Here is a 144179-nt window from a genome sequence, read left to right as displayed (position 1 = left end):
CTGAAGGAGATCAACCCTGGGATTTCTTTGGAAGGAATGATGCTAAAGCTGAAACTCCAGTACTTTGGCCATCTCATGTGAAGAGTTGACTCATTGGAAATGACTCTGATGCTGGGAGGGATTGGGGGCAGGAGGAGAAGGGGCCGACAGAGGATGAGATGGCTGGATGGCATCACTGACTCGATGGACATGAGTCTGAGTGAACTCCGGGAGTTGGTGACGGACAGGGAGGCCAGGTGTGCTGTGATTCATGGGGTCTCAAAGAGTCGGACACGACTGAGCAACTGAACACAACTGATACATAAAGTAAACATTTTGATAGTGACCTACTATATAGAACAGGGAACTCAACTCAATATTTTGTAAAAGACTACATGGGAAAAGAATCTAAAAAAAAGAGAGAGAATATATGTGTGTGTGTGTGTGTGTGTGTGTGTGTGTGTGTGTGTGTATTTGGGGGCTTCCCAGGTGGTGCTAGTGATAAAGAAACTGCCTGCCAATGCAGCAGAGTTAAGAGACATGAGTTCGATCCTTGGGTCAGGAAGATCCCCTGGAGAAGGGCATAGCAACCCCCTCCAGTACTCTCGCCTGGGAAATCCCATGCACAAGAGGAGTCTGGGGGCTACAGTACATAGGGTCACAAACAGTTAGACATCACTGAAGCAACTTACCGTGCGTATGTATGTGTATAACTGATTCACCTTTCAGAAACTAACACACCATTGTAAATCAACTACACTCCATTTTTAAAAAAGAAAAAAGAAATTGGAATCAATGTAAATTCCCTTCAATATATTAGTGGTGAATCAATTTTTGGTACAGAGCTTATATGGAATAATATCCAGTCATTTAAAAGACTGTGATACTACAATAAGCCATTGAGGCGGAACATAGATAAGAAGTAAAGTATTTAGACTGTGATTCCTCAGTCTCCCCCCCAAAACATTTAAAATCCTAACCCATTTTCAAATTACTCTTGGATAGATAAAGGTAACTTCTTTTCCCACCTTAAGTAGCCTTGTGCATCCGTGCTAAGTCACTTTAGTTATGTCCGACTCTTTGCGACCCCATAGACTGTAGCCCACCAGTCTCCTCCGTCCATGGGATTCTCCAGACAAGAATACTGGAGTGGGTTGCCATGCCCTCCTCCAGGGGATCTTCCCAACCCAGGGATCGAACCCATCTCTCTCATATCTCCTACATTGGCAAGCACGTTCTTTACCACTAGCGCCACCTTACTGGTACTCAAACTCAGGAATTCCCAGGGTGGAATCTGAAGCCTGCAGGCCCCGTCCCAGAAGGGCACGGAGAGATTTAAGGAAGAGGCCACTCTAGGTGAGTAGCTGGTGTTTTTAACAAGCAGAGGCACTTACTTAGGAGGTTGGGCTTGGGTGACAGCCAGAGGAGAATGGGGTTCAGTCACTATTCAGTCCAGAGGATCTCCACAGCAAGTGACTCTCAAGGCTCATCCTGGATAACCTGCGAGAACTGGGGTGGGCAGAACGCGCATTCCAAGGATGGAGGGCGGGGTGAGGATCCTCTGATGACACAAGTCCCCCCTCGGTTCAACCACTGGTCCTGTCCCACCCATGACCTCCTCCAGCAACATCTTCAGAAGTGATGGAGCTATGTGAGTCGGCTCAGAAATACTTATTTTTCCTTGTTTTCAGTAAAGTGCCTATATGAGACTAACTAATGAACTTTTTAGCCAGGAAAGGTCTCCTTTCCTTATTTCACCTGGGAAAATGTCTGTTGCAGGATAACTTTAATATTTTGCAACATGCTTATGATTTAAGATACTTTAAAACCTTCTTTATTTATCTGATTTGATAACCTCAGACAAAAGACAGACCTAACAAAGGGAATGATCTATCTTTACTCTGATGCTTGACTCTTGTAATATTATAGAAATAAACCTTTGCTTACAGACTGATTATCAGTACTGACTGCTCGGCCCATTTTTAATTTTAGTGGAGATCATGGAGATTTGGCTTATATACTATTAAGAGGAGAAAGCGAGTTGAAGAAAAAAATAATGATCGTGAAAGAAAGTGAAAGTGAAGTCACTCAGTCGTGTCTGACTCTGTGACCCCATAGACTGTAACCTACCAAGCTCTTCCATCCATGGGATTTTCCAGGCAAGAATACTGGAGTGAGCTGCCATTTCCTTCCCCAGGGGATCTTCCCAACCAGGGATTGAACCTGGGTCTCCCACATTGCAGACAGGCACTTTACTATCTGAGCCCCCAGGGAAGCCTAATAATAATCCTGTACACATAAACTAAAATTATTTAGATTTACACATACACTTTCATGTGTGTGAGTACAAATATGCAGTGCAATCCCTGCAGGTCCTGGTTTAGGCCAGTGGGCAGTAGGCTTTAGAAGGAGGATGAAGAAGCGATGAAGTAATATTTATTCCCATGGATCCCTTCCTGCTGCTCTGTGAATTGATATTAGCAGGATTCCTCCCATCAAATGCTATAGACACAGCTCCCTTTTTCTTTCAGTAACACCTCCCCTTCAAGCCTACCCAATGACAGAGAACCTGTTAGAAAGAAAAGCTGATCTTGAGCCCCACAGGAATTTAGAAAGATGTTACATTCTTGGAGCAACAGACAGAAACTTCCCACATCAGTTCCCCATTGTTGTGTGTTCACAGATATGATGATGGTGTTGAAGGAGAAAAACAAGTGGGCCACTGAGTGTTTTCTATAGAATGTACAATATAAAGAAACGAGAGTGTAAATAGAGGCTGAAGGTGATTTCTGTGTTGACCTAACTGAGAATCATCCAATGCAGATGAATAAAGGTTTAGAAAGTCTGTGAGGTCATTTTTGGGAGATGGTGGAAGACAGAGAGGAAAGGAGGAGATTAGAATGTGCATATTTCTGGTAGCAATTGACCAGTGGTTCCCAAGAGACAGGGTCAGGACTAGAGTCTTTCCAAAGAGCAGCGAGGCAGAGAACATGGATCATTAAGGGAAGCCTTGCTCCATTGAGCTCCGATGTTTGCCTTTCTCAGAGCCATAGAATCAGAACTAATGGACCAGCAAAGGAAGTGATGAAAAGAAAAACACAAGGATTGGCGGAACATGGGAGCAAAATCTGCATTTGCTTTCCTTTTCCCATGAAAGCTCTGTCTCATACAAAGAATGGACCTTAAAGTCAGACCTCTTTTACATCTTAGAAAGAAGCCATGGTACATGTCTTGCTTCTTGTTTAAATTTTCTGCTTATTACTGGCTTCCATGACTGTTGCCCTGGGCCGTTTTTTGCTGGATCCTCAGAGACCTGGGCGGGGTGAAGCAGGCCCGTAGCTCCCAAGGGAATTTGCCAGGGCATCTCGGATCCCCAGCAGCTGTAGGTGGGGTGAGCAGTAGCTGAGGCTGTTATGAATCACTAACTATTTTTCTTCGTACTTCGAATTGGTTTCAATGTTAAGTTTTTCTGAATATCGCCTCCTTGCCCCAGGCTGCTCAATGAGAATGGATCAAATTGCCTGTGAGGCTGCAACACTCAGGGGGCGGCTGGCTGCCAGTCAGTGAGCACTGAGAGATCTGGATGTTTCTTTGTGGGACTGCCAAGATCTGTCTTGGGATGCAGAGAGAAGAGAACCGGGAAGCCAAACTCTAATCCTTTCTCTGGAGAATCCTATCATGCTTTTCCTCTTTCATTATTCAGACAGAAACAGATTTTCAAAAAGCAATTAAATAATTTTCCTTCATGACTTTAAAGTATAACATGTTGATTGTAGAAAATTGAGAAAATCAAGGTTTACATAAGAAAATAAGTATAGCCCATAAACCTAACTCATGGATTCACTGTTTATGTATTATTAACCTATTTCTTTTCAGCCTTTATCTCTTTATATGTGTGTGTGTGTGTGTGTGTGTGTGTAGATATATATATATATATATATTTACATTTTAAACTGCTACTATTTCTCTGAGATATAACTTAAGACTATTTAAAGAACCGTCTTTTTTTTGTCTCCATTTCTGTCTTACATGTACATGTGTGTGCTCCTGACTTATTCATGACTTTGCTATTTTATCCTTATGAATTTTCAGCTGCTGCTGATACAGTTGCCTCTCTATCACCCTTTCATAGCTGCACCAGACCTTGCTATTATTTATTTACTTAAGTTCAAAAATCTTTCTAAAACTCCTTAAGAAGACTACACACTCTGAAAATAAAATCAATCCCACTTTGAGAACATGCCACCCTGACCTTCCTATTTGGTCTCAGTTCTGGCAGAAATCATTCTCCATTGAGCCCACATGAATCTTGCGGGTATTAGTCCTCTCAGCTCTGGTGGATCTCTGGTCTGTGTGCAGGAACTTGGGGCTGACGATGACCCCTTTGCAGCACTCATACACATCCTGACCAACCTTCTTATCATTCTCCTACCCTGTTTCATGATACAAATGATACTATCATTCACCTTATTACCAAACTACAAATTCTAAGACATCTAAGACTCCTCTCTTACCTTTATTCCCAACATGCAGTCCCAAATTACCAAATTCTAGCTCCTGAATCACTCTGAATTAATCCCTTCATCCCTTCCTCCTTTGACACCACTCTGGTTTAGACTTTGCACATCTCTCCTAAATTACAACAAAACCCTCCTCCTTGGATGGCTTCCGTCTCTCCCAGCCCTCCTCTCATGTAGCCTCCATATGGCTTCCTTCAAAACACAGCTTGGCTTCAAGCTCATTGTCTCTGAAGCCTTTAACTCCATCACTTTGTCTTTCTTTCAACTTCCACCCCTGAGGTGCCTGAGAAGCAGACTAGAGTCCTTACAATGTGGTTTTGAGACAAGGAGTATAGCCATCAACCTAGGAACTGGTAAGAGATGAAAACTGCTAGGTCCTAACCAAGACCTCTGCAGTGGGACCTAGAAATTTATGTTTTAACATACATCACTTATTAGTTTTTTACTCAAAACCTCCAGAGGCTAATTTATTAATATTGTTCATAGAACAGATCATAATTGCTGTATTTTTTTTTTTTTTTTTTACTCATAGCCTCCTGGAAACTAACTCCAAACTTTTTTTTCTTTTAAAATGCTTTTTTGTCAATTTCTGTCTTAGTTAAATGAGCCAATCTCTGCTCTCTGGAGTATCCTCACTCTCATCTTTTTTTTTTTCCTCTATTGTGTTTGATTTATTAAGGTTTAATTTATGTACAGTAAAATATACCATCTGAGATGTGAAACTCAAAGACATTTTATACGTGCATACACCTATGTAGCTCTCACCCAGTTCCAGATGTAGAGCATTTCCATTATCCCAATATGTTCTCTAATTCCCATTTCCAATTAATCCCCTCCACGACCCAAGAGTGAATCACTTTGCTAACTTTTGTCTCCATAGATTAGTTTGCCTCATTCTGAATTTCATGCAGATGGAATCATTCAGTTCATACCCTTTGTGGATAGCTTCTTTTACTCATCAAAATGCATTCAAGATTCATCAGTGTTGTTGCTTGTGTCAGTAGCTTATATATATATATTTTTAAATCACTGAATAATATCCCATTGGGCAAACATACTAACATTTGTTTAGCCATTGTCCTGCTGATGGACACTTGGCAGGTTTGTTGTTTTTTGTTTTTGTTTTTTCCTTTTAAAGCTTCATTAATTTTTGCAAACAAGCCATCACATTGGTTTTATTCTTTCCTTTCCTCCAGCCCCTTGCATATTTATCATTCTCAAGACCTCACTCGCACCCGGACATCTTTCCGGACCAAAAGAAACCCCACAGCTACCTTCCTCCTTTCATCCTTGCTGTCAATAATGATGGTGACTTCTGCTCTCGAGAACCGTTATCTACTGGAGTCATGTTCTGTGTTCAGTTATTGTTTCCTGAGGCAGAACTCCCCAAACTAGACAGACAGCTCAAGCAAGGCAAAGGCCGTGTCCTGTTTCCTCACAAGCATCATAGCCTCTAGCTTTACACAACAGGCAACAGGTGTTAAACACATAACATTTTAATTTCACGTAACCTTCATAATAGCTCAACAGCATATTAATAAAATGAATTTCATCAATAACAATATTAATTAGGGACCTCCTGTAAGCCCAATGTTCATACCTGAATTCCACTGCCAGCATCACCTCCAAATAGCTAGCTTTACCTGGCATGTTATTCAAGTTACACAGTTCCTTGAAGTCTCAGCCATTGTGCCTATGAAATGAGACTATTAGCCCTTATTGATAGGTAGTTTATTTAAGGCATAGTGCTTTGCATAGTGCCAGGAACTCAGAAAACACTTAAAAATAGCAGTCCTCTATACTGTCTTCAGTTCAGTTCATTTGCTCAATCATGTCTGACTCTCTGTGATCCCATGAATCGCAGCACGCCAGGCCTCCCTGTCCATCACCATCTCCCAGAGTTCACTCAGACTCATGTCCATCGAGTCGGTGATGCCATCCAGCCATCTCATCCTCTGTCGTCCCCTTTTCCTCCTGCCCCCAATCCCTCCCACCATTAGAGTCTTTTCCAATGAGTTAATGCTTCGCATGAGGTGGCCAAAGTACTGGAGTTTCAGCTTTAGCATCATTCCTTCCGAAGAACTCCCAGGGCTGATCTCCTTCAGAATGGACTGGTTGGATCTCCTTGCACTCCAAGGGACTCTCAAGAGTCTTCTCCAGCACCACAGTTCAAAAGCATCAATTCTTCGGCGCTCAGTTTTCTTCACAGTCCAAATCTCACATCCATACATGACTACTGGAAAAACCATAGCCTTGACTAGATGGACCTTTGTTGGCAAAGTAATATCTCTGCTTTTGAATATGCTGTCTAGGTTGGTCATAACTTTTCTTCCAAGGAGTAAGCATCTTTTAATTTCATGGCTGCAATCACCATCTGTAGTGATTTTGGAGCCCCCAAAAATAAAGTCTGACACTGTTTCCACTGTTTCCCCATCTATTTCCCATGAAGTGATGGGACCAGATGCCATGATCTTCGTTTTCTGAATGTTGAGCTTTAAGCCAACTTTTTCACTCTCCTCTTTTACTTTCATCAAGAGGCTCTTTAGTTCCTCTTCACTTTCTGCCATAAGGATGGTGTCATCTGCATGTCTGAGGTTATTGAGATTTCTCCTGGCAATCTTGATTGCAGCTTGTGCTTCTTCCAGCCCAGCGTTTCTCATGATGTACTCTGCATAGAAGTTAAACAAGCAGGGTGACGATATACAGCCTTGATGTACTCCTTTTCCTAATTGTTGTTCCATGTCCAGTTCTAACTGTTGCTTCCTGACCTGCATATAGGTTTCTCAAGAGGCAGGTCAGGTGGTCTGGTATTCCCATCTCTTTCAGAATTTTCCACAGTTTACTGTGATCCACACAGTCAAAGGCTTTGGCATAGTCAATAAAGCAGAAATAGATGTTTTTCTGGAACTCTCTTGCTTTTTTGATGATACAGCAGATGTTGTCAATTTGATCTCTTGTTCCTCTGCCTTTTCTAAAACCAGCTTGAACATCAGGAAGTTCACGGTTCACATATTGCTGAAGCATGGCTTGGAGAATTTTGAGCATTACTTTACTAGCATGTGAGATGAGTGCAGTTGTGCAGTAGTTTGAGCATTCTTTGGCATTGCCTTTCTTTGGGATTGGGATGAAAACTGACCTTTTCTAGTCCTGTGACCACTGCTGAGTTTTCCAAATTTGCTGGCATATTGAGTACAGCACTTTCACAGCATCATCTTTCAGGATTTGAAATAGCTCAACTGGAATTCCATCACCTCCACTAGCTTTGTTCGTAGTGATGCTTTCTAAGGCCCATTTGACTTCACATTCCAGGATGTCTGGCTCTAGATGAGTGATCACAGCATCGTGATTATCCGGGTCATCAAGATCTTTTTTGTACAGTTCTTCTGTGTATTCTTGCTACCTCTTCTTAATATCTTCTGCTTCTGTTAGGTCCAGACCATTTCTGTCCTTTATCGAGCCCATCTTGGCATGAAATGTTCCCTTGGTATCTCTGAATTTCTTGAAGAGATCTCTAGTCTTTCCCATTCTGTTCTTCTCCTCTATTTCTTTGCATTGATCGCTGAAGAAGGCTTTCTTATCTCTTCTTCTATTCTTTGGAACTCTGCAATCAGATGCTTATACCTTTCCTTTTCTACTTTGCTTTTTGCTTCTCTTCTTTTCACAGCTATTTGTAAGGGCTCCCCAGACAGCCATTTTGCTTTTTTGCATTTTTTTTCCATGGAGATGGTGTTGATCCCTGTCTCCTGTACAATGTCATGAACCTCATTCCATAGCTCATCAGGCACTCTATCTATCAGATCTAGGCCCTTAAATCTATTTCTCACTTCCACTGTATAATCATAAGGGATTTGATTTAGGTCATACCTGAATGGTCTAGTGGTGTTCCCTACTTTCTTCAATATAAGTCTGAATTTGGCATAAGGAGCTCATGATCTGAGCCACAGTCAGCTCCCGGTCTTGTTTTTGCTGATTGTACAGAGCTTCTCCATCTTTGGCTGGAAAGAATATAATCAATCTGATTCTGGTGTTGACCATCTGGTGATGTCCATGTGTAGAGTCTTCTCTTGTGTTGTTGGAAGAGGGTGTTTGCTATGACCACTGCGTTCTCTTGGCAAAATTCTATTACCCTTTGTCCTGCTTCATTCCGCATTCCAAGGCCAAATTTTCCTGTTACTCCAGGTGTTTCTTTTTCACTAATATTATTCAATTTTTAATCAATAAGGACCTACTGTATAGCATAGAGAATGATGCTCAATATTCTATAATAACCTAAATGGTGAAGAAGAAGTGGTGTATAAATGCAATGGAACAGTACTCAGCCATTAAGAAGAATGAAATAATGCCATTTTCAAAAACATGGATGGACCCACAGATTGTCATACTGAGTAAAGTAAGTCAGGGAAAAAGAAATATCATATGATATCACTTATATAAGAATCTAGAACGAAATGATAAAAATGAACTTATTTATAAGATAGAAATACACTTACAGACTTAGAGAATGAGCTTATGTAATAACCTAAATGGGAAAAGAATTTCAACAAGAATAGAGACATGTATATGTATAACTGAATCACTTCACTATACACCTGAAACTAACACATTGTAAATCAACTATGGCTCAATTAAAGATAAAATTTGTTTAATCATTCAATTTTATTTGATTCCATAGGTTTGACAACATTTCCAGCAGCATTCTCCATCCGTTTATAACTGTAGTGTCACATGATAGCCAGTCCTTAATTGGCTTGTTTTCTTTCTTTTCTCATTAAAATAGATGCTCCATAAGAACAAAGACTTCACCTCTTTCATTAATCATTGTATCTCCATCCCTAGAAGATTGCCTGGCACACAGTGGATTCCCAATAAAGTAACAATGAATGAATATGTAAATGAATCAATATCATATCCACCATTTTATGGGTGTGAGACTGAGGCTGAAAGCTTTAACTTAGTAAGTCCTGTGGCTGTGAGGTGGACCCTCCATTCGTCTGATCAGCAAGTCATATCTCTGCTGAATTTGGCCAGTAGTGGAACCGAACAGTCTGTCTAGTGACCTGTAGTTCTGAGTTTTAGAAAGTTCTCCCTTATCCTGTGCTGACAGCTCTCTCCCTCTGCAAAATCACAGTGTCTCCAAGTTGAAAGGGACTTCAGGTAAAGATCCCAGTGCCTGAGGACCCAGCAGTTCCTGTTTGCCTGAAATGTCATGCTGGAGGCAGCATTTAATTCAGATGAGAAGTGACACCCACATCCTGATGCCTCAGCTGCCAGCAAAGGGCCAGTGACAACTTCCATTACACAGAAGGGTGAGCCAGGTGTCCTAGAAAAACTCCAGCTCTTCAAATCCTATCTCCCTAATTAGATTCTCTCTGCAGAGTTAGCCAGATCCCTTCCTCTGTGTCAGGTCCTAAATTCTACTTTAAAATTGTGCTGCTTCAGCGCTGCAGTGTTGGAAAGAAAGAGCTTGCAGTGGGGGACTGGAGGAATAGCAGTGACAAGAAGCACCAAGGGAAAGAACTTGGGAGAGGGAGAAAGGAATATTGAAATGCACCCACTTCCGTATTTAGCAGAAGATGTTTTGTTTTAAGACACTAATTTGTGGGAAGTATTCAACCTTAACAAGTTCATAATTTTGAGATTTGGGAGAAAATTCTGTCACGTCTTTTTTTTTTTTTTTTTTTGCCTCATGGCATAATGTGTTGGTATTTTTTTAATTTATTAGAGTAGAGTTGCTTTACAATGTTGTGTTAGTTCTGCCATACAGCAAAGTAAATCAGTTATACATACACATATATTCCCTCTTTTTCAGATTTCCCTACCATTTAGGTCACCACAGAGCATTCAGCAGAGTTCCCTATGCTATAAAGTAGGTTCTCACTGGTTATCTATTCTATTCTTTTTTTTTTTTTTAGTTACCTACTTTATATAGTATCAATAGTGTATATATGTCAATCCCAATCTTCCAATTCATCTGCCCTGCCCCTATCACCCTGGTAACCATAAGTTTGTTCTCTACATCTGTGTCTCTGTTTCTGCTTTGAAAAAGTTCATCTGTACCATTATTCTGGATTCCACAAAGAAGCAATATTCTATGATATTTGTGTTTCTCTTTCTGACTTACTTCACTCTGTATGACAATCTCTAGGTCCATCCATGTCTCTGAAAATGGGACTATTTTGATCCTTTCTGTGGCTGAGTCATGTTCCATTGTATATATGTAACACATCTTCTTTATCCATTCTTCTGCTGATGGACATTTAGGTTACTTCCATCCTTGGCTCTTGCAGTACATAGTGCTGCAATGACTTCAGACTATACTGCAAAGCTACAATAAGCAAAACAGTATGATACTAGCCCCCAAAACAGAAATATAGATCAACAGAGTAGGGTAGAAAAGAGAGATAAAACCAAGTACTTATGGTCACCTAATCTATGACAAAGAAGTCAGGAATATACAATGAAAAAAAGACAGTCTCTTCCACAACCGCTTCTGGGAAAACTGGATAGTTACAGCTAAAAGAATGAAACTGGAACACTCCTGACACCATACACAAAAATAAACTCAAAATGAATTAAAGACAGGAGGCAGGTTCAGGATGGGGAACAGTGTACGCCCATGGTGAATTCATGTTGATGTGTGGCAGACCCAATACAATATTGTAAAGTAATTAGCCTCCAATTAAAATAATAAATTTAAATCAAAAAAAGAAAGAAAAAAAAGAAATAAAAGCTGTTCTCCCAATCATTAAAATAATAATAATAATAAGACCTACATGTAAGGCCAGATACTATAAATCTTTTAAAGAAAAATAGGCAGAACACTTTTTGACATAAATTGTAGCAAGATTCCAGAAAAATAAATTACCCAATCAAAAAATGGGCCAAAGAACTAAATAGACATTTCTCCAAAGAAGACATACAGATGGCTAACAAACACATGAAAAGATGTTCAACATCACTCATTATCAGAGAAATGCAAATCTAAACCACAATGAGGTACCATTTCACACCAGTCAGAATGGCTGTGATCCAAAAGTATACAAGCAATAAATGCTGGAGAGGGTGGAGAAAAGGGAACTCTCTTACACTGTTGGTGGGAATGCAAACTAGTACAGCCACTATGGAGAACAGTGTGGAGATTCCTTCAAAAACTGGAAATAGAACTGCATTATGACCCAGCAATCCCACTGCTGGGCATACACACCGAGGAAACCAGAATTGAAAGAGACACGTGTACCCCAATGTTCATCGCAGCACTGTTTATAATAGCCAGGACATGGAAGCAACCTAGATGTCCATCAGCAGATGAATGGATAAGAAAGCTGTGGTACATATACACAATGGAGTATTACTCAGCCATTAATAAGAATACATTTGAATCAGTTCTAATGAGGTGGATGAAACTGGAGCCTATTATACAGAGTGAAGTAAGCCAGAAAGAAAAACACCAATACAGTATACTAACGCGTATATATGGAATTTAGAAAGATGGTAACGATAACCCTGTATGCGAGACAGCAAAAGAGACACAGATGTATAGAACAGTCTTTTGGACTCTGTGGGAGAGGGCAAGGGTGGGATGATTTGGGAGAATGGCATTGAAACATGTATAATATCATATATGAAATGAATCGCCAGTCCAGGTTTGATGCAGGATACAGGATGTTTGGGGCTGGTGCACTGAGACAACCCAGAGGGATGGTATGGGGAGGGAGGAGGGTGGGGGGTTCAGGATGGGGAACACATGTATAACTGTGGGGGATATATGTTGATGTATGGCAAAACCAATACAATATTGTAAAGTTTAAAAAAAAATTGCAGCAAGACCTTTTTTGACCCACTTCCTAGAGTAGTGAAAATAAAAACAAAAGTAAATGGGACCTAATTTAACTTAAAAGCTTTTACACAGCAAAAGAAAGCAAAACAAAATGAAAAGACAACCCACAGAATGGGACAAAAGATTGATCTCCATCACTTCTTGGGTTCTGGAGGATGCTTAGATGTTTGACTTTAGAAAAGCTTTAAATGAAGCTGTTATTTTAATTCTAGTCATCTAGGCCTTTTTTCTCTTCCTGGTTCTCAGAACTGTGTGCCAGCAGTTGGAAAGATGTGTTCCCAGGTACATGAGGCATGCATCACAGAAAGAGCTACATATCTGCAGATAAGAAGGGATGGCAGCAAAGACCTTTGAGATAGTCACAAAGATAAGTTGGACTTCTTTTGGCCTTTTCCACAGATGTTACAACACTGACATCCAAATTGTATATTTGTGTGTTTACCTGCATGTGGGTTGGAGCAACTACAAATCACAAAATATTTAGGAAAAAAATAAATCAACAGTTGTTATGAGTTCAGAGTAGAAATAATACTTCCATGCTGAACAGTATGTTTTATATGAAGACAAATGTAATACACTTATGTCACACTCTAATTTGCATCTAGAAGTCAAGACATATGATGTGGCAATGAGACATAATTTCTGAAATTGAGAAAGAAATCTCAGAAAACCTGGGCCATATATGAATGCCTTCTGTATGCAGAAATCCTCAGCAAACACAAAGAGCTCCTATATTTCCTATCAGTCACTTCCAATGAATGAATTTTTTTTTTTTTTTTAGCCATGTGTAAGTTCTCAGAGGGGGAGATTCAGACATAAAAGGAGTGTGTAGTAAATTTCAGAAGTGATACTGATGCAGGTAACCATAGGACATGGTCTAGTGATGAATGTGTTGTGAACCGCCACAGGGAAATTGGACTAGAACTTCCCAAGGGGAGAGATTATATGTTACTGTTAAGTGGTGACTGATGACTCATAATATAAACCTATAAAAATCATTTTACTGTAATTAATTAAAGGAATGAAAAAGGAAGGTGCCCTGAGGGATATGCGAGTTACACGAGTGAAGGAGGCTTTTCCATGCACTTAGGTGTGAGGGGATCTAGCGAGGTGTTTGAAGGCCAAGGAAGGGAATGGGTATCAGAAACAGGGCATATAAAGAACAAGGCAGGCTTCCATGGAGTGAGTTTGACTTGCCAGGCTAAGGACTCAGCCCAGATGTAGGAGGTGCTGCAGGAGGGACCAGGGGCTTCTGATCAACAGAGCACAGGAAAAGCCTGTGTTGGGAAGGTCCCTGAGTTGCATTTATACAGACCAGTTTCTGATTCCTCTGCCTGTTTCTGCCAAGTGAGGAAAAGACCTCTATTTTGGAAGAGGTGACATTTGATCTGATACTGTGGTGAGCACAGAAGATAAACCTGAGATCAAGGAGAACAGAGACAAGTAAGGCAAGAAATACCTAGTCTGCATTCTCTTCAGTAAACTTTCAGTCAAGCCCGGGTTAATCCTCCAACATCAGCGTTGTGGCTATAAACACACTAAAATGGAAATAACTGCTTATGAGACAAAAGCAGCCTCTGGGGCTCCAGCCCTCAGCCCACTCTAATGCCTTGGATCCAAGCAAGAATCTGTCACCCTTTCTCCAAAGTTCTTTGGTGGGAGATAAAAGAATGTTTTAAAATACCAATGACTTCTATGACAAAATTCAGATATAGGTTCAAATTAAAGCATCACTTTAATTCCACACACAGGAGGTGTGAATCACTAGGGCCCTGTGTTGCTCCTTTTTGACAAGGACCAATTCTATCTTCCATTTTAGGAAAATAAAGCTCTTCAAACTTTAAGAAAGGTACAAAAGTTTTCCTTAAGAACAATCCAGGGTCTTCCCTTTGCGGCTGTATCAGTATCAAATGTCAAGTTCATCTCCTGGTGCTTATGCATAGCAAGTCATTAGCGAGAAGATATCACACCTACTCACACCGTAATAATAGATTATTGTTTTTTTACTGACGCATATCACCTCAGCAGATTAGCTTCCATTTTTATTCAAGGGCAAAAGTTAAGCACGCATTCATACTTGAAATTAAAATACTTTTTAATGTAAGAAATGTATTGTGTGAAGGAAATGTATCCTTGTCATGATCAACAGGAAGCGAAATCTGTGTGGAAGGCACACAACATGAGGAGAGAACGTATGTGTTGAAATCCTTTCTCCATCTCCTACCTTGCGGGTGGTGTTAGCCAAGTCCTGGTGACGCTTCTGAGTCTCTGAAGCCTCACATAAGGAGAGGCAGGGTCAGTCTCCTGTGATTCACATCACTGAGGAGCGGATTAAGGATACAATTCATGAAAAGCTCTTTCATAGTTACCTAGTAGATTTTCAAGAAAGGTGGGCTACATCTGATCCATTATACCCACTAACTAGACTCTTTAAACGATGCATAAAACAGAAAAGGTAAAAATGCCTGTGATCACACAGTTCATGTCATCCTTGTGGATACATTTTCTAATTAAAACATGTCATGGTCAAGTTTGGAAAATTCAAATAATGTAGAAAAATACAAGTAGCGAAACAATGTGTCCTTCTCCACCTTCCACATCCCAGTGTTTAAAGTCACCATGACAACAGGCTCATGTGGTTCTTCCAGGACAATTTTTTGTGCATGCATCGATGTACAGTTACTTATGAATATACAGATAATTGTTCATATTATGCAACTGATAATAGTGTACATCTTTGTTTATTGTACTCAACAATACATTTTAAAGATTTTTTTCCATAAAGCATATGTACATATATACTTTCTGGGTGGCGCTAGCAGTAAAGAACCTGCCTGCCAATACAGGAGAAATAAGAGGCATGGGTTCGATCTCTGGGTCGGGAAGGTACTCTGAAGGAGGGCATAGCAACCCACTCCAGTATTTTCGCCTAGAAAATCCCATGGACAGAGGAGCCTGGTAGGATACAGTTCATGCTGCTGCTACTGCTAAGTCGCTTCAGTTGTGTCCGACTCTGTCCAACCCCATAGACAGCAGCCCACCAGGCTCCCCCATCCCTGGGATTCTTCAGGCAATAACGCTGGAGTGGGTTGCCATTTCCTTCTCCAATGCATGAAAGTGAAAAGTGAAAGTGAAGTTGCTCAGTGTTGTCCGACTTAGCAACCCCATGAACTACAGCCTATCAGGCTCCTCCGTCCATGGGATTTCCCAGGCAAGAGTTACACAGTTGGACACAACTGAAGCAACTTAGCTTACATATATATATATATATATAAAATATATATATATATTATATATATATATATATATATATACTCTTGCTATATTTTCAGGGCTATAAAATAGTTTATTGTAATATTTATTTAGATTTTAAAATACATTTATTTTATTTTATACATTTATTTTATTTATTTCTTCTGTTCTGTTATTTGTGATATCATAAACAAAGCTATGGTGAACATTCTAGTTCCAGTAACATGGCCAACTCTTCCAGGAACAAATAAAGAAACTTGAATTGCTGAATCTAAGCACTAAGCTTTTTAAGTGCTTCTGAAGAGAAATAATTCCTCATCTTTTCAGTAACAATATTATAAAATTCAGAGTTTTTCCAGTTGAATAAATGAAAAAGTTTATCTCATTTACTTTTGTATCAATGTCTTTAATTAGGAGTATTTTTAGCATATTTTAATTTTTTAAAATTTAGTTGAATAAATAAACTAAATTTCCCATTTATTAATTGTACTAGTTTGTATAGTACTTTTACAGAGTCTTAGTAAAATACATGCTGCAAAATTTATTCTCTAGTTTCTCATTTATATTTTGATTTTGTGATGCTTTTAACATGCAGAGTTCAAAGATTTTTTTGTGGTTACTTTTGTTATTATTTGAATTTAAACCTATGAATTCTGGGTCTTACATAGAATACTTTGTCTACTTCAAGGCAATATATCAGTTCAGTCATCCTTAATTTTAACATTTTTGTGGTCTATTTTTCAGGTTAAAATGTGTCAAACTGAAAATAATTTTGGTAGAAAGTTAGAAATTCAACTTTAAAATATACTACCACAAACAATTAGAAAATCCAGGAGCACTTAAAAGTTATAAAATTTATAAATGACAAGCCTTCAGCAAGTACAATGGTTTTCTATTAATTATTAAGCGTGTGTTTAGCAGAATTACAATTTTTTCTTCTTTTAAATTATTTTTGTTAAATATATAAAAAAGCATTGTTTATATGTGTGCATGAGTGCTCAGTAGCTCATCATGTCTGACTCTCTGCAACCCCATGGACTGCAGCCTGACAGGCACTGCTGTCTATGGAATTTTCCAGGCAAGACTACTAGAGTGGGTTGTCATTTCTCCCTCCAGGGGATCTTTCTGGACCAGGGATCGAACCTGCATCTCCTGCATTGGCTGTGAGCTTCTTTATCACTGTGCCATCTGGGAAGTCCCATTGTTTAAATAAGTGACTGCTAAGTGCATAATTTGTATTTATTTTATCTTTGCTACTTGATTATTGCTCACACAGACACTGTCTGAAAAAAATGCTTTTTAGCATTTATAGACAATACTATGTTCTTTTCTTTCAAGACACATTCATATGGTGAATTATATTTATTACTGTCTTCACCAACCAGAGTACAGTTGCAGATAATGGAAACCAATGTCATGATTTTAAGCAAAAATATTCGAAACCAGGAGACCAGGTCTGAGTTGGTCTACCTGAACCTCTCAGAGTAATTATGCAGAACTGACCCTCAAAAGCAGCTGCTGCCTTAGCCATTCCAGGAAGCAAGAGAAACTGAAAACCTCTGAGCCTGCAGCTGGCTTCAGAATCACATCCGCTTAGCAGTGACCCTGTAACCAGAATGCTGCCTCCATTCCTGGTGACTTGAGAGAATCACCATTCAAGCCGAGATATAGATCAAAGGTGTCTCTAGCGTTAAAGAATCTGCCAGAGATGCAGGAGATGTGGGCTTGATCCCTAGGTCAGGAAGACGCCCTAGAGGTGGAACTGGCAACCCACTCACAGGAAATATCTCGTATGCAAACAGACAAGGGAAGCGCAGGAAAGGCAGAGTCTCTTTCCTTCTCAATAATAAAGATCATGTCTCATCATTTTCATTTCCCAGGCTTTTAGAATTGCCACGGTGGGCACTCACTCACACTTGCTGTATGTGTGATGTAGTATTACTCATATCCTTAGAATGATCTTCGACCACTTTGGCATCTTTTATCTCCAAACCGCCATTCACAGCTCATACTACTCCACATCCTACAATCCTTCTACAACGCCATCGTATCTAAACATTTGATTTACCAGCCATGCCGTGAATGGGGTAGGGTTAGTTTTGTCTTAATTTGTGAGCTTTTTTTCCAAGAAGTTCAACTTTAAAAGGTCAGAGTGATTCCCTGCAAGCAGTCAAGATGGGCAGAGTCATGAAATCTGAAGATGCCTGAGATGATTCCAAAGTGCTGGTTTTGTCCACGCTCTTCCCTTCTTCTCAAGTATCCTGAATCCTGGTCCCTGCCTTTCCGGTCTCAGCTCAGCACCCCTGCCTGTGCACAATCTCTTGTGATCTCTGACACCCAAGGAATAGAATCTATAGCTTCTGAAGCTCCGCAATGTCACCTGCGTGCCTCTTGTGTCCTGTTGTTGACTCTACCATGGTTATTATTTATAAGTTTGCATATCTCTCTGATAGTTAATGGTGTTAGTGGTCAAAAAATAGCTTAGGTGGCACTAGTGGTAAAGCACCCACCTGACAATGCAGGAGATGTTAAGAGACTTGGGTTTGGTCCCTGGGTCCAGAAGATCCCCTGGAGGAGGGCATGGCAAGCCTCTCCAGTGCTCTTGCCTGGAGAATCCCAGGGACAGAGGAGCCTGGCAGGCTCCATGGGGTTGCAAAGTGTCGGAAATGACTGAAGCAACTTAGCACACAAGCATTGATAGTTAATAGATTCCTCATAGGCAATATGTATCCCTCCACAAAAATTCTGACTTTATATCTTGCATACAAAAGACAATAAATGATGAAATTCAGATAATAAGTGCTGAAATTAATGGAATGGAACTTTTCCACAACAGACTCTTACAGGTATGGCACAGGTATCTATCCACCAACTTTATTTCACTAAAATTTGATAGTAAATATAAAAGCATCTTCCCAAGAGCTATAATTTTCAGTTAAAGAAGACTGTACTACACGAATTTTAATCATTAGTAACTTTTCTAGTTTGCAATGTTAACTTGATTATTGATGGTAACTGTAACTGAAACGACATCAAATTCTGTACATTTAGTTATATCATACTTGCTATTTCCAGGGTGAATGCAAAAGTAAGCATTAGAAACACATTTTTGAGAGAGTTCAGTGATTTCTCTGCCCAGTAACACATCACAGGTTTGGAAATTTGGATGGTATTATGTTCCTCTTTCCCAGAAGTATGTTTTGAACTTGTTTCACAGAATCTGATAGAATGTCAAAATGGTCAAGGGATTAACACATGTTTAGCAGTTGTGACCCAATCTGTTTCACTGTTTCACTCTTACTGTTTTGTTTTCTTTTTTTTTTTAGTGGACCAAAAAATTTTTTTGAGATGATGAGAAAAATATTGCTCTGTTCAGAGCTTCTTCCTGACCTATACTGCAGCATCATGTCTGAGCCATCTGAGGATGATTTTTGTAAGCCAGTCACCTAACAGAAAATACCCGCTGTTTGACTTTCATAGCATAGTACAAAACACTTTCCTTCTTTTTAATTTTCAGTCAGTGTAAATCACTGCAAATAATTTACAATAAGAAAGATTAATGTACTTATATTTAAAAGTTTGTTGGTCAAGAAAGCCTGACCCAGACCATGTAGCAGACACAGTGGTCATCACCAATGCCTTCCTGCAGCCAAATCTTTGCATCATCTGGTGGGATTATTACAAACCCCACCTGCCACGACAGGATCGTCAGAGTCAAAGAACAAACACACTTGGGACACACAATACAGGTATTTTTTTTTTCTTATTTTCCCTTATCTTTTTAATTTCCTTTCTTAAGTCCTCTTTTTCTTTTCCACTTTTCAATTCTCAACCTAATTTTTCTATTTTCTATTTCCTTCCCACCTAATACTCCAAGTCTGTTCCCAAGTATAAATTTCATCATTAATCTTTTCATTCATCTAACTTTTTATCAAGCCTTTCTTTTGTTATGGAACTGAACTTGGGTCTTCTTTCCCAAGCAAAGCCAAGCTACTGACACCAGATTATTGTGAAGGAAAATACAGTTTTTTGCAAGGCACAAGGCAAGGAGAATGCAGCTCAGAAGACTCATCTCCCAGATGGCTTTCAGGGAAGAGTTTTAAAGACAGTGAAAAGGAGAGGATCACAGGGTGTCTGACCAGCTTGTGCACAGTTCTCTGATTGGTGGTGAAGTAACAGGGTGATATTTCTGGAATCTTGCAATCATCAACCTTCTGGTTCTAACCGATTTGGGTTCTATGTGCTGGTGGTCACCTTGTCGTTAACTTCTTCCATCTGGTTAGGGGTTTAGTATCTGCAAAACAACTCAACATATGGCTCAGAGTATCATCTAGAGCCCTTGAGGAGGAACTAAAGGTTTCTGACTTTGTCTTATGGCTAAACTATAACTTTGTCTTGCTTGACTGTTTTCCTTTGTTTCTGCATTTCCCTCCCTCATTTCTCTGATTTAATTTGGTCTTTGGAACTTGGCAAAGGTCTAGGAGACTAAAACTCTTTTACAAACAAGGTTGGGATACTGGAATGTTTGTCCCTGAGAAGACCCTGCAAGGTCCTGCTCAATTTCATTTTCAGCCAGTGGGATGTTACTGATCTAATGAATATGATTCAAATAAGCTCACACCAGGGGAGGGATCCATCTCTGTGTCCTGCAAACTGGTAGCTACCTAAGGGCATGGGTTGGGCAGCCTTGTCTGATTGTTTCTATATTTCCAAGGCAGATTGGCAAGGATTGTATCAGGAAGATCTCGTAAGCCAACCCAAGAAGGGTTGGCTTTCTGGAGTGCTAGAGTGAATATGTGAGTGCTAAGTCATTCAGCTGTGACTGACTCTTTGTGAGCCCATGGACTGTAGCCTGCCAGGCTCCTCTGTCCATAGAATTTTCCAGGCAAGAACACTGAAGTGGGTTGTCATTTCCTCCTCTAGGATATTTTCCTGACCCATGAATCCTACATAAATCTCTTCTGTTTCCTGCTTCAGTAGGCCTAGTAAACCACTGTGTCATAATCAGGTTTATATTTAGAAGTCTTTATGTTTTGAGGGCTTCCCTGGTGGCTCAAATGGTAAAGAAAACGCCTGCAATATGGGAGACCTGGGTTCGATCCCTGAGGTGGGAAGATCCCCGGGAGGAGGGCAAGGCAACCCAATCCAGTATTCTTGCCTGGAAAATCCCCATGGACAGAGGAGCCTGGTGGGCTACAGTCCATGGGCTCACAAACAGTCAGACATGACCAAGTGACTAAGCACAGCACATTATGTTACTAACGTTCAGGTAAATGAAGGGTGTTGTAGTGCAAAGGTAGATATGAAAACAGTGTTTAAAATATATTTTCATTAAAGAAAAAAAGAATTGTCAAATTTCTAAACTGGGACAATAGTGGTCTGAATGAGGAGGTCGGGAGACATGACTTGCTACTGGTTGGTTTGGGTGGATGGGAATGAGAGTACCAGAGGCTCCTTGAGGTGCCCATATAAATAAATTGCTGGACAAGTAGAGAGAAGGGACTTCTGGTTTCCTGTGGAATTAACAGTTCAGAAGAACCTGGGACAGACCCTAATTCCCCAACCAGGCACACACGATGGTCATGCCATATGAACAATAATAAGACACAGTCATGGTGGGACCATCTCTAAAACAGAGTGGAGATGAGGTTACTCTCCAACCACAAAGATAGCTAAACACCTCCCTGTTCCATCTAAACTGAAACACAGAGCGGTAAAGCAACTTGTCCAAGATGGCACAGCTAATAAGGGGTAGTGCCAACATCCACGCACGGGCAATTTGACTCCAGAGGCTTTCCTGCCTAGCCACCGCTCCGAGGTACCTGTCACATCAGTGAGAGCCATGATACAGAGCTCATGGACAGGTTTTCAGAACGCATGGGAGGGACACCTAAGCCAGCCTGTCAGTGGTGCATGTGAAAGGCAGATAGTCAAGAAAGCAGTGAGGTGCCTCCCCTATTATTCCTCTACAAATTAGAGAGGCCATGATGTCTTATAACACTAAAAAATCTTCCCTGTAATGAAGAACTTCCCTTGCTTGACTCTTCTTGTTTAAATGACAGGTCAAAACCTTTCCATTCTTGCTAATGGTTGCAGATTCAATCGGCCCAAGGACTTCTGGATAATGATGAGATGCCAGACTCAGTCTGCCCGAGGCACTGCCTGGAGGTTTTAGCTACCAGGCCATTCTTTAATAACTGGGACAGCAGGGGCATTTTGGTTATTTTTAACCTGCCATCTTGACTCATTTTAAACCTTTTTAATCAGGAGAAGTTTCCCTAAGTGTTACAGTGTTCTAAAAATGCAAGCAGAAAGGCAGGAGTGGGGGTGTGCTGGGGCATGGGTGGACAGGCTTGTTTCCAGCAGAGAAGGGAACTCTGACCAACGTGAGGGCAAGAAATAATGAGAACTTGCAGATTTCAAAGAGGAAAAAGTTAAGTGCCAGCCAAGAGCTGTTTAACTTTCCCATGATTTGTACAGGTTTAATGAAAGGCCAAAAAGAGAAAGACATTGCAAATGTCTGCAAGTGGATGTCAAGAGCGAGGGTGGGCTTGTATCTCTGAGTCATTCCACATTGATTCTCTTACATCCACCACTTCCCTTCGATGGGACGACGTGAGATAGGTACTCCTCGCTTTGAGAGTTTTGCCTCCACTCAGTCTGAATGACCTAGAGGGATATATCTGGAAACGGGAACACAAAACCATAACAGGCATTCATTTGCTCACTCACTAATTCATTCAAATATATACTGAATGTCTGCATTGTGCAGTTCATTGGAACACAGATCAATAAATCACCAACCCTGTCTTCAGGAAGCTCCCAACCAGATGGGGAAGAACAATGTGTAAACAGATAATCACAAGACATGGTGGGAAATTGAAAACTCAAGGGTTAGGACAGGACAGAGAAGGGGTGATGAAACCAGCCTCGGCAAGGTAGGGTTCCTTCCCATAGGGAGGGAGCCTTAATTCATTGTTCAAACTGGAGACAGTTGGCTAAGAAAGACAGAAACTATTCCAGAAAGAGAAAGCAGTTTGCAGAAAGGCACTTTCAGGGAACTTTCAGGAACTTAATAAAAATGCAGGGCTGGATTTTGTTTCCTACCAAGATTCATACCAGTGAGAAGGTAATCTAAATGAATTGCCTCCATATCATTCACTGCACCTTTCAGGAATTTCTTATACCTGATAAGCCACTGCTTCCTATGGAAACTGCTATTTATTTGGTTTCCCTAAAGCAAGAATTTCTCAGGGATGTCTTTTAGGGTTTTCTACAAAATCATGTGTGTATGTGTGTGTAAGTAAAATACCAACATGAAGAAAGATGAAAAGAGAAAAAGAGATGCAGAGAGGCTAACATTTATTGGGTATCTAACATGAACTGCATGCAGAAATCTATATGCAGGTCAAGAAGCAACAGTTAGAACTGGACATGAAACAACAGACTGGTTCCAAATCAGGAAAGGAGTATATCAAGGCTGTATATTGTCACCCTCCTTATTTGACTTATATGCAGAGTACATCATGAGAAGTGCTGGACTGGATTAAGCACAAGCTGGAAGCAAGATTGCCAGGAGAAATATCAAGAACCTCAGATATGCAGACACCACCACCCTTATGGCAGAAAGCAAAGAGGAACTAAAGAGCCTCTTGATGAAAGTGAAAGAGGAGAGTGAAACAGCTGGCTTAAAACTCAACATTCAGGAAACTAAGATCATGGCATCTGGTCCCATCACTTCACGGCAAATAGATGGGGAAACAATGGAAACAGTGGCAGACTTTATCTTTTGGGGCTCCAAAATCACTGCAGATGGTGATTGCAGCCATGAAATTAAAAGATGCTTGCTCCTTGGAAGAAAAGCTATGATCAATCTAGACAGCATATTAAAAAGCAGAGACATTACTTTACCAACAAAGGTCAGTCTAATCAAAGCTATGGTTTTTCCAGTAGTCATGTATGGATGTCAGAGTTGGACTATAAAGAAAGCTGAGCGCTGGAGAATTGATGCTTAACTGTGGTGTTGGAGAAGACTCTTGAGAGTCCCTTGGACTGCAAGAAGATCCGACCAGTCTATCCTAAAGGAAATTGGTCCCAAATATTCATTGGAAAGACTGATGCTGAGGCTGAATCTCCACTACTTTGGCCACCTGACGCAAAGAACTGACTCATTGGAAAAGGCTCTGATGCTGGAAAAGACTGAAGATGGGAGGAGAAGGGGATGACAGAGGATGAGATGGTTGGATGGCATCACTGATGGTGATGGACATAAGTTTGAGTAGGCTCTGAGAATTGGTGATGGACAGGGAAGCCTAGCATGCTGCAGTCTATGGGGTCACAAAGAGTCGGATATGACTGAGCGACTGAACTGAACTGGACTGAATGTGAACTGTGATCCTGAAAGTTTAAAAAATTATAAATACTTGTAACTTTATTAACACATTAGTGTCCCACAAAGTTAGCTCATATAAAACCAATTTGACTTAGTATAACAGACATAACAATAGAAACATGTTTAAAGTATAAAGATTATTCACAGGAATGACAGAGAGTAAGAAGGGAAGGTATTTAGGTTGAATTTTACCAGGAGGAATACAGAAATGAAATGTGGAGAGATATGGGGACACGCATGGACAAAGAAATTAGCCCAATGAGGTTCATTAAATGTAGAGTAAGACAGGGAAAATTAGAGTTGGAGGCAAGAGTCAGATTGTAAAAATGTTTACATATTGTGAAAAGCCATGTAGACTTTACTATAACTTTGATAGCTATATTGATGGGCTAGGAATTGAATCACATATGCAACTGGGAAGAATCCAGTCTTGAACAGGTGGAAAATAAGTGGGAAAAGGGTGTGCGATGCGAGGAGAGGACACCAACTCAAAGGCCATGTCAACAGTTCAGGTAAGATTTGGTGAAGGTCTGGTGTAAAGTAATGGCAGGGAAAGATGAGCAGATCATAGATTTAGAAGATATTTGAGTGGATAGAATTGAAAAAGTCTTACTGACCAGTTGGGTGTGAGAGACAGAAAACAGAGAACGGGATGTCCCTGGTGGTCCAGAGGCTTAAACTCAAGCTCCCAATTCAGGGGGCCTTGTTTGATCCTTGGTCAGGGAACTAGATCCCACATGGCCCAACTAAGACCTGGCACAGCCAAATAAATTTTAAAACAAATACTAAAAAAAAGAAAATAGAGACAAAGTGAAACTATTTTATAATCACCTCTCTCTCTCTCCATCCCCCCTTCTTTTTTTTCTTTTAACAAGAACAGTTAGATGGAGAGAATTTAATTGTTTTGCTTGATGTCACATAATTATTAATACTAAGTGGACAACTTGGGATTCAAACTAGGTCTCACTGACCAGAATCATGCTCTCTCCCAGGTGTTTGGTGAGATTGCTGCTCTAGAGTTAGTGAGCAGGAACAGAGTGAAGGAAAAAACCATAAACATCCAAGCTCATCAGACCATTTGAAGAATATAGGGCAGATACAAATCACAAAAAGTCAAACGGGAAGGGAAGAGGTGCCCAGAGCTGGCCCATTAGTTTTATTATTCATGTTTACAGTTTGGGTTTCTTGGAATTACCCACCAGTGGCTTCACAAATCTTTTCTAGTTTGATCCTCTTCATCCTTTGATGCTCATCACAGTGACACGGAAAATGAAATATAATTAGAAGTAACTCACACTAATTATAACTGCTTTGGCTATACTGAATAATGAGAGTGGCATCATCTTTTTCCTGCCATGAGAACCATCTGTCCTGTCCTGTCCCTCCTCCCCTTTCCATGTCCAGGAATGTTTAACCCATCAAAGAAGCGTTCCTGCTCAGCAAAATGTCGTTTGAGAATTCTTTCGATCAAAATAAGAAAATGAAATAAGAGGTGAGTGTAAGTTATAAATGAAGACCCTTTAAAGCTCACACATATTTCTAGGCAACAAAATGAAGTCATTAATCCATGAGGACTTCATCCATTTATCTCTCTGCTCTATTCTCATTTCATAAACACAAATTTTCTGTTACATTCCCAATACATTTGTTGGAAGAGGGGGGTGAGAGATGAATTAAATGAACACCCACTCGATAATTCCTGACCTTTCCTTTAGCATGACAGTTTTATCAGTCAAGCAGAGAGATAATATGATGAGGATAAAAAGCTAATATTCTCTCCTGGTGAAAAAGAATCAATGACACTTTCACCCACAGCTTTATTGAAAAATGGATGATAATGGCTCAAGCACACCTACCAGAGTGAGCTGCTTGAAGCTACATTTAGCAAACTTCTTAGAAGATAAAATATAACTGAAATTGTAGGGAGGCCCTCAAAAGAGGTGCAGGGATATTTCTCAAAATCAATGCAATAAACCCATTTCCCCCAAGCCTATGGAGGAGCAATGAAGTGCCGTTTACGGAAAGGAAGAATGAAAGTTGCAAATCGTTTGAGCTCACTGCATTTCACAGTGAACATTCTTGTTTGGTAATCCTAACAGTTTTAGCCCTTGGGGAAACTTCATTCAACTTCTGGACTATGGCTATTAGACTGGGGAGAAGAGAGAAGTGCAGTCACCCATAGACTCTTTGGGGCTTCCCTCATACCTCAGCTGGTAAAGAATCTGCCTGCACTGCAGGAGACCCAGGTTTGATTCCTGGGTTGGGAAGATCCCCTGGAGAAGGAAATGGCAATCCACTCTAGTGTTCTTGCCTGAAAATCCCATGGACAGAGGAGCCTGGAGGGCTATAGTCCCTGGGCCCACAAGAGTCAGACACAACTTAGCAACTAAACCACCACCACCACCATAGGACTCATTGGAAAAGACCCTGATGCTGGGAAAGATAGAAGGCAGGAGGAGAAGGGGACGACAGAGAATGAAATGGTTGGATGGCATCACCAACTTGATGGACATGAGTTGGTGATGGACAAGGAAGCCTGGTGTGTTGTGGTCCATGGGGTTTCAGAGAGTCAGACACGACTGAGTGACTGAACTGAACTGATCACCATTGTTGAAAATGAAATTTTAAAGATATATGTGTATTACAAGAGGATATTTCTGCCTCCAGGGAAAAGAGTCAAGAGCATACTTTCTTTCTTCCTTCAAGATGCCTAATTAATTCATCTCCAGGAGTATTCATCTCATTAGTCAGAACGCAAAACACTGGTTGGGCTACATTCTTGTGTAATAAATAAAACTATTTTGTAACTTTTCTCTTGCTGATAAAAACATGTAGGATCTGCAAAGTGTCTTAATTTAGGGAGGGGAGTGGTTAAACGAGCTTCCCAGGTGGTGCTAGTGACAGAGAATCCACCTGCCAATGCAGGAGACACAGGAGACGTGGGTTCGATCCCTGTGTCAGGACGATCCCCTGGAGGAGAGAATGGCAACCCACTCCAGTATTCTTTCCTGGAGAATCCCATGGACAGAGGAGCCTGGCACGCTACAGCCCATAGGGCTTCAAAGAGATGACATGACTGAAGCAACTTGTTTAAATAGCACACATGGTTAAATAGAGCTTCCACTTGGATTCTTCCAGATTGCTGGAGATCTGTATTTGAGTTTGAGTCTAAAGACTTAGTAACATTAAACATTTAGACTAATTGCCTTATTTTCTTATGAGTGTTCAGAAACTATATTGGCCGGGCCATAGGGTCTCACCTTCATTATTTCCAATAGGTCTCATTTGTTGATAAACTGTAAACCTAGGCAGTCCTATCTCTCTTCCCAAGTTTCTCTCCCCTTCTTATTAGATTTGTGTATCTTAAGGGGGGTCTCTGCCCACCCCAACTTCATGAGATTGGGAAGAGCCCCAAAGTCTGATCTTCAATGAAACGTATGTGAAAAAGAAGGATCAAAGCAATCCTCAGAGTTTCTAACACCTCTAGACACAAGGGATGTGCACCTGCCATGTTCTGCTCAGGACCAGCTTCATAATTTTCAGGGCCCAGTGCAGAGTGAAAACACAAAGCCCTTTAGTTCAAAAATGATTCAGAATCTCTAGATGGTGACGGTAGAGCCTTAAACCCAGCACTCATGGGCCACACGCCCACAAAGCATGGATCAGCTTCACCTGCAGCCTTGACCTTCACCTACAAGTCTCCTCTGCTGTGTGCAGGCTAAAGGGATGGGAGGATTTTGGACTCATCATGGAATTTGAAGACAGTCCCTAACACTCCACTGTTCTGTGTTCTTGTTGCCATGATCAGCCAGAATTGAGGCTGTTTGGAGGAGGGGAAGATATTAGTAGGTTATCATAAAAAGTAAGTATATTTTGTTAAATTGTTCTTACATTCTCCCCCTGCTCCTGTGCATCTATCTGGGACCAATGACACACACAGCTCATGTCTTCATAAGTTCATGAATATAACTCTGATGTTGACTCCAAAACTTGCAGAATCAATAGGCTCATGTCTCACTTAATTTGGTGCGTGGTCATACTCCATACTAGGTTAAAAAAAAAAAATCACCTCTTATTCCATTTTCTGTTGCAAATTTGGTTTATCTCATTAAGTCATGTTCTGTATATTATTAATTGCTAAATATTGGGTTAGCCAGAAAGTTCATTTGGGAGTTTTCCATGCCATTTTACAAAAAGTGAACATTTGGCTGATCCAATATAATATCCTTAGAATATGATGGATTTTCCATCACCTCACAACGTATAACACAGTAAGGGCCATCTGTTATCAATTCAATCCATTGTCCTGATAGAGAAAATAATATACTCTATGCACAGACTACATAACTCATCCAAGCCAGTCCTGAATCCTCCTGTGCTGTGACCTGGATCACAGGCCTCATCTTCACTAGAGCCTCCTTTGTCTGAATCTGATGCCGCTCCTTTAATTTTACCCCAAAATGGGCTGCCCTATCTCTGTCTTTTCCACCTTCTACATGCTCCCAATGACCCGGTGAGTTTTCATAACACCAATTCTTTGTTCACCCCTCCATATCCTAAATTGAGACCCAGAACAAATAGATAACTACAGGACCTAACAATCTAAATACATATAAACCACCAGAGGGCAAGTAATACACATGAACATCTTTAAAAACCTCACCCTACATCAAGCTAAAGACCAGTAGAGAGATTTTTGGATACATTCTCATTTAAGATAACAAAACAAGAGCAACCTTTCATACTGCTGTTGCTTAACATAATATATCTCATATTTTGATATCTCATATAGTCAATATTGACTATAACATTTGTAGTTAATGCTATATATCTGAAAACACGGCAGAAATGTCAAATTTGGAAAGTAAGGGGTAAAATTCTCATTATTACATGATGATATGATCTCCTACATTAAAAAAAACTGAATAGAATAAACAGTATCAAAACTAATAGAAGAATTCATTACTATTGCCAGATATAATCAACATAGAATAAACAATTCTCTATTCCAACAAAACTCACCCAGAAAACAAGATGGAGAATATGATATTATTTAACAAAAAAACTGTAACCATCAAGAAGTATTATAATAACATGAGAAAAGATACAGAATCTCATTAAAAACCATGAAAATTCACATAAAAGCACAAAGAGAGAGAATCAAGAAAAATTCTGCAAAGAAAGCAAAGCTAGATGTCTTGACTGGGTTGGTGGTTACACAGATTTATTCATTTTTCAAACTTTTTGAATGCACATTTAAAATCTGTCCTTTATATTGTTAGTGGATTCATGTCAATGTATGGCAAAACCAATACAATATTGTAAAGTAATTAGCCTCAAATTAAAATAAATAAATTTATATTTAAAAAATGAGAAAAAAGATACAATATTAAACCTTTGAGTTTATGAAAGATGACAAAGGTAGATAATATTCAGACCTGGCAAAGACGTGAACAAGAACTCCTATGTACTACCAGCAGTAATGTGAACTAACATAGCTATTCTGAAAACAACTCTGGGAAAATCAAATGGCTTTACTTGTGCATATGTACTAATCCAGATATCTCTCATCTGGATATATGTTAAATAAATACTCTCAGAGATGTATAAGAATGCTTTTAGATGGATGTTTAATATAATAGTGTTTATTTTTCATAGCAGAACACTGGAAGCCCCCAAGTTTAAATCAGTTAAGGAACGAAAAAATAAAATGTCGTGAATTTATGTCACAGAAAACCAGTAGTTAGAAATATGACTCAGAAAACAGTAAGATGAATAGATGTTAAATATAGTTGAAGTTTTTATAAATAAGCAGAGGTGATTTATAGCAATACCAAAACAAACTTTTGAAACAAACTAATATTCTTCTTACTCAAGACATGAATGCATATTTACAAACACATGTCAGACACATCAGAGTTGATGCTTGAAGTTAGACTGGGGATCAGGAATAAAGGCAGGGGGAAAGTAAATAAAAGCAGAGAGGAAACTTGACGAGGCAAATAATAACAACGGAACTAAGGAGAATGAGAAACACCCTTTTGTACCTGAGTTCCCCAAAAAGAGAAATATAATGTGAAGGAATAGGGCCAATGCAAAACGTGGGCCCAATTTGTCCTAGACCTCAAGTCCATGATCCATTTTAACAGGCCAGTTTGCTGAAGTATTTTACAATGTGCCATGGTTCCTAAAACTGTCACCTGTTTGGCTTAGGGAATTAGTATCCTATTTATCTACAATGTCTCTGTGTGGCTATATTTTATATGACAGAACAACAGAGCCAGGATGCTATAATAGAAAAAAAAAATCACTGAGCTAGGAGTAAGAAACCCTCTCTATAACCAACTTCCTTTTGAACAAGTTTTTTGCCATCTGGAAAGATGTTGTCTTTAAAGAGATGCTGTTCCAGACTTTCTCTTCTAAAATATCTTTATATCCAGAAATAAAAACCTGGGAAAATCCAGCAAAACTATTCTTAATGTTCACACACATATACTAGCATATGAACCCTCAGTTTTACCAAATTGTACACCCGTGATGGATTCATGTCAATGTATGTTGAAAAAAAATAAAAAATAAAAGTCACCATGGCAGCACACACACACACACACACACACACACACACACTATATATATATATATATATATATATATATATGAAAGAAAAAAGTGAAAGTGAAGTCACTCAGTCTTGTCTGACTGTTTGTAACCCCAGGGACTGTACCTGCCAGGCTCCTACATCCAAGGGATTTTCCAGGCAAGACTACTGGAGTGGGTTGCCATTTCCTTCTCCAGGGGATTTTCCCAATCCAGGGCTCAAACCTGGGTCTCCTGCATTGCAGGCAGACTCTACCATCTAAGCCACAAAGGAAGCTATTTAGGATATGAAAATATACAAAATTTCATCCTAAGAAGTTAAGAAATCCAGCATAAGATAATGAAAGGAATTTTTAAAACCTAAATCAGATTAATCTTGAATCCTTGTCAAAGTGACTCTTATCAAATAAAGTAATTTCAAGATCACAAAAAGATTTGTTGCTATTAATTTCTCTAGCCAAACATTCATTGATTTATTCTTTTAAGAACAAAAATCTATTAAGGGCGAGACATAGTTGAGAATTCAACATTGCAGAGACTCTGCTCTTGTGGATTTTACAGTCTAATGGGAGAGAATAACTAATCCAATTATTACACAAGTAACAAACATAGTTAATTCACTGTGATGCATGCTATGGATAAGGTTTTATAAGAGTACAAATGATCAGGTTCTTACCTATTTGGAGTGACAGCAGAGAAAACTTCCCTTATGAGAGAGACATTTAAGTTGAGGCCAACAGGGGGGAGTATAAGTTGACTGACTGAAAGGATTGCATAGTAAAGGCAGAAATGTTCCAGAGAGAAATAGCAGACAGAAAGGAAAAGGTCATGCAGTTAAGAGTATTAGAAAACACTATAAAGAAAATGGGAAACAATTACAGGACTGTTAAGAAGGGAGTTGACATGATTAGGTTTGCATAGTTCAAACATTTCTCTGGCTGTTTTGTGGAGAGTAAATGCTATCTACAGAGTGTTTTGTAGAAGAAAAGAATGAATGTGAAGAGATAGTTACCATTTAGATACAATAGGGTATATTAGAGATCATGGCAGTAGCAATGGAGAAGATAAGAAGTTTATGGATTTAAAATATCTCTAGGAAATGGGATTTATCTGACCTAGGTATTGCCTTGCTATAAAAGAGAACAGAAGAGAGAAATTAAGAATCATTTCCAGGTTTCTTGGAATTGGGTAGATTCATTCAGTGAGATTAGATAAGACTGGAAGGAGACAAATTTAATGTCGATAGTAATGTGGCTCTTAGGAGCAGAAACATATCAAATGTAGCTAAAGTGCAAATTATAGAAACAAAGGATTCATAAGGATGCTATCCACCAACCAACGAACAATAAAGCCTGATGGAAGCAGTGACAGATTTTCTCTTTCAGAGTTCTAAAATCACTGTGAATGGTGACTGGAGTCATGAATTTAAAAGACGCTTGCTTCTTGGAAGAAATGCTATGACAAACCTAGACAGTGTATTAAAAAGCAACGACATCACTTTGCGCTCAAAGGTCCACATAGTCAAATCTTTGGTCTTTCCAGTAATCATTTAGGGATGTGAGAGTAGGACCATAAGGAAGGCAGAGCACCAAAGAATTGATGTTTTCGAACTACGGTGCTGGAGAAGACTCTTGAGAGTTCCTTTGACAGCAAGGAGATCAAACCAATCAATCTTAAAAGAAATCAGTCCTGAATATTCATTGGAAGGACTGATGCTGAAGCTGAAGCTCCAATACTTTTGCAACCTGATAAAAGAGCCAACACATTGGAAAAGATCCTGATGCTGGGAAAGATTGAGGGCAAAAGGAAAAAGTGGCGACAGAAGATGGCATCACCAACTCAATCAAGATGAATTTGGGCAAACTCTAGGAGATAGTGAGGGACATGGAGGCCTGACGTGCTGCAGTTCATGGGATTGCAGAGTCGGACATGACTTAGTGACTGAACAACAACAACCAACACAGTAATCCATTCCCCTCTCCTTCAGTATGGTGTTCCACACCCACATCCCAGGGACTGTCTGTAACGCCTCCTGTGTAGGTGAGCCTGCATGCTTCATGTCTTCTTTCTGTAGATTTCCCTCATCTTAGCCAACCTGACCTGCCTCTTGAGAAACCTATATGCAGATCAGCAAGCAACAGTTAGAACTGGACATGGAACAGACTGGTTCCAAATAGGAAAAGGAGTATGTCAAGGCTGTATATTGTCACCCTGCTTATTTAACTTCTATGCAGCATATATCATGAGAAACGCTGGACTGGAAGAAACACAAGCTGGAATCAAGACTGCGGGAGAAATATCAATAACCTCAGATATGCAGATGACACCACCCTTATGGCAGAAAGTGAAGAGGAACTAAAAAAGCTCTTGATGAAAGTGAAAGAGGAGAGTGAAAAAGTTGGCTTAAAGCTCAACATTCAGAAAACAAAGATCATGGCATCTGGTCCCATCATTTCATGGGAAATTGATGGGGAAACAGTGGAAACAGTGACAGACTTTATCTTTTGAGGCTCCAAAGTCACTGCAGATGATGACTGCAGCCATGAAATTGAAAGACGCTTACTCCTTGGAAGAAAAGTTATGACCAACCTAGATAGCATATTGGAGAGCAGAGACATTACTTTGCCAACAAAGGTCCATCTAGTCAAGGCTATGGTTTTTCCAGTAGTCATGTATGGATGTGAGAGTTGGACTGTGAAGAAGGCTGAGCACCAAAGAATTGATGCTTTGAACTGTGGTGTTGGAGAAGACTCTTGAGAGTCCCTTGGACTGCAAGGAGATCCAACCAGTCCATTCTAAAGGAGATCAGCCCTGGGATTTCTTTGGAGGGAATGATGCTGAAGCTGAAACTCCAGTACTTTGGCCACCTCATGCGAAGAGTTGACTCACTGGAAAAGACTCTGATGCTGGGAGAGATTGGGGGCAGGAGGAGAAGGGGCTGACAGAAGATGTGATGGCTGGATGGCATCACGGACTCAATGGACGTGAGTCTGAGTGAACTCCGGGAGTTGGTGATGGACAGGGAGGCCTGGAGTGCTGCGATTCATGGGGTCGCAAAGAGTTGGACAAGACTGAGCGACTGAACTGAACTGAACTGAACTAGCACAACCAACACTGTCTGCCACCTATGTGTTAATCTGCATATTTCTGTCCACATAAGCCCGTCTTTTCCTCCCCCTCCAATACTCTTATGCAATAGAATTCATGCTTTATGGCAAGACAGGAAAAATCTAAACATAAAGCTTCTCTGCCCTTTGGCCTCCTGTCTCCCCTCTACTCTGCATTGTGTGTCTGCATCTCACACGTGGATCAGTTCTCCCCCACTGGCAGGAATACCTGCTCAACCACAAAGAACAACGTTCTCCCAGCATCGACAAGACAACTCCTTAAAAGATAACATTCCTTGTAGATCTTGTACGGGGCCAGAGGACCCACTAGGGTGATGCTTACATCTGGACTGTAAATGGGCAATAATAAAGTTACATAACTCTGCCATTATTTCTAACTGGCAAAAGAATTCTGAGTTTTCTGAGATGCTCTTCCCAGTTTATAATCCTCAAAGTTGGCACACATAGTTTTTCAATTCTTTCTTTGATCAACTAGTTTTTTTGTTGACACTAAGTAACCTTAGTTTTCCCCAGGCTATCTGTCCTTTCTCCAGGTTTCAGTCATCTCCATGAGGAAATACATACAAATGCTCTCCAACAGGTCTGCATATCCAGAGACCCAGGGGAAAAAATGAGTCAGCAAAGTCTAATGTGAGCATTGTTTGACTGTTGAAGTAAATGACTCACACTGTCCTGTAACAAAAATATTTTTATTATGGCAGTTTCCTAGTGGGAATGAGACATGGTCGTTTATATACAATGGTGCTACTTTAGGAAGATCACAGTTACAATGGACATCCCTCTCAAAAGCGGCTTCTCTTGAGCCAAATATTAACTCTGTGGAACAGATCTTCAACAGCAGTAAGTCCCTTCTTAAAATGAGATCTCAACTTTCACTTTTCAGTCAAGTCTCCTGGCTATTATACATGATCCATTGAGTTAGTGCCTACTGGTCTATGAGCCTGTCACCAATGCAAGCAGCATTACTTTCTCAAACTTAAAAAGAAATCTAATTTGTTTTAAAGTAGTTTCATTTTTTTTCCATAATAGAAGGATTTCTTTCTTTAGAAAAGATGGTTCTTGTTGCAGTGAAATTGCTAAACAATATAACCCATTAGATTTGCATGAGTCAATGATACTGAAGGCTGCATTTTCTCATTCTCCTAAGTGGATGAATCCTGATTATGGTTGAAAGTGAAAGTCGCTCAGTTGTGTCAGACTCTTTGTGACCCCATGGCACTGTAGCCTGCCAGCCTCCTCTGTCCATGGAATTCTCCAGGCCAGAATACTGGAGTGGGTAGCCGTTTCCTCCTCCAGGGGATCTTCCCAGCCCAGGGATTGAACTCAGGTCTCCTGCATTGCAGGCGAATTCATTACTGATTGAGCCACCAGGGAAGCCCCTGATTATGGTTAGTCTGACTCTATCTTCTCAAATTTAATTCTTACATCTTCCTCATATGTGTGTAGTTAACACTGATTATTTATTTAGCAGCATAATATAGGTAAATGAATTTTTACCTCTATTTTATGGAAGGTGAACTTCTAATAGACATTAATATATAGTGAAAGACTGAATAGTGATTATGATTCCCACTAGAGAAGAGAAAAATGTATTGGTTAATAGTCTCTTGTTTTTATCTCAGATAGTAAATAAAATGTGTTGGTTTTACAGCTCATGATTTGATTATAGGAATTATCAGATAAAAACGATGACAAAGCATCTGAATATTTGTTGAAGCTAAAGATATGAATCACTTGCTGAGCCACAAATGCAGCTGCCTTTGCTAGAATACAGGCCTCATCTCTCAGGAAATGCGGCCCACAACTAAGGCCTAAAATAGGCAACACCGGCAATGCTGAGTCCCAAAAGAGAGAACAGAAAATAACAATATCTGGGTAATAAAGCAGATGAAGAACTGACCTTCGGTCCATTTTGGCTCTCTTGGAACCTCGTCTAAGACCTCTTCTTTATTACCAAGCAGGCTAACATTTCTCCCTATTTATGATTTTCTTTCCCCTGAGCACAAAAATGCTCAGTCTTCTCCTAACTTGAGAACAAAACAACAAGGACTTCCTTGGTGGTCCAGTGATTAAGAATCTGCCCTCCAATGCAGAGGACATGGGTTCAACCCCTGGTCAGGGAATTAAGATCCCACATGACACAGGACAACTAAGCTCTCATGACCCAGTTAGAGAGACCTGAGTGCTGCACCCAAGACCCAGCACAGCTCCAGAATAAAGAAAGAAATTGACCACCAACAAAAATCCCTCCAATGATTCCTCACCCACCTACTTCAGCTCTGTCTTTCCCTCCACAGTTAAGCCTATGTTAAGAAACCCTTCCTCCTCACTCTCCCACCCATGAACTTAAGCTACAGCAAAGATTTTATCACCACTGAAACTATTCTTATCAACTGTGTTTATGACTCATGTGATTCTATCTTATCATTCAACCCAGGATGGGAGTAAAAAGGGAAATTATTAATAATTAATCATCAACTTAGACTGCCCTGAACAAAGAGGGCATAGGTCATGACACATATATGACACCTCCTAGTAGTAAAATCCGATGGACTGATTAGTCTCTGCAAATACTGACTTTGTTGGCTGCCACCTCTGTGTAGTTCTGTCTTCCTTTATCTTAGGAGGCAATCCAATATTCTGGATTTGGATTGTTCTGTTTCTGTTCAACTGTGTTTCTGTTCCTAAGGTATTGTGCTAGTCACCAGTCATGTCTGATTCTTTGTGACCCCATGGACTATAACCCACCAGGCTCCTCTGTCCATGGGATTCTCCAGGTAAGAATACTGGAGTGGGTAGCCATTCTCTTCTCCAGGGATATCCCCAATCCAGGGATCTAACCCACGTCTCTCACAATACAAGTGGATTCTTTTCTGTCTGAGCCACCAGGGAAACCCTCCTAAGGTATTGGCCCTGGAAAATTTTTCAGTCTCTCACTGCAGAAACTCTGAGGTATCCTCATTCACTCTCACAGCTTCAATTTTAGTGTATGTCGATAACTCCTATAACTATTTCCAGGTTTCTATTTTTTCTGGATTCCAGAATCACATCGAAATCCCCATTTGGCATTTACTTTTTGATGACCCATAGTCATATCAAAATTAGTTGACTGAATCTAAAGTCATCTCCAAAGAGAATAGATTTGTGGCTGCCAAGAAGGAGAAAGCACAGTGGGGAGGAAAGGATTGGGAGTTTGGGATTAGCAGAGGAAAACTCTCTATATAGGATGGATAAACAATAAGGTCCTACTGTATAGCATAGGGAACTATATTCAGTATCCTGTGATAAACCATAATGGAAAAGAATATATATATATATATACACATATACATTTGCTGTATGGCAGAAATTAACACAACATTGCAAATCAACTATACTTCAATAAAATTTTTTAAAAAATTAGTATCTCCCATCCAAAAAAATTCATCCTAGTATTTTCCAGAGTTTGTGAAAGATATTATTCAACCACTTATGTTCTCAGGCCATAAATCTGAATGACAGCTGTATTCGTCAGGGTGATTACATTATAACTGCTATAAAAATGATACAAGTTAAAATTTTGAAGTTCACAACACACATACACACACACGCACATACACTCTCATGCTATTTCTCATTCACATGAAAGTTCATATAGAGCAGCAGGGTCTCTGTTCCATGCATTTATTTGGGGATGCAGGCTGCTTTTATCTATTGGATCTACTGCTCTCTAACTGTGGTTTCATCCTGACATCATCCAGTGAACTAACTGGGAATCAAAGACAGCATGGAGAAAGCGTGCACTCTTTAACTCCTTTACCCACAAATCACTTCCATTTACAGTCCACTGCCAAGGGTTTTTCATGAGGCTCCATCCTACTGCAGGATAATTAAAAACATCAATTAACAAAACTCTATGGGAAGAAAGACAAACAGGCTTAGTGAACATCAAGCCAGTGTCTACCATACCATCTTGCTCTCCTCCTCCTTCACCATATATCTAATCATTTACCAGGTCCTGTCCATTATGTCTCTGTAAAACCTTAAAGACATTGCTATTTTCTATTCTACACTGCCAGTTCTTAAGGTTCTCAAAACTCTTACCATGATGCTACAGTTGCCCATGCTGTATTCTTTGCTGGTACAATGCTGATCTTACAAAGTTTGAACTGATCCTATCATTATCCTGGTCAGAATCCTGAGACCTGAAAATAAAACTCTAACTCCCCAGCCTGGAGTAAAACTATCTTCATATTTCTCATAAGGTGCTGCACAAAAGTACTCAAGCCAGTCCAAAAGTCCTATAAGACTCTGTGACTTGAACATCTTAATCTCTTCCTATGTCTTGACATATTTAGCTACCATTCATCCACTCTATGTCCAATGTCACTTTCTCAAGGAAAGCATCTCTGACTTTTCCCCACTGACTCCTGGGTTAAACTCCCCAGGCCATACGATTTCTCCACAAAGTCATGTTTCTCTATAAATTATGACATTTCATTCATTTACAATTGTTCACAAGTGTTTATTTGGTTTTGGTCTAGAATATAGCATGTAAAAAAAAATGACAAAAGAACTGGATGAATGAATTAATCATTAAGAAAGAAGAACAGGGGCTTTGCTGGTGGTCTGGTGGCTAAGACTCTGAGCTCCCAATGCGTGGGGACCAGGTTCTATTCCTGGTCAGGGAATAGATCCCACATGCCACCACTGAGAGTTCACGTGCCACAACTAAAGATCCTGTGTGTCACAACAAAGACCCAGTACTGCCAAATAAATATTACAAGAAAGAAAGGAGAACAGTTGGCCCTTTGGCCATTTTACCTCAATGGACTGTGATTTAACTCTATTTTGCCTCTACTAAAATTCAATAACCAGAAAACAAACAAATTACCAAATGCAGGATCCTGATTATCTATAAGAAAATAACACAAAGAACCAGGGTACTTTTTAAATGATTAAATGAATTCACTGGGTGACCAAATAATCTTTTTTAGTTAGTTTAGTATCTTTTGATTCAAAGTTCTTTCTGACTATTTTATAAACAAATCATCTCTTTAAAAATCTTTATGTTGTTTTTGGCTTGTTTACGCTCTTACCACCTATTTCCTGGCTTTATCCTGTTAACCTATCTCCTTGCCTTGTCTTTTGTCCTAAATGAGTCCAATATGCATACTATTGCTAAAACTCTCCCAGGCATCACTTGAATCTTATCACTGTCACCCATCCCAATCAGTTATCATTACTGTTTACCTGAAGGATATATTGCCTCAAAGACAGAGCTCCATTCCTCTAGACTAGATGTTTGAAGGCATCCAAAATTGAACCTGTCTTTTCTATCCATTAGTTCAGTTCAGTCGCTCAGTTGTGTCCAGCTCTTTGCAACCCCATGGACTGCAGCAGGCCAACCTTCCCTGTCCATCACCAATCCCAGAGCTTACTCAGACTCACGCCCATCGAGTCAGTGATGCCATCCAACAATTTTATCCTCTGTCATCCCACTCCTCCCACCTTCAATCTTTCCCAGCATCAGGGTCTTTTCTAATGAGTCAGCTCTTCACATCAGGTGGCCAAAGTATTGGACCTTCAGCTTTAGCTTTGGCATCAGTCCTTCCACTGAGTATTCAGGACTGATTTTCCCTTAGGATTGACTGGTTGGATTTCCTTGCATTCCAAAGGACTCTCAAGAGTCTTCTCTAACACCCCAGCTTAAAAGCATCGATTCTTTGGTGCTCAGCTCTCTTTATAGCCCAACTCTCACAGCCATACATGACTACAGGAAAAACCATAGCTTTGACTAGATGAACCTTTGCTGGCAAAGTAATGTCTCTGCTTTTTAATATGCTGTTTAGGTTGATCGTAGCTTTTCTTCCAGGGAGCAAGCATCTTTTAATTTCATGGCTGCAGTCACCATCTGCAGTGATTTTGGAGCAAAATAAAGTCTGTCATTGTTTCCACTGTTTAGCCATCTATTTGCCTTAAAATGATGGGACCAAATGCCATGATCTTATTTTTCTGAATGTTGAATTTTAAGTCAACTTTTTCACTCTTCTCTTTCACTTTCATCAAGAGGGTCTTTAGTTCCTCTTTGCTTTTTGCCATAAGGGTGGGGTCATCTGCATATCTGAAGTTCTTGATATTTCTCCCGGCAATTCTGATTCCAGCTTAGGCTTCGTCCAGCCCAGCATTTCTCATGATGTGTCGACTTCACTTTCACTTTTCTCTTTCATGCATTGGACAAAGAAATGGCAACCCACTCCAGTATTCTTGCCTGGAGAATCTGAGGGATGGCAGCGCCTGGTGGACTGCCGTCTATGGGGTCGCAACAGAGTCAGACAAGACTGAAGTGACTTAGCAGGAAGTTAAATAAGCAGGGTGACAATATGCAACCATGATGTACTCCTTTCCTGATTTGGAACCAGTCCACTGTTTCATGTCCAGTTCTAACTGTTTCTCCTTGACCTGCATACAGATTTCTTAGAAGTCAGGTCAAGTGGTCTGGTTTTCCCATCTCTATTAGAATCTTCCACAGTTTGCTGTGATGCACACAGTCAAAGGCTTTGCCATAGTCAATAAAGCAGAAATAGATGTTTTTCTGGAACTTCCTTGCTTTTTCAATGATCCAACAGATGTTGCCAGTTTGATCTCTGGTTCCTCTGCCTTTTCTAAAACCAGCTTGAACACCTGGAAGTTCTCAATTCATGCACTGTTGAAGCCTGGCTTGTAGAATTTTGAGCATTACTTTGCTAGCATGTGAGATGAGTGCAATTGTGCGGGAGTTTGACCATTCTTTGGCATTGTCTTTCTTAGGGATTGGAATGAAAACTGACCTTTTCCAGTCCTGTGGCCACTGCTGAGTTTTCCAAAATGCTGGCATATTGAGTGCAGCACTTTCACAGCATCATCTTTTAGGATTTGAAAGAGCTCAACTAGAATTCCACCACCTCCACTAGCTTTGTTTGTAGTGATGCTTTCTAAGGCCTACTTGACTTCACATTCCAGGATGGCTCTAGGTGATTGATCACACTATCATGCTTATCTGGGTCATGAAGATCTTTTTTGTATAGTTCCTCTGTGTATTCTTGCCACCTCTTCTTAATATCTTCTGCTTCTGTTAGGTCCATACCATTTGTCTTTTATTGTGCCCATCTTTCCATGAAATGTTCCCTTAGTACCTCTAATTTTCTTGAAGAGATCTCTAGTCTTTCCTGTTCTTTGTTTTCCTCTATTTCTTTGCACTGATCACTGAGGAAGGCTTTATTATCTCTCCTAGTTATTCTTTGGAACTCTGCATTCAAATCGGTATATCTTTCCTTTCGTCCTTTGGCTTTAGCTTCTCTTCTTTTCTCAGCTATTTGTAAGGCCTCCTCAAACAACCATTTTGCCTTTTTGCATTTCTTTTTCTTGGGGATGGTATTGGTCACTGCCTCCTGTACAATGTCATGAACCTCCATCCATTGTTCTTCAGGCACTCTATCAGATCTAATCCCTTGAATCTATTTGTTACTTCCCCTGTATAATTGTAAGGGATTTGATTTAGGTCATACCTGAATGGTCTGGTGGTTTTCCCTACTTTCTTCAATTTGTCTGAATTTGGCAATAAGGGCTTAATGATCTGAGCCAAAGTCAGCTTCTAGGTTTGCTTTTGCTGTCTGTAGAGAGCTTCTCCATTTTCGGCTGCAAAGAATATAATCAATCTGATTTTGGTATTGACCATCTGGTGATGTCCATGTGTAGCATCTTCTCTCATGTTGTTGGAAGATGGCGTTTGCTATGACCAGTGCACTCTCTTGGCAAAACTCTGTTAGCCTTTGCCCTGCTTTGTTTTGTATTCCAGGTCCAAATTTGCCTGTTACTCCAGGTATCTCTTGACTTCCTACTTTTGCATTCTAGTCTCCAACAATGAAAAAGACATCTTTTGTGGGTGTTAGTTCTAGGTTTAACAAGTCTTGTCTAACAGGTCTAACAGGCCTAACGTCTTGTAGGTCTTCATAGAACCATTCAACTTCAGCTTCTTCAGCATTATTGGTCAGGGCATAGACTTGGATTACTGTGATATTAAATGGTTTGCCTTGGAAATGAACAGAGATCATTCTGTCATTTTTGAGACTGCATCAAAGTACTGCATTTTGGACTCTTGTTTACTATGATGGCTATTCCATTTCTTCTAAGGGATTCTTGCCCACAGTAGTAGATACAATGGTCCTCGGAATTAAATTCACCCATTCCAGTACATTTTAGTTCACTGATTCCTAAAATGTCGATGTTCACTCTTGCCATCTTCTGTTTGACCACTTCCAATTTACCTTATTCATGGACCTAACATTCCAGGTTCTTAAGGAATACTGTTCTTTATAGCATCGAACTTTACTTCCATCACCATTCACATCCATTTCTGGGTGTTGTTTTTTCTTTGGCTGCATCTCTTCATTCTTTCTGGAGTTATTTCTCCACTCATCCTTAGTGGCATATTGGGCACCTACCGGTCTGGAGAGTTCCTCTTTCAGTGTTCTCTCTTTCTGCCTTTTCATACTGTTCATGCGGTTCTCAAGGAAAGAACACTGAAGTGGTTTGCCATTCCTTTCTCCAGTGGACCATGTTTTGTCACAACTCCCCACCATGACCTGTCTATCTTGGGTGGCCCTACATGGCATGGCTCATAGCTTCACTGAATTACACAAGGCTGTGGTCCATGTGATCAGCTGGTTAGTTTTCTGTGATTGTGGTTTTCATTCTGTCTGCCCTCTGATGGATAAGACTAAGAGGTTTATGGAAGTTTCCTGATTGCAGAGACTGAAGGGGAAACTGGGTCTTGTTCTGATGGGTGGGGCCATGCTCCACAAATATTTAATCCAATTTTATGTTGATGGAAGGCGTTGTATTCCCTCCCTGTTGTTTGGCCGGGGCCCAAACTATGGTGGAGGTAATAATAGCTCAGTTCAGTTCAGTCATTCAGTCGTGTCTAGCTCTTTGTGACCCCATGAATCACAGCATGCCAGGCCTCCCTGTCCATCACCAACTCCTGGAGTTTACCCAAACTCATGTCCATTGAGTTGGTGATGCCATTCAGCCATCTCATCCTCTGTCATCCCCCTCTCCTCCTGCCCTCAATCCCCGCCAGCATCAGGGTCTTTTCCAATGAGTCAACTCTTTGCATGAGGTGGCCAAAGTACTGGAGTTTCAGCTTCAGCATCAGTCCTCCCAATGAACATCCAGGACTGATCTCCTTTAGGATGGACTGGTTGGATCTCCCTGCAGTCCAATGGACTCTCAAGAGTCTTCTCCAACACCACAGTTCAAAAGCATCAACTTTTCGGCACTCAGCTTTATTCGCAGTCCAACTCTCACATCCATACATGACCACTGGAAAAACCATAGCCCTGACAGATGGACCTTTGTTGGCAAAGTAATGGCTCTGCTTTTGAATATGCTATCTATGTTGGTCATAACTTTTCTTCCAAGGAGTAAGCGTCTTTTAATTTCATGGCTGCAATCACCATCTACAGTGATTTTGGAGCCCCAAAAATAAAGTCTGACACTGTTTCCACTGTTTCCCCATCTATTTCCCATGAAGTGATGGGACCAGATGCCATGATCTTCGTTTTCTGAATGTTGACCTTTGAGCCAACTTCTTCACTCTCCTCTTTCACTTTCATCAAGAGGCTCTTTAGTTCCTCTTCACTTTTTGCCATAAGGGTGGTGTCATCTGCATATCTGAGGTTATTGATATTTCTCCCAGTGATCCTGATTCCAGCTTGTACTTCTTCCAGCCCAGTGTTTCTCATGATGTACTCTGCATAGAAGTTAAATAAGCAGGGTGACAATAGACAGCCTTGATGTACTCCTTTTCCTATTTGGAACCAGTCTGTTGTTCCATGTCCAATTCTAACCGTTGCTTCCTGATCTGCATATAGGTTTCTAAAGAGGCAGGTCAGGTGGTCTGGTATTCCCATCTCTTTCAGAATTTTCCACAGTTTGCTGTGATCCACACTGTCAAAGGCTTTGGCATAGTCAACAGAGCAGAAATAGATGTTTTTCTGCAACTCTCTTGCTTTTTCCATGATCCAGCGGATGTTGGCAATTTGATCTCTGGTTCCTCTGCCTTTTCTAAAAGCAGCTTGTACATCTGGAAGTTAACTGTTCATGTATTGCTGAAGCCTGCCTTGGATAATTTTGAGATAGCTCAGTTGGTAAAGAATCCACTTGCAATGTAGGAGACCCCAATTCAATTCCTGGGTTGGGGTCATCTGCTGGAGAAGGGAAAAATCTACCCACTCCAGTATTCTAGCCTGGAGAACTCCCTGGACTGAATAGTCCATGGGGTCACAAGGAGTCGGACAGGACTGAGCAACTTTCACCTTCTGTCCATATATATCAATATTTCCAAGCAAGGAGGTGACTCTTGAGCAACTAAATAATATTCTTCTTTCCTGAACCAACATACAGACTTTTCATTCCCCTCCACTCAATTTCATTGCTTGTATAAGCCATGCATAATAAGGTCAGTTTTCACTCTAATCCCAAAGATGGGCAATTTCAATGAATGTTCAAGCTGCCACACAGTTGTACTCATTTCACATGCTAGCAAGGTAATGCTCAAAATCCTTCAAGCTAGGCTTCAACAGTATGTGAACCGAGAACTTCCAGATGTACAAGCTGGATTTAGAAAAGGCAGAGGACCCAGTGATCAAATTGCCAACATCCGTTGGATCATAGAAAAAACGAGAATTCCAGAAAAACATCTACTTCTGCTTCATTGACTATGGTAAAGCCTTTGACTGTGGATCACAGCAAACTGTGGAAAGAGATGAGAATACCAGACCACCTTGCCTGTCTCTTGAGCAACCTGTATGCAAGTGGAGAAACAACATTTAGGATGAACATGGAACAAAGCACTAGTTCCAAATTGGGAAAGGAATACATCAAGGCTGTATCTTGTCATCCTGCTTATTTAACTTATACACAGAGTACATCATGCAAAATGCTGGGATGGATGAAGCTCAAGCTGGAATCAAGATTGCTGGGAGAAATATCAATAACCTCAGATAGGCAGATGATACCACCCTTGGGGCAGAAAGCAAAGAAGAACTAAAGAGCCTCTTGATGAAAGTTAAGTAGGAGTGAAAAAGCTGGTTTAAAACTCAACATGTAAAAAACTAAGATCATGGCATCATGTCCCATCACTCTGATAGCTTATGGTGAATGGTGTCAGATTCATGATCTCCAAAGAAAGAGAACTTTGCTTTGGGACCAAAGACATGGATTCAGTCACTCAGAGCTTCATGCGGCAAAATTTTTATTACAGTGAAAAAGGGATCAAGAAAGCTTCTGACAGACATCAGAAGGGGGCGAAGTGTGCCCCACTCACTAGTTTGGGTGGAGTTTTATATAAGTTTCCAATTGGTTACCAACAATAGATCAAAAGAATATCTCAAGGTTGTAAAGCTCTAGCTGGGCCCTCTCCCACAACATACAACTTAAGATAACAAGATTAGTCAGAGGAACAGGTTCCTGTTAAGAAGGAGAAACATATCCTTGAGCATTATACATTGTTCTAATATAATCATTAGTACAGAGCTTAAGGAAAAACATACCCTTGAGCAAGATGTGTTGTTTTGTTGTGTAATCATTAGTTCTGGGCTTAAACAAAGTTAGTGTTAGACAAAATATATTGTCACCATGACAACTCCGAGCTTAAGAAAAAATGTCTTATGTAACTAAGAGAAGAGAATATAGAAAAAAAGTTTGTCCTTTCCTCCTCCTCCTCCTCCTCCTCCTCCTTGAGGTCCTGGTCTCCTTATCGACCTACCTAAGAATTTGCTCTCTCAATTTCATGGCAAGTAGATGGGGAAACAATGGAAACTGTGACAGACTTTATTTTCTTGGGCTTCAAAAATCACTGCAGATGATGACTGCAGCCATGAAATTAAAGGACCCTTGCTCCTTGGAAGAAAAGCTATGATAAACCTAGAGAGCATATTAAAAAGCAGAGATATTACTCTGCTGACAAAGGTCCATATAGTCAAACTAATGGTTTTTCCAATTGTCATGTACAGATGTGAGAGCTGGACCATAAAGAAGGCTGAGCACTGAAGTACTGATGCTTTTGAACTGTGGTGTTGAAGAAGACTCTTGAGAGTTCCCTTGGACTGCATGGAGATCAAACCAATCACTCTTAAAGGAAATCAACCCTGAATATTCCATTGGAAAGACTGATGATGAAGGTGAAGCTCCAATACTTTGGCCACCTGATGTGAAGAGCCAACTCACTGGAAAAGATTTTGATGCTGGGAGAAACTGAAGGCAAGAGGAGAAGGGGACAAGAGAGAATGAGACGGTTGGGTGGCGTCGCTGACTCAATGGACATGAGTTTGAACAAACTCCAGGAGATGATGAAGGACAGTGAAGTCTAGAATGCTGCAGTCCATGGGGTCACAACGAGTCAGACATGACTGAGTGACTGGACAATAACAATAAGACATGAATATTACCATGCACTGCCTTCTGATTTTCTCCATTACACTCTACTCCATTTAAGAAGGAAAAGTTCTCTAGAATAGAAAATGCTTATTCTTTTCTTATGCCCAAAGAGCAAGGCACATACACTGTACAAAAATGATGTCAGTGAACAACAAACAAAAATCTAAACAAAATGCTTTTGTATAAAATATTTTTATATGGACCATTTTTTAAAGTATTTATTGTATTGTTACTGTATTGTTTCTGTTTTATGTTTTTGTTTTATTGGCCACAAGGCATGTGGGATCTTAACTTCCTGACCAGGGATTGAACCTACACCTCTTGCATTGGAAGGCAAAGTCTTAACCAGTGGACTGCCATGGAAGTCCCCAAAAAATGTTTTTTATTTTTAAAGCCTGGGACCATTATTTTACTGAGTAAAGGAGACATTAGTGGCACTGAACATGCAGTAGCTTTAATCGAGTTAACAAGAACAATTCACAGAAAGATTTCTAAATTAAAAATAAAAAGCCAGCTGAGTTACAATACACATGCTGTAATTTGCTAGAAGATAGGGTCAAATTTTTCTTCAGATTCCCACTAACTTCCCCCAAATTCTATATTCCTACTCACTTCAAACTGAAAAAAAATGTTTTGGTGTGTTTGTTGACATGATATTCTCACATTGATTTAAATTTGGCATACTTATTCTGCACATATTAACTGAACATCTACTCTATGTGAAATATATATTACACAAAAATTATTTCCTGAGAAACCAGAGTATGTAGTAATGAACAAGGGTAGGAAATATAAATATTCAGAAAGTTATCTGTACACCACCTTGTTCCAGGTATCATGTAGGGACTTTTGCTCAGCAAATTCTTACTCAGTTAACAAATTCTTAGTACAGGCATCTTGGTGGTGGTTTCCTCTCTGCACAGACTGGGATTACTTGTGCTCTTGGAGCAAACTGTTCTTATGGAATCGGTGACTCTATTGTACCTGTGTACCTGGTCTCTTTCCCTATAAGAATGCAGGCTTCATGAGACAATGGCTGAGATCTGAAATATAAGGAGGTTTCCAGTACATAATAGCCCTTCACAGTGGTTATGTAATTAATATATGCAACTTCTTTGTATGGAACATTGTCCTGTTCGATTCACATCACTTCTGCAGGCTGGCACATTCATCATCTACTTTTTGGCCATGTCATGCATCATGCGTGATCTTAGTTCCCCCACCAGGTACCAAACCCATGCCCCCTGCAGTGGAAGCACAGAATCTTAACCACTGGACCACCAGGGAAGTTCCCCATCCTCTGTCTTTGGGAATCCTAGTTTCTTATCAGAGTTGTGTTGCTTGCAGCAATCACACACCACTCTGAATGTCCACCTGGGGCTTCTTCAGTTTGGCTCCCGCCTTCCTATTTCCTAGCACGCCTCCTAAAAACACTCAGCAACAAACATATGCACACAAAATTTCATCTCAGAGTCTTTTCTAAGAAACCCAAACTAAGGCACCTGACTTAAGATGTTTTCAGTTGAGGAAGCATACTTGAAAAAAAAAAAAAACTATACAAAAGAAGGAGTTCAAGGAACAAATAGAGAAATAAAGAAAAAGTTCACAGAGAAGGGAGATTTCAATAGCACGATTATCAGATTGGCAAGTACCATTCAGGAAAGCTGGAAGAGAACACATCATTCAACAAGGAGTTTTGGAAGAGCCCAGGACTTTGGTTCAGCCTGTGTCTGAATCCAATTTTTATTCAATATTTCACTATAGCCTTTCAACCAAATGACTGACATTTCTGAAACACTGCCCTTTCATTTGTTGTGTGGACATCATACTATACAAATAGCAGGAATCTAGGCATGGTTAAAGATAATACGAAAAAATTTCAGCCACATGATTGCCATTCAAGTAGTAATAACTATCATAATTATTTAGGGAGCGGGACTGGAAAACGGAGGCTATAAGAGGCAAATGGTAAATCTAGGGAATGATGAAGACACAAGGTTAGTTGGATCAGGTTCTGTGTGTTATAAATAAAGCCATGAAAACAGATGAATAAACTCCTTAAAGATCTGTTATTCTGTTTCTTCAATTTAAATTTATTTATTTTATTGGAGGAAAATTGCTTTATAGTATTTTATTGATTTCTGCTATATATCAACATGAATCGTAAGTATTACATATGTCCCCTCGCTCTTGAATCTCTCTCTTCTTTATCAGCAATCTTTTCCATTTCTGTCTTAAAGTGAAATTCTACTTTATATAATTTTAATAGTGCCAAGAATGTAGAAGATGAAAAAGAAAAGTTTACTTCACAAACTTGAAGGATGTTACTCAGTTACATGGCTTCAGTGTGCCAAGAAATATTACAAGATGGAAGTGAATTCTTTAGAGAAACCAGTGCATATTTCTCTAATGGTATTCTGAGAAAAGAGGGCAGATGAATGAATGCTGAGAGAGGATGTGGGAATTTTCTTAGACTAAAAAGACTGAGACACAAAACTTAGGGAAAAGGTCACAGAAGAAACCCGATTCCCTTTACTTCTAATTTGAATTCTTTTAACTGTACAGGGTAATATCAAGAGGATAAGGCCAGAAGTACAAGCTCAGGAAAAAGTCTCCCCTCAAATTCTGTGTGCCCTCTCATTAATGATAATGAGAAAAGTATACTGAAAAGTGATGTAAGCTGATTAATCCAGTTCATTTATCACTCAAGTAGATAAAGGAAATTTGCTGTACAATATAACAATCACTGAGTTTACTTACTTTCCTTTGGGAAAAAGAAATTCTAGACACTTTCTCCTCCACCTCCAAAGATATTTAGTTCCATTATACTTATGACCCTAACCCGAAATAATTTACTTTAGTCGTAATTACTCGATACTGTTTTAATCATGAGATTTACCTCTCCTCTCCCTCTTTCCTTTAGCTTACAACTTTGCTAACTGTAACCAGCTGTATTGAACAAGTTTTGCCCCTTCTGACTCTGACTATTAGAAGTTATTTGGCATCTGGTTCTTATGGATAATGATTTACATTAAGTAGAAGTAGCCAGAAGCCATTTAAAACTAGTGAAAAACCAAAAGTGAGGAAATTCTCTTCCATGTCTTAAATGCAGACCTTATGGTAATCTGAGCTGTTAGTTAAGCCAGTCAAAAACTGTAATATATATATGCAGAGTACATAATGAGAAATGCTGGACTGGAAGAAACACAAGCTGGAATCAAGATTGCTGGGAGAAATATCAATAACCTCACATATCCAGATGACACCACCCTTATGGCAGAAAGTGAAGAGGAACTAAAAAGCCTCTTCATGAAAGTGAAAGTGGAAAATGAAAAAGTTGGCTTAAAGCTCAGCATTCAGAAAATGAAGATCATGGCATCTGGTCCCATCACTTCATGGGAAATATAAGGGAAAACAGTGGAAACAGTGCCAGACTTTATATTTTTGGGCTCCAAAATCACTACAGATGGTGATTGCAGACATGAAATTAAAAGACACTTTCTCCTTGGAAGAAAAGTTATGACCAACCTAGACAGCATATTCAAAGGCAGAGACATTACTTTGCCAACTAAGGTCTGTCTAGTTAAGGCTATGGTTTTTCCAGTGGTCATGTATGGATGTGGGAGTTGGACTATGAACAAAGCTGAGGACTGAAGAATTGATGCTTTTGAACTGTGGTGTTGGAGAAGACTCTTGAGAGTCCCTTGGACTGCAAGGAGATCCAACCAGTCCATTCTGAAGGAGATCAGCCCTGGGTGTTCTTCTGAAGGAATGATGCTAAAGCTGAAACTCCAGTACTTTGGCCACCTCATGCGAAGTGTTGACTCATTGGAAAAGGTTCTTATGCTGGTGGGGATTGAGGGCAGGAGGAGAAGGGGACGACTGAGGAGGAGATGGCTGGATGGCATCACTGACTTGATGGACGTGAGTCTGAGTGAACTCCGGGAGATGGTGATGGACAGGGAGGCCTGGCGTGCTGCGATTCATGGGGTTGCAAAGAGTTGGACACGACTGAGTGACTGAACTGAACTGATATATACTTAAAGAGAGGGTTTCCCTGGTGACTCAGTGGTAAAGAATCTGCCTGCCAATGGAGGAGACGCCAATGGTTCGACCCCTGGGTTGGGAAGATCCTCTGGGGAAGAAGATGGCAACCCTTTATTCCAGTATTCTTGACTGGAAAATCCCATGGACCAAAGAGCCTGGCAGCTATAGTCCATAGGATCAGATAGAGTCAGATACAACTTAGCGACTAAACTACTAAAACAAATACTTGAAGAGATATTCATATGACAGTAGGTATTTCCCTTATGTTGATATTGTTCTGCCTCAGAGCGCAATTCTAGACATGAATTGAGCCTGTTAACTATGAGGATAACAAATGCAGTGTTCTCCTTATTAGTTCATCTAGGTTCAAATCTCAAATCTATTTTAATTTCATTGTGGTCATAGGTAATACTTTATATAATTATTTCATTTAACAGTGTTTTAAATTCCTTTAGGCTTCTTTTCCTTTTATGGCCTAGGATATGGAATAGCCTACCTAAAGTTTCATGTGCACGGGTGAATTTAACTCAGATGACCATTATATCTACTACTGCAGGCAGGAATCCCTCAGAAGAAATGGAGTAGCCATCACGGTCAACAAAAGAGTCTGAAACGCAGAACTTGGATGGAATCTCAAAAACGACGGAATGATCTCTGTTCGTCTCCAAGGCAAACCATTCAATATCACAGTTATCCAAGTCTATGCCCCAACCAGTAACGCTGAAGAAACTGAAGTTGAACGGTTTTATGAAGACCTACAAGATCTTTTAGAACTAACACCCAAAAAAGATGTCCTTTTCGTTATAGGGGACTGGGATACAAAAGTAGGGAGTCAAGAAACACCTGGAGTAACAGGCAAATTTGGCCTTGGAATGTAGAATGAAGCAGGACAAAGACTAATAGAGTTTTGCCAAGAAAATGCACTGGTCATAGCAAACACCCTCTTCCAACAACACAAGAGAAGACTCTACACATGGACATCACCAGATGGTCAACACCGAAATCAGATTGATTATATTCTTTGCAGCCAAAGATGGAGAAGCTCTATACAGTCAACAAAAACAAGACCAGGAGCTGACTGTGGCTCAGATCATGAACTCCTTATTACCAAATTCAGACTGAAGAAAATAGGGAAAACTGCTAGACCATTCAGGTATGATCTAAATCAAATCCCTTATGATTATACAGTGGGAGTGAGAAATAGATTTAAGGGACTAGATCTGATAGATAGAGTGCCTGATGAATTATGGAATGAGGTTCGTGACATTGTACAGGAGACAGGGATCAACACCATCCCCATGGAAAAGAAATGCAAAAAAGCCAAATGGCTGTCTGGGGAGGACTTACAAATAGCTGTGAAAAGAAGAGAAGTGAAAAGCAAATGAGAAAAGGAAAGATATAAGCATTTGAATGCAGAGTTCCAAAGAATAGCAAGAAGAGATAAGAAAGCCTTCTTCAGTGATCAATGTAAAGAAATAGAGGAAAAGAAGAGAATGGGAAAGACTAGAGATCTCTTCAAGAAAATTAGAGATACCAAGGGAACAATTTCTTGCAAAGATGGGCTCGATAAAGGACAGAAATGGTCTGGACCTAACAGAAGCAGAAGATATTAAGAAGAGGTGGCAAGAATACACAGAAGAACTGTACAAAAAAGATCTTCATGACCAAGATAATCACGATGTTGTGATCACTAATCTAGAGCCAGACATCCTGGAATGTGAAGTCAAGTGGGTCTTAGAAAGCATCACTACAAACAAAGCTAGTGGAGGTGATGGAATTCCAGTTGAGCTGTTTCAAATCCTGAAAGATGATGCTGTGAAAGTGCTGCACTCAATATGCCAGCAAGTTTGGAAAACTCAGCAGTGGCCACAGGACTGGAAAAGGTCAGTTTTCATTCCCATCCCAAAGAAAGGCAATGCCAAAGAATGCTCAAACTACCATACAATTGCACTCATCTCACATGCTAGTAAAGTAATGCTCAAAATTCTCCAAGCCAGACTTCAGCAATACGTGAACCGTGAACTCCCTGATGTTCAAGCTGGTTTTAGAAAAGACAGAGGAACCAGAGATCAAATTGCCAACATCCGCTGGATCATGGAAAAAGCAAGGGAGTTCCAGAAAAACATCTATTTCTGCTTTATTGACTATGCCAAAGCCTTTGACTGTGTGGATCACGGCAAACTGTGGAAAATTCTGAAAGAGATGGGAATACCAGACCACCTAACCTGCCTCTTGAGAAATCTGTATGCAGGTCAGGAAGCAACAGTTAGAACTGGACAGGGAACAACAGACTGGTTCCAAATATGAAAAGGAGTATGTCAAGGCTGTCTATTGTCACCCTGCATATTTAACTTATATGCAGAGTACATCATGAGAAACGCTGGGCTGGAAGAAACATAAGCTCGAATCAAGATTGCTGGGAGAAATATCAATAACCTCAGATATGCAGATGACACCAACCCTTATGGCAGAAAGTGAAGAGGAACTAAAAAGCCTCTTGATGCAAGTGAAAGAGGAGAGTGAAAAAGTTGGCTTAAAGCTCAACATTCAGAAAACGAAGATCATGGCATCTGGTCCCATCACTTCATGGGAAATCAAAGGGGAAACAGTGGAAACAGTGTCAGACTTTATTTCTGGGGGCTCCATAATCACTGCAGATGGTGATTGCAGCCATGAAATTGAAAGACATTTACTCCTTGGAAGAAAAGTTATGACCAACCGGATAGCATATTCAAAAGCAGACACATTACTTTGCCGACTAAGGTCCGTCGAGTCAAGGCTATGGTTTTTCCTGTGGTCATGTATGGATGTGAGAGTTGGACTGTGAAGAAGGCTGAGTGCCGAAGAATTGATGCTTTTGAACTATGGTGTTAGAGAAGACTCTTGAGAGTCTCTTGGACTGCAAGGAGATCCAACCAGTCCATTCCGAAGGAGATCAACCCTGGGATTCCTTTGGAAGGAATGATGCTAAAGCTGAAGCTCCAGTACTTTGGACACCTCGTGCGAAGAGTTGACTCATTGGAAAAGACTCTGATGCTGGGAGAGATTGGGGGTAGGAGGAGAAGGAGATGACCCAGGATGAGATGGCTGGATGGCATCACTGACTCAATGGATGTGAGTGTGAAAGAGCTCCAGGAGTTGGTGATGGACAGGGAGGCCTGGCGTGCTGCGATTCATGGGGTTGCAAAGAGTCGGACATGACTGAGTGACTGAACTGAACTGAACTGAGAATTAGAGAGCCACTGATTTCATCTTCTCTTACACAGAAGCATATGTGTTGTGCTATTGCTGTGTGGAGTGTTCCCTAGATGTCTGTTAGGTCTAGTTTGTTTACGGTGTTGTTCAAGTCTTCTATTTCCCTGTTAGTCTTCAGCTTAGGTGTTCTATCTGTTACTGAAAGCTGTATGCTGAGATCTGCAACTACTATTGTTGAATTTGCTTTTTCTTTCTTCAGTTCTGTCAGGGTTTGCATAATGTACCTTGGGCTCTGTTTTCCAAGGCATATATGCTGATAATTGATTCAATCCTCCTTTGTTTTTCCTCTTTTATCATCATAAATAGCCTCCCTTTTTTCTAATTAAATACTTTTATTTTAAAGTTGATTTTGTTTAATGTTAATACAGTGACTCCAGCTTTCTTTAGGTAGCTGTTTGTATAGTATACCATTTCGTCCTTTCACTTTCAACCAGTTTATTTCTTAGACTAAAAAACATGACTCTACAGGTAGAAGATATTTGTATCATGTTTCTGCAGCCATTCTGCCAATCTATACATTTTGTTGGATTTCCTGATGGCCCAGACAGTAAGGAATCTGCCTGCAGTGTGGGAGATTTGAGTTCAGTCCCTGAGTTGGGAAGATCCCCTGGAGAAAGGAAGGGCAACCCATTCCAGTATTCTTGCCTGGAGAATTCCATGGACAGAGGAGCCTGGAAGATTAAAGTCCATGGGTTACAAAGAGTCACACATGACTGAGCAACTACCACTTTCACATTTACATTTAATGCAACTAATTATAAAGTTGTATTTACATCTGCCATTTTGTTATATTTATCTATCTCTTTTATATCTTTGTTTCTCTATTACTATAACATTGCCTTTTTCTGTGTTAAGCACATACACTTTGGAGTCTCATATTTATTTCCTTATCTTTTTTTTGAACAATATTTTTGAGCTATTTTCTTAGTAGTTTCCCTGGTAATGACAATTAGCACCTTAACATAAAACAATGTAGCTCAGATTAATACTATCCTAACTTCTGTAGTATACAGAAAGTTTGCTCCAACTTATCAAAAAAACTTTTACAGGTTCTTTGTAAAGACTTACACATATTTTTCTTTGAAAATACACATAGGTACATGAGATATGCATTTTTAAAGAGGTGCCAGTAACTTTGTTAGAATTTATTTATAAATTAGAGTCAGTAATGTCATCTAGATGAAGGATTTATTTTATAGTTGTAGAAAATGTCACACAAGTGAAGTTGCTCCCCCCAATCTTTATGTGCAACTAGTATCAGTGCTAGGAGATCTTATCCCTGGCCCAGGGCTCTTTCAATCACATGAGATAATGGAACTTTCTTTCATATATTTTAGTTTAAAAATGAATTTTTACAGAGATGTATCATTGGTAATTTCAAAATTCTACAGACCTAGATATGCAAGAGATTCAAATGTGAGTCTTTAACTCTCCATAACTAACTCTCTTCATTTGAACATTACCTTGAAAAAAAAGTGAAAGTCCTAGTTGCTTACTTAGTTGCTTAGTCATGTCCAGCTCTTTGTGACCTCATAGACTGCAGCCTGTGAGGCTCCTCTGTCCACAGAATTCTCCAGGTAAGTACTGGAGTGGGTTGCCATTTCCTATTCCAGGGAATCTTCTCAACCCAGGGACTGAACCTGAGTCTCCTGCATGGCAGGCAGGTTCTTTACTATCTGAGCCACCAGTGAAGCCTGAACATTACCTAAGTCCTCATAAACAGCAAGAATCCAACCTGCAGGAGACTTCCCTGGCAGTCTGGTCGTTAAGACTTTGTCTTCCCATTGCAGGGGGTGCAGGTTCAATCCCTGGTTGGGAAGGTAAGATCCCACTTACCTGGAGGCCAAAAAACTAAAACATAAATCAAAAGTAATATTGTAAGAAATTCAATAAAGACTTTAGAAAAACAGAATCCAACCCACAAAGAAATGATGTTTAATCTTCCTTCAGTCAATACAAGAATCCAAGGATAAAGCTTCCAACAAACAAAAGTCCAGGACCAGAAGGCTTTACAGGAGAATCCTATCAAACATTTAGAGAAGACTTGACACTTATCTTTCTAAAACTATCCCCCAAAATTGCAGAGGAAGTAATACTCCCAATTTCATTCTGTGAGACCACCAACACCCTGATACCAAAACCAGACAAAGATATCACACACACACACACACACACACACACACACACACACACACACACACACAATAAATTTATAGGAAAATATCACTGATGAACATAGATGCAAAAGTTCTCAACAAAATATTAGCAAATTGAATCCAATAGTACCTTAAAAGGACCATACATTCAAGTGGGATTTTTCCCAGGGATGCAAGGATTCTTCAACATACATAAATCAATCGAATGTGATATACCACCATTAACAAATTGAAGAATAAAAACTATACAATCATCTCAAAAGATATAGAAAAAGTTTTTGACAAAATTCAACACCCACTTATGACAAAAACTCTCCAGAAAGTGGACATAGAGGGAACATACCTTAATATAATAAAAGCCATTCACAAAAAGCCCACCGCAAGCATAATTTTCAATGTTGAAAAACTGAAAGTACTTCTTCTAAGATCAGGAACAAGACAAGGATGCCCACTCTCTCCACTTTCATTCAATATATAATTTTGGAAGTTCTACCCATGGTAATCAGAGAAGAAAAAGAAATAAAAGGAATCCAAATTGGGAAAGAAGTGAAACTGTCACTGTTTGCTGACAACATGATACTATTACACATAGAAAATCCACAAGATGCATCAGAAAACTATTAGAGTTCATCAATGAATTTGGTAAAGTTATAGGATACAAAATTAATCACAGAAATCTCTTGCAATGAAAGATCAGTAAGAAAAATTAAGGAAACAATCCAATTTACCATCACATTAAAAAGAACAAAATGCCTAGGAATAAACCTATGTAAGGAGGCAAAGGAGCTCTACTCAGAAAACTATAAGGTATTGATGAAAGAAATCAATGGTGACACAAACAAATGGAGAGATATACCATGTGCTTGGATTGGAAGAATCAAGATTGTCAAAATGACTACACTACCCAAAGTAATCTACAGATTCAATGCAATCTCTATCAAGTTACCAGTAGTATTTTTCACAGAATTAGAACAAAAAATCTTAAAATTTGTATGGAGACATAAAAGACCCCAAATAGAAAATGCAATCTTGATAAAGAAAAATGGAGCTGGAGGAATCAGGTTCCCTGACTTCATGCTATACTATAAAGTTACAGTAATCAAAACCGTATGGTACAAAAATATAAATAAAACTCAATGGAACAAGATAGAAATTCCAGAGATAAACTCAGGAACTTGTGGTCACCCAATTTATGATCAAGGAGGCAAGAATATACAATGAAGAAAAGACAGTCTCTTCAATAAGCAGTCCTGGGAAGCCTGGTCAGCTACAACTAAAAGAATGAAATTAGAACACTTCTTAACACCATACACAAAAATAAACTCAAAATGGGTTAAAGACCTAAATGTAAGACCAGATACTATAAAACTCTTACAGGAAAACATAGGCAGAACACTCTCTCACATAAATCACAGCAAGACCTTTTTTGATCCACCTCCAAAAGTAATAAAAATAAAAACAAAAACAAACAAATGGGGCCTAACATAAAACGTTTTGCACAATGAAGGAAATTGTAAAACAAAGTTAAAAGATTACCTTCAGCATGAGAGAAAATATTTTCAAACAAAGCAACCAACAAGGGATTGACATCCAAAATACATAAATATGTCAAAAATAATACAAATATACAAAAAAAAACAATTAAAAAGTGAGCAAAAGACCTAAATAAACATTTCTTCATAGAAGAAATACAGATGATCAAGAGATACATGAAAAGATGCTAACAATATCATTAATTATTTGAGAAATAAAAACCAAAACTACAAGGAGGTATCACCTCACATCTGTCAGAATGGCCATTATCAAAAAGCCTACACACAATAAATGGGGGAGAGAGTGTGGAGAAAAGGGAACCCTCTTCCTCTGTTGGTGGGAATGTAAACTGGTACATCCGCTATGGAGAACAGTATTGAGGCTCCTTAAAAAACTAAACATAGAACTACTATGAGACCCAACAATCCCACACCTGGGCAAATATTCAGAGAAAACCTTAATTCAAAAATATATGTGCACCCCAGTTGTTCATTGCAGCACTATTTACAATAGCCAGGACATAGAAGCAAACTAAATGTTCATCATTAGAGGAATGGATAAAGAAGATGGAATGTTGTTATTGTTGTTATTAAGTTGCTAAATCAGGTCAGACTCTTTTGTGACCCCTGGACTCTACCCTGCCAGCCTCCTTTGTCCATAGGATTTTCCAGACAAGAATACTGGAGTGGGTTGCCATATTCCTTCTCCAGGGCATCTTCCCAACCCAGCGATCAAACCCGCATCTCCTGCATTGCTAAGTGGATTCTTTACCACTGAGCCACTAGGGAAGCCCACAGTGGAATATTACTCAGTCATTACAAGGAACAAAACCATTTGTAGCAACATGGATGAACCTAGAGACTGACATACTGCGTGAAATAGATCAGACAGAGAAAGACAAATATCATATGGTATGGCTTGCATATGGAATCTAAAATAATGTTACTAATGAGCCTATTTAAAAAACAAAAATCAAGTCATAGATGTAGAAAAACTCATGGGGGAGGGAAGGGAGGGATAAACTGGCAGACTGAGATTGACATATATACACTGCTGTATATAAAATAGATAACTAATAAGAACTACTATATAGCACAGGAAACTCTACTCAATACTCTGTAATGACTGATAAATGGGAATAGAATTGTAAAATACTGTATGTGTATAACGATTCAGTTTTGTGTACAGCAGAAACTAACATAACATTGTAAATTAACTATACTCCAATAAAATTAATTAAAAATTTAAAAACTAAAGTTAATAAAACAAGGAAACCAACTATAAAAGTAATAGAATGAAATATCAAATTGAGAACCTAAGCTTCCTTTCCCTCTACATCTCTTCCTTAGGCTGGCAAAGTCATCAACTTATTGCCTATTGTATCTCAAGTCCTTAATGCCTTACTGTGACTCATATTTATTGTGACCCCACTGATCTAACTGAAAAATATAAAGGTAGTATTGAAATGGAAAAAAAATTCTAAAAATAAAAAGAGGAAAGTCTCCCCTATGCAGACACCAGAGAGGTTATTAGAATAAATGAAAACAGTCACTTGACTGTAGAAAGCATGTCTTTTCACACAGAGGGCTGTTCATCTGAGGGCTATTCACACCCTGGGGATAAAAATCACTCAGGTTCTGGGCACTTGATAATAGAATGAACTCCAAAAATACACTCTTGTTCTGTCACATGGCTTACCCAGTTCACCCAGGGGCAAACCTTTTGTTCTTTGTATAATACGTGAACCTGTTGTAAATGCATCGTTTGGCCTGCTCCTGTTACACTGGCTTCCAGCCCAGTCCTACACAGAAAATCATGGATGAAAATCACTTAGCAACTCTGGTTTCATTTCTAAAATATTGAAAGAGAGTCCATATTTCTATTAGTCAGTCTAAGTCAAGTGGGCAGAATAATAAATGATACTCAAAATAGAGAATGGAGACATTAAAAGGGTATTTTTCCTCCACATTAAATATTGATTATGGATGTGTTCAGCTCTGTTCTAGGTCACCTTCACTCAAGGACACAGAAGCAGCCCCATTTTCAGATACTACCTGCCTCATAACTGAAGGTAAAGACCTCATGTGAAGTACACACTGGTTATTAAAGTTCCCTCTTAGATGTTAACACACATTGCTTATGTTCATAGCTCTCTGGTCAAAGCAAGTCGATGGCAGTGGAACAAAGGTATACATAATTCTCTTGTAAAGAGTGGCACTATATGAAGGGCACCCCAAGAAGAGACCTGTAACAGAGGGGCAAGGAATGTGATGTAAAGTAATATAATCTACCACAACATTCACTAAAGGATATCTTTTCTAGGAAATCAAAGCTCTAAGATAATGCTGCTCAATGAAACTTTCAATGATGAGGAAAATATTCTACATCTGAAATGTTCAATATGGTATGTGCATACGTGCTAAGTTGCTCAGTCATGTCTGACTCTTTGCAACCATATGGACTGTAGCCCACCAGGCTCCTCTGTCCATGCACAGGCAAGAATACTGAGGTGGATTGCCATACCCTCCTCCAGGGGATCTTCTTGAACCAGGGATCAAATTCACGTCTCTTATGTCTCCTGCATTGACAAGCGGGTTCTTTACCACTAGCGCCACCATCTGAAATGTTCAAGATGGCATCCATATCAATTGTATCTAATGAACTGAGAGACCCAAGTTTTAATTTTATGTGATTTTTATAAATTTAAGTACCCACATGTAGACAGCAATTACTATTTTGGTTGGTCGTACTCTAAAGTTTAGATTTAGAAAAAAGGAACCACGTGACAACAGGCCCTTAAATAAAATAAGCATCATAATGATGCTTGAGGGAAAGAGAATGGAAGGAAATGGTAGGGAATTGCCCAAGAATGTTTCCACATGGATGATAAGCATTTAGTGACAAAGCAGAGTTTGCTTTTGACAAGTACCTCTACAAGTTGTTGTTTCTGTCATTTTTGTTCAGTCCCTAAGTCATGCTCAACTCTCTGGGACCCCATGAACTGCAGCATGTTAGGTTACTCTGTCCTCTGCTCTCTCCCAGAGTTTGCCCAAATTCATGTACACTGAGTGGGTGATGCTATCTAACCATCTCAGCCTCCACTGCTCCCTTCTCCTTTTGCCTTCAATCTTTCCTAGCATCAGAGTCTTTTCCCATATGTCAGCTCTTTGCATCAGGTGTCCAAAGTATTAGAGCTTCAGCATCAATCCTTCCAATGATATTCAGGGTTGATATCTTTTAGGATTGACTGGTTTGAGCTCCTTGCTTTCCAAGGGACTCTAAAGAGTCTTCTCCAGCACCGCAATTTGAAAGCATCAGTTCTCAGCACTCAGCCTTCTTTATTTCCAAGTCTCACATCTGTACATGACTACCAGAAAAATCATAGCTTTAACTATAAGGACCTTTATCGGCAAAGTGATGTCTCTCTCTGCTTTTTAATATGCTGTCTAGGTTTGTCATAGCTTCCCTTCCAAGGAGTAAGTGCCTTTTAATTTCATGGCTGTGGTCACTGTCCACAGTGATTTTGGAGCCCAAGAAAATAAAATCTGTCACTGCTTCCACCTTTTCCCTATCTATTTGCCATGAAGTGATGGGACTGAATGCCATGATCTTAGTTTTTTGAATGTTGAGTGACAAGCCCTCTTTTCACTCTTCTCTTTCACCCTCATCAGAAGGCTTTTTCGTTTCTCTTCACTTTCTATCATTAGAGTAGTATCATCTACATATCTGCAATTGTTGATGTTTCTCCCAGCAATCTTGATTTCGGTTTGTGATTCATCCAGCCTGGAATTTCACACGATGTATTTTGCATAGAAGTTAAATAAGCAGGATTACAATATACAGCTTGTTGTACTCCTTTCCCAACTCTGAACCAGTCAGTTGTTCCATGTTTGGTTCTAACTCTTGCTTCTTGTCCCAAATACAGGTTTCTCAGGAGGCAGGTAAGGTGTGCTGGTATTCCCATCTCTTTAAGAATTTTCCACAGTTTGCTGTGATCCACACAGTCAAAGGCTTTGACGTAGTCAATGAAGCAGATGTTTTTCTGGAATTCTTTCATTCTCTCTATGATGCAGTGAATGTTATAAGTTTTATCTCTGGTTCCTTTTCTCTGCCTTTTCTAAACCCAGCTTGTAATCTGGAAGTTCTTAATTCACACACTGCTGAAGCCTAGCTTGAAGGATTTTGAGCATAATCTTATTAGTATGTGAAATGAGTGCAACTATACTATAGTTTGAACATTCTTTGGCATTGCCCTTCTTTGGGATTAGAATGAAAATTGACCTTTTCTGGTTCTATAGCCACTGCTGAGTTTTCTTAATTTGCTGACATATTGAGTGCAGCATTTTAACAGCATCTTCTTATAGGATTTAAAATAGTTCAGCTGGAATTCCATCACCTCGACTAGCTTTGTTTGTAGTGATGCTTCCTATGGCTCACTTGACTTCACACTCTAGGATGTCTGGCTCTAGGTAAATGACCACACCATTGTGGTTATCTGGGTCAGGTTAAGGCCTTTTCTATATAGTTCTTCTGTGTATTCTTGCCACCTCTTCTTAATCTCTTCTGCTTCTGTTAGGTCTACAAGGTAGCTGGTTGTTTATAGAACATGGGGAAAACATTGAAGAGGCATTGCAAAATGTTAAACTGACCCTGTAAAACAAACTTGGAATGAAGACAAAGAACATGTCTCTCCAAAACCAAGAAGACAAGGGATACTGTGGAATTTCTGGTAGTTACCCAGAGTCACAGAATGAATTTCTCTGCTTGTAAGAGGCAACATAGTCCTGCAGCTTTAAGCAATCCAAAGACTGCATGCATAATCCATAGTCATTTACCCAGTGTGATAGTAACACTTGAGAGCTTCTCCTTATTGCGGAATATGCATTGCCTTAAGGTCTGTATTCTGAGGTCCTTACCATTTTTCATGTTTAATAGAAATAGAGCCCTGTCTCAGCCTTACTCCCAACCCAGGAACACCGTATCTTCATTCCCAGGCCATTAATTAAACCCAAAACAGCTAGTCTTGGAGTGGAGTCTGAGCTTATGTTACAGAAGAGAGTGGTGGTTAAGGACGTGGCTCTGGAATTAAAGACCTGATTTGAAACCTATCTTTTACATCTAAAGCTAAGTTGATGAACTTTTCAGAGTCCAACTTACTCATCTGTAGAATATGGACAATAGGGCCCACATCGTTCCTTCTGCAGACTAGAGAAACTAAAGCATCTAAAGTGCTTACCTCATTGTCTGACGTGAAAAAAATTTTCTTAGTGAAAGGCAGGTTTATGACCACAATCTATTCCAGCTCCTCAATTTTAATGGGAATTGGCAAAAAGGGGAAGAGTATTTTAAAATTCATTTAAATTCATTCATTTAACTCAAATACTACCACACTTAATAGATCAATAACATTTCATTGTTCTCCCCTTGAAATCTGTCTGTTGTATATTTAGTGTTTAATAAGATGGCAGAAGGCAATGGTACCCCACTCCAGTACTCTTGCCTGGAAAATCCCATGGACAGAAGAGCCTGGAAGACTGCAGTCCATGGGGTCGCTGAGGGTAGGACATGACTGAGCGACTTTACTTTCACTTTCACGCATTGGGGAAGGAAATGGCAACCCACTCCAGTGTTCTTGCCTGGAGAATCCCAGGGACAGGGGAGCTTGGTGGGCTGCCGTCTCTGGGGTCACACAGAGTTGGACACGACTGAAGCGACTCAGCAGCAGCAGCAGCAGCAAGATGGCAGAAAGACCTGGAAATCAATCCCAGATCTAGCATTTCCAAGTTGAATGAGTATGCTTGCATTACCCTCCAAGCGAGTCTCTTATCTTTGGAGTGGAGATGATCATATTCAACTTGCCATGTAGGTGTGAGGATTAAATTATTAATCACACATGAAGAGCTTACTCTTCTGTCTAGAAAAGTTGCTCTATAAAAGAGATGGATTTTCTGGTTTCTTGTCCTGTTGCTGTATTCAGAGAAAAAGATTCAAGTTAGACAAAACCACTTAATATCCTCTAACCCTATAATTAACTTCTCACTTGTCAAGGCCTGAAGATCTTTGATTACTCAAACTGTTAGTTTGAAACAAAACTAAAAAGAGTGTATCTTTTTTTTTTCTTCATGCAGAGTACAACTTAATAGTGTGGAGGGAAGCCCTATACAATACAACATATTTTTGTAACTATATTATTGAAACTCAATACACAGCACTGCACTGTAGCAATCTCTTTCAAAGAGGTAACACTGAAATATCTCTAGGAGATGTAATTGAAGAATAATTTCTTCATTTACTCACTTCATTATTCAAATATACATTAGAAGGCTCCTGTATGCCAGGTGCTAGAATAAGTATTATGGATACTAAAACAAACAAAACATATTTCTGGTTTTTAAAGGGTTTTATGTGTATTCAGGGATGCTTCCTCTAGAGAGGACAGGCAGGCACATAAACAAATAAGTCAAAAAACTATTACTCCAATGTGAAAATCGGTTAAAGTACAGTATTAGTAAATACTAGGGGAATTCAGCCTAACTTCTGTCTATAGATTCCAGCTAACTGTACAAATGCTGGGGCACCAATCCTCAATCCAGCACACTATACATTAATGCAAGTCAAAGCTTAAGAACAAATCAGTTCACTCAGCGGTTGTTGTTTTTTTTTTTTTAATCTCCATTTGCTCTTGCACCTAAATTTTTGTAATAGTTGATTCTAAAAAGGCAAATCATTGTAAAACTTACAAAATGTGGGAAATGAGTACTCCTCTGCTAGGACTGCCACAATACAATGCCACAGAAAAGGTGCCTGAAACAACATGCATTATTTTTCAAGGTTCTAGAGGGGAGAAGTCCAAGATCAAGGTGCCCTGGTTGGTGGGGGGGACTGGTTTCTGGTGAGGGCTCTGTTCCTGGCTTGAGGACAGCTGCCTTCTCATGGTATTCTCACTTTTCCTTTCCTCTGGGGGTGCTTCACTACGTTGTGTTAGTTTCTGCCATACAATGACAGGACTCAGCCCTGTGTATACATACATCCCCTCTGTCCTGGACCTCCCTTCCACCTCCACATCCTGCCCTTCTAGGTCACCTCGGTTCACTGAACTGAGCTCCCTGTGCTATGCAGCAGCTTCCCACTAGCTAGCTATTTTATATATGGTAGTGTATATATTGGCAGCAAATTTGGAAAACTCAGCAGTGGCCACAGGACTGGAAAAGGTCAGTTTTCATTCCAATCCCAAAGAAAGGCAATGCCAAAGGATGCTCAAACTACCGTACAATTGCACTCATCTCACACTATAGTAAAGTAATGCTCAAAATTCTCCAAGCCAGGCTTCAGCAATACGTGAACCGTAAACTTCCAGATGTTCAAGCTGGTTTTACAAGACAGAGGAACCAGAGATCAAATTGCCAACATCCGCTGGATCATGGAAAAAGCAAGAGAGTTCCAGAAAAACATCTATTTCTGCTTGATTGACTATGCCAAAGCCTTTGACTGTGAGGATCACAATAAACTGTGGAAAATTCTGAAAGAGATGGGAATACCAGACCGCCTAACCTGCCTCTTGAGAAATCTGTATGCAGGTCAGGAAGCAACAGTTAGAACTGGACATGGAACAACAGACTGGTTCCAAATAGGAAAAGGAGTACTTTAAGGCTGTCTATTGTCACTCTGTTTATTTAACTTCTATGCAAAGTACATCATGAGAAATGCTGGGCAGGAAGAAGCACAAGCTGGAATCAAGATTTCTGGGAGAAATATTAATAATCTCAGATATGCAGATGACACCACCCTTATGGCAGAAAGTGAAGAGGAACTAAAAAGCCTCTTGATGAAAGTGAAAGAGGAGAGTGAAAAAGTTGGCTTAAAGTTCAACATTCAGAAAACAAAGATCATGGCATCTGGTCCCATCACTGCATGGGAAATAGATGGGGAAACAGTGGAAACAGTGTCAGACTTTATTTTTGGGGCTCCAAAATCACTGCAGATGGTGATTACAGCCATAACATTAAAAGATGCTTATTCCTTGGAAGGAAAGTTATGACCAACCTAGATAACATATTCAAAAGCAGAGACATTACTTTGCCAACAAAGGTCCATCTGGTCAAGGCTATGGTTTTTCCAGTGGTCATGTATGGATGTGAGAGTTGGACTGTGAAGAAAGCTGAGTGCTGAAGAATCGATGCTTTTGAACTGCGGTGTTGGAGAAGACTCTTGAGAGTCCCTTGGACTGCAAGGAGATCCAACCAGTCCATTCTAAAGGAGATCAGTCCTGGGATTTCTTTGGAAGGAATGATGCTAAAGCTGAAACTCCAGTACTTTGGCCACCTCATGTGAAGAACTGACTCATTGGAAAAGACTCTGATGCTGGGAGGGATTAGGGGCAGGAGGAGAAGGGGACGACAGAGGATGAGATGGCTGGATGGCATCATTGAATCGATGGACGTGAGTTTGAGTGCACTCCGGGAGTTGGTGATGGACAGGAAGTTCTGGTGTGCTGTGGTTCATGGGATTGGAGGGAGTCGGACACGACTGAGCGACTGAACTGAACTGAGTGTATATATATCAGTGCTACTATCTCAATTAGTCCCACCCTCTCCTTCCTTCCCTGTGTTCACAAGTTCGTTCTCTCTGTCTGCATCTCTATCTCTGCCTTGCAAATAGTTTCAGAAAGATGAAATTTTGAGGTTGCTTTGTGCATGGGCCAGGAAGGAGCAGAATCTTAATTAGATGCCCATTCCAGAATCTATATCCACTAAAGATCTTTGTAATCACTTAACTGAAGCAACTCACTTTTTAAATAAGCTATAAGTAATACATTCCTCTCCAGTGTTTTGAAAGTAACATTTGTTTTCTGTTCCCAGAGCTCACATTTGGTTGTACTGGCAGGAAGTCAAGACTCACAGAGCCACCTCCTGTCTAATCAGAATTAATATACAGTAATAATTGGAGGGAGACTGACATGTAACACTGAATGCCAGTTAGAAGTAAATATCACATCGAGCTCAATGTATGTATTTAAAAAAAAAAAGACTGGAGAAAGCAACTTTAGTCTCTGTGTCAAAGAGGAGAAATTCTTTTTGAAAGTAGAAAGAGAAGAATTACTGGAAATCTTTTCTTGTCAGTGTATACTTATGAGATTTCCAAGGTCAGGCTATCTCAGAGTCTATAAGGTATCTCATGACCCAGAAAAAATGCAAAATTAATGAAAAAATTATTATGAAAAAGGCAAAATATCCACACAGAACCAAAATGTCTTGAAGTTTTGCAATTTTTCAGCAAGTGTGTGCCAAGAGAAGAACCTGATTACAAATTCAAGTATAGTCTTGAGAAAAGTCACCTCCATTCCATTTAGGGAAGCCAGGAATTATTTTGTATAACTTGAGTCAGCCATCTTGAGGCTCCTTCACTGATTATTAGAATTTTAAAATCAGTTTCATATAGTTTACATTAAAAGCAAGATCCATAAAAGGGACTGATGACTACATGGACAAGCAACCTATGTCCTGGTCAGAAGGGCCACACACATGGTATAATGCTCTGATATCACTGTCTTTTGATTCTTAAAGCTTTTTAATTGAGAAGCTCCATGCTTTCATTTTGCACTGGCAAAGTTATGTTGATTGCCCAACTCCAACACCACCCAAAGGATGCATTCAGCTGGACTTCTGACTTTAGCTCAGGGAGGACTACATAGGGGAGGGGGAAAAATACGCCCATTCCCTCAACTTTGCTTATGTATTCAATACCTATGTAATTAATCATGTTCAAGAAACAATTCAGAAGAAACTAATGAGGACAATTGCTGTGACCCCTTCATTGGTTACTTTTCAACTGATCCTAACAGTGATTACTCTGCATCTTCCAACTCAGATATCAGCAGGCTGATGGAGTTTTGACTCCAGTTCTGATCAGAGATTGTGATCTGAATCAGGAAAAAAATATCTGGTTTATTCTATTCACTACTCCCTCACTGGATCTCCTAAACACAATCCAACTCTGCCCAAGTTGAAATGAAGGTTTCCAGACTGAACTAGATATCTTAGTTTTGGCTGAATGTCTGGGTATCGGGGCTTCCTTGCTGGCTCAAACAGTAAAAAAAAAATCTGCCTACAATGCAAGGACCTGGGTTGGATCTCTGGGTTGGGAAGATCTCCTGGAAAGGGGAATGGCAATCCACTTCAGTATTCTTGCCTGGAGAATCCCATGGACAAGGAGCCTGGCAGACCACAGTCCATAGGGTCACAAAGAGTCGGACTCGACTCAGGGAGTGAGCACACACGCACAGCCTGAAGTAACAGTCAAATAAACATTCTCTCTGAGAAAGCAGCTTGATGCCAAAACTAACTCTCTGTTTCATGCAAAAAATAAGAACAATAATTACTAGTGAATTAAATATCAGACAGTTGCTATTTTCATCTTGTTCATCAATAAAGAACAAAACTCAAATGTCAAAAGAGTTGATGATGCATATCAATACCTATATTAATTTCAAAAGACAATCTTATTTAAATTCAATTAAATCCATATTTCTTTGTTAAATAGCATATTAGCACAAAGATTCTTTAAGCAAGTGTTAACTGACAGATGACTACACTGTCAGGAAAAGCTTATACAACAACAACTTGAACTATAATATGAAAGCTAGGAAGCTAGTTTTTAAAGAAATAGTGATGTTTATTTCTATGAGAGAATCTCGCATTAAAAAATAGTTCCAAGAACTTTGGCATTCTCTAAATTCAACATAATATACAGGTTTTCACCCAAAGTGGGGGGGGAATGTAACTTTTTTTAAAAAATGCAGAATTAGATGTCAGGCTTTCCATTAAGTGCAACTCAAAGTTATTGGAAATAATAAGAAAGTGATGTCTGGTTTGACTGAAGAGGACTGGCAATGCGGAATAGAGCAGGAGAAAGGACTAGGAACGTGGTACAAAACCCGACCAGGAGGAGCGAACAGTTCCACCTGGGTCAGGAAAGACACACAAGTCTATCATGTGTGGGCCGAGCAAACAGGATGAGGACAAAGGCAGAGCAGTTGTAAGTAAACGGGGGAAGGGAATCAGGAGGACGTAAGGAAGTGAGTTTAGGAGACGAAGCCGGGTGCCAGAAACAGATCACACCAGAGAATGTGAGGAGGTAGAAGAAAGCAGGAGGGTAGTCTCTCACAGCTCAGAACTCAGTCTACAGACTCCTTCTCACCTGGGACATGCTGGAGAAGCAGAATCATCGGCCCACTCAGCAGCTAGTGAATCAGAACCTACATGTAACAATGTGTCCAGATGACACGCATGCACTTGAAGTCTGAGAAGCACTTCTCCAGGTGTTTGGCCCCTACAGTCTTCTGAGAAGGTGCTTCTTCTTTCTATTACAGTGCTCATGCCCCTGGACACGCAGTCTTCTGTCTGCTCTTCCCAAAACTGCTTCTTTTCACCTTTACTCTTTAAGGATACATTTTCCTTCTTCTCTTAAAAAATATATTTAAATTCTTATTGAAAACCTAAAATACACACTTATGTACATTTCTGATTTTGGTATCTAACTTTGGCTATGATAAGTGAAGAAAAGTATTTATTAATAACTATAGGATTAAATAATTTCTCATTTGAAAAAAAAATGAATTTCTCTCTCCACTTTACATGGTGTATAAAACAATTGCCAGATAGATTAAAGTTGAACGAGGATTAAAAATCCATAAAAATCTAGATAAGATGTGTCACATTATTTCAAAGGAAAAAAGGCTTTTCTGGATATAAAATATATTTCTACATATGAGATGAAAGGAAAATTTATAGCATTCTTACAACATAAAAGTTGGAGACCACTGTAGGTCAACATACAGTAAGCCAAAGTAAAAGAAAAAATATAAACTGTGCATAATAAGTATGGTAACTAGAGGAATAATATAGTTATTAAATCAAAAGTTTTTATGTACTAGTAAGAAATATACATACTGCAGTAGGAATTCATTAGGGAAAGAGTCATTTGCCCATATCTGGAAAACCATTCAGGTCTGTTAGTTAAAATATATATAATATACATATAAATATATATATTTCAAAAATAATGAAGCACACTATTAAGACTATTATATAGTTACAGTAATTATGACAACATGATATAGGCTTAAGTGTGTATATTAAAGGATTCCGGAAAAGAATAGAATCCAGAAACCCACACTTCTCTGGTCAGTGGGATTACAAAGGGGACACTGCAGTGAAGTGAAATAAGTATCGTCTTTTCCAGTAAGTGATATTGAATGACCCAGATATTCTAGTCAAAAAGAAAAATCATCCTACCTTCATTCCACAAATAAAAGTTACTCCACATAGATTTCAGACTTAAATGTGAAAGGTAAAGAAATACAAATGTGCAGGAGAAAACATAGGAGAATATCTTGTGTCTTTGGAATAGGCAAAGATTTTTTAAACAGAGAAAAGTTCTGCAAATTATAAAATTTTATATATCTGACTTTATTAAGATTATTGCAGTTCAAGTTCATCATTAAGTACCATTAAGAGAGGAAAAGGGTAGGCTGCAGATGGAGGAAAAATATTTGATTGCATCTATCTCACAAAAGACTCATCTAAAATGTATAAAGAATTTTATAAATCAGTTCAAAAAAGTAGTTAAAATGAATCAAAGGTTTAAATATAAACTTCACAAAAAGGATATCTGAATTTTCAGTAAACAAGAAAATATACCTAACTTTATTATGAAACCCACAGTAAGGTATCACTAAAATTCCACCCAAAAGCCAAAATAAAAACAGAAAAGAAAGATCATATTTCAAAGGCATCTAAGATTCAGGTTTTCTTAAGAAAAAATTGACTTCCTTGTATTTCTTCTCAGTTTTCTTTTTTTTTAGTATACTTATAAATTATGAACCTAAAGAGTGGAAAAGTTTGGTTATATTTGAATCTTTACAACAAAGGAATTATGTCTAATATTTTAATTTATAATGTTACACTTAACATAGCATCATAAAAATCCATGTCTAAACTAATTTTTATCTATGCAATTAGTTAAAATATTATTCTTAGCATGAAAGTGAGTTAATGGATCCAACTGTCCTGTTACTAAGTTAACCATCAAGTCAGCAGAAAATCAGCTACATATCGAATGCACAGTACTATAGAACACACCTCTCAGTATAACTAGCCCAACAATTTAGATGATCAGCCTCAGTTAAATTCTTAAAAATGTGTGAAGGTACTGTGGTAACATTTTAATTTGGAAAAGAATAGCTTTCCTACTCTTTTTCCATACATTTTGTCATTAAATGATACTCTTCAAACCTCAGCCCAGAAATTAAATAGTGCCTTGTGAAAGTCAAGACAGGAAACTTTTGACCCAAATTGCTTTGGGATATTAGAAGATTACCTGATGGTCTGTCCCACATCAACCTAGATGTAGGCAACTAAGGAAACCTGGAGCTAAGAGTGGTCAGATCTCAAAACCAGCGGTTAGCTTCTGTGAGATGCTCTTGGTTCTGTAGAATATGGGATGACTTCAAAATTGAGTGTCAGTAATCCAGCTAGGGAGAAATGGGGAAAATGCCTACCAAGGCTACCAAATGAAAGGTATGGCAGAGACATTTGGAGTGTAAGTAAAAGAGGTGGTGAGGTTGAATCAGCTAGGAAGAAATACAGGACAACAAGATGAGAAACTAGAAGAAAATAGGCATTTCAAAGAATGTACTGTTGTATAAGAAACCACACCAAAACTTAGTGGTTTATTTGCTCACAATTTCTGTGGATTAGGAATTCAGGAAGGGTGTCCTGCGGACATGTTATCTCTAATGAATGAAGAAGGCTGAATTCCAAAGAATTGATGCTTTTGAACTATGGTGTTAGAGAAGACTCTTGAGACTCCCTTGGAGAGCAAAGAGATCAAACCAGTCAATCCTAAAGGAAATAACCCTGAATATTCATTGGGAAGACTGATGCTGAAGCTGAAGCTGAAGCCCCAATACTTTGGGCACCTGATGAGAAGAGCCAACTCATTAGAAAAGACCCTGATGCTGGGAAAGATTGAAGGCAGGAGAAGGGGATGACAGAGGATGAGATACTTGGATGGCATCACCGACTCACTGGACATGAGTTTGAGCAAACCCCAGGAGAATGGTGAAGGACAGGGAAAGCCTAGTGTGGTGCAGTTCATGGGGTCGCAAAGAGTCAGACACGACTTAGCAACAGAACAACAAAGGACTCTGCAAAGGTGGCTTACATAGAAGGGCTGGTCGGATTACTAGATGGGCTCATCTGTATCTGAGGCTCATTCTAAACCAGCTTGTTCCTCTTCCAAGTGGCTTCTCCAAACTGTTTGGACTTCTCCACATCATAGTGCTCACACCATACCACCTGACCTGCCTCTTGAGAAACCTATATGCAGGTCAGGAAGCAACAGTTAGAACTGGACATGGAACAACAGACTGGTTCCAAATAGGGAAATGAGTACGTCAAGGCTGTATATTGTCACCTTGCTTATTTAACTTACACGCAGAGTACATCATGAGAAATGCTGGGCTGGAAGAAGCACAAGCCGGAATCAAGATTGCCGGGAGAAATCTCGATAACCTCAGATATGCAGATGACACCATCCTTATGGCAGAAAGTGAAGAGGAACTAAAAAGCCTCTTCATGAAAGTGAAAGAGGAGAGTGAAAAAGTTGGCTTAAAGTTCAACATTCAGAAAACGAAGATCATGGCATCTGGTCCCATCACTTCATGGGAAGTAGGTGGGGAAACAGTGTCAGACTTTATTTTTTTTTGCTCCAAAATCACTGCAGATGGTGACTGCAGCCATGAAATTAAAAGACACTTACTCATTGGAAGAAAAGTTATGACCAACCTAGATAGCGTATTCAAAAGCAGAGATATTACTTTGCCAACAAAGGTCCATCTAGTCAAGGCTATGGTTTTTCCAGTGGTCATGTATGGATGTGAGAGTTGGACTGTGAAGAAAGCTAAGCGCCAAAGAATTTATGCTTTTGAACTGTGGTGTTGGAGAAGACTCTTGAGAGTCCCTTGGACTGCAAGGAGATCCAACTAGTCCATTCTGAAGGAGATCAGCCCTGGGATTTCTTTGGAAGGACTGATGCTGAAGCTGAAACTCCAGTATTTTGGCCACCTCAATGGAAGAGTTGACTCATTGGAAAAGACTCTGATGCTGGGAGGGATTGGGGGCAGGAGAAGAAGGGGACGACCAAGGATGAGATGGCTGGATGGCATCACCGACTTGATGGACATGAGGCTGAGTAAACTCTGGGTGTTGGTGATGGACAGGGAGGCCTGGCGTGCTGCGATTCATGGGGTTGCAGAGTTGGACACGACTGAATGACTGAACTGAACTGAACTGAAGAGGACTAGCCCCATGATACAGGGCTTATTAAGAATTTTCTGGTATCATACTGCTTGTGTCAAACTGCATGAACCAAGTTACACAACCAGTCAGTGTAGCCAAGTTACACAACCCTGTCAAAGTGGGAAGAGGCCATCCAGAGATGGAAAGGGACTCAGCTGGAGGCAGCGGCATGTTGGTAAGAATTTAACAACCAGCTCTCTGAGAGAAACAGCTCTGACTTAAAACATTTGCCAGTTTCTAGAATACAGATTCTCCTACTGTGGCCCTTGAAGGGCTTCCCGGGTGGTGCTAGTAGTAAAGAACCTGCCTGCCAGTTCAGGAGACATAAGAGATGTGTATTTGATCCCTGGTTGGGAATGGCAACCCACTCCAGTATTCTTGCCTAGCAAATTCCATGGACAGAGGAGCCTGGCGGGTACAGTCCACAGGGTTGCAGAGTTGGATACGAGTGAAGCGACTTGGCACGCACACATGCAGCACGCCTGGCCCATGAAAGCTTACCAAAGTGACAAGCCAAAATGACAAAGCATGGAGTTAGGAAGAGATGTATACAGTCGCCTCTATTATCTGGTACAAGGAGGCTCAAGCTCATCTGGAAAACTAAGCGGGGAAGGTACTTAGTGGGACCAAAATCTAGGGGAACAGGAAGACAAGGAATACTATTGACAAGATCAGAGGAGCTAGAATAAAAAGTGCAGATATTTTCCTCCATGCTCCTCACCTACCTGCCCAAATGTCACCACTCAGAAGAGAGAGGTGGAAAGGATTCTAATTCTGAAAACATGAGGTTTCACAAGTCTAACCCATTCATCAGACTAGATTCAATGATTAGAGTAAAAGAGAGCAATCCCTGTGCTCCAATGGGATGTGGGTTTGTAACACAAATCAGATCAATTAGGAAAAAAAATCACAAAATTGTATTTTGAATGAAGATTTTTATTAAAACAGACAGTGCTTCTCTTATGAAGTCTAGAACTAGTCCTAAAAGCAAAATTTGTAATTATTATTCCAGCAGGTCTAGGTTGGTCGTGGGCAGGAAAAAAGATTAATCACCTTTCTGAATAATAATGGGAATTAATAATTCCAAGGAAAAGAGAAAGTATTGATACTAACTCTGAAGCAGTGAAATAACTCATTCCTTCTTCACTATGAATTTACTCAAGGATTTAGGCCTAAAATCCTGAGACCTGCGTGCACGTGCGCATGCACATGTGTGCGTACACACACACACACACACACAATCACACACACACAGGCAATACATGACACTTCACACTTAACCTTAGGGCCTGGGAGATAAAAGGAAATGATGGAGATGACGTGGCAAAATAGAGAATATACAGCCACTCTGGGGGGCCTATGTCTGCCTAGTGCATTGTGAGTTTCTATGCTGTCTGATATTCTGCTTCTCAAGAGAACCTGGACATACGGATATTTAAATGAAATCAGCAGGGGACTTCCCTGGTGGTCCAGTAGCTAAGACTCCTTGGTCCCCATGCAAGGGGTCTGGGTTCGATCCCTGGTCCAGGAACGAGATCCCACATGCACCACTAAGAGGCAACTAAGAGTTCACAGGCTACAACTAAAAGAGTCTGCGTGCTACAACAGCGGTCTTGCAGGTGACAACTAGGATGCGGCAGAGCCAAATAAATAAATATTAAAAAAAGAAAAATGAAGTGGCCAGAATTTTAAAGAGTGTTCAAGTAACTCAAATTCTGTTCTTTTCTTTCTTTCACCTTTCCTTCCTTTTCTCTTCTTTAACATCAAATAGTTTCATGTTAAATTCTAAAACCAAGCGACATTGCAAATTTTGTTCAACTGATTTAACTTCTGGTTCAGATGGCACCTTCAGATGACGATCGACATTTGGGCTTTAAGGGGTGCGTCTGGACATTTGATCTAATCTCCATGAAAGTTTACAAACACGTGTGCTCATACCTCAGTAATTCTGCTCATACTTTAACAATTAAACTCAGGCTTGGGCAACTCCATAACCAGTAATAGTTTCACGACTGTAGGCTGTGCCTTAGGCTATAGAAAAATGATTTTCTTACTATTATTAAAAGGAGGTATCAAAAATGTATTTCACAGGAATACCAAATTTAAGGTCTATGGTTATGATTAAATGATGTTATGATTTAATTGATATATTAGGCACAGAAGCAGAAGTTCTTCCATACTAAGATTGGTAAGGAATATTCTCTATCAGCCCCCTATTCTTTGCCATAGAGGATCACACAAAGTTCAACAATGACACTCCTGCTGGATCTCAGGACCTTGGATGCTTTCTGAACCAGAGCAGCTGCCAGAATAAGGCTAATGATGGATCAAATTCCAACTCCAATACTAACCAACAATAGGACTTTGACAGTGTTTCAATCTCCCAAAGCTCTATTTCCTTTAAGATAAAGGTAATAATAAATATTAGGCATTTCAAGAATGTTAATTAGCAGGAAAAAGGAAACAACAAATATAGAGAATTCAGAGTCTAACATATACTAATCACTCAGAAAATAACATTGTTTTTGGTGTTATTTGATTCTAGAATGCATGGATATGCTTTTGACAAAAATTCCAAACATGTGGATTACTCTAAGAAGAATTGAGACAATTACTTTTGGCATTCACATCACACTCAGTCAGAAGACAACTTAACTCCTGTTTTTACTGTTGCTGCTTTCCATTTTGATTTTCTATATATACACCCCTCCCCTTCAAAAAGAAAAAAAAAAAGTCTGCAAGAAAGTCCTGTGATAAGGTAATTGTGTGTTTGTGTAACACATATCTGTATTTTCAGACCATACTCAAAAGTTTTCTCATTTACATATAGAGTATATTTCTATCTATCTGCAGGAGGCCAGTTGGACCCTGTCTGAATTTGGAAAACCATTTAGGGAAACTCTAAGTCAGCTTAAATGTCAAACAATTCTTTCTGGATTGATGGGATTATAGGCTCTTTTTAAAAAGCTTCTTCTTTACACATTTATTTTTCATTTTCTTCTTTAATAAAAGTTATAATTTTAAAACAAGGAAGTTGCTTAAAGTGCAGATATTAGCTTAAGAATTATAACATTTGTAAGTGTTTAGTTGTTCCTGATATGAATTCATATAATTAAATAAAACTGTATCAGTACTTGTAAATAGTATTAAGGTGTTCTTGGCTTTGAGAATTTGACCAGGATGACCTTGAAAAGCAGACTGCAGTTTCCCTTCAGCAAAAGGGAATGAAAATTCAGGCCAGCACCTTTACCTTGAACTGTATAACAAAAAGGCAGTGTTTTCCTTGGAAAATATAACTTATATGGGTCACTACTCAGAACAAGTGTTTTAACTATCCTTGTTCATAACACACTAGTTTAAATTCTGCTTCATTTAACTGCTTCTGTGTCATAAAGCACTCCAAGCTTCAACTCAATTCAGTTTAGTCGCTCAGTCATGTCCAACTCTTTGCGACCCCATGAATTGCAGCACGCCAGGCCTCTCTGTCCATTACCAACTCCCAGATTTCACTCAAATTCATATCCATTGAGTCGGCGATGCCATCCAACCGCCTCATCCTCTGTTGCCCCCTTCTCCTCCTGCCTTCAGTCTTTCCCAGCATCAGGGTCTTTTCCAATGAGTCAGTTCTTTGCACAGGTGGCCAAAGTATTGGAGTTTCAGCTTCAGCATCAATCCTTCCAATGGACATTCAGGACTGATTTCCATTAGGAAGGACTGGTTGGATCTCCACGCAGTCCAAGGGACTCTCAAGAGTCTTCTCCAACACCACAGTTCAAAAGCACCAATTCTTTGGCACTCAGCTTTCTTTACAGTCCAACTCTCACATCCATACATGACTGCTGGAAAAACCATAGCCTTGACTAGATGGACCTTTGTTGGCAAAGTAATGTCTCTGCTTTTCAACATGCTATCTAGGTTGGTCATAACTTTTCTTCCAAGGAGTAAGTGTCTTTTAATTTCATGGCTGCAGTCACCATCTGCAGTGATTTTGGAGCCCAAGAAAATAAAGTCTGACACTGTTTCCACTGTTTCGCCATCTGTTTGCCATGAAGTGATGGGACTAGATGCTATGATCTTAGTTTTCTGAATGTTGAGCATTAAGCCAGCTTTTTCACTCTCCTCTTTCACTTTCATCAAGAGGCTCTTTAGTTCTTCTTTGCTTTCTGCCATAAGGTTGGTGACCTCTGCATATCTGAGGTTGTTGATATTTCTTCTGGCAATCTTGATTCCAGCTTGTACTTCTTCCAGCCCAACGTTTCTCATGATGTACTCTGCATATAAGTTAAATAAGCAGGGTGACAGTAGACAGCCTTGACGTATTCCTTTTCCTATTTGGAACCAGTTCATTCTTCCATGTCCAGTTCTAACTCCAAGCTTGATGATTTCAACAATAGGGGCATTTTTGGCATGAATCTCTGGGTAGGATGGGTGGTCTTTTGGTCTGGGCCCAATTGAGTTGATCTCAGCTGGGCTCACTCCCGTGTCTGTGTTCATCAGATGAGCAGTTGGTCTAGATGGCCTCACTCACATGTCTGAGTGGCTGGCTGTTGGTCAGGGGAAGGGTTACAATTCTGTCCTTTTCCAGAAGGAGCAAGCCTAGGATTGCTCCTCTGGTGATTGCAAGGACCCCAAGGGACTCAAGCCTAGGCTGACACATCACTGATTCTACTCTATTCTTGTGCTTCATGCGAGTTACAAGACCAGATTCACGACATGAGGAAAGAGACTTTACTTCTTGAAGGTAGGAACAGCAAGCCATATCACAAATGACACCAATGACAAGTGCTGTTGGAAGGCAGCAGTGAAAAGGCATATTACATATGAAATCTAAAGCAACAAACTGAAAGAGGATAAATTGGATTTTATTAAGGTTAAAAATATTTTTGTTTGAAAGAATACCATCAAAAAAGTGAAAAGACTATAGAATGGGGAGAAATATTTTCAAGTATGTAATAAAAAAATTTGTATCTAGAATATATAAAGAAATAATACAACTGCAAAATAAAAGGACAAATATATTTTAAAATGAGAAAGGAGCTAAACAGATATTTATACAAGGAAGATACAAAAATGGCTAGCAGGCACAAGATGACCAACATCAATAACCATCAGGAAATGCAAATCATGACTATAAAATACCATTTCACAGGACAAGTATACAGATAATAATAAATGCTGGCAAGGATGTGAAGAAATTGGAACACTGATACATTGCCTGTGTGAACGTAACATGTTGCAGTGCTTTGCAAAACAGTGGAAAGGCCTCAAAGTGTTAAACATAGAGTTATCATATGATCCATAAATTCTACTCAAGTAAATACCTAAGAGAAATAAAAATATGTTCATACAAAAACTTTTAGATGAACATTCATATATTAATGTTATAGCTTATAATAACCCCAAAGTGGAAACAACCCAAATGTCCATGAACTGATAAATGTATAAATTAAATATGGTATACCCATACAATGGAATATTATTTGGCAATAAAAAGGAATAAATTACTGATACCATGACAGCATCAGCAATCCCTAAAAACACGATGCTAAGTGAAAGAACCCAGTCACAAAGGACCACACATTGCATGATTGCCCTTACAGGAAAAGTCAGAAGAGGCAAATCTATAGACACACAATAAATATAGATGAGTGGTTGCCTAAGGCCTAGAGAAATGAAGAGTGACTGCTAACTGGTGTGAAATTTATTTGGGATAATTGACGAAAGCGTTCTAAAACTGATTGCGATGCTGACTGCACAGCTCTGTGCGGGTATAAAAACCACTGAGATGCACATTCCACATTAGTGGAGAAAAATGTAAACATACAAATTACTAAAAGAGAAGCTACAGCTGGAGAATTAAAGAAGCAAACATCTTTCATAATAGTATATGTCCAAATATGTCTGTGATTATAATCAGTATAGATGAATCACAATCATCTAATAAAAGTCAGAGATTCTCAAACTGCAAATAAATAAATAAGCAAAACCAAATAAACTTTAGAAATGATAAACTGATGGGCAGGGGGAGTAATAAATCAAAGGATACTAGGCTCTGAAGAAACTTTTATAAGAAATCCACAGACAAGTTCAAGTACAATAATACGAAGGATGCATCATGCAAATACTAAGAAAGCCTTCTGAAATATTGGTATTAAGTACAAAGGCCAGTGTTAATGAAGACAAACACTACATAATATACAAATGACTCACCAAAAAAAAAGAGCCATGGACTATCACCTCACACTTCAAAAACTACAGAAAGCATGGGCTGAGGGATTTATGATGATCAACTCACTATTCAATAATCATATTAGGATGTTCCCATACACCTCCAAGAAACTGATAGCCAAAAGAAACAAAACATTAGGAGAAGTAAATGGGAATCAGATAAAAGTAACATTGTTCAATATTGACCCTATCTCTGCCCTCACAAAGTAACACACACAATTTTTGAGTATATCAGCAACAGTTGAAAGTATTAACCATATACTAAGCAATGAAAAGGAGATCAGCCCTGGGTGTTCTTTGGAAGGAATGATGCTAAAGCTGAAACTCCAGTCCTTTGGCCAACTCATGCGAAGAGTTGACTCACTGGAAAAGACTCTGATGCTGGGAGGGATTGGGGGCAGGAGGATAAGGGGACGGCCAAGGATGAGATGGCTGGATGGCATCACCGACTCAATGGACGTGAGTTTGAGTGAACTCTGGGAGTTGGTGATGGACAGGGAGGCCTGGCGTGCTGTGATTCATGGGGTCGAAAGAGTCAGACATGACTGAGCGACTGAACTGAACTGAAGCAATGAACGGAGTGCCAAGATTTTGTGAAAAATTGACAGCATGCTGATCATATTTTCTAATCACAATATAGCTAAATGAGGAAAAAAATAGCTGATAAAAAGTAGGAAATAATATATTTGAGAATTGTAAATAACCCATCTAAGTAAGTCCTGAGTTAAAAAGGAAATCATAAGAAAAATTACAAAATATTCAGCATTAAGTAACACTGAACTTATTACATTAAAAATCCTATAGGATGTATATAACAGGGTTGCTTATACTGGGATAGTTATTTAGCTTTTAATGCATTGACTCCAAAAAAAGTGAAAAAAATGAGTTAATATTTTAATTCAAAAGCTTTAAAAATAAATGTGGTACTTTCTATAGAGTAGAGGAAAGAGAATAATAATACAGAGCAGAACTTTCTGAAAAGTTTTTTTAAAATTGGAGAAGATGCATAAACTCAAAGGCTGAATACAATTCTATGTGTGAACAATCACTCAGAGACTGTTACAAAATATGAGTAAACCCAAATAAAAGAATAAATATACTATTCTCATGGATGGTGATAGCGTACAGTGAACGGTGTTGGATAGGCGATCTCTGAAGGAGAATATTTAGCTTTGGGACCAGGGACCAGGCTTGATCACTCAAGAGCTTTTGTGCAGCAGAGTTTTATTAAAGTAAGAAAGTCAAGTGAAGTCATTCAGTCGTGTCCAACTCTTTGCGACTCCATGGACTGTAGCCTACAAGGCTCCTCTGTCCATGGAATTTTCCAGGCAAGAGTACTGGAATAGGTTGCCATTTCCTTCTCCAGAGGATTTATCCGAACAAGGGAGTAAGTAAAGGGACAGAGAAGCTTCTGACATAGACATCAGAAGGGGGACGGAGAATGCCCCCCTCACTAGTCTAAGCAAAGGGAGTTATATACTTTTAAATTAGTTATTACAATAAATCAAAAGAATGTCACAAAGTTGTAAAAATTTTACCAGACCCACTCCCACAATTTACACTTGAAGGTAACAGGATTAGAACTTAACAATACAAAGATCTTACTAGACCCATTCCCCTAATATACATTTTAAGATAAGAGGATCAGTCAGTCAGGAAGGAGAAACTGTCCTCAAGTAGGATACATTGTTGTTATATAATCCTTAGTACAGAGTTTAAACTGAATTGTTTGCTGTGTAATCATCAGTTCAGTTCAGTTCAGTTCAGTCGCTCAGTCATTTCCGACTCTTTGCGACCCCATAAACTGCAGCACACCAGGCCTCCATGTCCATCACCAACTCCCGGAAGTCACTCAGACTCACATCCATTGAGTCAGTGATGCCATCCAGCCATCTCATCCTCTGTCGTCCCCTTCTCCTGCTCCCAATCCCTCCCAGCATCAGAGTCTTTTCCAATGAGTCAACTCTTCGTATGAGGTGGCCAAGGTATTGGAGTTTCAGCTTCAGCATCAGTCCTTCCAAAGAACATCTAGGACTGGTCTCTTTTAGGATGGTCTGGTTGGATCTCCTTGCAGTCCAAGGGACTCTCAAGAGTCTTCTCCAACACCACAGTTCAAAAGCATCAATTCTTTGGTGCTCAGCTTTCTTTCTAGTCCAACTCTCACATCCACACATGGCCACTGGAAAAACCATAGCCTTGACTAGATGGACCTTTGTTGGCAAAGTAATGTCTCTGCTTTTCAATGTGCTATTTAGGTTGGTTATAACTTTCCTTCCAAGGAGTAAGCGTCTTTTAATTTCATGGCTGCAATCACCATTTGCAGTGATTTTGGAGCAAAAAAAAATAAAGTCAGACACTATTTCCACTGTTTCCCCATCTATTTCCCATGAAGCGATGGAACCAGATGCCATGATCTTCATTTTCTGAATGTTGAGCTTTAAGCCAACTTTTTCACTCTCCTCTTTCACTTTCATCAAGAGGCTTTTTAGTTCCTCTTCACTTTCTTCCATAAGGGTGGTATCACCTGCATATCTGAGGTTATTGATATTTCTCCTGGAAATCTTGATCCCAGCTTGTGCTTCTTCCAACCCAGCATTTCTCATGATGTACTCTGCATAGAAGTTAAATAAGCAGGTGACAATATATAGCCTTGACATACTCCTTTTCCTATTTGGAACCAGTCTGTTGTTCCATGTCCAGTTCTAACTGTTGCTTCCTGACCTGCATATAAGTTTCTCAAGCGGCAGGTCAGGTGGTCAGGTATTCCCATGTCTCTCAGAATTTTCCACAGTTTCTTGTGATCCACACAGTCAAAGGCTTTGGCATATTCAATAAAGCAGAAATAGATGTTTTTCTGGAACTCTCTTGCTTTTTCCATGATCCAGCGGATGTTGGCAATTTGATCTCTGGTTCCCCTGCCTTTTCTAAAACCAGCTTGAACATCAGAGAATTCACGGTTCACATATTGCTGAAGCCTGGCTTGGAGAATTTGAGCATTACTTTTCTAGCATGTGAAATGAGTGAAATTGTGTGGTAGTTTGAGCATTCTTTGGCATTGCCTTTCTTTGGGATTGGAATGAAAATTGACCATTTCCAGTCCTGTGGCCACTGCTGAGTTTTCCACATTTGCTGGCATATTGAGTGCAGCACTTTCACAGCATCATCTTTCAGGATTTGAAATGGCTCAACTGGAATGCCATCACCTCCATTAGCTTTGTAGTAATGCTTTCTAAGGCCCACTTGACTTCACATTCCAGGATGTCTGGCTCTAGGTGAGTGATCACACCATCGTGATTATCTGGGTCATGAAGATCTTTTTTGTACAGTTCTCCTGTGTATTCTTACCACCTCTTCTTAATATCTTCTGCTTCTGTTAGGTCCATACCATTTCTGTCCTTTATCAAGCCCATCTTTGCATGAAATGTTCCTTTGGTATCTCTAATTTTCTTGAAGAAATCTCTAGTCTTTCCCATTCTGTTGTTTTCCTCTATTTCTTTGCACCATGTGACTAAGACCAAGGAATGTAGAGAAAAAAAAAGACACTGTCCTTTCCTCCTCCTTGAGAATTCCAGACCCCTGTCTCCTCCTTGAGAGCCTCATACCCCTTTCTCCTCCTTGGGTACCCCGGACTTCTTATCAACCTGCTTAGGAATTGACTCTATGGGAAGACAAAATCGGTTGAAAACACATTTTCAAACCTTAATATATAATACCAATGTAATTCCATTCAAAATCACACGGGGGTTTTCATGAAATTTAATGTCATTGTGGATGGTAATTGCAGCCATGAAATTTAAAAGAAATTTTTTTAAAGATGCTTGCTCCTTGGAAGGAAAGTTATGACCAACCTAGACAGCATATTAAAAACCAGAGACATTACTTTGCCAACAAAGGTCCAGCTAGTCAAGGCTATGGTTTTTCCAGTAGTCATGTATGGTTATAAGAGTTGGACTATAAAGAAAGCTGAGCACAGATGTATTGGTGCTTTTGAAGTGTGATGTTGTAGAAGACTGTTGAGGGTCCCTTGGACTGCAATGAGATCCAAGCAGTCCATCCTAAAGGGATCAGTCCTGGGTGTTCATTGGAGGGACTGATGCTGAAGCTGAAACTCCAATACTTTGGCCACTTCATGCGAAGAGTTGACTCATTGGAAAAGACTCTGATGCTGGGAGGGATTGGGAGCAGGAGGAGAAGGGGAGGACAGAGGATGAGATGGCTGGATGGCATCACTGATACAATGGACATGGGTTTGGGTGGACTCTGGGTGTTGCTGATGGACAGGGAGGCCTGGTGTGCTGAAATTCATGGGGTCGCAAAGAGTCAGACACAACTGAGCGACTGAACTGCGCTGAATAATCTTAATCTAAAGTTCATGCAGAAAAAGAGACCAAGAAGAACAAAGATATTTTGGAAGAAGATAAGGGAGGAGCATGCATGCATGCTAAGTCACTTCAGTCATGTTCAACCCTTTGTGGCCCTATGCACTGTTGCCCGCCAGGCTCCTCTGTCCATGGGATTCTCCAGGCAAGGACACTCCTACGGGAGGAGGGGAGATGATTTGTTATATCCGACACAGAGAGAAAGAAAGGAGAATAAGTAAACTAATCAGTAAGTACGATAGAAATTCCAGAAGACTCAACGTAACTAGATAAACGAGAGCTGGCTTCAAAAATTATGAAGAAAGAATTAAACACTTCAGTATATTTTGTTAATATACTTCCATATCTACATGGGAATAAAATAGCTACTTCACATGGTAAACAGAAGCAAAATCCAAGTACATCAAATTCCATAATTTGAAATTAAATACCTACTTTAGAAGGCAATATAAGACAATATCTTTATGATCTTGACACCCTATATGATTCATTTAACAAACTATAAAAAATAATCATGAGTTTTAAAGAGTACTGAAATTAATTTCAAATAGAATATTTGAATGATATGACACACTATTAAGCAAGTGAAATGGAAACATATCCACTCTGTCTATTCATAGGAAAGACAAAGGTATATTCCAAAATAAGCTTTTCTGGAGCCAAGTAAACTGGTTAAAAATTATGTATTTATCACTGAGAGCTGTGAATTTCTTGATCCATTAAATGGAGATAGTACCTACCTCATAAGGTATTGAGACAATTAGTGTATTGATATATCTAAAATACTTAGAAACACAAAAGGCAAAGCTCTATAGAGGTCAGTCATTATTGTTGTTACCCAGAATATATAAAGAATTCCTACAGATGAATAAGAAAAATATAAACAATTTCAACTTTAACATGGTGGAAGTTATGAAAACACACTTCACAGAATGTAAAAGTCAAATGGCCAATATACACAAGAATATCCTCAAGCCTCCATAATCAGAAAAATACAAGTTGAAAGAACATTGAATTTCCAGTGCATAGCTCTCAGATTGAATGAAACACTTAGGTGTGGCAATACTGAATGCTAATTGATATAATGTCTTTGGGAATGACTTTGAAAATATATAATTAAGGAATTGTATATGTACATTATTCATAACCCAGAAGTTCTACATCTAGGTTCATAACATAGAAAATCTCACAGTGTGCTGAAAAAGATATATACAAGGATACAAAATCAGACCACTTAATTGCTCATTAATGGGAGAATAGGTACATAAATTTTGAAATAACAGAATTCCCGATCATGATTAAAATAAATGAAATACAGTGCAGCCCACTTTGGAGGACAATTTGGCAGTTTCTTACAAAACTAAACATACTCTTACCATACAATCCAGCAATCCACGCCTTGGTATTTACCCAAAGATGCTGAAAACTTATGTCTACATAAAAATCTGCACATGGATATTTATCACAGTTTTATTCATAATTGCCAAAACTTGGAAACAACCAAGATGTCCTTCAGTAAGTGAATGGATAAATAAAATGTAGTACATCCAGACAATGGAATATTATTCAGTGCTAAAAAGAAATGAGCCATCAAGCCATGAAAAGACATGAAGGAACCTTAAATTCATATGACTAGTGAAAGAAGCCAGTCTGAAAATGCTACATGCTGTCTGGATTCCAACTAGAAGACATTCTGGAAAAGGCAAAACCATGGAGACAGTGAAAAGATCAGTGGTTGCTATGAGTTTGGTGGGGAGAGAAGGTGGGATGACCAGGATTTTTACAGGAGTGAAACTAGTCTCTATAATATAGTTATGGTGTATTGCATGTGTGTGAAAGTCACTTAGTCGTGTCAGACTCTTTGCAACCCCATGGACTATACAGTCCATGGAATTCTTCAGGCCACAATACTGGAGTGGGTAGCCTTTATAGTTATCTATGTAGTATAGTTATGGCATCATAACTATACTGTCATGGTGGGTATATGATACTATGAATTTGTCAAAACCCACAGAACCAACAACAACAAAAAAATCTAATGCAAACCATGGACTTCAGGAAACAATAATAAACCAATATTTGCTCATCAGTTGTAAGAAATGTACCACCCAGGTACTAATGTTGATTGTTGGGGAGGCTATGTATGTATGGGGGCAGGGGGTGTAGAGGAACCCCTGGTACTTTTGGCTCAATTTTTCTGTGAACCTGAGAGGGCTTTGAAAAATATTAATAAAAGTCTACTTAAAAGGGAGAAATGAATGAAATAGAATTCATGTATGGATTTGGATAAATGTCCAAAGTGTTTTGCAAGTGGAAAATATATTGTAGAACCCTCCATTTAGAGCAAAATTATGATAAAATTTGAAAATTTACAACATTATTTATTGTTTTAAAGTATACTTATTAAGTGTAATAATATGAAGTTATGCAAGGGCTGAAGAAATATCAAGTTCAAGATGGTGGATTTTTCTACGAAAAAAAAAAAGGTATATAGAATAGAGGATACGTATCCAGGAGTCCTCAAAGAATATATGTCATATTTTCATTCTTTAAAAGAAAATCAGAAGGCATAGAATTATAAAACCTTGCTTAAGTGGTTGTCAGACAGTAAAAGTGGAAACTTGGGGCTGCGCCTGACTGCGCCTAATTAAATGTTCTTCCCCTGACTCTCCATCCAGTCCTGTTTCTTCAAGGTCATACTCCCTCTCTCTAAGGCCTGTGGTTCTGCCGAAGCAAAGGGAAAAGTTGGTAAAATGGAAGCAGAAGGGCACCAGGAGCAGCTGATCTAGACTGGAGTATCAGGCTTGCCATCAAGTCTCTGTGTGCCCCCGGGCAAGCCACTTAACCCCACAAACCACTCTGAAATTAGAAGGTTGGCTTGGGTCATGGGTAGCGTTTCTTTTACCTTTAATAGTCTACAGCTCTGTTAAAAGAATCCCACAGCTGCATTTAGGGGTTCCTCCATTTCAGTAGGTTAGAGATTCACAGAATATTCGACAACATTTCAAAATTGTGTCTGTTAAGCTGTAGAGTAACTGGTGGTGCTCTCTACCATTTAACAGCTCTCCTTCAGATCAGTGCTGTGATCAAGACCGGGCATCGGCACTGGCCTGAGAACCATATTTCTGAGACTGTTCATCTGACATGAGAAGATCCGTGTGATCTATTCAATGATATATATACCCATATCACGCACCACAAACACCATATCCCCCTTCCTGGCTTTATCCTTTTTTCTCTTTGGCACTCCAAAACACATCAGTGCCTTTGTCCAGTCTCTAAGTCGTGTCTGACTCTTTGCAACCCCATGGACTGCAGCACGCCAGGCTTTCCTGTCCTTCACCAACTCCCTGAGTTTGCTCAGACTCATGTCCATCGAGTCGGTGATGCCATCCAACCATCTCATCCTCTGTCATCCCCTTCTTCTCCTGCCTTCAGTCTTTCCCAGCATCAGGGTCTTTTCCAATGAGTCTGTTCTTCCCATCAGGTGGCCAAAGTATCAGATACATGTAATATATTTTAATGTGTTGCCTTGTTAATTGTCTATTTTACCTTACTATAGTGTAAGCTCCATGCTAATGGACTTTTTTGTCCATTATAATCTCCCCAAAGATCTAGAAAAGTATCTGGCACAATAGATGCTCAATAACCTTTTGGAGAAGGAAAGATTAAGTGAACATATCTGCGGCTAACTTCAACATGAGTGGTCTTGGGACTAACTACCATCTGCACCACAAAGATGTCTCTGAATTTAATCCACCATTGCCTGCCCCTCTCTTGTTACTTTATAAGCACAACATTAATTCTCTCTCATTGTTGTTCCCCAAATATCACATAGGTACCTCTTACAGTACTTATCACACCCCATTTTACATTGCAGTTGCATCATCTTTCCCCAGGAAGAGAGTAAGTTAAACTGGAGTCAGAGCAGTTTTGCTTCCTATGCAGCACATATTTCACAATAAATCTTTTAATCTATAGTATTATTATTGACATCCCTTCACTATTTCTTTCTCCCTCAATCTCTTTTTTTCTCTTTTCTTGCATACACTAAAAGGGACCTTATCTTGGAGCAGTCCAATAACTTTCTCTTCTATTTCAATTTTTCAGTTGTAGTGAACAAAATACATAAGCATGATATCATATGAGTGGTATTGTATAATATGATCTTATAAGAAGTGGCCATTAAACAGTGCTTCCTTCAAAATGAAAATTTTCTTTCATAGAATGGAAGAAAATATTTGCAAATGAAGTGAGTGACAAGGAATTAATCTCTAAAACATACAAACAACTCATGCAGCTCAATGTAAAGAAAAAAAAAAAAAAACCCAAGCTAATCAAAGAGAGGACAGAAGGTCTAAATAGACATTTCTCCAAAGAAAACATATGGATGACCAGAAAACATATGAAAAAGTGCTCAACATTACTAGATAAATGTAAATCAGAACTGCAATGATTGGTATTACCTCACACCAGTTGGAGTAGCCATCATCAAGAAGTCTATGCCAACAAATGCTGGAGAGGATGTGGAGAAAAGAGAACCCTCCCACACTGTTGGTGGGTATAAACTGGTACAGAAGAACAGTATGAAGCTTCCTTAAAAACACTAAAAATAGAACTATGATATGATCTAGCAACCCCATTCCTGAGCATATATTTGTATAATATCATAATTTAAAAAGATACATGGACCCCAATGTTCATTGGAGCACTATTTACGATAGCTAGGACATGGAATCAAGTTAAATGTTCATTAACAGAGAAATGGATGTGGTACATGTATGCAATGGAACATTACTCAGTCATAAAAATGAATTAAATGATGTCATTTTGCAGTGGCATGGATGGACATAGACACTGTGATACTGAGTAAAGTAAGCCAGACAAAGACAAAGCCATAGGATATCAGTTAAATATGCAATCCAAAAAGTATACAAATGAACCTATTTACAAAACAAAAATAGAGTCGCAGATGTAAAAAACAAACTCGTGGTCACCACGGGGGAAAGGGGGAAGGATAAACTGAGAGACTGGGATTAACATGCACACCTACTACCTGGGCTTCTCACGTGGTGCTAGCAGTAAAGAGCCCACCTGCCAACGCAGGAGACACAGGGGGCTCGGATTCCATCCCTGGGTCGGGAAGATCCCCTGGAGGAGGGCACGGCAACCCACTCCAGCATTCTTGCCTGGAGAATCCAGGACAGAGGAGCCTGGCGGGCTACAGTCCACAGGGTTGCAGAGTCGGACATGACTGAGGTGCCTTGGCCACACACTATTACATATAAACTAGATGACGATTAAAAACCTACTGTATAGCACAGGAAGCTTACTCAATACTGTGCAAAGACTGATGTGGGAACAGAATCTAAAAAAGAGTGGATATATGTAGATGTATATGTAAATGTGTGTAAATGTGTATGTGAATATGTATGTGTAAATATATGTGTATACATATTTATATGCACATAAATATGTATGCGTGATATACATATTTACATATGTATGTGTATATGTAAAACTGACTCACTGTTCTGTACAACAGAGACTAACACAACATTGTAAATCAGCTATACTGTAGTAAAAATTGATTAAAAAATAAATGAACAGTTCTGCCCTGCAATCAGGTAGTGATTTCTTCACAAGTTGCTGATTATATTCCATCCCATCCTAAGGACGCTTTTCAGATGTTTATGTCTTTCATCAACAGTTGGTAAAAGTATAAATGTAGACATTGTTGGTGAAGAAAATAGTAACAGACTGTCACAAACTGTTGCTAATAAAATTAAGAACCAATATGTGGTGAACGGGGTCCAAAGTACCTTGTAATATTAATTCCTCTAATCCTCATAGGCTACTCCTGAGTTAGTTACTCTTTATCATTCCCTTTACCAATGAGGAACCTGAGGCAGAGCAGGTAACTAACTTTCCCATCATCATGTGGGCTGCAATAGAGCTGGAAAATCAACCTGGCTACAGAACCCATTGCCCATATACATCTGACCACGTCTCATCCCTTCTGTCGCTCAGAAGTCCATGTCTTCCACAGGACAGACACAGATCCTCTCTCATCCAACTCTTAAGAAACCCTCTCCTGCCCTATTTCTACACCATATGATGGACTCCTCAAATCCACCAGGTCCTATCTCCTGCCAAGACGCTAATGTTCCTGGTTGCTCTACACAAAACTGTTCTCCCCACACTGGTGTGAGCGCCAATGCCTCTCTCTCCTCTCAGCTATGAGGAGATGGCAGCTCAGGTACCAAGGGGCACCCAAGGACCGCCTTACGATTGCCTGATTTTCCTGCCTACTTGCTCCTTTTAGACTTCAGGTTCTTTTCCAGTGTTTGTACCTTTCTCATCTCTCCCTATTATCCACTTTAGCCTTTTCTTGTTGTTTACTGAAGTATACTATAATTGATTCTAGAATTCTTCGGGTGATAGATGGTTGAAAACATACATTTTTTAAAAAAAGGGACATTTTAAATTTCCAAATCAGGTAACTTGGGAGAGGAAACAAAACAGATATTCAAGTCATCAGACTTTGTCACCAAGCTATTTTAGTGACAAAGCAAATTTAAAGTTGTGATAATCTTGCAGTTTTCTTTATCCTTTGGTGAATCCTTTGGTCTCCTTGTGAAAGTAAAGGCATTCTCTGGTTGTCTCCCATCATCACGGCGTCTTGCGCTGTTGGGAGTGAACCAGTCACTGACTCTCCATGTCGTAGTTCCCTCAGCCATCCTTCTTTCTCCAGACATTTTACACTGTGTATATTGACTCTATTAAAAAGTGATTTCATTCATGTTTTTATTCTGAGAAAGAAGGTGACAATCTCCATTCTAGGGTTGAGGACTTAAAAGTAGAGGTGGTGGAGAGCTAGTCACTCAATTATGTCTGACTCTTTGCAACCCCATGGACTGTAGCCCTCCAGGCCCCTCTGTCCATAAATTCTCCAGGCAAGCACACTGGAGTGGGATGCCATTCTCTTCTCCTGGAAATCTTCCCAGTGCAGAGATAGAACCCAGGTGTCCTGTATTGCAGTTAGATTCTTTGCCATCTGAGCCACCAGGGAGACCCTCTGAGCCAACAGAAAAGGAGCTGAAATCCTAAAGGAGAAACCTGGAAGAAAGAAAGTGAGGCTTAATTTTGCATCTATAAAGGGGTGATGCTGGGGTCCATCACCGGTCTGTCTCTAGGTCAGGTGGCACTGCCCCCGCTGTCACACACAAAAGATGTCTGATGACAGAGTGGACAAAGAACAGATACTCTATGTACTGAAATTGCAGGATACTTTTTCTACCTTTTCGTATCCGTATCTCTTCCCCTCACAATTGTAATGGAAAATTCCTCAGTAGGATTGGAAGTCATTTTCTCTTCTCCTTTTGGGGGGATTTCAGGAAGAAGCTAGAGGGGTGCCAACCATTATCTGAGGATCAATATTAAGCTGTTAGGGGAGATTTTTCTATAGAAGTTCCAAAGCGCTTCAGCAGTATTCTTAGAAAAAAATGTCCAGTTTTGCAAACTACCTGAGTTTAATTATGGAGGCAATAAAACATTCTTTTTTGTCTCTTTCATGAAATAGAGTCACTCACTACAGCCTTATTCAGGAGAATCCTATATAACCTAACTCCTACCATCTTTCATTCTGCTCTAACCCCTCTCTGAATTCCTATCACGGACAGCAATTGCAATATAGAAAACTCTGGATATGCCTAACTAACTGTACTTTCAGACTTTTCCGCAGAGCTGGAGTTGGGGCTGGAAGGAAAATAACCGTTAAATTATTTCAGTAACTTGAATCTCACTTTTCAAATTCTGACCGAGTTTAACAGTGACAGGAGGTCCGCAGTAATCAGGAAGTATGAGTTCCTCTAAAAACAGACACTTTACCACATCTCTTTGGACATTAATTTTCTTTTCTCCAGGTAATAGAAAGCCCTGTCCTAGATAAAAACATGTGTTATTGATACTGGCTGAGCAGCAAGACTATCAGAGAGATACCTTGACCATCTTTGAGAGGAAGAATCACTGTGAGACACAGAAGGAATAAATACCAACAGGGGAGACTTGTGTGGTTTCCATTTCGATAATGGAGCATTGGACAGATCATTTGGAATGACTTTCCCATTGCAGGCAACTTAAGACCTAGACCAAAAACATAGGCTTAAAAACACTTCCACATGACAGTGGAGAATTATAGTTTTAATTGTGGGATCCGCCTTTCTTCTGGGGACATCTGCCAATCTTGAAAGAGGCAATTTAGACAACAAATTGTGATTATGAAGTGCATTGAGGGGGCTTCTTGTCTATAGATATGTCTTGTGTCTTGACATGGGTCATGACATGTGAGTGTTTGAGACATAAATCATTGATCTGTTTGTTTAAGTTACACATTTTTTTCTGTATATGTGCTCTATCTTAAATATTTTTTTAAAATATCTTTGGTCCATTAGTCCACAAACCCTTTAAAGCAACCGAGTTCCATGGGAGAGAGAATGAGGAATAATTTGCCTTTCAGGTTAAGCTGAGAAATTAAGAAGATGCAAAGTGAACTTCCAACCAAACTTCTTCTTCCAGATTTTTTGCGTCATGAATGTTGAGTCCTCTGAAAGGTAATTTTCTCTGTAGCTTCTTTTTCAGAGAAAGTAGATGGCTTTGTCCATTAACAGGTCAAGAACTTGAAAGCACAGGTGATAGGACCTTAAAGAGGGAATTTGGAAGGAAGTTAAGCTTGATTTTCTTCTGAAAAGGAATAATGTTTAGAACCCATCACTTCCCTGATGAAACCAGCCCAGGGTGAGAGGTCTGTCTGCTGCCAAAAGCAGGGCTGTGCTTTACTCCAGCTCCTGGAATAGAGGATTCAGTGCCAGCATTCATCCAGACTCAGGCTGCCTTGGCCGCTTGTCAATCTGTTATCAGGGCTCCAGCACCTTTTAGGCTTGTCATCTGGTCACCCTCTGAGAAGGAGCCTCATTCATTCCAAATTTCAGAACTACCCTTTGCCAGTTCTCCTGGCTGTTAGGGATGGGGACTTGAGTTCTGAACTCTGCAGATGGACAGGTACACATTGATGGACCCCAAGCTTGGGACTGCAAGGAGAACTGAAACATCTTGGAGGACATTTTAAACTAAAGATTTTTTTTTTTTAATGTTTAAGATAGAGCACATACAGAGAAGGCAGACTGGCCATCTTGAATATATTGAGGGGCTGAGCCAGATGTTCTCCAAGTTCTCTTTTTATAACTATGACTTTTCACAGACCCAGCTTTTTCCTACCACTTTCCCTTCCCTATCATCACTTTTCTTTTTCTTCTCAGCTTTCTTCACCTCAAGTGAGGTTAAAATTCGAGATCTTCAGTAAGAATTGACAGTGTTGATTCATTAACATGTATTTGGTTTTTCCCCACTTCAGCTTTTGTTACTATAATTAAAAGGCTCCTTCTAAGACATAGTGAGGAGGCTGACTTAGTCCCTCAGAAATGTCAAATGGTCCATTTCCAAGTGGTAACCTTTCCAAATAATAAAACTTATTGGACTAAAATTATCAGATGTAGATTATTTGTGGTTGTCATTATTAATTTAAATTTAACCTGTGAAAAATAGCTATAACTTGGGGGAATAGAGAGTATGTCTAATATTTACCATTGAAAGTAACTGTTATCTCACTTCCCTGCATTGGTCAGGTTTGTATTCTAAAAATAATTGCATTGAGTTCTGATAATTACCATTAATGCTATGAGTCAATCAGAGTTATGTCATCATTGTTGTGTAGTAATGGAAGGTGGAGATTCAGTCTAACAAATCTCCATCTAGTACCTGCTACGGCACTACTCAGCCACAAGATAAATTAAGTAGACCATCCCTTTCAAAGAGAGAAATATCTATACATTTAACAATAAAATGATGTAATAAGCATTTGCTATGTAAGTTATGTGAAGAAAATAGTAAGACAGCCTGAAGAAGGGAAAGAATGAGCCATCTCTGTGCATATGTTACAGAAGGCATGGGTCAGTCTCAGTGCTGGTTGTCAATGTATATTTATTGAGGGATAAATTGATTAAGTTTTGGTTGAATGAATAAAAATAGTTTACTGAGGGATAACTGACTTACAAAGAAATCATAAAGGAAGTAGAAATGTTGTTAGCTAAATGGTGCCAGGAGCTGGGGGATGACGGTAGAACACAGCAGATATCTGGAGAGTCTAAAAACTTGGTAAAGAAACATTTTCAATAAAAAATTTAGCTGATACAAGTTGAAATACTGCCAAGAATATTCCCTACATATCTGAAACAAATACCTAAGCACATTGTCATAAAACCATAACTCTTCAGAGCAAAGGAACTGAAGAGTTTATCTCAAACAAATATTCTATTTTATATCAGAGGACCCTAATACCCAGAAAGAATAAATAAGAGGTGCAAAAATTAAGCCATACAGAAAACTAGGAAAATACACTTTCAAAAACTATTGTAAATTAGATCAAGCTGACTTTTGCTTTTTTATGCCCTTTGTGTCACTTTTAACACAATTGTTCTACGGTAGTCCTGAGAGAGTCAATTCCTAGGCAGGCTGATAAGAAGTCTGGGGCCCCCCAGGAGGAAAAAGGGGTCTGGGACTCTCAAGTAGGAGATAGGGGTCTGGAATTCTTGAGGAGGAGAAAGAACAAACATCTTTTTTTCTCTACATTCCTTAGTCTTAGTCACATAAAACATTTTTTTTTTCTTTAAGCCCGAAACTGATGATTACACAACAAAAAACTCAGTATCCTGCTTGAGGATAGTTTCTCCTTTCTGAAAGTCTCTGACCTATCCTGATATCATAGAATGCATACTATGGCAGTGGTTCTTGTAAAATCTTCCTATTGTTAAGTTCTAATCGTATAATCTTAAAATGTAAATTGTGGGAGTGGGTCTGGTAAAATTTTTACAAACTTGAGACCTTCTTTTGATTTAATGTAATAACTAACTTAAAAAGCATATAATTCCCTTGTTAAAGACTCGTACTTGGATGCAACCTCAAAAACAAACAATGGTCTCTGTTCATTTCCAAGGCAAACCATTCCATATCATGGTAATCCAAGTCTATACCCTGACCAGTAATGCTGAAGAGGCTGAAGTTGAATGGTTCTATGAAGATATATAAGACCTTCTAGAACTAACACCCAAAAAAGATGTTCTCTTCAATATAGGGGACTGGAATGCAAAAGTAGGAAGTCAAGAAACACCTGGAGTAACAAGCAAATTTGGCCTTGGAGCACAAAATGAAGCAGGGCAGAGCCTAACAGAGTTTTGCCAAGAAAATGCAGTGGTCATAGCAAACACCCTCTTCCAACAACACAGGAGAAGACTCTACACATGGACATCACCAGATGGTCAACACTGAAATCAGATTGATTATATTCTTTGCTACTGAAGATGGAGAACCTCTATACAGTCAGCAAAAACAAGACTGGGAGCGGACTGTGGTTCAGATCATGAACTCCTTATTGCCAAATTCAGACGTAAATTGAAAAAAGTAGGGAAAAACCACTTGACCATTCAGGTATGACATAAATCAAATCCCTTACGATTATACAGTGGGAGTCAGAAATATATTTAAGGGACTAGATCTGATACACAGAGTGCTTGAAGAACTATGGACGGAGGTTCATGACATTGTGCAGGAGACAGGGATCAAGATCATCCCCAAGAAAAAGAAATGCAAAAAAGCAAAATGGTTGTCTTGGGAGGCCTTACAAATAGCTGTGAAAAAAAGAGAAGGGAAAAGCAAAGGAGAAAAGGAAAGATATTCCCATTTGAATGCAGAGTTCCAAAGAATAGAAAGGAGAGATAACAAAGCCTTCTTCAGGGATCAATGCAAAGGAATAGAGGAAAACAACAGAATGGGAAAGACTAGAGATCTCTTCAAGAAAATTAGAGATACCAAGGGAATATTTCATGCAAAGATGGGCTTGATAAAGGACAGAAATGGTATGGACCTAACAGAAGCAGAAGATATTAAGAAGAGGTGGCAAGACTACACAGAAGAACTGTACCAAAAAGATCTTCACAACCCAGATAACATGATGGTGTGATCACTCGTCTAGAGCCAGACATCCCGGAATGTGAAGTCAAGTGGGCCTTAGGAAGCATCACTACAAACAAAGCTAGTGGAGGTGATAGAATTTCAGCTGAGCTATTTCAGATTCTAAAAGATGATGCTGTGAAAGTGCTGCACTCAATATACCAGCAAATCCGGAAAACACAGCAGTGGCCACAGGACTGGAAAAGGCCAGTTTTCATTCCAATCACAAAGAAAGGAAATGTCAAGGAATGCTCAAACTACCACACAATTGCACGCATCTTACATGCTAGCAAAGTGAAGTGAAGTGAAGTCGCTCAGTCATGTCTGACTCTGCAATCCTATGGACTGTAGCCTACCAGGCTCCTCCGTCCATGGAATTTTTCAAGCAAGAGTACTGGAGTGGGTTGTAATGCTCAAAATTCTCCAAGCCAGGCTTCAACAATACATGAACCGTAAAATTCCAGATGTTCAAGTTGGTTCTAGAAAAGGCAGAGGAACCAGAGATCAAATTGCCAACATCCATTGGATCATCAAAAAAGCAAGGGAGTTCCATAAAAACATCTATTTCTGCTTTATTGACCATGCCAAAGCCTTTGACTGTGTGGATCACAAGAAACTGGAAAATTCTTCAAGAGATGGAACTACTAAACCACCTGAACTGCCTCTTGAGAAACTTGTATGCAGGTCAGGAAGTAACAGTCAGCACTGGACATGGAACAACAGACTGGTTCCAAATAGGAAAAGGAGTACATCAAAGCTGTATATTGTCACCCTGCTTGTTTAACTTCTATGCAGAGTACATCATGAGAAACGCTGGGCTGGGTGAAGCACAGCTGGAATCAAGATTGCCAGGAGAAATATCAATAACCTCAGATATGCAGATGAGACCACTGTCATGGCAGAAAGCGAAGAACTAAAAAGCCTTTTTTTTTCCTAAAATAAAAGTATGTTTATTAAATTATAAAACTCACGATACTAGAGAGGGAGATACGCTATTTTATACCCGCCTAATTTTTTTAAATATAAATTTATTTACTTTAATTGTAGGTTAATTACTTTATAATATTGTATTGGTTTTGCCATACATCAACATGAATCTGCCACAGGTGTACAGATGGTGGGGGAATAGGACGGAGAGACCACTTTCTCCCCTACAAGTAAAGAGCCTCTTGATGAAAGTGAAAGAGGAGAGTGAAAAAGTTGGCTTAAAACTCAACATTCAGAAAACTAAGATCATGGCATCTGGTCCCATCACTTCATGGCAAATAGATGGAAAAACAGTGGAAATAGTGAGAGACTTTAAATTTGGGGGCTCCAAAATCATTACAGATGGTGACTGCAGCCATGAAATTAAAAGACACTTGCTCCTTGGAAGAAAAGTTATGACCAAGCATATTAAAAAGCAGAGACATTACTTTCCCAGCAAGGGTTCATCTAGTCAAAGCTATGGTTTTTCCAGTAATCACATATGAATGTGAGAGTTGGACTATAAGGAAAGCTGAGCACCGAAGAATTGATGCTTTTGAACTGTGGTGTTGGAGAAGCCTCTTGAGAGTCCCTTGGACTGCAAAGAGATCCAACCAGTCCTTCCTAAAGGAAATAAGTCCTGATTATTCATTGGAAGGACAGATGCTGGATCTGAAACTCCAATCCTTTGGCCTCCTGATGCAAAGATCTGACTCATTTGAAAAGACGCTGATGCTGGGAAAGATTGAAGGTGGGAGGAGAAGGGAACAACAGAGGATGAGGTGGTTGGATGGCATCACTGACTCAATGGAGATGAGTCTGAGTATACTCCAGGAGTTGGTGATGGATAGGGAGACCTTGCGTGCTATAGTCCAAGTAGTCGGACATGACCGAGTGACTGAGATGAACTAACTGAACTGAAAGACTAGTGAGGGGGGCAGTCTCCATACCCCCTCTGATGTCTATGTAGAAGCTTCTGTGTCTCTTTTCTTACTTTAATAAAACTCTGCTGCACAAAATCTTTAGAGTGATCAAGCCTGGTCCCTGGTCCCAAAGCTAAGCATTCTTCTTTGGAGATCATGAATCCAACGTCATTCACCACAAGCTATCAGTCCCAGCAAAAATGCTGTGGTTATGGACTTCCTTTGTGGTCCAGTGGTTAAGAATCTACCTGCCAAACAGGTAGAGGTAAGAGATGTAAGTTCGATCCCTAAGCCAAAAAGATCCCCTGGAGGAGGGCACTCTAGTATTCTTGCCTGGAGAATCCCATGGACAGAGAAGTCTGACGGGCTACAGTCCACAGGGTTGCAAAGAGTTGGACACAACTGAAGTGATTTAGCCAATGCAGGGAAAACAGGTTTGACTCCTGATCCAGAAAGATCCCACATGCCGCAGAGTAACCAAGCCTGTTCACCACAGCTACTGAAGCCGGTGCGCCCCGAAGTCTGCACCCTGCAACAAGAGAAGCCACCCCAACAAGAAGCCTGGGCACTGGAAGTAGAGAGTAGCCCCTGCGAAAGCCCGTGCACAGCAACGAAGACTCAGCGCAGCTGTAAATAAATAAAATAAAGTTACTGTTAACGGCATTTCTTTGACAATATTTCATGGATGAGCAAGTGGGGCACTTATGCTGGTATCTAAAATTTCCAATCTCTTTTGCAAAACATAAATCTTATTAACTTTTGCAACCAGAATCATATAATTGGCATAAAGGTCACAAAAGTTCAAAGAAAAATGCCATCTATCCACCTTGTAGCTTCCTACAATTTTGAAAAAGAAAACCAAATAAATGAGAGGGGAAGAGAAACTTCAGTTGTCAGGTTATATATCAAGACAAGTAATGTCTCTCTTCTGCTTTGCATGTAATTCTGCTGTTACCAGATGGAAATTTGATGACAAGTAGTCTATTAGCATCAGATTTTATGATGGTTTATCTCATACCTGGAAACAAACCTCAGTAACTGCTTTCCCTAAACATGGCCTCTCTATCTACATACCACTGCCCCAGGCCCATTGCTATAGATGAAGAGTTTTTTAGAAAGACAGTTAATAAAGCACAGTGCCAGTTATGTTCAATGGTCTCCAGAATGACTGTAGCGTGTATCTCTATCAGTAAGGCAATAGCCCCAAAGAATAAGTTCACCTCCTTGATTCACGCTTATTACAAGCTACCAACATCTGCTAGGATACTAATATAACACGTGTACTTTTAAATAAACGGGCTTTCCAGATGTCACAGTGGTAAAGAATCTGCCTGCCAATGCAGGAGATACAGGAGACAAGGGTTCTATCCCCGGGTCAGGAAGATCCCGTGGGGAGCATGGCGACCCACTCGAGTATTCTTGCCTGGAAAACTCCATGGACAGAGGAGACTGGTGGGCCACAGTCCAGGAAGTTGCAAAGAGTCAGACATGACTTAGCAACTGAGCACACTTTCAAATAGATACAAAAATAGAAATGTCTGATCTAGAGCCTGGATACCAGGATAATTTCAATGCAAGGGTTTATGGGAAAGAGGGAGAGAGTAATAAAATGCTTCTAAGGAAGTAGGTGGGATGCTTAGAAGTCCTATGTCTCTGGATACTCGTCCTGGACTAACCTCTCCAATATCACCTCCGGGGCACTGTGCTTACCAGCCCACAGTCAACGTTTAACCCTCTGAGTCTAAAGTTCCAATCTGGGTCTTTTTATCAGTTTCAAGTGCATCTAGAGGCTGTGCAGGTAATCCAATAGCATGAGGAGGCTAAACATTATTAATGTATTATAATTATTTTATTTGTACAAAAAATAAATCTTACTAAAATTCAAAAAAAAATAGAAATGTTAAAAATGAGATTAAAATAAACACCAAGAAGAAATGTGCTATTTTCTCACTGCATGTTATCAGAGAAGCTCTTCCCCCATTCCCTGCTGTTAGAAAGATGTTAGAAGCACTAACTTGCCAACTACATCTAAGCTTCTTGAGGTGATGAGGCCTCATCTTATCTTGATTTTTCTCTGCATCTCCATGAAAAATATCTAATACAGATGCTTGTGTCTTTGTGCCAGTACCATACTGTCTTGATGACTATGGCTTTGTAGTAGAGCCTGAAGTCAGGCAAGTTGATTCCTCCAGTTCCATTCTTCTTTCTCAAGATTGCTTTGGCTATTCGAGGTTTTTTGTATTTCCATACAAATCTTGAAATTATTTGTTCTAGTTCTGTGAAAAATGTGGCTGGTAGCTTGACAGGGATTGCATTGAATTTGTAAATTGCTTTGGGTAGTATACTCATTTTCACTATATTGATTCTTCTGATCCATGAACATGGTATATTTCTCCATCTATTAGTGTCCTCTTTGATTTCTTTCATCAGTGTTTTATAGTTTTCTATATATAGGTCTTTAGTTTCTTTAGGTAGATATATTCCTAAGTATTTCATTCTTTTCGTTGCAATGGTGAATGGAATTGTTTCCTTAATTTCTTTTTCTACTTTCTCATTATTCGTGTATAGGAATGCAAGGGATTTCTGTGTGTTGATTTTATATCCTGCAACTTTACTATATTCATTGATTAGCTCTAGTAATTTTCTGGTGGAGTCTTTAGGGTTTTCCATGTAGAGGATCATGTCATCTGCAAACAGTGAGAGTTTTACTTCTTCTTTTCCAATTTGGATTCCTTTTATTTCTTTTTCTGCTCTGATTGCTGTGGCCAAAACTTCCAGAACTATGTTGAATAGTAGCAGTGAAAGTGGACACCCTTGTCTTGTTCCTGACTTTACGGGAAATGCTTTCAATTTTTCACCATTGAGGATAATGTTTGCTGTGGGTTTGTCATATATAGCTTTTATTATGTTGAGGTATGTTCCTTCTATTCCTGCTTTCTGGAGAGTTTTTATCATAAATGGATGTTGAATTTTGTCAAAGGCCTTCTCTGCATCTATTGAGATAATCATATGGTTTTTATTTTTCAGTTTGTTAATGTGGTGAATTACATTGATTGATTTGCGGATATTGAAGAATCCTTGCATCCCTGGGATAAAGCCCACTTGGTCATGGTGTATGATCTTTTTAATGTGTTGTTGGATTCTGATTGCTAGAATTTTGTTGAGGATTTTTGCATCTATGTTCATCAGTGATATTGGCCTGTAGTTTTCCTTTTTTGTGACATCTTTGTCAGGTTTTGGTATTAGGGTGATGGTGGCCTCATAGAATGAGTTTGGAAGTTTACCTTCCTCTGCAATTTTCTGGAAGAGTTTGAGGAGGATAGGTGTTAGCTCTTCTCGAAATTTTTGGTAGAATTCAGCTGTGAATCCGTCTGGATCTGGGCTTTTGTTTGCTGGAAGATTTCTGATTACCGTTTCAATTTTCGTGCTTGTGATGTGTCTGTTCAGATTTACTATTTCTTCCTGGTTCAGTTTTGGAAAATTGTACTTTTCTAAGAATTTGTCCATTTCTTCCATGTTGTCCATTTTATTGGCATATACTTGCTGATAGTAGTCTCTTATAATCCTTTGTATTTCTGTGTTGTCTGTTTTGATCTCTCCATTTTCATTTCTAATTTTATTGATTTGATTTTTCTCTCTTTGCTTCTCGATGAGTCTGGCTAATGGTTTGTCAATTTTATTTATCCTTTCAAAGAACCAGCTTTTGGCTTTGTTGATTTTTGCTATGGTCTCTTTTGTTTCTTTTGCATTTATTTCTGCCCTAATTTTTAAGATTTCTTTCCTTCTACTAACTCTGGGGTTCTCCAACTCTTCCTTTTCTAGTTGCTTTAGTTGCAGAGTTAGGTTATTTATTTGACTTTTTTCTTGTTTCTTGAGGTATGCCTGTATTGCTATGAACTTTCCTCTTAGCACTGCTTTTAACATATAGATCAATGGAACAAAATAGAAAGCCCAGAGACAAATCCACACACATATGGACACCTTATCTTTGACAAAGGAGGCAAGAATATACAATGGAGTAAAGACAATCTCTTTAACAAGTGGTGCTGGGAAAACTGGTCAACCACTTGTAAAAGAATGAAACTAGATCACTTTCTAACACCATTCACAAAAATAAACTCAAAATGGATTAAAGATCTAAATGTAAGATCAGAAACTATAAAACTCCTAGAGGAGAACATAGGCAAAACACTCTCAGACATAAATCACAGCAGGATCCTCTATGATCCACCTCCCAGAATACTGGAAATAAAAGCAAAAATAAACAAATGGGATCTAATTAAAATTAAAAGCTTCTGCACAACAAAGGAAAATATAAGCAAGATGAAAAGACAGCCTTCTGAATGGGAGAAAATAATAGCAAATGAAGCAACTGACAAACAACTAATCTCAAAAATATACAAGCAACTCCTGCAGCTCAATTCCAGAAAAATAAACGACCCAATCAAAAAATGGGCCAAAGAACTAAATAGACATTTCTCCAAAGAAGACATACAGATGGCTAACAAACACATGAAAAGATGCTCAACATCACTCATTATTAGAGAAATGCAAATCAAAACCACAATGAGGTACCCCTTCACACCAGTCAGAATGGCTGCGATCCAAAAATCTGCAAGCAATAAATGCTGGAGAGGGTGTGGAGAAAAGGGAACCCTCCTACACTGTTGGTGGGAATGCAAAGTAGTATAGCCACTATGGAGAACAGTGTGGAGATTCCTTAAAAAATTGCAAATAGAACTACCTTATGACCCAGCAATCCCACTGCTGGGCATACACACTGAGGAAACCAGAATTTAAAGAGACACATGTACCCCAATGTTCATTGCAGTACTGTTTATAATAGCCAGGACATGGAAGCAACCTAGATGTCCATCAGCAGATGAATGGATAAGAAAGCTGTGGTACATATACACAATGGAGTATTACTCAGCCATTAAAAAGAATTCATTTGAATCAGTTCTGATGAGATGGGTGAAACTGGAGCCAATTATACAGAGTGAAGTAAGCCAGAAAGAAAAACACCAATACAGTATACTAACACATATATATGGAATTTAGGAAGATGGCAATGACAACCCTGTATGCAAGACAGGAAAAAAGACACAGATGTGTATAACGGACTTTTGGACTCAGAGGGAGAGGGAGAGGGTGGGATGATTTGGGAGAATGGGAATTCTAACATGTATACTGTCATGTAAGAATTGAATCGCCAGTCCATGTCTGACGTAGGGTGCAGCATGCTTGGGGCTGGTGCATAGGGATGACCCAGAGAGATGTTGTGGGGAGGGAGGTGGGAGGGGGGTAAAAAGAAAAAAAAGAAAAAAAAAAGATGCTTGTGTCTCATTGGCACTCAGTTTTGCTGAGAAGTGATTTCACCTATGGACTCACTTTGCACTGATGGACAAGAGGATGAATTGTGAAGAAAAGATCCTCAAGCATTTAGTTGGGCTGAGTTTTCAGGCAGAAGACATACTTAGATGCCTGAGGCTGGGTGAGTGAATGGTTTCATTTTCAAAGCACGGCAGTGTCTGCTGTCTTTCTATGGATACAATTTGCTTTCTCCAAAAAACTTTAAACCATACTTCTTTCTTAATGGGCTTTAACTTCAAAATCCGGGGAATTATATTTCAGAAAATAGCACCTGTCAGTCTAGTAGATATAGAAAGTCATTAAATCTGCCATAGTCTTTTTACTCTCTTGGTCTCTCAAAAAGCAGGGAAGGGATTATATAGTAAAGATGCTTCACATTGACAATAATTCATAAGCTCTTTCTTCAACAGGAAATAATTTTTTGGCTTCTAGATTATTTTTAGTCATATAAATAATTTCTCATTTTATTAAGCTAGACATTTATTTTAGTCATCTGTGACAAACTATGAGATGTCTGCTTCATCAGCCCATAAAAACAGGCTTCTTTGTTCATTCCTAGAGGTGACAAAGCTAGATCAATGTCTTTAAAAGAACAAAGCTTAAAAAAATTAAAATCACACCCAAACCTAATCGGCCTTGTTCTTACACTGGGGGATTTGTTCACACACCAGTTCATAAATTTAAGCACCAACTGTGTGTCAAATTCTGAACTACTTCCCAATTAACCATTAACCTTTGAACATAAGGATATGAACAATCCAGCTCTAAAGGAACAATTTACCCAAATAAGAAAGAGGAAGATGCTTGCAGTGCACGGAACTTCTGCCCTGACCTTTCCTCTCTCTGTGCCAGATGCGCCTCCGTTTATCTTTTTCTTCTTTATTGGAGTAAAATTGCTTCACAATGCTGTGTTAGTTTCTGCTGTACAACACGAATCAGCTATCTATGTGCATGTATCTCCTCCCTCTAGCACCTCTCCGACCCCTCAATCCCACCTCTCTAGGTCATTGCGAGCACCAAGCTGAGCTGCCTGCGCTATGCAGCAACCTCCAACTAGTTGTCTATTTTAGACACGTCATGCACAGCATTAAATTGTTTCTGATTCTTTGCTATCCCTAGAACTATAGCCCGCCAGGTTCCTCTGTCCGTGGGATTCTCTAGACAAGAATACTAGAGTAGGTTGACATTTCCTCCTTCAGATTTTATACATGCTCCTGCTGCTGCTAAGTCGCTTCAGTCATGTCCGACTGTGTGTGACCCCAGAGACGGCAGCCCACCAGGCTCCCCCGTCCCTGGGATTCTCCAGGCAAGAACACTGGAGTGAGTTGCCATTTCTTTCTCCAATGCATGAAAGTGAAAAGTGAAAGTGAAGTCGCTCAGTTGTGTCTGACTCTTCGCGATCCCAGGGACCACAGCCCACCAGGCTCCTCCATCCATGGGATTTTCCAAGCAAGAGTACTGGAGTGGGGTGCCATCTCCTCCGATTTTATACATGGTAGTATGTATATGCCAATGCTACTATCTCAGTTCCTCTCATCCTCTCCTTTTCCAACTGTGTCCACTCTCTACATCTGTATCTCTATTCCTGCCCTGCAAATAGGTTCATCTGTACCATTTTCCTGGATGTTTAACAGCAGAAGAAGCTTCTCAGGCACAGGCTCTCCTCAGCTCATGTTTTCTTGCCAGGAATACAGTGGAAGACTGGAGAATCAGATGGTTAGAACAGTAAACCTGAAAAGGTCATAGAGTGGAATCTTTATTTTTCATGCTCGGTACAATGCAGTCTTCATCTGTAGAGTGAAGCTTCTGGAAGGGTTTCCTCTCCAGGATGAGTTGGCAAAAGACAGCCCTTTAGGCAATAGCTTCCAGTCTCCACTTGTTTTCCGCATATTTCATTTTCCATAAAAACATCTCAAGAAACGGGTATCCAACAGTTTAGTTGCACTCTGATTTATTCATTAAACACATATTAGGTGCATATTAAGTGTCATCCCATGAACTGTTCTAGGACTTAATTATATGCTTTGTTCAGTTCAGTTCAGTCATTCAGTCACGTCTGACTCTGTGACCCCATGGACTGCATCATGCCAGGGTTCCTGTCCATCACCAGCTAGTGGAGATTTCTCAAACTCATGTCTATTGAGTCAGTGATGCCATCCTACCATCTCATCCTCTGTCATCCCCTTCTCCTCCCACCTTCAATCTTTCCCAGCATCAGGGTCTTTCCAAATGAGTCAGTTCTTCACATCAGGTGGCCAAAGTATTGGAGTTTCAGCTTCAGCATCAGTCTTGCAATGAATATTCAGGACCAATTCCTTTTGGATGGACTGGTTGGATCTCCTTGCTGTCCAAGGGGCTCTTGAGAGTCTTCTCCAACACCACAGTTCAAAAGCACCAGTTCTCCAGTGCTAAGCTTTCTTTATAGTCCAATTCTCACATCCATACATGACTACTGAATAAAACATAGCCTTGGCTAGACGGACCTTTGTTGACAAAGTAATGTCTCTGATTTTTAATATGCTGTCTAGGTTGGTCATAGCTTTTCTTCCAAGGAACAAGTGTCTTAATTTCATGGCTGCAGTCACTATCTGCAGTGATTTCGGAGCCCCAAAATATAAAGTCTGCCACTGTTTCCCCTGTTTCCCCATCTATTTGCCATGAAGTGATGGGACCGGATGCCATGATGTTCGTTTTCTGAATGTTGAGCTTTACAACTTTTTCACTCTTCTCTTTCACTTTCATCAAGAGGCTTTTTAGTTCCTCTTCACTTTCTGCCATAAGGGTGTTGTCATCTGCATATCTGAGGTTATTGATATTTCTCCCGGCAATCTTGATTCCAGCTTGTGTTTCCTCCAGCCCAGCGTTTCTCATGATGTACTCTGCATACAAGTTAAATAAGCAGGGTGACAATCTACAGCCTTGACGTACTCCTTTCCCTATTTGGAACCAGTCTGTTGTTCCATGTCCAGGTCTAACTGTTGCTTCTAAACCTACATACAGATTTCTCAGGAGGCAGGTCAGGTGGTCTGGTATTCACATCTCTTTAAGAATTTTCCACAGTTTATTGTGATCCACACAGTCAAAGGCTTTGGCATAGTCAATAAAGCAGAAATAGATGTTTTTCTGGAACTCTCTTGCTTTTTCAATGATCCAGTGAATGTTGGAAATCTGATCTCTGGTTCCTCTGCCTTTTCTAAATCCAGCTTGAACATCTAGAACTTCATATGCTTTGTACATATATACACTTTTTGTCTATGTGTTTTTTAAACATATATACATTCTTTATGGAGGACATACACATCTCATTCAGGAAAGAAGAATGATGTATATTGTCATTACCTTAAAATTTATATTTTATGTTTTTTAAAATTTTTTTTGAAAATCAGTAAGCCTTTAGAACAAAAGTAGAAAATCCAAGAAAACTGACCAAAAGGGGAAAAAAATCCTCCTGAAACTAATAAGCAACTATGGCACGCTTGCAGGATATGAGGTATATTATTTTGCTCCAGCTGCCATAACAAAATAATCACAGACTTGGTGACTCAGAAAACAAGCATTTACTTTTTACATTTCTGGATACTGGAAGTCCAAGACCAAGGTGTTGGCAGGATGGGTTCATTCTGAGTCTATTCTCTGTAACTTACATACGGCCACCTGTTTGCTACATCCTCACATTCTCACCTCTGTGTACACATGTCCTTGGTGTCTCTCAGTGTGTCCAGATTTCTTCTGAGGACCATCAAATAAGTAAGTGAAAATGAAATCTTTAGAGTTGGCCCTAAGCCAGTCTGACTGGTGTCCTTATAAGAGGAGATCATGGCATCTGGAGAGACACCCAGGCTGGTCCTTCACAGATTAAAGATCACAAGAAGTAGCAGCAAAAATGGTGCCCATTGGCAAGCCAAGGCAAGAGGTCTCAAAGGAGACCAAGCAGCTGGCACTTGACTTTGGACTCCTGGCCTCCAGAACCACACGATAATAAATATCTGTATTCTAAGCCACCCAGTCTGGTATTTCATTATGGCAGCCCTAGTAACATAATTCAACAGTCAACACAACACTGAAGTAGTAAAACAAGGTCAGAGGACTGACTACTTGACTTCAAGACACACTCTAAAGTTACAGCAATAATGACAGTGTGATATTGGTGAAGGAATGGACAAATAGATCAATGGGACAAAAATAGCGCTCAAATTGATAAACAGAGTAAACTGGTCTTTGACAAAAGAGCAAAGATAAATAAATGGAGGAAAGATAGTCTCTCTAACAAATGGTACTGGCACAACTTGATATCCACAGGCAAAGAAATAAAAGAATTTAGTCACAAACCTTAGACTCTTCACATAAATTAACTCAAAATGGACTTAAATGTAAAGTGCAAAACGATGAAACTCCTTGAAGATTATGTGAAAAAAAAAAAAATCTAGACGACCTTGGGTTGGGTGATGACTTTTTAGATACAGTACCAAAGGCTTGAGCCATGAAAGAAGAATTGATAAGTGGAGTTCATTAAAATTTAAAACTTAAGCTCTGTGAAAGATACTCTGTCAGAATAAGAAGACCAGCCACAGACTGGGAGAAAATATTTGCAAAAGAGATCCTGATAAAGGACTGTAACCTGAAATATTCAAAGAACTCTTAAAATCCAAATCTAAGAAAATGAAGTACATGATTTTAAAATGAGCAAAAATTTTAAACAGAAAGAAAACAACCTCAGAAGAGTACAGACTATGTGATTCTAACCATAAGACATTCTGGAGAAGGTAAAACTATAGAGACAGTAAAATGATCTGTGATTGCCAGGGGTTTGGTAGACAGGGAGGGGTGAGTAGGTGGACTGTATGCCAGGGGTTTTTCATGGCAGTGAAATTATTCTCCATGACACTGAGGTTGTGGACACATAGCACACACGTCATTGTGCGTGCATGCTGTCTCTTCAATCGTGTCCAATTCTTCACAACCCTATGGACTGTAGCCCGCCAGGCTCCTTTGTCTGTAGGATTCTCCAGGCAGGAATACTGGAGTAGGTTGCCGTGTCCTCCTCCAGGGGATCTTCCCAACCCAGGGATCAAACCCATGCCTCTTGCATCTCTTGCACTGGCAGGCCGTTCTTTACCATTAGTGCCACCTGGGAACCCACGTGACTGTTATGTTTGTATACAATCCATACAACATCCAACACTGAGAGTGAACCCTAATGTAAACTATGAGCTTTGATTGATAACGATGTGTCGGTGTAACAAACATATCACTCTGATGCAAAATGATGATGGGGGGAGGAGATTGTGTGTATTTGAGGCAAGAGGGTAAATGGGACTTCTCATTCAGTTTTGCTGTGAACCTAAAATTGTTGTAAAAAATACATTCTAAATATTTTTTGGAAGTTAGCGTCTTGTTCTTCTGACCCTCACCAACACTTGAAATAAAGAGAGCTCCAAATTTTTCTTGAATTTTCTTCCAGTTAAAAGTATGTAAGTTCAAAATACACACAGTCACACAAAGTTTATCTGAACAAATGAGATCAGTCAGTGCAAGTGACCTGTACCTTGCTTAAATCATTTATTATTATATTTAGAAAAATCTATTAATAATGCTAGATACCAATGTAGCACACTTTTGAAAGCTGTATAGAATTTTGTTGTTTGGATGTATTGTATTTTATTTAACCAAATACCCTATAGATTATAATTACATTGATTTTTAAATGATAGACTCCATATTCTATATTCCATATCATGGTGAAGTTTCGAAAGAATGTCCCTGCGGCAAATTCTGGTAATGAAATTCTTGGATGGAAGGACGTAGAGATTTAAAATTGTTTTAGATATTGCCAGATTACTCTTTGAAATGGTATAGTTTGGACTTTTGTCAAATGAGAGTGCCCATATTCCAAGACCTTTCTTAGAATTATATTATCTATATCAATTGTATTATCAATTATATTCACTCTTTTCAATTAGAGAGGTGTAAATGCTGCATAATTTTATTTTTACTCATTTAATATAAATGAGGCCAAGTATTTTTATGTTTATTAGCTGTCTTTCTGCAAAAGAATTCATTTATGAGTAGAATATTCAATAATTAAATAGATTAATTATTTTAATCACACTTACAAGGCTATTGTATATATTACAAATATAAATATTTTAGGCACTTTATTTTGATTTTCCAACATAACCATGCTTTGCCATAATCTAGCTTTTTATTATTTTAAGTAACCATTTTTATCAATTTTTCTTTATAAATTATGTGACCTTTTCTTTGACCACCCACATCTGTTCTTAATATTTTTAATATTATATTTTTACCATCCATGGTATTTTTAAGATTTTCGTTTTTACATTTATACAATTAAAACACCTCATATTCATACTAGCACTAAAGCAGCCACCCAGGTTTATCTTCTACAAATGTCAATTCCGCTTTCACAATAACCATTATTTTTAGCCAATACATCTTTCCCACTGAATAAAATACCATCTTTAATATATATAACATATTCATGTACATATGGATGAATATTTTCTAGATTCCTTATTTTGTTTCACTGAAACTAATTTTTCTTTTTTCAGAATCATTGTAGCAATTTTGTACATGAATTCCTGAAAAAAACTTCATTTTGCAAAGTCTTCCACAAAACATCTCATTGGTATTCTAATTTGGTTGGCAGAGGCTCCACAGATTACTTTTAGAAGATAATATCTTTATGATATTGAAATTACTTATCTAAGAATAAGTTATGACTATTTTTCTAAGTCTTTTTTTATAATCCTCACAAGAGTTTTAAAGTTTCCCTCACATAAACCCTGAATGTTTCTTGTTCTTAGGATTTTTTTTAATGTGTTTTTCTTGGTATTGTAAATGGGCTATTTCCTTCATTAAATTTCTGTTTATAGTTGGTACATAAGAAAACTAATGATTTTTATATAAATTTTGCAACTAGGGAATTTCTGGATTCTCTTTTTTATTTCTAATAGTTTTTTCAAACAATTCTCATGAATTCTAATAGTATGCAATCATATTGTCTGCAAATAACAATAATTTAATGTCTTCTATTCTCACCTTTATAGTTCTTCTCCTCCCATGTAACTTCACTAGCTAATACTTTTAGAGCTGTGATAGTCATAATATTGACCTCCTTGCCAACCTGGCTTTAAATTACTTTTTAAAGTTAGAGCATATGGGCAAGGTTTTTCTTTTCTTTTTTATTTTACTTTTCTGTCCCACTCACCTGCTTTCCCTTTGCAGTGCTTACGGGGTGGAAACATGATTAGGAACATCTTCAAGCTTTGGGCATTTTTGCACTCTTCTCTCTCTGGCTTATACTTTTCAGACTGTTGTGCAGAGCTGTGCCATTCCCTGTCCTTGACTGTGGCCCATAAAACAGGGGGTATCCACTTCTGTTAGATTTTTAGGCTACATGGATGGAGGTTGTGACCTAACTTCTCTCATTCATCCTCAGGCAGAAATGCCACCCTGATCTTGACTGTATGCTTATGAGCTACAGATCCTTCATTGGCACATTTAACAATCACAGCAAGCCTAAGAGATGGTTATGATCCCTAATCTACTGATGAAGCCTAGAAAACAACTTGTCTTAGTTATATGGTTAATCAATAGCAGAAGTGGGACTTTAAGACACATGTCTCTGTCTCCAAGCTCCCCAGTCTTTCTGCTACATGTCCTTGCATCTCAAGAAGGCTTTGACCAAACAAGGGATGGTCAAAGTTCTGGGTAAATGTGAATGAAGGACAGATTAATTCTGCTTAGAGAGGGTGGAGAAGTGATGCCTCTGCTAAAGAGTGACACTGAAAAGGATGGACAACAAAATCCTGATCTCCCTCCATGATTCAGAAAACACCATCCCTGCCTCCCAAGAGAAGTAAGCACATCACAATCTCACGACAGCCCTTGATTGATTTCCCTCTGGGGTCCCTGCAGTTCCTCAATTTCAAGCATATTCAATCATTTTCAAGTCCAAGCTTACTTGTCCTAAGAGTGGGCGCATGCTCAACAAGGTTCTTTAGGGAGGAAAAAATACTTGTTTTTTCCCGAGGAAACTTAATTCAACTTTGAACTCATTTCTTCTTTCAAGCAGTTCCTATTGCAGACCCAGTTCTGTGGTGGGATTTATTAAAGAACAGAACAGAAAAGACATTTGCTCAGAAGTGACTCAGGAATATGATGCGGATTAGAACCTGGAAAAATAATAAATCATAAAGCTACTGAGTCCTAAAAACACAGCCATATTTGAAACTAGACAGAGATTTGAACCAGTGAACTATTGTTAAATGAACATGAGTATGTCAAGAACTATATGAGTCACTTCCAATTTGAGAAGTCTTATTTTGCCTCTAATTTTACTCTTAACTATTTTTAACCCTATTAAAGGAAACATTAGCATGCCTTTCACTCTCTTTTATAGATGAATAAATAAAATGATAATTGAATTTCTAGAAGTTATTCAGGAGATAACTAAAGGTTTTTAATTAGAATGGATAATTCCTGATTAAAGGGTCCTTAATTCATTGTATTTATCATGCCTTATTAAGAGGATCCTGGGAGTCTGGAGTTTATCATGGCCATTTTCCTTGTTCTTTCATACCATACAGCCTCTAGAGCTGTGGCTAATCAGAGCTTAGTTACCTTTACAAGTTCAGTTCAGTTCAGTTGCTCAGTCGTGTCTGACTCTTTGCGACCCCATGGACTGCAGCACGCCAGACCTCCCCGTCCATCACCAACTCCTGGAGTTTACCCAAACTCATGTCCATTGAGTCGGTGATGCCATCCAACCATCTCATCTTCTGCTGTCCCCTTCTCCTCCTGCCTTCTATCTTTCCCAGCATCAGGGTCTTTTCCAATGAGTCAGCTCTTTGCATGAGGTGACCAAAGTATTGGAGTTTCAGCTTCAACATCAATCCTTCATGAGCACTGAGGACTGATTTCCCTTAGGATGGGCTGGTTGCACCCCTTGCCATCCAAGGGACTCTCAAAAGTCTGCTCCAACACCACAGTTCAAAAGCATCACTTCTCCAGTGCTAAGCTTTCTTTATAGTCCAACTCTCACATCCATACTTGACCACAGGAAAAACCATAGCCTTGAACAGATGGACCATTGTTCACAAAGTAATGTTTCTGCTTTTTAATAAGCTGTCTAGATTGGTCATAGCTTTCCTTCCAAGGAGCAAGTGTCTTTTAATTTCATGGCTGCAATCACCATCTGCAGTGATTTTGGAGCCCAAAATATAAAGTCACTGTTTCCAATATTTCCCCATCTATTTGCCATGAAGTGATGGGACTGGATGCCATGATCTTCGTTTTCTGAATGTTGAGCTTTAAGCCAACTTTTTCACTCTCCTCTTTCACTTTCATCAAGAGGCTCTTTAGTTCTTCTTCACTTTCTGCCATAAGGGTGGTGTCATCTGCATATATGAGGTTATTGATATTTCTCCCAGAAATCTTGATTCCAGCTTGTGCTTCTTCCAGCTCAGCATTTCTCATGATGTACTCTGCATAGAAGTTAAATAAGCAGGGTGACAATATACAGCCTTGACATACTCCTTCTCCCATTTGGAACCAGTCTGTTGTTGCATGTTCAGTTCTAACTGTTGCTTCCTGACCTGCATACAGGTTTCTCAAGAGGTAGGTCAGGTGGTCTGGTATTCCCATCTCTTTCAGAATTTTCCACAGTTTGCTGTGATCCACACAGTCAAAGGCTTTGGCATATTCAATAAAGCAGAAATAGATGTTTTTCTGGAACTCTCTTGCTTTTTCCATGATAGAGTGGATGTTGGCAATTTGATCTCTGGTTCCTCTGCCTTTTCTAAAACCAGCTTGTACATCTGGAAGTTCATGGTTTATGTACTGTTGAAGCGTGGCTTGGAGAATTTTGAGCATTACTTTATTAGCATGTGAGATGAGTGCAATTGTGTGGTAGTTTGAGCATTCTTTGGCATTGCCTTTCTTTGGGATTGGAATGAAAACTGACCTTTTCCAGTCCTGTGGCCACTGCTGAGTTTTCCACATTTGCTGGCATATTGAGTGCAGCACTTTCACAGCATCATCTTTCAGGATTTGAAATAGCTCAACTGGAATGCCATCACCTCCACGGGCTTTGCTCGTCAGTGATGCTTTCTAAGGCCCACTTGACTTCACATTCCAGGATGTCTGGCTCTAGGTGAGTGATCACACCATTGTGATTATCTGGGTCATGAAGAGGTCAAGTCAAAAGCCTTAGAATTATTAATAGGAAGGACTGATGCTGAAGCTGAAGCTCCAATACTTTGACCACCTGATGTGAAGAGCCAACTCACTAGAAAATATCTTGATGCTGGGAAAGATTGAGGACAGCATTAGAAGGGGGCAACAGAGGATGAGATGGTTGGATGGCATCACCGACTAATTGGACATGAGTTTGAGCAAACTCTGGGAGATATTGAAGGACAGGGAAGCATGGTGAACTGCACTCTGTGCATGCATGCCTGCTAAGTCACTTCAGTCACGTCCAGCTCTTTGTGACCCTATGGACCATAGCCCACCAGGCTCCTCTGTCTGTGAGATTCTCCAGGCAAGAATACTGGAGTGGGTTGCCATGCCTTCCTCCAGGGGAACTTCCTGACCCAGGGATAAAACCCACATCCCTTATGTCTCCTGCATTAGCAGGCAGGTTCTTTACCACTAGCACAACCTAGGAAGCCCATGCTGAAGTCTATGGGGGGGGGGGCGGTCACAAAGAGTCAGACATGGCTTACCTACTGAACAACAACAACAGATAGGCAGCTGGAGAACCTCGGCTTTACACTCAAAAAAAGGGTGAAATAATCAATCGTTCATTTGCTGGCAAGAAAATTCAGTGGTTACTTATTGATCACTTCACCAGCCCTGATGTAGACATAATCTTGTCCAGAATACTTAAAGGAAAATTTGATACATGGCCTTCTCTAACAGAACTTCTAATCTAGTGTGGAGGCAAACTGTTACCCAGAGAATATAGAGAACCATGAACACAGACTAGTAAGAGTAGTCACTTAAATGTGTCATAAATATCAGAGTGTGATTCAGAGCTAACATAGGAGAAGATGTCAAGGTATCTACCATTGTAGTTATAAAGAATATTTGCACGGTTGGGATTTGTTTCTAAAACATCAAGTGTTTTGCTTCTGTTTTCAGTAAGAGTCAAATTCTAAATTATTACTTTATTTCTAGCTTATGTTTCTATCATGAAAGTGAGTTTTCTGAATAATAGGGACATGAGATTCATAGTTTTATTTCGTCTATTGTAAAGGAGAGTTTTATATTAAGTGGTTTAGACAGTTTTATCATGGACAGTTATGGAAAAACCAAAGGATACACACAGACCATACCAATGAGGAGACCTTGCTGTATACTTCCGGGCAGAAGTGATTCCTACAGTCCTCCCTTAGATGCCCAGTTGTCCTTACTCCATCCGTGTAAAATGAAGTTCTGACCACAGTGAGAACCACCACTTTCCCATTCTCAAGGGAGATGTATAATCATCTGAAAAAATCTGGCTAAGTATCATTCTAATCAACAGGTTCTAGTGACTATGAAAACCAATCCTGAAAAATTTAACCTCTGAATAAGTCAAAATTGGCTCCCTAAGCCTGCCAAAGACCTGAATTTCTACAAATATCAAACTTTCTTGCTTTCTTTTCTTTTTTGTTTTTCTTATTCTTACTAATTCCCCTATTTCCATGTCTTTATGTACTTTTATCATCTTTTACTAAATGCAATCTTTCAAATGGCCTCAAAATCTTATTATAAAAATACATAGTAAGAACCAAAATAGACATAGGAAATTAGATTAGGGTAATAGTCTGAGAATACATGCCTCTATCATTTACTTCCCTAGAGGAAACATAAAAAATTTTATTAGAGAAAGTAAAATTATAACATTAGCAGTAAACAATAAAGAGTCTCTTCAGTGAATCACACTTGCTGAAGAATCCTTGAAAGTAAAATGAAGGAAGAATTGGCTTGACAAAGAAGTGTGTGTTGTGTGCTCAGTGGCATCTGATTCTTTGTGACCCCATGGACTGTAGACCACCAGGCTCCTCTGTTCATTGAAGTTTCCAGGCAAGAAGCCTGGAGTGGGTTGCCATCTCTTACTCCAGGGGATCTTATCAACCCAGGATCTTAATAATGAAGACCACTGATCAAAGAACGCAAAGAAAGGACAGCTGTTAAAGCAGGAGCATTTCTAGGGGTTTGTCACGTCAGAGGTAAAAGATATGAGAAGCAAGAAAGTATGCCAAGGACAACTGTCAAGGTCTTTTTTCACAGAACTAAATTTATAGCTGTTGATCTTTCCTACTTTTGTAACAGACAGTTTTGGGCAGTGATGTGGATACTTGTGTGGGAGAAGCCAGAAAGTGCCAAGATGGGCTGTGACATCCTGAAAGAACACAGAACATGCTCTTTTCAGCTACCAGCTACTGGTGATTCACACGGATACAATTAACCCATAACAAACCCATAATCACTATAAGTAGGCTTTAGTTTAAACTGAAATGGAATTCCAGAAAAAAAGGATGAAAAAATATTAAAAAGCATATTTTGAACAAAACCAAGAGTATGACACAAAGGAATGAAAATGTAAATAAATAATATTTCATTTACTACTTTAATAAAAATTTGTTTATTTAAATAGAATTTATTTAATAGAGAATATTTAATAAGCTAATGCATAAGAAATTAGATTTATTATAGAAAATATAAGACAGGACTTATTAAGCAAGGTCTTAGGAAAAATATTTTTAAGTTTAATTTCAGAAAAGTCATAAAATCCTTTTATGAATTTTATCATTCATAAAATAATATTAAAATAAAATTGGTAGGTCTGAGAATATAATCTCAATATATGTAATAAATAATTTATATGAATGCTATTTTAAGAAATTCTATGAATGAAAAAAATAAAAAAAAACCCTAAGTCCCTGGCAAAGTTACTTAGGAAACTTAAGAAAATGCAAGTGTACAAATTACCAAGGAAATGAAATGAAAACAATAAGATAGTTTTTTCATCATCTAGACTGGCAATAAGGACTACCATAAATTTCTTTCTTTCTCTATGTAGCTCCTGATATTTACAAAATTTTCTGTCAAACACTATTTAAATACAAGAGAAAGTAAAGAGACATCAGTGACCTGAAATGACAAGGAATACAGTCTTTGCAAAAATAGTCTGGCAAAGCCAGTTAGTAAATGAATCAGGACAGCCTTCAATAATCCATTCTTCAAGAAGATACAACAATTATAAATATATACATGCACAAAATAACTGAGCCTCAAAATATATGAAGCACATATTGAGAGAATTACAACAGAATTTAGAAATAAACATTTCTAAAATAATAGTTGGAGACTTTGATGCCCATACTTTCTATAATGGGTTGATGTTCTAGATAGAAAATCAATAAGGAAACAGAAAACTTGACACTATGTTATAAATCATTAGACCTAACAGAAATATATAGAATATTCCCCTCAACTACAGTAGAATACACATTCTCAAGTGCACAGAGCATACACTATCTTCTTTATCAAAAAAGAAGAAACTAAACTCAAAGTTAGCAGAAGGAAGCAATAAACATTAGAAATAAATTAATGGAAAGTAGAAAAACAAGAGATAACTAACAAAATTAAAAGCTGATTAAGAAAAAAAATCAATACTTTGACAAATGCAAAGAAAGCACAGTGAAACACCACTTCGAACCTGCTAGAATAACTATAATTTTAAAAAGCGGAAGTAAATGTTGGTGAGGATGTGGAGAATTTAGGACCCCAGCCCTTGCTGGTAGGAATGTAAAATGCAGCTACTGTGGAAAAGAGTTTGGTAGTTCCTTAAAAAGCATTAAATTCTTAAACATAGAATTACCATAAGATTCAACAATCACACTCTTAAGAATACACCAAAGAATTTAATTCAGGGATTCAAAATGTACACAAATATTGATTGCAGCTCTGTTCACTGCAGCCAATATGTGAAACAACCCAGGTGTCCACCAACAGATGACTAAACAGAATATGGTACATACGTATAACAGAATGTTGCACAGCCGTAAAAAGGAAAGAAGTTGTAATACATGCTATAACACCAAAGAATCCTGAACATGCATACTCAGTGAAATAAGCCAGTTACAGGTCAAATATTGCAAGATTAACTGAAATATCTAGAATGGGTAAATCCATACAGAGAGAAAGCAGGGTGGAGATTATCAGGGGTTAGGGTAACGTGAGAATGAGGAGTATTATTTAATAGTTATAGAGCTTCTGTTCAGGGTGATGAAAAAGCTCTGGAAACATAATGGCAATAGTTGTAGGGCATTGTAGATATATCTAATGCCACAAAACTGTTGCTTTAAAGTGGTAAATTGTATGTTATATATATTTCCACATAATAAAAATTCGAGGAAAAAATCAGCGCTATTATAAGGTGAAGAAATTAATATTAATATACAGGAGGGTACTTCTTGATACTTCTTGGAGGACAATTTGTCACTATCAAAATATGAAATGTTTATGGATGGACACAATGTATTTTTCTTTTTTGATAGATTATTAGGACCAGAAACATACCAAGTTACTTACAATCTGGAAAAGCACAGCCTTGAGTGTAAAGTTCAATGATTCACCACAACCTCTTTCTGCCTAATGGTTGGGGTGAAGGGTGTCAAGGAAAGGGGAATCATATTAAATGAAAATCACTTTCTTCTAATGACTCAAAATGGTTACCGTGTGGCAAGTATGCATTTTATCTCTTACCTCATTGCCTTCCTGGAATAAGACCATATTCTACCACCTCCTCCTGGGGCAAAATACAAGGCCAGCCAGAATAACAGTTGCAATGCAAATGAAAGCCAAGAATTGGGGAGTTTGTAACTGTTGTTTTATTTTGGTTTTCTCTTCTGTTTTTTAGCATAAAATACTTGGCAATAGGAAAAGTCATCTTGTATTTATTTGGCCCAGGATAGTCAGTTTTCATTTATCCTTCTCCTGTATTCTAATAAATTGGAAACCATCAGTGACAACGTACAAGGAGAAAGAAAAAACCACAATTTGAAACACAGTCAAGAACAGAACCCGAGAGCTAAACTGTGGGTCAGAGACTGAAGGAGCAGAGAGATTTAAGACACTGAATGTCTTCTGGGAAAGAAAAGAGGGAGCAACAGGAAGCCCAGGATAAAGGGAAGATAGTTGAGCAGCCCGAGTCAAGAAAAACCTTCAGGGCCCATCTAGGGAAGAACAGACCAAGATTTGTATATTTGACTACTTACGTCAGTTAATTTTTCCCTGAGTACAAACCATCTCAAAACAACTTACTGTATAGCACTGGGAACTCTGCTCAATGTTACATGGCAGCCTGAACAGGAGGGGAGTTTGGGGGAGAATGGATACAGGTATGTGTATGGCTGAGTCCCTTTGCTATCTATCTGAAACTATCACAACTATTATTAATCATCTATACTCTAATATAAATAAAAAGTTAAAAAATAAAAGCACACACAGTGACTTTAAACAACATTCATTTAGTTGACATATCCGTGGATTAGCCATTTGGATTGGGTTTAGCTGGATGGTTTCTCTGGTCTCATCTGCATTAATCATGCATACATGTTCAGCTGCAAGGTCATCTCCAGGGCTAATGAGTGGGTAAGACTCTGACAGCTCCAGCTGAGATGTCTTCTGGTCTATGTTGTCCCTCATCTTCCAGAAGGCTCGCTCAAGATCACTCACAGAAGAGCTGGACAACTTCCCAAGAGAGCAAGCACAAGAATTCAAGTCCTTCCACTGTGTTTTATTAGTGAAGCAAGCTCCAAGTTCAGCCCAGATTCAAACAGCAGGGAAACAGACTTCACCTCTTACCGAGAGAAGTGCAAAGTCACAGTGCAAAGGGGCATTGATACAGGACAGGAAATACCTGTAGCCATCTTTGGAATCAATATAAGACTTCATGTCCTCAAACAATCAAGAAGCAGAATCTGAATTTATACCCTGTGTATAAGACTGTCCCAGGAACTATGATTTTTAAAAAAGTAAAAATAGTTTTTTATTGCTTTTTGGTGAGTGCCTGTTCTCTGTGCAGATTTTTCTCTGCATACCTATGGAGAAAAACAGTGGTCTGGGATTTATGGAAGGTGCATATGTTCCTCTGAATGTATTCCAAACAGCTATGATTTTGCAGCTACAGCTACAGAATGAATGCTCAGTTGTTGCCTTTTAGTGGTTTTGAGTCTTTGGGGAACCCCAGATGGAAAATGTGCCTGGGAAACAGAAATGAAATAGGGATCCATTCTCTTTCAATCAGATGATGATTCAAGTTTAAGGATTAGCAGAATTTGCCAGACCATTAAAATCAGGAAAGGTAGTCCCAATAAAGAGGAGAATGTAGTAAGAGATAACCAAGTACATCGTACTCAGCAAAGGGTGAGTGATTCAGTGCAGAAGGCTCAGCTATAAGAACCCAAGAGGCAGTAAAGACTGGCTATAGACTTTTACCAAGGACTCTCCCACCAGATGCAAAAGTGTCTGCACAGGCTCCCATACCTAACTCTGACCACTTGTTTTATTAATGGCATAGTTCATGTCTGAGACTATATTGTTGTAGTTCAGCTACTAAGTCATGTTCAACTCTTTGCTATGCCATAGACTGCAGCATGCCAGGCTCCCCTGTCCTTCACCATATCCAGGAGTTTGCTCACACTCATGTCCATTGAGTCAATGATGTTATCCAACCATCTCATCCTCTGTTGCCTGCTTCTCCTCCTGCCTTCAATCTTTCCCAGCACCAGGGTCTTTTCAAATGAGTCAGTTCAATTGAAAAACCCACAATTCAAGCAGAACACCTTCAGGTTTCTATGAAGGCAGGTACCCCGCTGCCACATTGTTCTGTCTACAATTTTATCCCTCACTTTCTCCTGCAGAGTGGGGATACTGTTGGCTTCACATGTGTCTATGTGTCTCCCAATATTACACATCCCAAAGTTAAATGATCCACTTGGAGTTGGAATGATACTCTTTTATAGCATTTCCCACACTGTCGCTTCATGCCAGAAAAGTTACTTTTCTCCAGAGATTTGTTTTTGGTATAATATTGCATCCTGGCACAGACTTGATTCTTATTGACAAGCTTCCTTGTTTACTGTTGTTCATCCTTAAGATGCTGCCTCATTAAAGACGGAAAGGTTAACAACTGAACCCTGTTTGCCTCGAGTAAATCAGACTCAATTTTCTGGAGCTCACTGCAAACAATCTGCTCCAAAAGAGCTAATTAGGGCTGAGAATACAAAATGGGAGTCCGGATGGCACCATTTGTATCATCTCAATTGCAGGCTTCTTTTTCTCCTTCACATCAAAAGAGTCATTCTGTGAAAGTCAATCTCTTTTTTTTTTTTTTTTTTTGCTTGAAAGGAAAAAGTGCGCTGAAGATGGGGATCCATACACTGTGGCATTCTGATGTCAGTGATGGCTGCAGAGGCAGAATAAGGGCCATAGAATGTATGAAAACACTTCTCAGCTTCCTCGAGCTGAGCTCATGGTTGCTGACAGGCTCCTAAAGGTGCTGGGATGGCCATCCATTTGCTTAGGAACCACAGAGTGGGATTTCTGGATGCAGCCTTGGTAGAAACTTGCTTTCTCTCTCTCTCTCTTTTTCTCTTTCTCTCTCTCTCTCTCTCTGTCTCTCTCTCTGTCTCTGTGTGTGTGTGTGTGTGTGTGTGTGTGTGTGTGTGTGTGTGAAGGAAAGGAGAGACCTGTAGATAGATAGAATTAGCTCTTTTCTCATGTGTCAGTTTGATTTTGTGGTATAACACACCAGCCCAAACAAACTGGTTTGACTCAACAACACTTTATTAACGCTTTGATGTCTATAAGGTGATGGGGTAATTCTGCTGATCCGAGCCTGGCTCAGCTAACCAAGGCTGGGCCCACTCATGAGTTTGCAGTCACCACTAGGTCCAGTGGAGATAGGGCTCAGCTTGGATGGCTCATCTCTAGTCCATATGGTACTTCATCCTCCTACAGGCTAGCTTGGGCTAATTAGGATGGCAGCTTGGCAGGTTTCTCCAGGAGTGAACCAAAGCATGCAAGGCTTCTTGGCCCAGATTTGGAACTGGCAAGGCATTCCACCCACCACATTCCATGGGCCAATGCAAGTCCCAGGGCCAGGCTGGATTTAAACAGTGGGAAAAATGACTTCAGCTCTTGAGGAGTTACAAAGTCACTGAAGAAAAGGGCATAGAGATAAAGAAAGATGGAGAATTTACCAAAGTCATAAGGGATTACTAACTCTGTTATGAGCAAAATCTCAAAATGAAACAAATTATATGTTCTTTAGTTATTTTGATAAACAAACAAAAAATAAATGTGTTCTTTAGTTATTATATCAACAAATAGGGTGGGTTAGGGTTGTGTTGGAATATGAAGCAGGGTAGGTTGATATACTACTCACTTTTCCAACTTAATCTTGCTCGCTGGTTTGGGAAGCCCTTTGATAAGATTTTTAACATACCATATTGTGATAGGTAACTTTAGTAGGTGTGAATAAAGGGTTTCTCTGCCTAACAGCACTTAATAAACCTTTTGTATTCCATCAGACACAAAACAACTCAAAGAAGCAGGTTGTGACAGTTTTGTGAGACAGGGCATCTGAGTGAGCAATCGCTCAGACAGCATTGGCCCTTTGCCTCTATCTCACTGTATTAGAGAAAGAAGTGGTAAGGTCCTGAGGGTTTCAGCTTTAGGGACTCCAAACGAATGTATAAGAATAGTTAAAAGCTTTCTCATTATTAATGTATAGGAATGCAAGGGATTTCTGTGTGTTGATTTTATATCCCGCAACTTTACTATATTCATTGATGAGCTCTAGTAATTTTCTGGTGGAGTCTTTAGGGTTTTCTATGTAGAGGATCACGTCATCTGCAAACAGTGAGAGTTTTACTTCTTCTTTTCCAATCTGGATTCCTTTTATTTCTTTTTCTGCTCTGATTGCTGTGGCCAAAACTTCCAGAACTATGTTGAATAGTAGTGGTGAAGGTGGGCACCCTTGTTTTGTTCCTGACTTCAGGGAAAATGCTTTCAGTTTTTCACCATTGAGGATAATGTTTGCTGTGGGTTTGTCATATATAGCTTTTATTATGTTGAGGTATGTTCCTTCTATTCCTGCTTTCTGGAGAGTTTTTATCATAAATGGATGTTGAATTTTGTTAAAGGCTTTCTCTGCATCTATTGAGATAATCATATGGCTTTTACTTTTCAATTTGTTAATGTGGTGAATTACCTTGATTGATTTGCGGATATTGAAGAATCCTTGCATCCCTGGGATAAAGCCCACTTGGTCATGGTGTATGATCTTTTTAATGTGTTGTTGGATTCTGATTGCTAGAATTTTGTTGAGGATTTTTGCATCTATGTTCATCAGTGATATTGGCCTGTAGTTTTCTTTCTTTCTTTCTTTTCTTTTTTTTTTTTGTGGCATCTTTGTCAGGTTTTGGTATTAGGGTGATGGTGGGCTCATAGAATGAGTTTGGAAGTTTACCTTCCTCTGCAATTTTCTGGAAGAGTTTGAGTAGGATAGGTGTTAGCTCTTCCCTAAATTTTGGTAGAATTCAGCTGTGAAGCCGTCTGGACCTGGGCTTTTGTTTGCTGGAAGATTTCTGATTACAGTTTCAATTTCTGTGCTTCTGATGGCTCTGTTAAGGTTTTCTATTTCTTCCTGGTTCAGTTTTGGAAAGTTGTACTTTTCTAACAGGATTAGGAACACATGTACACCCATGGCGGAGTCATGTTGATATATGGCAAAACCAATACAGTATTGTAAAGTAAAATAGAGTAAAAAAAAAAAAAAAAGAATAGCTAAAAGCTGATACTATTGATTAATTTAGACAAACTTTAGGAAATTCAAAATTAAATCTTTAGAAGATTGAAAGGATTATGGCTAGTTTCACTTAAATAAGGAAGGAAATCTTCATAGTAAGCCTTGTAAAAAAAAGCATCATGGCACGACGGGAAAAAGATAAGACACCAGTTTAGAGTCTAATCTAAATTGAGTTTGATTGGTTTTAATTCTAGGAATGACACTACACTTAGATAGAAGGCAGGGAAATAATAAGAGCCAAATAGAAAAAGAAAACTTATTCGAAAATATCCCTGAACCTAGAGTGAGTTTACCATCCCTCCCTTGACTCTGGTATTCCTAGGTCTGCGTTCAAAGCAGCCCCAAATGCAGAAATACTCATCAACATGAACAGAAAAGCTCCAGGAGAAGCCTTCTAGTTTTGTTCTCAACTGTCATCCACATGTTAAATTACTCCAGAAGAGTTCTATTACATATATTTAGAAATGTATCTTTTTTTAATTTCTCTTCTTTTATTGCTGATGTTCCTAGTTTCTTACTCTCTGATGTCATTTATCTGCTGTCTAAAGAAATTCCTTTAGTCATCTTTTTTAGAGTACATCTATGGCAAGGACTTCTTTTAGCTTTCCTTCATCTAAGATGTATTTATTTCAGCTTTATTCCTGAAGGATACTTTTTCTGCATGTAAAATTAGAGGTGAACCATTCTTTTTTTTTATTTCAGCATCTTAAAAATGTTATTTAACTTTGTTCCAGACTCCATCCCTTTTTATGAGAACTCTGTACTCATTTGAATCATTATTCATTTATAACTGAGGCATGTTCTTTCTAGCTTATTTCTAGAATTTTTCTTTGCCTCTGATCTTTGACCATTTTTTAAATAATATATCTTGGTATTGATTTCTTTGCATTTTTCCTGTTTAAAGTTTGCTGAGCATCTTGAACCTACAGGCTTATATCTCTCAAAAATGTGGGCTATTTTAGCCATTATTTCTTCAAATAGTTTTTTTCCCCTTGTTCTTTTTTTTTAAATCATCAAAGATTATAATTGTACAAGATTGAGAAGTATAGAACAAAATAAAAGTACTGGAGGACAATTGCTCTACAATATTGTGTTGGCCTCATCAACACGAATCAGCCACAGATATACATATGTCCCCTCCTTCCTGAACCGCCCTCCTTCCCCATGCTACCCCTCTAGGTTATCACAGAACAGTGGGTTAAGCTCCCTGTTTTGCACAGCAAATTATCACTTGCTATCTGCTTTACATATTGGTAAGGTACACGTTTCCATGCTAGTCTCTCAATTTGTCCCACTCTCTACATCCCCCACTGTGTCCACAAGTCTCTTCTCTGTCTGCATCTCCACTGCTGCTCTGCAAATAGGTTCATCAGCACCTTCTTTCTAGATTCTATACACATGGGTTAATATACAATATTTCTCTTTCTGACTTAATTCACTCTGTATAACAGGCTCTAGGTTCATCCACCTCATTAGCACTGATTTAAATGCATTCTTTCTTATAGCTGAGTAATACTGATGCCTTTGATCTGTGGTGCTAGAGAAGGCCCTTGAGAGTCCCTTGGACTGCAAGATCAAACCAGTCAATCCTAAAGGAAATCAACCCTGCATATTCATTGGAAGGATTGATGCTGAATCTCCAGTACTTTGGCCACCTGATGTGAAGAGCCAACTCATTAGAAAAGACCCTGATGCTGGGAAAGATTGAGGGCAAGAGGAGAAAGGGATGACAGAGGACAAGATGGTTGGATGGCATCACCGACTCAATGGACATGGGTTTAAACAAGCTCTGGGAGATGCTGAAGGACAGGGAAGCCTGGTGTGCTGCAGCCCATGGGTCACAAAAGAGTCAGACATGACTGAGCGAATGAACAACAACAACAATATTCCATTGTATCTATGTACCACAATTTCTGTATTCGTTTATCTATCAATGGACATCTAGGTTACCATGTTCTAGCTATTGTAAAGAGTGCTGCAACGAATATTGGTGTACATGTGTCTCTTTCAATTATGGTTTTCTCAGGGTATATGCCCAATAGTGGGACTGTTGGGTCATTTGGTAGTTATTCCTAGAACTACTTTAGTTATTATTTATTCAAATAGTTTTTTAATGCTCAGTCCATCTTCTTTTCCCTTTTTTGGAACACAAATGCCATTTCATGACTTAAGTTGATTATCACCTTTTGTATTTTAATATAGTGCTACTAGATTATGTCTTATCTGTCACCACAAACTTTGAGCTTTACTTCTCACTTTTCTCCATAAATATAGACCAATTTGCAACCAAGTTGACCTTTTTAGTCTTTTTTTCTTTGACCACACTGAATAGCATGCAGGCCCCAACCAGGGATCAAACCCGTGTCTCCTGCAGTGGAAGCACAGAGGCTTAACCACTGGATCACCAGGAAAGTCCTCAAACTGACTCTTTTAGGTTAGATAAAAACTAAATTCAAAGATTAGGGTTAAAAAAGTGGAAGCATGTGGAAGATATTAAAAACTGAGTATTTTTTAAAATATAAATTTATTTTAATTGGAGGCTAATTACTTTACAATATTGTATTGGTTTTGCCATATATCCACAGGTGTTAAAAAAAAAAGTAACCCCATTTAGATTAGTGCCTGGCACAGAATGATGTCTCCTTGAGCCAGAGAACATGAGGGTCTTTTCTGTACATTCCCACTATAACTCTCCAACCCAGAAAGGTAGACATCAGCCTCAACCATATTATGAACAACAATATCATTTATACTGGTATTTTTATTAACAGACTATTAGCATTGAAAAATGAGTAGCCAATAAGAACTGAGAATAAATTAGCATGCATTCATATAATGAAATACTGCAAAATCACAGAAAAATATTCTACTCTTTGAGACTATTTAAAGATATGAGAATATGCTACAATGTATGTTGTTAAGCAACTAAGGAAGACATGAAATTTTTATATCAGATAATTACAATTTTTGTAAAATTTTGTAGTGAATTTCTGAAAGCGAATAGCCCTAGTTGGCTACAGGATAATGAATTTTCTTTTTTTTTTTAATTTACCTTTCAGTTTTTCAAATGTTCCATTTTGAACATATATTACTTTCTAATCAAGAAAATGAACAAAAAATAAATAACATTCAGTACATTAGTGTCTCATGTGATTATGGTATTCTGATGTTCTGTGCTGCTGGTGTCCTGTGGGTAAATACATAACCCATTTTATATGGACAGCTTTGATCTGCTCTTAAGGGTCCCTAAGTGCTGAGGATTCTCACATATAGAAAAGTTTAAAGATTTTATTTCAGAAAAGCCTTTTTGTCATCTGTCTAGTGGGGCACTTAGATTGATTCTTGGCCTGGAGTCCAAGAGGGCACAAGCAGACCACCTCCTCTGAGATCTCCCAAGTTTATACTCCAAAGCAGTTGGTAACAATAGCTGGCCCAAGGTCTGGAGACAAGTATTTCGCAGCCCCAGGATAATATTAATAGTGCAGATGCCACACCTGCTCTGATTTCTTGAAGTTCTTTATGAACTAGGAGATTGGACATTTGTTGTGATGTGAGTTGTGAACATACTTTCCAGTGACATTTATCTGTTGACACTGTTTAGTATGTTTTCTGTCCACAGTCAATGTAATCAACTATTTCTGAGCTGATTTCTGCTATATGAGTGACGGTTTAAGAAGACTCCTACATTCTGAAAAGAATTTGTCTGCGTTTACATCTGGTAACATTAAGCTTTCATTTTTGTGTTTAAATTGTTGAACTTTCTATTGCAGAAAAAGATACATATGTGAATGTATATAAACTGTCACTATAAAGCTGACTGAATTTTAAAAATGGAACATACCTATGTGATCAGCACTCAGATGAAGAATCAGCATGTTAACAGGATGCCTGAAGCCCCCAAGACGTCTCTTAGTCACAAGCACCCACCTCTCAAGGTTAAACACCATCTTGACTTTAGAGAAAACAATCTTGAGATTCCTCACAGAATTCCCCTCACTTCACACTCTGAGTGCCCAGAAAATTAGTCAGCCCTGGATAATAGTTTATTGAGCAGAACCACTTACAATAATCAGAATAATTATCCATATTGCCAATAGAAATGGCTTTGTACACACAGAGGAGAGGGTATGGCAGGCATTTATGGATGAATCAAACATTGATATAAAACACCTGGGACACTGTGAAGATTAAAAACTACATAAACTTAAAGATTAAAATAAAATCCTGAAGAAGCTGCCTTTCCCATCCCCACAAAATAGTGTTTATTTTTATTGAGTGTGCCATTCCTTTAATGAATGACAAGATTTTTACTACCTTCATTGTTGTTTAAAATGAACCAAAATTATTAATAATGTATCTTTTCTTCCTTTAATGTCCATCTAGCTTGCACAGCAAACTCCAGAATTTAGGGAGGCTTACTGATAATACCTTGAAGAAAAGCATGGTTTATATGCTCAAAGAAAGGCAAGAAAACCAATTTTGATGAGGCTGGAAGTTAGTCATTGTTTGCTGGGTAAAGTCAGAGGAATCAAACATTTAGGGGTTCACAGATAAATAAAAGGAATTGGAAAGGAGTATAAGATAAGGTCAGAGAAGTGGGCTGGTGAGTAACTCCTGAGAAAGAGGCATGTTTTTATCATAAAAGGGGCAAAATAAAATGTGGGAGACAAAAAGAATATGGTTAAATTGTGTTTCACAATTATTGAAATATTGAACAGATGACTTCTCTGAGTGGATCAAAAATGTTAAAGCTTATAGCCTGTAGATGGAGATAATAAGGAATTTTGTAGCTCAAAACTAGAGGAACAGAAGTTTTGAGCAAATTTCAACAAGAAAAATCTACCTTCTTCATTGCTTTGACAGTTCTATTCCAAGGTTACCTGTAACCTTCCAATTACTCAATTTGATTCTTTTCAATTCTCATTTTACTTGACCTCTCTCTAGTTCTTGATGCTATTGATCGCTGTCTATTTCTTGGAATTTGTCCATCCTTTCAGTTCAGTTCAGTTCAGTTCAGTCACTTAGTCATGTGCGACTCTTTGTGACCCCATGAGCTGCAGCACACCAGGCCTCCCTGTCCATCACCAACTCCCGGAGCCTACCCAAACTCCTGTCCATTGAGTCAGTGATGCCATCCAACCATCTCATCCTCTGTCATCCCCTTCTCCTCCTGCCTTCAGTCTTTCCCAATCCATCATTTGGCTTTTGTGAAATCTCTTTCTCCTTTTCTTATCACTTCTGCTCAATCCCTGTTAGCAAGAACTTGTGTCCAAAAATTAAGCGACCCACAGAAAAGAAGTGAGGACAGGGGAGGGTCGAGTAAGGAGGAAAAGATAATAAAAGGCAATGTGACTTAGTTTGCTGCTATGGGATGCTAGAGGGCTTCCCTGGTGGTTCTTTGGGAAAGGATCCACCTGCCAATGCAGGAGACGCAAGTATGATCCCTGGTCTGGGAAGATCCCCTGGAGAAGAAAATGGCTACCCACTCCAGTATTCTTGCCTGGGAAACCCCATGGACAGAAGTGTGGAGGGCTACAGTCCATGGGATCACAAAGAGTCAGACATGACTGAGCACAAGCATGTGTACACACACACACACACAGGATGCTAAGCTCAAATCCATTTGTTAGGGCCACATTTGATACTATCTTAATTGGATTTCTCCCAGAAGCAGGGTCAGACATAAGGATTTGTGAGCAGATAATTTAACTTGGAGTTTTCCCAGGAGATAGGAGCAAAGGACTCAAGAGACAGAGGGAAAAAGAAAAACCTCCATATGAAGGTCACCACAGAAGGTACCTGGGGCTTGATTCTTTCTGGAACCCTCTAAAGAATACATAGGACACTTCTCAGAATTGTCCACCTGAGGACTGTCCAGAAGGACTTAGCCATCAGCTCCTATACCATTACCTATGTATTAAAAGTTACCCTGGGGTCATCAACTCCTTGCATTTCCAAACTGCGCACAGATAAAAATTTGACAGACGCCTGCCAGTGTCTGAAGTGTTAGACAAACCTGGAATATGAAGTGGAATATGAGGTGGAATATGGAATATGAGGTGGCCTAGCCTGAAGGTGGAATGCTGTCCACACGAGGTACATCAGAGACCACAGGAACTGTCTGCTGGAGGACACCTAAAATCAAGTTGTGTCTGGTACACAACTTTTCCATAAGATGGTATGAAAAAAACCCAAATGAACTTTTTGTCTCTCTCTCCCTCTCTCTCTACATACATATATAAGTATTCTAAAAGAAGGAAGTCAAGAGATACCTGGAGTAATAGGCAAGTTGGCCTTGGAGAACAAAATGAAGCAGGGCAAAGACTAACTGAATTCTGCCAAGAGAATGCATTGGTCATATTAAATACCTTTTTTCAATAGCACAAGAGATGACTTTACACATGGGTGTCACCAAATGGCCAATACCAAAATCAAATTGATTATGTTCTCTGTAGCCAAAGATGCAGAAGCTGTATACAGTCAGCAAAAACAAGACTTGGAGCTGACTCTGGCTCAGATCACCAGCTTCTCATAGCAAACTTCACGTTTAAACTAAAGAAAGATGGGAAAACCACTAGGCCAGCCAGGTATGACTGAAATCAAATCCCCTGTGAATATGAAGTGAGAGGTAACAAACAGATTTAAGGGATTAGAACTTGTAAACATTGTGCCTGAAGAACTATGGATGGAGGTGCGTAATACTGTACAGGAGACAGTAAAAAAAAAAAAAAAAATCCCAAAGAAAAAGAAAAGCAAAAAGGCAAAATGGTTATCTGAGGAGGCCTTACAAATAGCTAAAGAAAGAAGAGAAGCAAAAAGCATGGGAGAAAAGGAACGGTATAGCCAAATGAATGCAGATTTCCCAAGAACAGCACAGAGAGACAAGAAGGCCTTCCTTCTTCAATGAACAAGAAGGCCTTCCTTCTTCCTCCTTCAGTGTAAAACTAGAAGAAAAGAATAGAAGGGGAAAGAGTAAAGGTCTCTTCAGGAAAACTGGAAATATAAAGGGAACATTTTGCCCAAAGATGGGCACAATAAAGGATATAAAAGGTAGAGACTTAGTAGTTGCTGATGAGATCAAGTAGGGATGAAAAGAATACACAGAAGAACTATATAAAAAATATCCAAATGAACTGGATGACTGCAATGGTGTGGTCAGCCACCCAGAGCCAGACATTCTGGAGTACGAAATCAAATAGGTCTTAGGAAGCACTGCTGTAAATAAAGTTAGTGGATGCGATGGAATTCCAAGAGAACTATTCAAAACCTTGGAGGACGATGCCATCAATGTGTTACATTCAATATGTCAGCAAATCTGGACACCCAGCAGTTGCCACAGGACTGGAAACGGTCAATCCTCATCCCAATTCCCAAGAAGGGTAGTGCTAAAGAATGCGCTAACCATTGGACAACTGCACTCATCTCCCACGTTAGTAATATCATGCCTAAAATCTTGCATGCTGGGCTTTAGCATTCTGTGAACCAAGAACTTCCAGATGTCCAAGCTGGATTTAGAAAAGGAAGAAGAACCAGAGATCAAATTGCCAACATTTGCTGGATCATAGACAAAGCTAGGGAATTCCAATTTATCTACCTCTGTTTCATCAACTATGCCAAAGCCTTTGACTGTGTGGATCATAATAAACTGTGGAAAGCTCTTAAAGAGATCGGAATACCAGACCATCTTACCTGTCTCCTGAGACATCTGTATGTGGGTCAAGAAGCAACAGTTAGAACTCTGTATGGAAAAACTAATTGGTTCAAAAGGTGTACGACAGGGCTATCTGCTGCCACCCTCTTTGTTTAACCTACACGCTGAGCACATCATGAGAAATGCTAGGGTGGATAAGTTACAAGCTGGAATCAAGATAGGCAGGAGAAACATCAACAACCTTAGATATATGGATGATACCACTCTAAGAGCAGAAAGAGAAGAGGAACTGAAGAGACTCTTGATGCGGGTGAAGGAGAAGAGTAAAAGAGCCAGCTTAAAACTAAATACTAAAAAAACTTAGATCATGGCATCTGGCTCCATTACTTCATGGTGAATAGAAGGGGAAAAGATGGAAGCAGTGACAGATTTCCTCTTCTTGGGCTCTAAAGTCACTGCGGACGGTGACTGCAGCCATGAAATCAGATGTTGCTTCTTGGCAGGAAGTAAGTAAGTAAGTAAGTGTAGTCGCTCAGTCGTGTCCGACTCTTTGCGACCCCAGGGACTCTAGCCCACCAGGATCCTCTGTCCATAGGATTCTCCAGGCAAGAATACTGGAGTGGGTTGTCATTTCCTTCTCCAGGGGATCTTCCTGACCCAGGGATTGAACCTGGGTGATGACAAAACCTAGACAGTGTGTTGAAAAGCAGAGACATTACTCTGCTGACAAAGGTCCAGGTAGTTAAGGCTATGGTCTTCCCAGTGGTCACATATGGTTGTGAGAGCTGGACAGTAAAGAAGCCTGAGAGCCAAAGAATTGATGCCTTCAACAATGGTGCTGGAGAAGACTCCTGAGAGTCCCTTGGACAGTAAGATCAAACCAGTTGATCTTAAGGTAAATCAACCCTGAATATTGGTTGGAAGGATTGATGCTGAAACTACAATATTTTGGTCATCTGATGTGAAAAGCTGAATCATTGGGAAAGTCCCTGATGTTGGGAAAGATTGAGGGCAGAAGGAGAAGAGGGCATCAGAGGATGAGATAGTGGGATGGTATCACTGTAGTAATTGACATGAACTTGGGCAAACTTTGGGAGGAACAGAGAGGCCTGGCGTGCCACAGTCTATGGGGTTGCTAAGAGTCAGAAACGACTAGGCAACTGAACAACAATAAATACACATATATATTTTTTTCCCTTTCATTCACCAATCAAAGCATATGTGCTGATTTTTCTATCTATGGTTCTGACCAATGTCCATCTTGGAGTAATTATTTCATTAAGCACATTTATGCTTCTGTAATGAGGATATATATTAATGATACTATAATGCAACTGTTTTGCTGAAATATCTCTCCAAATTCTGTTGATCTTCTGCAAACTGATGAACTAGTTCCTTTTATATAGGAAAAAGAAAATACCTCTATCGCAATTATTATGAAGAGTTGACAACCATAAAAACATACTCATAAACTCATAATCTTCTTGCCGTTGAAGGATGGATGCTAAAGTGGTCTAGACAGCATGTTAGCAGTTGGAAAAATGGAATCTGAAACTCCATATTTGTTTTAATTCTTGAGAATTGGTCACTGGGGTAATAACTGGCCGAGGTTTCCTGCTTCTTGCTTGCTGATACGCCAGGTTTTGAACCTCTCCTCCTTTTCTCTTTCCCACACATCTTCCTTTCTCCAGAGAAGACTGTCTCCAACATACTAACATATTTTCCTGTTTGTTTGTTTTTTTTAATGCTGGATTTTCTCTCACTGTCCTGTTTTCTAATATGGAGGGTAACATGAAGAATGCTATCTGGATTCTGATCTAAATGATGTCTCTTAAATATATGTACAAGACACTAATTAGGTTCCCCCAATGACCTATCAAGTTACAGTTAAGCACATACTGTACTAAATATGTCAATACAACATACTCAGGAAAGTCCAAATGAATGTAAGGGTAAGGAATACAAACCTCATATAATACTTTCAGTTCAGTTCAGTCGCTCAGTCGTGTCTGACTCTTTGCAACCCCATGAACTGCAGCACGCCAGGCCTCCCTGTCCATCACCAACTCCCAGAGTTCACTTAAACTCATGTCCGTCGAGTCGGTGATGCCATCCAGCCATCTCATCCTCTGTTGTCCCCTTCTCCTCCTGCCCCCAATCCCTCCCAGCATCAGGGTCTTTTCCATATAATACTTTAGCAAAGGCTTAAAATACAACAACCAAGATGCACAGGGTGAGAAAGAGCATTTTGTTTGGGTGCAGAGAAAGAGGAAGGAAAGAGATCAATAAAAATCTCATCTGGAAGGGCTGCCTAGCATAAAGGATCAGTAGTGATTTGTGGAGATTTGAAAGGATCCACAATAAATAATAACCTAAGACAATGTCAGCCTGCTGTGCCTTAAGTAAAAGGAATCACGATATACTTTTATTTGTGAGCAACTGTGCATCTTCTTTGCCTACCAGGAGCCTTTCTCTATATGTCACTTTGAGATCATCTTCTCTCAGGATTGACACCTTCCAGAATAGCTCCTAGATGTGCTGATTATTCTCTGGGTTTATCCACAAAGACTTGTTTCATGTCCTCTCTTTTATTGTGAAAATAAAGAATGCCTCCTTTACCTCTTCCTCAGACTTCTCCACGTGGTCTCTGAAGATTAGCTTGTCTTTGAGTCTGGGTTGCTCTGGGTGAGATGCCTCCCGAGGGGACTAGATCTGGCCCAGAGGAAAGACAAACAGACCACATCCAGGAGTAACGTGCTGTTCACAACTATGGCATCAGAAAAGCCATGAACGTCAAGGCTGAAGAAGGTAGATGCTGGCAGTAGCTGCAAGGAGTTGGTGTTTGTCAGGGCTCCTGAGAAAGCAGAGCCTGATGTAAAAACGTGAGTTCACAAGATTTGCTGAGGGAAATGTCCTTCAGGACAACCCTTTGAGAGTGATGGGGAAAGGAACTGCATGGAGAAAGAACCAAACAAGCTTGTGATCTGAGATAAAGTCATAAAGTGTAAATCATAAGACTGCGGGCTTGGGTTATGAACTTCCATATCACTCATGCATGCCCACTGGTTGTCCCTATGTTTGGAGGCAGGACATCACCTCCAGCAGTAAGCCAGTTTTCCATTGGTCGAGGTCAGTTTGACCACAGAGGGGAGGCAGCTGGAGGTCATCAGCAGCCTATATTCACATGGCTGGAGGATGGGAGCAGCTGCTGGCCTTGGGGATCAGGCACTTTCCCACATGCAGTTTCATATAAGAAGTTGACATCCTCTCTGTTGAGGGCCTTGAAAGTCCCTGACTACACCCTCATTACTGCAATGAAGCAATCTATGGGATGGTGTTGAGGTCAGTACTAGGACTCAAGAGCTTTCCCTCTTTTCCTCCATCCATCCCCAAAAGGATATTTACAGAGATTTTTCAAGCTGCCCCTAACAGTGTGCTGTCTAGAGCAGAACTCTCTATTCTGTTCCATGTGAGTAGTTAGACTAGAGCCCAGATCAATCATTATTCCTAAAGAATTCAAATAGTACCTGAGACAGGGTAGGAAAAGTTTTGCTAGTTAAGAGGAGAAAGTGATTCATAGATCAGGTTGCCTAGGATTTGGAGTAGGAAATGGCAACCCACTCCAATATTCTTGCCTGGAAAATTCCATGGACAGAGGAGCCTGGCAGGCTACAGTCCCTGCGGTCACAAAGAGTCAGACACGACTGAGTGACTGAGCATACATCCAAGCATCAGGAAGAGGCAGAAGGGTGCCTTGTGGGGTCATACCCTAATCACAAGGCGGGTGATAACCCGAGGCCAATGAAAGAGAAGGACAAGGGTCTAAAACACTCGACTTTGTTGTTGTTCAGTCACTAAGTTATGTCCAAATCTTTGCAACCTCATGGACTGTAGCCCGCCAGGTTCCTCTGTCCATGGGATTTTTCCAGTCAAGAATATTGGAGTGGGTTGCCACTTCCTCCTCCAGGGATCTTCCCGATTCATGTATTGAACCCATGGCCCCTGCACTAGCAGACAGATTCTTTACCACTGAGCCACCAGGGAAGCCCCAAAATACTCAGCTAGGGGGGACTATCCCTGGAGAAGGAAATCTCAAGTCTAGTTCAAGTTCATGACAGCAGAGATCCTGCCAAACGTCTGGGCTGAAGAAGAGCCAACACACTGAAGACATCACCTGTAGCACCAGCCTGAGCTTATCCCATCTCCTGCTGGGGCTGTTCACAATAGGGGAGGGGCACAGGAAATAAGCCCTGCACTGACCAGTGCAAGAAAGGGCTGAGCACCTCTCTTTGTAGTCCCTGCTTTGGGGGAGAAAGGAATAGGAAGGGGGAGGGTTAGAATGACAGTACTAGCCTATTTTGATACCTCAAGCAACCTGCTTTCTCCATCAACTTTTCCATTCCAAATTATTCAAATTAATTTGAATGATCATCTTGAAATCCCTGGTTACCATTAGGAAAGCCAAAAATTATTCCATGACAACAGGACTTGATATTTGGTGGAAATGTTTAATCAATATCAATGTCTTTTAATGAGAAAAAGCCTTGAAACCCAGCAAAGTCATAATGCACATATTAGCTTTGGGTCTGAACATGATGATAGTTTCAGGAAAAAAAAAAAAAAAAAACCTCCAGAAATACAACTAATGGGTTCCATCGGAGCTAGAAAGCTATTGCCAGCAGCTCCAAATACCAAGCTACTCCCACTACCCCTTGAATGTTCTCTGATTATGACATGTTTGTGGGCTTAGGGTGGAGCTCTATTATTTAAGCATAATTGATCTCTTGATACAAAAGCTGTCCTCCTTCTTCCTAACTAGTGCTTATGGCCCAGAAGGGAAGGCTCTGGGTCATTTGGGGGTCTGATCCTTCTCTGATGAAGATGTGTCTGTTTGTTTGTTTGTCTGTTTGTTTTTCCTAATAATCACATTTGTGAATCTTACCTACATCTTTGGGGACATAGAATGGCTGGAGGTCCCCATCACTTTAGAAGTAATGCACAGGTCACCTTGTGGTAACTAACATCTCATGCATTAGGGGCTTGCCCCCCTTTTTTTTTTTTTTAGAAAAAATTCTATTTTTTAAGCTTTTAAATATTTCAAAAAATTCTACAGCATAGTTTATTACTATTGTGCAGCACTGTGAATTTTACTAAATGTTTAGAGCCATGAGTCCACATCCCAATCAGCATACAGAAACACCTAAAAGTGGTGCCACTGAATCATATGGTAAAAGATGTGTTTTACTTTATAAAAAGCTTTCCAACAGTTTTCCCCTGTGCTGTTCTCATTTTGCATTCCCCCCAAAATATAGGAGAATTTCAGTTGCTCTGTTTTCTTGGAAGCATTTGTTTTTTTTTCATAATTTTTTGGTTTTTCTATTTCCTTTTCATCTGCTGAATATTTGTGCAGTGCTATCTCATTGCGGTTTTGATTTGGAATCCATAATAAATAATGATTAAAGTATATTTTTGTGGATATATATATAAAACCCTCTGTCCATGGGATTTTCCAGGCAAGAATATTGGAATGGGTTGCTATTTCCTTCTCCAGGGATCAAACTTGGGTCTCCTGCTTGCCAGGTAGATTCTTTACCAGTGAGCTATCTGGGAAGCCTAACATTACATTTTGATTATGTCTAATTTATCATTTTTTTACTAGATCATGTTTTTTGGTATCTGATATAAGAACTTTTTGTCTAACTAAAGATCACGAAGATTTCTTTGAGACGTTCTATACTTTTATGGCTTACATTTAGTCTTTGAAGAGAGAGCTTATCACGCTGAAGTTGCCCCATACTGGGCCTATGTTAAATGGTGAGGTTATGTACAGCTTTAAAAATAGAGGGGCGGTCCTAAGATGGTGGAGGAATAGGATGGGGAGACCACTTTCTCCCTCACAAATTCATCAAAAGAACATTTCAATGCTGAGCAAACTTCACAAAACAACTTCTGAATGCTGGCAGAGGACATCAGGCACCCAGAAAAGCAGATCATTGTCTTAAAAAACAGGTAGGAAAAAATATAAAAGACAGAAAAAAGAGACAAAAGAGGTAGGGAGGGAGCTCCATCCCAGGAAGGGAGTCTTAAAAAGAGAGAAGTTTCCAAACACCAGGAAACACTCTCACTGCTGAGTCTGTGGCTAGCCTTGGAAGCACAGAGGGCAACAGGGAGGAAAACTAAATAAATAAATAAAAGCAACAGATTATGAGCCCAACGGTAACTCTCCCAGCTGAGAAGCAGCACAGACACCTGCATCCGCCACTAGCAAGCAGGGGCTGGGCAGGGAGGCGCGGGCTGCAGCGCTTTTTAAGAATCATGCTGGAATGCCCCGAGCGTAACCAGAGCGAACTAACTTGGGCTAGCAAACCAGACTGAGGGATAGCTACCACGTGAAAAGCTCTAACATAAGACACCACCAGGACCACGCACAGAACAAAGGACGAAACAGAATTAGCTGGCTGCAGACCATCCCCCTCTAGTGACAGGCAGCCAGAGCTGGAAAGGCCAGAAGGGGGCAATCGCAACCCCAGAGAAACATTAACTTCCAAACTGCAAGCAAGCTTCTTTGCTAACTAAGACTTCTTGGGGTTCTGGACAGTCATCATCCGCCTGAGAAGGGGCGCCAGTGGAACACCCAGAAAACTGGGCAGCAGGGACGGGGGAGGCGATAAGTCGCAGCGACCACACTCGCCAAACACCCGAGCTGCTCGGACCTGGGAAGGGCACAAAACGCAGGCCCAACTGAGTCTGCGCGTCTGAGGACTACCTAAGTGCCTGAGCCTGAGTGGCTTAGACCTGGGAGGTGCAGGCAGCCCAGGGCCAGCCTCAGACGGTTCCCGGCGGAGCAACCTAGAGCCTGAGCGGTGTGCGCCGTGAGCGGGGGCAGGCCCAGCAGGGCTGAGACACTGCGAGCACACGCCAGTCTTATTTGTTTGCAGCATCCCTCCCTCCCCACAGAGCCACTGAACAAGTGAGCCTAAAAAAAAAAGTGTCCACAACCGTCCACCTTGTGTCAGGGCGGAAAATAGACACTGAAGAGACCAGCAAACAGAAGAAGCTAAAACAGAGGAAACCGCCCTGGAAGTATAGATCTTAAGAAATATAAGCCAGACCAAGGAACTATCCAAAAATGAACTCACCCCACACTGCCCACAACACCACCATAGAAAGTCCCAGATATACCTTTACTATTTTTACAATCATTCTTTTCTGGTTGTTTTTGTTTTTTCTTCTTTTATTTTTATTTTTATTTTAACATTTTTTAATTTTTAAGTTCTTAAAGCAAACGCCATATATATATTTTTGTGGTTGTTGTTGTTGTTGTTTTTAATAGTTCTTGTGACTTTTTTTTTCCTTTCTTTCTTCTTCTTTTCTTTAATATTGTATTTTTGAAAATCCAACCTCTAGATTTTTAATCTTTGCCTTTTGGTATTTGTTATCAATTTTGTACCTTTAAAAACCCAATCTTCAGTACCCATTTTTACTTGAGAGTGAGATTACTGGCTTGACTGCTCTCTCCTCCTTTGAACTCTCCTTTTTCTCCACCAGGTTGCCTCTGTCTCCTCCCTCCCTCTTCTCTTCTCTACCCAACTCTGTGAATCTCTGTGTGTTCCAGACAGTGGAGAACACTTAGGGAACTGGTTACTGGCTGGATTTGTCTCTCTCCTTTACATTTCCCTCTTTTACCCTCCTGGCCACCTCTGTCTCCTTCCTCCCTCTCCTCTTCTCTGTATAACTCCATGAACATCTCTGAGTGGTCCAGACAGTGGAGTGCACATAAGGAAGTGATTACTGGCTAGCTTGCTTTCTCCTCTTCTGATCCCACCTCATCTCATTCCAGTCACCTCTAACTCCCCCCTCCATCTTCTCTTCTCCATGTAACTCAGTGAACCTCTCTGGCTGTCCCTCAATGTGGAGAAACTTTTCATCTCTAACCTAGATGTTTTATCATTGGTGCTGTATAGATGGAGAAGTCTTGAGGCTACTGTAAAAATAAAACTGAAAACCAGAAGCAGGAGGCTTTAGTCCAAATCCTGAGACCATCAGAGAACTCCTGACTCCAGGGAACATTAATCAATAGGAACTCATCAAATGCCTCCATACTACACTGAAACCAAGCACCACCCAAGGGCCAACAAGTTCCAGAGCAAGACATACCATGCAAATTCTCCAGCAACACAGGGACACACCCCTGAGCTTCAATATACAGGCAGCTCAAGTTACTCCAAAACCACTGATATCTCATAACTCATTACTGGACACTTCATTGCACTCCAGAGAGAAGAAATCCAGCTCCAGCCACCAGAACTCTGACACAAGCTTCCCTAACCAAGAAACCTTGACAAGCCACTGATACAACCCTATCCACAGCAAGGAAACTCCATAATAAAGAGAACTCCACAAACTGCCAGAATACAGAACGACCACCCCAAACATAGTAATATAACCAAGATGAAGAGACAGAGGGATATCCAGCAGGTAAAGGAACAGGATAAATGCCCACCAAACCAAACAAAAGAGGAAGAGATAGGGAATCTACCTGATAAAGAATTCGGAACAATGATAGTGAAAATGATCCAAAATCTTGAAATCAAAATGGAATCACAGATAAATAGTCTGGAAACAAGGATTGAGAAGATGCAAGAAAGGTTTAACAAGAACCTAGAAGAAATAAAAAGGAGCCAACATATAATGAATAATGCAATAAATGAGATCAGAAACACTCTGGAGGCAACAACGAGTAGAATATTGGAGGCAGAAGATAGGATTAGTGAAATAGAAGATAGAATGGTAGAAATAAATGAATCAGAGAAGAAAAAAGAAAAATGAATTAAAAGAAGTGAGGACAATCTCAGAGGCCTCCAGGACAATATGAAACGCTTCAACATTCGAATTATAGGAGTTCCAGAAGAAGAAGACAAAAAGAAAGACCATGAGAAAATACTTGAGGAGATAATAGTTGAAAACTTCCCTAAAATGGGGAAGGAAATAATCACCCAAGGCCAAGAAACCCAGAGAGTCCCAAACAGGATAAACCCAAGGCGAAACACCCCAAGACACATATTAATCAAATCAACAAAGATCAAACATAAAGAACAAATATTAAAAGCAGCAAGGGAAAAACAACAAATAACACACAAGGGAATTCCCGTAAGGATAACTGCTGATCTTTCAATAGAAACTCTTCAGGCCAGGAGGGAATGGCAAGACATACTTAAAGTGATGAAAGACAATAACCTACAGCCCAGAATACTGTACCCAGCAAGGATCTCATTCAAATATGAAGGAGAAATCAAAAGCTTTACAGACAAGCAAAAGCCGAGAGAATTCAGCACCACCAAACCAGCTCTCCAACAAATGCTAAAGGATATTCTCTAGACAGGAAACACAAAAGGGGAGTATAAACTCGAATCCAAAACAATAAAGTAAATGACAATGGGATCATACTTATCAATAATTACCTTAAACGTAAATAGGTTGAATGCCCCAACCAAAAGACTGGCTGAATGAATACAAAAACAAGACCCCTATATATGCTGTCTACAAGAGAATCACCTCAAAATTAGGGACACATACAGACTGAAAGTGAAGGGCTGGAAAAAGATATTCCGTGCAAATAGAGACCAAAAGAAAGCAGGAGTAGCAATACTCATATCAGATAAAATAGACTTTAAAACAAAGGCTGTGAAAAGAGACAAAGAAGGCTACTACATAATGATCAAAGGATCAATCCAAGAAGAAGATATAACAATTATAAATATATATCCACCCAATATATGAGCACTGCAATATGTAAGACAAATGCTAACAAGTATGAAAGGGGAAACTAACAATAACACAATAATAGTGGGAGAATTTAACACCCCACTCACACTTAAGGACTGATCAACTAAACAGAAAATTAACAAAGAAACACAAACTTTAAATGATACAATAGACCAGTTAGACCTAATTGATATCTATAGGACATTTCACCTCAAAACAATGAATTTCACCTTTTTCTCAAGTGCTCACGGAACCTTCTCCAAGATAGATCACATCCTGGGCCATAAATCTACCCTTGATAAATTCAAAAAAAATGAAATCATTCCAAGCATCTTTTCTGACCATAATGCAGTAAGATTAGATCTCAATTATAGGAGAAACGCTATTAAAAATTCCAACACATGGAGGCTGAACAACATGCTTCTAAAAACCAACAAATCAAAGAAATCAAAAAAGAAATTAAAATATGCATAGAAATGAATGAAAATGAAAACACAACAACCCAAAACCTGTGGGACACTATAAAAGCAGTGCTAAGGGGAAGGTTCATAGCAATACAGGCATACCTCAAGAAACAAGAAAAAAGTCAAATAAATACCCTAACTCTACACCTAAAGCAACTAGAAAAGGAAGAAATGGAGAACCCCAGGGTTAGTAGAAGGAAAGAAATCTTAAAAATTAGGGCAGAAATAAATGCAAAAGAAACAAAAGAGACCATAGCAAAAATCAACAAAGCCAAAAGCTGGTTCTTTGAAAGAATAAATAAAATTGACAAACCATTAGCAAGACTCATCAAGAAACAAAGGGAGAAAAATCAAATCAATAAAATTAGAAATGAAAATGGAGAGATCACAACTGACAACACAGAAATACAAAGGATCATAAGAGACTACTGTCAGAATTATATGTCAATAAAATGGACAAAGTGGAAGAAATGGACAAATTCTTAGAAAAGTACAACTTTCCAAAACTGAACCAGGAAGAAATAGAAAATCTTAACAGACCCATCACAAGCATGGAAATTGAAACTGTAATCAAAAATCTTCCAGCAAACAAAAGCCCAGGTCCAGACGGCCTCACAGCTGAATTCTACCAAACATTTAGAGAAGAGCTAACACCTATCCTACTCAAACTCTTCCAGAAAATTGCAGAGGAAGGTAAACTTCCAAACTCATTCTATGAGCCCACCATCACCCTAATACCAAAACCTGACAAAGATGCCACAAGAAAAGAAAACAACAGGCCGATATCACTGATGAACATAGATGTAAAAATCTAACAAAATTCTAGCAATCAGAATCCAACAACACATTAAAAAGATCATACACCATGACCAAGTGGGCTTTATCCCAGGGATGCAAGGATTCTTCAACATCCACAAACCAATCAATGTAATTCACCACATAAACAAATTGAAAAATAAAAGCTATATGATTATCTCAATAGATGCAGAGAAGGCCTTTGACAAAATTCAACATCCATTTATAATAAAAAAACTCTCCAGAAAGCAGGAATAGAAGGGACATACCTCAACATAATAAAAGCTATATATGACAAACCCACAGCAAACATTATCCTCAATGGTGAGAAATTGAAAGCTTTTCCCATAAAGTCAGGAACAAGACAAGGGTGCCCACTTTCACCTCTGCTTATTCAACATAGTTCTAGAAGTTTTGGCCACAGCAATCAGAGCATAAAAAGAAATAAAAGGAATCCAATTTGGAAAAGAAGAAATAAAACTCTCACTGTCTGCAGATGACATGATCCTCTACATAGAAAACCCTAAAGACTCCACCAGAAAATTACTAGAGCTAATCAATGAATATAGTAAAAAAGTTGCAGGATATAAAATCAACACAGAAATCCCTTGCATTCTTATACACTAATAATGAGAAAGTAGAAAAAGAAATTAAGGAAACAATTCCATTCACCATTACAAGGAAAAGAATAAAATACTCAGGAATATATCTACCTAAAGAAACTACAGACCTATATATAGAAAACTATAAAACACTGGTGAAAGAAATCAAAGAGGACACTAATAGATGGAGAAATATACCATGTTCATGGATCAGAAGAATCAATATAGTGAAAATGAATATACTACGCAAAGCAATCTACAGATTCAATGCAATCCCTATCAAGCTACCAGCCGTACTTTTCACAGAGCTAGAACAAATAATTTCACAATTTGTATGGAAATACAAAAAACCTCGAATAGCAAAAGTAATCTTGAGAAAGAAGAATGGAACTGGAGGAATCAATCTGCCTGGCTTCAGGCTCTGCTACAAAGCCACAGTCATCAAGACAGTATGGTACTGGCACAAAGACAGAAATATAGATCGATGGAACAAAATATAAAGCCCAGAGATAAATCCACACACCTATGGACACCTTATCTTCGACAAAGGAGGCAAGAATATACAATGGAGTAAAGACAATCTCTTTAACAAGTGGTGCTGGGAAAACTGGTCAACCACTTGTAAAAGAATGAAACTAGAACACTTTCTAACACCATTCACAAAAATAAACTCAAAATGGATTAAAGATCTAAATGTAAGACCAGAAACTATAAAACTCTTAGAGGAGAACATGGGCAAAACACTCTCCAACATAAATCACAGCAGGATCCTCTATGAATCCACCTCCCAGAATACTGGAAATAAAAGCAAAAATAAACAAATGGGATCTAATTAAAATTAAAAGCTTCTGCACAACAAAGGAAAATATAAGCAAGGTGAAAAGACAGCCTTCTGAATGGGAGAAAATAATAGCAAATGAAGCAACTGACAAACAACTCATCTCAAAAATATAGAAGCAACTTATACAGCTCAATTCTAGAAAAATAAATGACCCAATCAAAAAATGGGCTAAAGAACTAAATAGACATTTCTCCAAAGAAGACATACAGCTGGCTAGCAAACACATGAAAAGATGCTCAACATCACTCATTATCAGAGAAATGCAAATCAAGACCACAATGAGGTACCATTTCACACCAGTCAGAATGGCTGTGATTCAAAAGTCTACAAGCAATAAATGCTGGAGAGGGTGTGGAGAAAAGGGAACCCTCTTACACTGTTGGTGGGAATGCAAACTAGTACAACGACTACGGAAAACAGTGTGGAGATATCTTTAAAAACTGTAACTAGAACTGCATTATGACCCAGCAATCCCACTTCTGGGCATACACACCGAGGAAACCAGAATTGAAAGAGACACGTGTACTCCAATGTTCATCGCAGCACTGTTTATAATAGCCAGGACATGGAAGCAACCTAGATGTCCATCAGCAGATGAATGGATAAGAAAGCTGTGGTACATATACACAGTGGAGTATTACTCAGCCATTAAAAAGAATACATTTGAATCAGTTCTAATGAGGTGGATGAAACTGGAGCCGATTATACAGAGTGAAGTAAGCCAGAAAGAAAAACACCGATACAGTATACTAACACATATATATGGAATTTAGAAAGATGGTAATGATAACCCTGTATGTGAGACAGCAAAAGAGACACAGATGTAAAGAACAGACTTTTGGACTCTGTGGGAGAGGGAGAGGGTGGGATGATTTGGGAGAATTGCATTGAAACATGTATACTATCATGTAAGAAACAAATCACTAGTCTAGGTTCAATACAGGATGCAGGATGCTTGGGACTGATGCACTGGGATGACCCAGAGAAATGATATGGGGAAGGTGGTGGGAAGGGGGTTCAGGGTTGGGAACTCATGTACACCTGTGGTGGATTCATGTCAATGTATGGCAAAACCAATACAGTATTGTAAAGTAAACAAAATAAATAAATAAATAAAATAAAAAATAATAAAATAAAATAAAAATAATGACACACTCCGTGACATGCCACAGCATTTTAGATGATAATGTCACAACAACAAAAAAATTGTAAATATTAGAGATGTTGACAGGAAGTTCCTTTAATGTTAAACACACACACACACTGCTATATCTGTCAGAAACTTCTTCCAAGCATAAATCTAGTCACGATTCTAATGTTACCTTGAATTTTCTCTCCATGATGGTGCCCAAGATCATGTCAGATGATAGACTACAATCTGATCTAATCTAACTCAACCTCTATATCCCTTTATGTGATAGATTAAAATAAAACAGGATTTTGAAACAGTTAGAGATTAAGGAAGGATTTGTTCCATACCAGTTTCACTTTATCAGTATGTCATCTCTTTCCGGATTTATTTTCACCCTTTCCATTGCAAGTCCCAGGTAGACATGAACTGGCTAAGATCAACATTAGAGAATTCTTAAATAGTTCAGATAAAGTTGCAGGATGCAAATTCAATTCCATTAAATTGCACAAATGTTCATTGCACCTCTGTTGTTTACACTAGGGTAAGTGGAGAACTAGGCTTCCCTGGTGGCTGAGTGGTAAAGAATCCT

This window comes from Capra hircus, chromosome 22 (assembly GCF_001704415.2).
Source record: "Capra hircus breed San Clemente chromosome 22, ASM170441v1, whole genome shotgun sequence".
NCBI classification, from domain to species: Eukaryota; Metazoa; Chordata; class Mammalia; order Artiodactyla; family Bovidae; genus Capra; species Capra hircus.
Note: the sequence above shows the minus strand (reverse complement) of the source record.